The 121,739-nt window shown below is 38.4% G+C and overlaps 2 protein-coding genes across 4 annotated transcripts in view; one reads left to right on the top strand and one right to left on the bottom strand.

Moving 5' to 3' along the window:
• Positions 1 to 3,577, bottom strand: part of zgc:174356 (uncharacterized protein LOC100137120 homolog) — a 25,871-nt gene extending 22,294 nt beyond the window's left edge. For all 3 annotated transcript variants that reach the window (XR_006252961.1, XM_043262180.1, XM_043262181.1), the window contains exons 1-2: positions 3,251 to 3,577; positions 72 to 819 (exon numbers count right to left, since the gene is read on the bottom strand). Coding sequence is in view for 2 of the 3 variants with exons in the window: in XM_043262180.1 (XP_043118115.1) it covers positions 72 to 819; positions 3,251 to 3,367 (865 nt within the window). In the remaining variant the exon portion in view is untranslated. The remainder of the gene's footprint in view (positions 1 to 71; positions 820 to 3,250) is intronic.
• A 16,902-nt stretch (positions 3,578 to 20,479) lies between these two features.
• Positions 20,480 to 109,972, top strand: LOC122362009 (cysteine-rich motor neuron 1 protein-like). The gene is given in 11 exon segments (XM_043263248.1): positions 20,480 to 21,700; positions 32,761 to 32,934; positions 72,356 to 72,598; positions 77,535 to 77,655; positions 78,803 to 78,924; positions 92,012 to 92,194; positions 94,160 to 94,299; positions 94,301 to 94,358; positions 96,087 to 96,223; positions 107,706 to 107,898; positions 109,803 to 109,972. Coding segments are annotated over 11 exon segments (1,839 nt in total). The 5' UTR covers positions 20,480 to 21,402.
• The last annotated feature ends 11,767 nt before the right edge of the window (positions 109,973 to 121,739 follow it).

Genomic DNA, 121,739 nt, shown 5'->3' with positions numbered 1-121,739 from the left:
ACCTTTTTTTCCCCACGGGTCTATAGTGTGCGTGTCTGTGTTTCTGTTAGTGTGTGTGAGATTGCACTGACCAACAGCCACCAGGTTATTTATGAAGGTGCAGAGAATGAGAAAGTGCAATTTCAGCCTGTCCTGCCCTGACCTCCTCTTCAGCACCGCTTTGAAAGACAGCTTGACGTACTTTAGGATAAACAGACGGGACTTGTCTGCTTGAGAACCTTGCTCCGTCGCATCCTCTTTATAGGGAGCTATACATGCATTTTCTCCCGTCGTGGGGTCTCTCAGCCAAAGCAAAATATAAAGCAACCCCAGGACGTGGCAGCCGATGTAGGCCCCGAACGCTGCCTGGAGTCCGAATTCTTGCTCCAAGAATCCACCCAGAAGGAAGCCCACTGTTCCTCCGACGAATATCATGGACTCGGCCACTGCCATGCGTAAAGTGCGGCTGGAGCTGGAGCCCAGGGTCAGGTCTGCCAGGTAGCTGAACGAGCTGAGGAAAATAGAGACATGTCCACCTGTCAGGCCTGTCAGGGCAGCAGCGATCAGGGTACAGTAAACGCTGATGTTTTCCGTCAAGTCTACGGCCAAAAGCAGACCTCCACTCAACAGGGACAGCAGAGACGGGAGCGCCATGACCCAGCGACGGCCAGCGCGGTCGGACCAGGAGCCCAGCATTATGGCGGGAGGGATGGAGACCAGGCTGAGGGTGGCGTTGAACAAAAGCAGGATGTAGGAGGCTGTAATCTGAACCTCCTCGTCCCCTTTGTGGTTCTCAGGGTTACTGCAGATTGTGTCATTCTTGAGCAATTCTCGACACACCTACAAAACACATTCAAAGTAATTCAAAATAAGTTCAGAGATAAACACAAGTAACAGCAAACCTGGTCTTGTCTTACGAATTTATAAGCCATCGGTTTTCCAAAATGTTATGAATGGCCATGATCGTGTGATTTTTTTTTTGGCATTTTAATCTATGGCCTTAGTAACCGTTATTAAGAGTGAATTTTACATAAATACACCAAACTGATTTGCTGTAAAAGAAAAAAAAAATGGTGATTTGTTAAAGATGTCATTCACTCAACCTGTCGGTTCAATTTGAATAAAACACCGATATTGTATGTTGTTTGGAGACACTGCTTTTGTGTCTCCTTTTGGAGCAAAAGCATACATACTGTTATTAAATAGCATTGTATTAACTGAACCATTAAAAAAAGAATGCACATTTACAGCAATAGTTAGTTCATTTCTCGATTCTGATTGGTCAGCTGTGTTTTAATCACAAAACGGAAAAAATGTAAACTCTTCACCCAGCGATTCTGTGTCTCACTGCGCAACGTTCTTAGCAACAAAAACAGCCAATAATATAGCACTAAAACTGCTCCGTGTATTATGTATAAAATGTTAGATGGCAACAATTACTAGATCAATAGTTCTAGGTGTTTTTTTACCGTGAGGCTTAGCGCATTTTTCAAAAATAGCCACATTAACATTGTGACATTTAACAGTCCTTTTGCGGTTAGAGCAAATGTTATCAAATGAAATTCGCGAATTGCATCTTAAGTTAGCTTTGAGGTTTTCCTATTTCTCTAATTTTTTTTATTCAGTGTCAGTAATGACGCTCTAAGGCATTATGGGAATGATGCACAACCCGAGCAGTAAGTCATTGCGCCGGGGGACGCCCTCAGTTATTGTAAGAACAAGCCTTGGGGAAGCTCACGAACTGCAACCTCACAAATATGATGATATCAAGGAGTAAATGGCAAGAATCGAGGCCATTAAGAGTGGCATAAATGAGCACTTTGCAATAAATGATTGGACCCTCTTTAATCTTTGAACAGTTTTCACTGCGTGGAGTTGTGCTCATTCATATGATATATTCATCCACATTTTTCTGAGAGCTGTTATGTGTGGAGCTGCAGAGTTCATTGGAAGGGTAAGAGAATTTAAAGGAGAGCGGAAAAGAAGGACACTCGCTCAGGAAAAGAAAAAAAAAAAAGCAATATGACAAGAGGAGGAACTAAAAACAGCTGCGTGTTTTGGAAAGCGTCACCCTTAAGCAAATGCATACATTCACTGCATTATTTATATTCATAGAAATGTCTTCACAGTCCACACATATTAGTTTTTTGTGCGCGTTTTCTGTTGTACTTTGATACTTTTTGCATAAACATGAAGTTATTATTAATGTTTTATAAAAATCAAACAAACAACAAAAATGGCCATTCATTTGAACCCAAATGTTCTCTCTGTTCAAAATTTATCAGGATGTGAATATATGTAAAGTGTAGATATATATATATATATATATATATATATATATATATATATATATATATATATATATATATATATATATATATATATATATATATATATATATATATATATGTGTGTGTGTGTGTGTAAAAAATTGTTAACTAAAACGACCTACATAATTATATAAAAAATCTCTAAACTATATATATAATATCTAAATATATATATATATATATATATATATATATATATATATATATATATATATATATATATATATATATATATATATATATATATACAGTTCTAATTCAAATTAATTTTTAAATGTTTTATTACATTCGCATTGTACTTTATAGCTTTTTTTTTACTATTGACGCAAACTGGAAAGCAAAAATCCCAAACATATACATTTTCCATGCAGACTTCCGATCGCATTAAATGGTGCTTTAATTTGATTGTTATATTTATTGTTCTACTTTATTATGTTTAAATAGCAAAAGCTGCTTAAAAAAGGTTGCAGCGTTGTATGTGGCATTGCAGGACGTGTCAGCTCAGCTCAAAAAAGTACAATTTCATGTCATTGCACAAGGTTAAAACAAAGATAGCGCAGTTTCTCAAGCATAACCAATGTTTAAGTTCAGCAACAGAATACAGACTAATGACTGTCAGCGATTGTTTAATCTGGTGCATGAGTGATCACAGCGCCTGTTGTTTTGCTCTGGGACTGTCATGGCCGGTTCGGCTTGATTAATGCCTGCTGTAGTTTTGGGTTTTGAGTACATCTCGAGCTCCACTGCTATTCTCCAAGCGCTCCGTGGTTCTGCTTCGGGCATTTCCGTTTTGTGTACTAGAACTGGACCCTGCTGACCTGTTTTTCAGTTCAAAGAACAAAACACTGACTCGCCGGACGCACTTGATTAATGCCTCTGCCTTTCACTCTCTCTCTCTTTACTTTTCCTGCTTTAAATCGCAACAGTAGCAGCTCTCTTACCTTCGTGATAATCATCTGTTGATATGCAGGTGTAAAGATGAAAGTGCTGGTCATGTAGAGGAAAATCACCGGCTCCACTGTAACAATTCTCCTTAGTTTCTCTTTCCATGGCGACATGTTCAACTTTGCAGTGACAGAACAAGGAAGGACAAAGGAAAGCGTCTCTTTAAATATTAAAGTCGTGTTAGGTAGAGTAAACCCATGTCAAGCGTCCATACCGTCCAAAGGGAATAGTGGACAAAGCAAGTCTGTTTTCCTGTAAAAAAAAAAAAAAACGCTCTCTAAGGTTAGTCACATGCATGTCAGCTGGAACAGGAGGAAATTGTCTCTCTCGACATTCTCTTATCAGGAATTGTTCTACTTTGTGGTTGTAAAAGCGGTTGGCCTTTATTTGCCCTATGAACACATCCCCCACAGATTCACACTTCACCAGAAAAAGCAAAGAGTTGTGAGAATGCTGTTCTTTTTTCTGCAGTACGCGTTTTCAGAATGTTAAACGTGCAAAGTGAAATGTCCTTTGAATGGCGCTACCATTTCCTCCGAATGATTTTACTGCAGCGAATATTAAAGTGCGTATTGCCAAAATTCATTTTCAGCGCTACAAATACGACCTGCCGAAGGTTCCTCTTTTACAAATTTCTGAAAGGTGCTGTATAGTATGAACCAATAACATAACTTTTTGATGTTAACGTAGTATTTAAAAGACTTCCCACCTCTGATATTAATGCGTGACTAAATTCATCTAATATTTGAAAGCGGTTCTACAGTTTTCGAGAGAGCTCAATGTGCTGCAAATTAAGGTTTGCAACTTACTTTAAAAAGCACCGGCAGACTAAAAAAATACTTTCATCAATTTGATAACACGTGCTGCAAATACCCAAACTACAGCAACTCGCTGCAAATACTCGCAGAACAACCAAATACGGAAACATGCTGCAAATGCTCTGCAAATACTCACAACGAAACACACATCACAACGCTCCCTCTAGTGGAACCAGGCCTCCTAAGATCCACTGGTTTAGTAGAACGCCACAGAATGTAGGAGGCATTTACAGGTCACTGTTTTCAATTTAAATTACCTCAAATTTAGTTTGGGGGCTTGAAACAGCAAACATTTGTATTCGGGTTGACAATGCGCATACATGTTTTGCGATGTTTGTATCCACTGCACTTTAGAAGAATGCGTACTGTACATGCACGGACACATAGTGTTACTTTAAAAGTGAGCATCAGCTTATAAGATACATGTATAATTCAGCGTTTTTAGGTTAGTTTTCCATTTTGTGGATCTGTGTGAATGGGATTCATTGTTGAAAACTTTGCCATCTATGTGCAACACCTTTCAAAAATCCAAAGGGCATTATTGTCATGTAAACATACTCTTATAAACTTAGTTTGTCTAAAATGGAACGTTTAACCCTTTTTACTACATAAAAGTATTTTCTGGTTTGTATTTTAAAAAAGTGATGTTTCTGTTGGTTTACATACACATTAAGGCCCTCCCTTTCTGCAATGTAGAGAAGGTTAACTGTGAACTGATAAAACACCCATAGCTATAGTTTACTCAATAACATATCCAAATATGTTATGTAATGTCCAAACAACAGCAATCAGCATTCCTTAAGGTACAGTACCTTGTTTTGCAATAAGTGACAAATTAACAGAAGTGCTAGCACTTCCTTGTGTCATAGCGAACATTAGATTGTATTCACCTGTCATTGCGCTGTACTGTATACAGTATAATATTGTTGAGATACGTTATACCTATGCAACGGGGCAGACAAGGTGAGAGACATGCGAATCCAAGTGCAAAGCTTTATTCAAGAACAGTAAGGTCAAAACAATGGCAAACAGGTATGTAGGAGGAAACCAGAGAGCAGTCTGAGAAAACAATCCAGGGTCAGTCCACAGAAAAATAATCCAGGGAAATGAGCAATAATCCAAAAGGGGTACAAACGGTATCCAAGATGGCAGGCAAAAAGTAAGTCCAGGAACCAGGCAAAGATCTAAACATGGGAAAATTTTAACAAAAGACAAACTATAAAACTAGGAAACAGGGAATGGCTGAGGTATAGTAGCTATCTCTAGAAAGGGGTAAACGCTAAACACTGTTAGGGACAAAAACAAAACACAGTATGGCACGGTAAGGCAGCTAACACTAGGAAAGTGGTAGACACGTATCAAATACTCAGCAGCTTGAGCAGAAACTGAATGGATTTTAAATAGACAGGATATTGAGGTAACAAGAGGGAGGAGCTAATCAGTTACTAAGGAAGCTAACAAAGGAACACAGAAACAATGAGGAATAAACACTTCAAAATAAGCGTCCACAAAAACCACGATAGGGGAACATAGAATGAAATCACAACACATTAGTATTAGTCATGTTACACTTGAAATGTTGATATATAAATATTGATATATTGATATTGATATTTCAATTGAGACGTAATTCTATATATTCTTTTCAGTTATATAAACATTATTTAAATCAGAACAAATTCATCCAAGAAGCTGCATAATAAAAAATGCACGCAGAATGATTTTTTATTTTATTTTTTATTGATCCATTGGCCAAACCTTTATACTAAAATGCATTTATTATTACTTATTATGTAACATATGTTTTGCAGTGCAGAAAAATAGCTAATTTCAATTAAAGCAGGTGCAAAAAGGGGGTTGTAGTTGAAAAAGGGAGCAACGTTTTAGGTTTTACGGTTTTAACTTAAATGTACAGTTAAATACCGTAATTTTATTAACTGATATAATGTAAATATACCAACCTATTAAAGTACTTAAATCTATTTTGTACCTTTGAAATACCCTAATAACCACCAAAAGCAGGTGGCAAGTAACATAATGATCCAAAGCCCATCACAAGAAACTTTTATATTGTAATATATGTAGAAGGTCATTCACACAAACACTAAACAATAAACATTAATTCAACATTAGATGTAACATACAACCCTCATAAACGTAGCTGATAACTTAATCTGAAATGCAATGAAGGGATATCCCGGAACGGCAATTTACGTTTTTCCCTCTAAATTTTACAGGAATTTACCGTAAACCATTTAACAGGTTTTAACTTTAGCATTTTCAGTTTTTTTAACAGCCATTTTGCACAGTCCTGTTTACGCACTTATTGTACCACCAATCCGTATGCAGAGCAAGAACACACAAGTCACAGGGAGAGATCACAAGCAGCAGGCATGCGGTACGGGACTGAACCCTTTCTCACCTGAGCTAGTGTCTTTCTCTCTAGAGGCCCCGATATCTGCTGGGTAGAGTTCAAATATTTACACAGGCACGCCGGCTGAGGAGTCTTATTTGTGTCTGCACACTGGACTGGTCTATCATATCGCACTCTCATAGATCGCTCTTCTTCAATACTGCCTCAAATCCTTTCGAATGTTTAATGATGTTTATCGTTAAACATTATTCAGCTTGAAAAACACAATACTTGTCAGATGTGAGTGTGCCGTGTCATGTTGTGTACATAATATATGCTTGTACTGTGCACATGTGTACATATACACTCAGATATATACCTTGGTTCTGCATTACACACATATAACCATAATATCTCAATCACCGCTTTCCGAAACCTAGTGTACTATAATCGTGACGACTGGTAGGTACAGATGTTATTATATTGCCTTCTGATCTAAGTTACTGTCACATCTTCCGTCAGAATATGCTGTTACAAGCTTAGTTCGAAATATATTTAAGATGGCTTAAAACAGAAAGGTCAATTAGAAAATTAGATGAATTGTGAAATATGAAGTCGCATAAATTCACAATTGGGTTCAATAAAATCGCAAGTACAATGAAGTATACATTGCGAGATACGATGTCACACGAGTAAGGAATAAAGCACTTTGCGAGACAAAGTCAAGATGTAAAGTCAAATTGTAAGATATAAATGCATGAGGAGTATTTAAAATAATGTACATTTATGAGTTACAATTATGAGAAATGAAATCACAGTTGTGATAAATGCAATTATGCAAAACAGAGCGGCAGTTAGAAGAAAGTACGCAATTATGAGAAATGAAGCCACAATTATGAGATGCAAGATGAAATTTGTAAGAAACAAAAATACAATGGATTTGCAGTTGTACGTTCTCAAATCACAACCACAGAAAAGTAGCATCTGTGAGATGATTTCAAATACGAGAAATAAAGTCAAGACAGCTTACTAGGTTTTAAAAAAAACAGTGCTTTACAAATTTCTTTCACCTTCCCCACTTTTTGGTAGATAATCAATACCCCTCTCTAAATGTGTCCACCCCTGCTTTCAATTTATTTCTACACCGTTGCATAGGATGCATAGGATCTGACCAGACAGCCGTGAATAATGAATGCAAATTCTACTTGGTGAAAACCGTAATTGTTGCAAATTACCTTATAAAATAGCAAACATAAAAGCTCTGTAAAGGCAAACAGTTTTTTTTTTTTTTTTTTCCTTGGACCTCAGCCACTCTATACATTAGAACCGTGTGCTCACGTGCGAAACGAACTACACTGTAGCTCTCCTGAAGGGTGAGATTAATGGTCTGACCTTCACTGAACGGCCGACGTATTTAGCACAAAGTTTGTAATAGTGCTAGTGCTGCTCTTCTGATGAAAATGTCGCAAAGCTGTTAGGCATGATGAACCAGGCACACACTCGCACTCATCCACTCATAAAGATAAAAGTGTAAGTGCATAAGAGCCACACACGAAATGAAAGAAACAGGAATGCCCTCCTTGTAAACAGACTACTAGAAACAGTGACGTGCGCGCCCTTTATGAGAGAACAAAAAAAAGTATTTTAAAACCTCTTTTCGCACATTTTCTTATTTCCGGACGGGCAGTAAATCATTGTCTTAGTTTGCTCGTTTTGTTAAGAATTGATTTCGTTTTCCTTTCCACTGAGAAAATGGTGTTGTCAGAACAGTGACAGGTTTCTTGTCACGTTTTGCATGGTCTTCGATTCGATCTCCTGCTCGGTTACGAATCCTGATCTCGAGCTAGATTGCTTTCACTTGCGTTTTAAAATGCTTCTTATTCGCTTTAAACGTGGTAATAATCGCATTATATTATATGTGAATTAGATGAGTCCATCAGTCAGGGTCTCTGATCTGGCGATGATCTTTTTTCTGCGTAAATGCTTTCATAAATTATCTCTGTTTCTTTCTGCTGTGCTAATTCAGACAGGGTGGCGGGGAGGAAACGGCTTTTGAAGTGTTGATGCGGTAAGCATTGTACTAGGTCTTACTCTTTCTCTCTTTCTCATCATAATTCCCTCTGATCTGTCTCTTGGGATTCTGCTTCACCTCTACATAAAACAGTTCTTGGTCTCTCACCTAACCGCATTGACTCTGAGGCTGATAAATCAGGAATTCATGCATGTGCGTGTACTCATTTGTTAGTGTGTTTTGGGTTAATACCAATAGGTGATGAATCCTGGGAGATGAGTCTCTGATGGAGCTTAAAACCGTTGATTAGATCTGAAATGCAACGCTAAGTAAATCCCATTGAAACGCAGGTGCCAAATCACGAATGATATCTTGATATTTTTGAATTTGCTTCTTGTAAACAATGAAAATAAACGGTCATCAAATGGAGGCTTGAAAAAAAGTATTTAAGCATCATTTATGCCATAAAAAAAAAAAAAAACTCTTTAAATGAGCTTATATTTATAAAGACATCGGTCTACGACCACAAGTCAAAGAGTTTGGATGCCTCTTTATATTAGGTGGCACTTATTGTGTGCACACGTTTTCACATTGTACTTGTATTTTTAAAAATACCTATATTGTATACAATTTTGTACTTACATTTAATATTAAACTATTGACCCACTTAACCCACCCTTAAAGCTACCCATACCACCAAACCTGTCCCTAACCTCACCCGCACTTCAATAGCAGCAAAATGTTTTTCAATACAATATGAACACAAGTGCATTGTAAAAAAAACTGGGTGTAAGAGCATAGTAGTTAAGGCCACCTTATATAAATGTGAACAGAATTTGATTTGAACGTTTGTTTTAATCAAATTCTTTCGAGACCAAATTATGACCTTGCTAAATTTGCCATTGAGCCTCTGCTGGTTGATGTTGCTGTAAAAAACATTCTTACTTCAGTGACGAGAATTTTAAAAATATGATGAAATACATTTTTTGCAGAGCAACATATCTGTCTGTGTCTTGATTTTCTCTATCTATCTATCTATCTATCTATCTATCTATCTATCTATCTATCTATCTATCTATCTATCTATCTGTCTGTACGTCTAACTATCTATCCATTCATGTTCTCTAACATTATATAATTAAAGTTAGAGAGTTTTCAGATAAACCGTTTACAGTGACGAATGGATACTGATACAGATGCATTTTGGATGAAGAAAACTTCGTACTTCGTCTCATTTTTATTACCCTCATTTCCAAGTACTTAGTGTTAAACTAAGTAGAAATGTGCCTTAATACCACCAAATTGATGTCTTATGGTTTGGCTTCATCTTCAAAGGCTTTTAACATATTTTTATTACAGCCATTAGCTTGCACCAGCACATATCACCAGCTGTAATTATTTCTACAGATGAATTTCGGTAGATTTCCTGCTACCGGCTATTGTTTTCACTTCATACACACTCTCAATTTATATCACTTTCTTGGCACGCGAGACATTTTCACAGTCCTGGAATACCTAAAGACCATAGCGGTGCTTGCACGCGTTGTTTTCAGTTCGAATAAAGATAAATCTGGCAGCAGACAATCACGGAGCAATGGTGTGAAGGAATTGTGGGATGTGTTTTTATGAGGCGTACATTCTCAGTAACATTTGGATGCATTTGATTAAGCTTTATGTTGCTCAAATGAAGAATAATACCGCAAACGAGCTCAATGATGAAAACAACAAAGGATATGAAACAGATCGGCTTAATGTGCTCTAGTTTATTCCCAGCCACACCGACGCTGTTGATGTGTAATCTATCAGAGTAACATCCAACAAATAATATCTGTCTAGTAGGTGTATCGTTTGATAATGATGTCCAAAAGGACTGTAAGAGGCTGCATTTATGCATGAGCGCAGCCCAAATGCACTGCAAGGTCAGACACGCAGCAAACAGCTCACCGTAGAGGCTCTTATTATATGTGCATCACGTCCCGACAGGGTTCGAAACCTGCTCAACACACACACCCCCGAGTCTCATGACATCATACTCAAAAGATATCAAAACACATTAGGGACCTATCCGGAACAGAGGGAAAATTTGCAAAAAATTGCACAGAAAATTGAGGCTCAAATTATGTCATGGAATGGACCGCACATGTCCTAACAGACAATGATTACAGAACTAATGGACACACAGTCCAAGGTTGCTCATTTCTTGCTCTTAAACATTAATTAGCGCATGTATGTCAGGGGACCTTTTTGCGGCATGCGGCGGAGCCATCGCGAACGCCGCTGCACATACATGAAGGTCGGGTGACCCATTCTTCTGGGAGCTACGTTCAGCAGCGTGACGTCCTCTTGCTGTACCAAGTGCACTACACACAAAGAACATGAGGAGCACTGGTGAAAGGTGCCTATTTTGTGAATAATAAAGAGTTTCTGAGGGTGGGTATTTGATGACTAACGTTTTAGCTCTGAAGCGAATGAATTCGGGAAGTTGTGTAAATGTGACAATTTTAAACTATAATAATCAAGCAGTGCTATCCCCAAAGGTGCTAGAAGGATTTTTGGAAGTTGCATTAAAAATCCACTCGGCTAAAAATCTGAGGAGGCACAAAGAGCTCTATGCAGATTTTTCACTAGCTTGCTAAGCCACTTAGGATTTCTTAAAAAGCACCATAAAAATGTGATTTATGTGGTCATTTAAATTGTCTAGTGTTAAGCCCTGTTGACTGAACGATAACTACTAAAATTACTAAAGAAAATGATATTAGCTTCCGCACCAGCGAACGATATTGACTGCTTATTCGCATGCACATCCGCCGCTTTCTCGAGGATGGATTCTGATTGGCTGCCATTCTTCGTGTGATTCATCTGCTGGATGATATAATTTCTCTTATTTTCTTTTATCAGTTGCGTTGTAGACTAGGCTATTCTTTTTTTTTGTAACTATAGGCTATCTTTATCATTATCATCTTGGCGTGAATAAGCCTTTGTGTGAAGTTATTATTATTTTTATCAAAAAGAATATTATGTAATACCAACTGCATGAAAAATTAAATTGTTTTTTAGGGGTTTTTTTGCAATGTGATTTTTAAGACCGTCTCACTGCTTAGACAGAATAATGCAAGAATGTGATGCTGGGGGGGGGAAAAATATTGAGTCGTCGAGAAGAAGCGACTACAGGAAGAATTATACAAAATCAAGGTCACAGCCCATTCATCAGAGCCCATAAAAACTAAGAAGGTCGAAATTAGTTGCACCCAAGAAGTATGCAAACCACATACTTGTTTTTTTACACCTCTTTCTATCTTGCCATACACTACATTACATTTGAATGACGGTCTGATGGTATAGTAATGACATCTAGCAGCAGGGGCTATCTGCAAACTAATGCATTCAGCATACGCATAACAGCATATACATTTGGCTTTATGCGAATGTTACCTGTGCCTTGAATCCGTGACCTTGGTTGCTACTTCCATACTTTACCAGTTACAGAAACTTTAGGATTTCTTTTACTTTTTTTCCGCTGGGAGAAAATTGTGCATATTTGTCAAGGTTGTTGTTTTTTTAAGCATTATACTAGCATTACTAGACATTCTTGGCGAGATGAGCTACTGTTAGTGAAATGAACAAAAACAAGAACGGAAAAGTAAGATCTAACATTAAAATACAGGCTAGATATTCAGTCATACATACAAAGCCTGTTAAATCAATAAACCCAAGTTCAGTTCAACCTGAAATGTTACTAACAGTATAAACTTACTCTTTAATGATTTTACAGCAAAAAGACTTGAACTTGAAAGGGTTTTTTTTTTAATTATACTAAGAGTTTTTTTTAACTAACAGTCAGATGACAGAAGGCACATAGCAGATTGTGTGCAACTGGTTTTTCAGCAAAGTTTTGATCATGCTGATAATATAAAGGCCTCAGAAATCCATGTGTTACATATGCTACAGCAGGCTTTGCGGGATTAAAGACTAACAACTTCACAGCCTTTAATTGTTGATAGAAAGAGCCCATATATTTGAATACAGCCTCGAGAAAGTCTGATTTTAAACAGCAATAGCAAATTCAGAGAAGACAAATGAGGTTGATGAAATCTAAATCCTGTTTAGAAAGACGGGCTAAAGAAAATAGGGGTGCAGAGCTGCCTTTGGCGCTTTGTTAAAGAGAACATATCTAATTAGATCACTTTGACAATACACCATCCACTAAACAGGGAATTCTGTCTGTTCTGAAATGTGACAAGCAACATGACGCTATAAATAGCGAAGAACGCATATTACATCAATATACGAGCTGAATCAAAATGCACCGTGAATGTTATTGCCACAACAATTCAGCCTGTTTATGAAAGGTTCGGGAAGTTATGAACTGCATTAAAAGACCTGGGATATATCGACTGCCTGTTTTAAAAGTACATCGGGGTGTAACATAGAAATAAAAAACGTGTGAAGTACAAATAGCTTTTATTATAGTTCTTTTGTTTTGTAATGGGTATTACGAGGCTATACTTTTAGAAAAACAGACTTTCTGGTCTCTGGGAAGTGAAAACTGAAAACCAATCTTTTACTGAAGGCACATTTGAATGTATTTTAGAGGGACGGGGGAAGTGAATCAGACTTGATGAGATGAAATGATCCTCTCTTTGACTTTACCAGGCCAGAAACAAACATCATCTATGTCCATATTGTTTTCGATGTTGTGAAGCTTCACGTCTCCCTGCACACGGAAAAGAGAGGGCAAGAGCGTCATTACGGCATAGCTGCCCACTGAAGCTTGCTATGAGGGCCCAACACATTAGCAGATTATGGGTTTGTGTCTGGCTACTGTTGTTCATTAAGTGTCAAGAGAAGAATGAACCCTAGTGACTTCTCTAATGGCATCTCAGAAACTCCGGAGGAATGAGCACTTTGACTTGTTTTGATTCTTTCGGCTCTTAGAGCCGTTTCAGGAACAATCCGACCTCATGCTTTGAGTAAAGGTGGAGCAGCACTCTGGTGTAACAAAGAAAGAAATAAGTGCTGAGTGCTGTGGCTGTATCTCTTTTTCCCTGTCATTCAGGCTTTCTTGCTGTGCCGGGAGGTTCGGAGAGGGTTAACCTGGAAGGACTAGAGCAAAGTTGCTTTTGAGGTGGGATACAGGTAAGGTTAGAGACAGGTTTTGGCGGTATGAGAAGGTTTAAGGGTGGATTAAAGTGTGAGGGATGGGTCAGCAGTGTAATTATAAATGTAATTACAGAAATGTCATCTCAGATGTAATTGCAGGCAGGTACTTTTTAAAATAACAAAAAAACATATATGTACACTGTGCATTGTATCAAATGATTCATTTAAATGTAAGTGCATTGAAGTTAAGGCCACCCAGTGTTTCAGTTTAAAGACTTTCGTTGGAAGTTTCTTTCAGTGTCTGATGAAGGCCTTTGAATAAAAGGTCCCAAAAGAGTACAAAAAGTTCTTTCGATACCCATACCCTGTGTTAACAAAGTCAGTAAATACAATGCATTAACATTAACTAGCACAACACCAGAACACAATGTGAGCGTTAAATAAATATATCTTTTACAAACACATAAAGGCAGCGTCATATTCAGTATATATTCAGACAAATGGCTGATTAAAAATTAAGTTTTAAATGCAAGCCTGCCTGAGTTGAAGCGTGTGGGAAGTATATCATTTACTTAAAAAAAAAGAAAAAAAAACTGCTGCGCTAGACTGAACCTTATGACTTCCGAGGCAGAGGTGTAAAATTACCTTTTTGCAAGAAAACACATTTTCCCCTGGTGAATTTGAAAAGATCAAATAATGGCAATATGCGATTTGAATTTTATCTGCACAGAACATAACATTCAATTTAATCTTCTTTTAGAAAGTCTGAATGAACTGCCATCTAGGACCGAGACAGAGTGGCATGCATTACCAGATGGGGAACTTTGGATTTATCACCCTGAGCTTCACGTAAGATAATGGCTGACCTACCCTACAGCTGTTTTATGTTTATGATTTTGTATATGATTTTAGACTCGTTTGAATTTTCTCGATTTTGCATCTTTTGTTTTGGGTTTTAACAGATCACTAGCAAACGGAAATCGCGATGCTGTTTCTTTCCATAAAAATGTATATTTGCAGTGCTGGGTGTAATATAGTCAATAACGTGCTTTCGTCTGTATATCGCATAAGTTTAATATGTCAGGTATAAATCAACAGAAAATTTCATTCAGTCCATTTTGGTCACATGACAATAACTATATGACAGATTTAGTATGTTACATTCATGCTACATAGAACATACTTTTTAGTTATTGTTTATTCAGACAGTATGCAATTTTGGACACAGCTATTGTCATTGAATTATTTACTCAACCGATTCATTTAGAAACAAATAGAATGGCCGTGTTCATTATTGAGTCATTAAATCTTTCTCTCAATCCACAATTTCATTAGGAATAAATCAGAGTGTCTTCATGAGCATGTCATTAAATCGTTCACCTAATTCATACATTGTCCCCAACAATAAAGCGCTTTCATACGCTTTATACATTTAGTTTTATTCACAGTTCCCATGTTTTTTTAGAACCTGACCTCTGAATGCACTTGAGGAAGTGATCTCATACAGACGACTACATTTAGTCCTGTAACTGTACATTACTTTCGAGTGCTGTATACATTCAGGATTTAGGAATGTGTTTCCCTCTTCAGTTTTATGTCTCCTTCCTTATGTCTCTAATTCTGTCCCTTTACGAAGCGAGAGGAGGTTTCGTTTGCCAGTCAGCCTGTGGAATGCGCTACTTTATATGGAAAAAAGCAGTAATTTCCCCAAACACAGTAAAGAAAGCCCACTCTCGAGGCTCGACCCCACCTCCACCCTCCCAGTTCTCATCGGCCAGTGCTACTGGAAACGCTGCTGGCGCCGCGCTCACTGGCATTCCATGCATTCTTTTATCATGTGCTCACAAAAAGACGAGGGAAAAAAAAGGTATGAGACACAAGGGAAAAATTACAGTTAGGGTTAACCCTTTTGTGAGTGTGTCAGAGAGTTTGTATGTGGCTGGTGTTTCAAAGGAGAACCACATTTGAAATGCACTCAAGGATGTGGTCGTGTTTTTTTTTAAGCATCCTTGAAATTAATATGTTTATGCTGGTCGTTCCTTGTTTATAGATCTGGGGATGTTTTCTTTTTTATATGTGTGCGTCTGTATCTTATCATGGGATGGGGATAAAGAACAATGTGTTTGACTGTACAGCCTAAAATCATCAGATCCAAAGTTATGCTGATAATTATCAGGCCCATTTTACTTGCATTCCGGTGTATAAACATTGGACCGTTGGGGAATGGTTGAGATGTTTGGAATGCTCTGATGAGTGCAGATGAATGCTGGCTGTCATTTGAATGAAAGCCATTAGCCCAAGCTTTCTGTGCCTCACGGACAATGAGCCTTAAATTCAATTATGAAGTAATTGTTCTGTCATCACAAAACGTTTATTCAGTGTAGATGTTTTCGACATGAGACTGCAGGGGTTATTCTTAGTGTACCGCCTCATGGTTCACATGCTTGAGTCTAGATAAGAGGAGCCTCTGCCATGTTTTCAATGAGCAAAATGTGGGCACAAGTTTACATATGCTTCGAACATCACAATGCACATGATGACGTTCATTAACTCTACAATAATCCACTTCACCAGGTATACTCTTCTAAATGCTATAGAGCTACTGAAGTTCAAAGACTATTCTAAAGATGAGGGTGCATTTGTTTGCCTGAAGAATAAAACAGACACAATGCTATTTTCAAATCCATTCAGCTGATCTCCAGGTCTGGCAATAGCACTTTTAGCTACAGCTTACCATATAGATCATTGAATCTGATTAGATCAAAAAAATTACCAAAGAGTTTAGATATTTTTAAAACTCTTAAAAACTCTTCTTGCCTGAAAATGCTCGGGACTGATTTCCACAGGCACTGCGTAATATCATTGTGCCTGCTGCATCCATGATACGGCAGCAAATTTCCTTAATTTCCTTTCCAAAATATGTTGACCCATGAACACATAGAAGAAATATCTAGACGTGCGTATAGCTCCTAGGCATATTGGCCTAGAAAATCGCAACTTTTCATTTTCAGTCGGTCTTAGTGCAAAATGTCAAGTCTTAAACATGTCAAGTTTTAAACATGAAAAATATTGAAGATGTTACATTTTTATGTTAAAACCACTATTGTTTGATATACAATTGTTACTTAACTTTTCCAACAGAAAAGTAATTAAACGACAGTCTGAGAATATGCGATTTTGGATGCAGCCACTGTGTTTTTGAGTAAGTCATTGAATCATTTGCTCAACCAATTTATTTAGGAAACAAATTAGTCATCTATCCATATTTATTAGTCATCTATCTCTATCTCTATCTCTGCTCTATCTATCTAGCTATCTATCTATTTATCTAGATTTTGCCATTTTGAACCATTAAAGTAGAAATATTTCATTGAGAAACTGGCAAAGGTGGGTTCCAGTACTCCTTCCACTTTGGGATAAATGCTTGGTTTTTGCTGCTGTGTATTTGGTGGCGGTGGGGGGTGATGTGCAGGCCTGTGTGGATGATTAATGGAGCAGTTAGCCCAGCGGCTGCAGAGCCAACGCTCCAGTCACAATGAGTCTACTGGCTGTCATCAGCGCTCCTCTGCACCCTCATGCTGCTCCCTGGCCCAACATTTACAGCTTCTGCGTGTCTCAGCGGCCAGGGAATAAAATTGCTTCATGAATTGGAGCCGTCACTCCTTGTGCGACATTAATTATTTGTTTTCTTGTGAGTTTTTTTTTTTTCTCTGTCCCTTATTTTGCCCTATCCTGAGCAGATTGCGTTTGGCTTTTGTTATTTAATTTAAGATATGCCATTAATCTGAGCCGTTGTTGTGGAGCACGAGGAGAAAATGCGTAGAAGTAAATGCCAAAGTAAACACTCGCTGTGCGGAAAGGCCATGGGAGGGACAATGAGAATAACAAGTATTAATGTAGTACTCGTCTAATCAACCTAAACATTGTTTGTGCGCTTCAACCGCGCTTTTGAGCAAATGATACAGAAGGCAGCTGTGCGAGAAAGAACGAGGTGGTTAAACATTTTGAAACAGACCTGATGGTAATAGTAGGATCAGCCACCGATTACACACACACGGCTGCAAATCTCCATAAAACATCAGACGCTTCACTGCTTTATCCAACACTCCATCTCTCTTCCCCCACTGACCTCTATGAATTTGATACAGGCTCACAAGTGCCGCCGCTGGGAGACGATATCAAATCATCTGCGTTAAATACAGCAGCTCCAACAAAGGAGATGCCACAGAGATTATAATTTACATATAACACAATACAGCCAAAGACTGTCCTCCGAGCTACAAAAAAAAAAAAAAAAAAAAAAAACAATGCGCTGTCTAGGACATTGTCTGGCGTACAATAGCCAACCGTCACTCAGTACCTGGAAACCACAAGGAGGCTGAGAGACAAAAGAAAAGAACTTAATGATTATTGAAAGAGGGCTGGTGAGTCCCGAGTCAATGTGCTGGTGATGTTTTTGAGAAAGGTGGCATTAATGGCGTTAGTCGCTGACAGACGTCTGTTTCACCGCAGGTAGACTCTCAGTGGTCGTTCAGAGTTCGATTTTGACATGACAGGTAAACACGTCGAGAAATTGAGTTACGAAAGACGGAGTCATTTTAATGTAAAATCTAATTTTGTTCCTCAGCGGGAATGCCACTCACGTATTTGAGCTGTTGATGGCTACAGCTGTTAAAGGCCTGCTAAATGGGATTGGGATGGTTTGACTAAACATGAGCTGTTTCCCAAGACGTTTCTACCCTCATTTGAACACGATATGTGGGGCTGATGACCAAGATTATGCTGAGCGCATGAGGGACCTTTCGTTGGGGAGCATTCCTCACCGTCCTTGGCATACATAATGTTGTCGGTTTGGAGAGAGGACTTCTGAGGGTCATATTGTGACTGAAAGGAGATGGCTGATAAGACCAGGCTCATCAGGGCTAATTCAATGGGGTGCATGAAAACCAGTGGCAGTTTCCCCAGGAACTTTCACAACAAACAGTGGTACTGGAACAGTGGGTGTTCAATTAGCCAGCACCTAACATCATTAAACAATTAGACACATCCAAATGAAAACAACCCGAAGCATCGGGCCAGTTAACTCCTCCTCACAATGTCAATGTCCCAAAGAAAATTGTGCTCTAAAAAACCCAGTAAAAACAAAAAAACCTGCTAATAGTTAACAGTAATAGTATGTTTTGTAGGCAGAAATCAGATTAAATTGGAGCAAGTGGGGATTTTTGTTGAAATCTCCTGCTTCTTGGATTTTCTCTTTTAGAATGCACCACAGTAATGTCTCCTCAGAAGGGAACAATGTGTCAAACATTGTTTTAAGCAAACTGGTTTAAAGGGAATTGTTTATAAGATATCTCACATTATATACACTCTTACAGTTATGTGTCGATTGGCTCCTAGAACCCCTACCAGTTTTACTGCTTTTTAGGAAATGATGTTAAAGTCTAGGCCTGTGTGAGAACAAACTATTGGGTATTGCTGCATTCAGATGCTCTCTGAAATACCTAACACCAGTGAGGATAGGCAAAAAAAAACTTGAAAGTTGAAATGTGAAAAGAGGAAGGAAAGAAAATAAATAGAATTTAAGGGGGTGACCAAGACAGTGGTTTATCGATCTATAAAAACAGCATCTCCGCATCAAAAGGGCTTCATGTGTTGCGTTCGAGGCCCTCTGGGGACTGCCATGTCCTGCATAGAGAACAGAATTAACAGAAGCAATGTGTCTGCAATCATATCCATTTAGCAGCAACCAAACAGCCTAAAACTATATCTAGACGCCAACTCTAGCCTCTGATCTTGTGCTTGGCAATGATATTCATAGCTAACTTGAATAGAGGCTATTGCTAATTGGCTATCGCCCAAAGCCAGGACACCGTCGCGGTAAAAAGAGAGGAGATGAAAGAACAGCAAATATAATCCAAAGATATCTGATTTCTTCAGAGATTGCTGTACAAATGGTTTCTCAAGGCAAGGAGAGAGGCCCCGTTCTTGGCTTTTACCACATTTATCAGTCATCATCTACAGGATTATGACATCTGATAGCGCTGATATAACTCTGCAGAGAAAAGCTTCGGTGTGGGGCGTTGAACGTAAGATAAAGCATGCTGCAGATAGCTTGTACAATTGTGATTTAGAGTCACCACCAAATCAAAATGGACGATTCTTGGGCTTTATGGAGTATTGCAGCGTTTATTATAAAAGATTTATCCATGCACATCATTATTTCTAAAATATTCATGAGCCCTCGTAATCTTTAATCAAAAATCTTAATGTCCCCTTCCTCTTGCAATGACACGTCTTCTCTGATGTTGTGTACAACGGGCCATAATCCATCCCCTCCAGCAACCTGTCACTCACATGAGCCAATAAGTTCCCAGCGGGCAAATTCAAGTCCCACCCAACGTTTCTCGTTTGAAGAGACGTTTTTTTTGGGCATGCATAATATAAAAGATGTCTGCAATTTTCCGTTTGAGGTTGATTTTAAAAAATACATAGCTGATCAAAAATAAATCCGAAGTATTCAGAAAGTACTTTTAGTGATACTTTATTTTATTCGTATTAGAAAGTAAGATGGATCCTTAGGTTAATCTGAACGCGTTTTTACATTTTATTTATTTCCTTTATATTTTTTAAATAAACTTTTTGCGTTTTAGAATCTCAAACTGAATAAAAAAAAGAGCAAGTTATTACATTTTGCAAAAAAGATTTTGATGAAAGCATTTTATTCTCGTTTTTTTAATAAAATATACTCATTGACTGTGACCAGGAATATGTAATATTAATTATTGCTTTAAATATTTACTTATGTATGAAAACAACATAATTACATAATACGGTTAATGAATGTTTCTGGTATAACCGTGCCATTTTTGAACTTGTGTTTTTCTTTTATGCACTGAATTTCACAACATGGATGACTAGCTATACGAGAAGATTTCTTTTAGCATGGCGGTCTCACCGATATCGTGCGTAAACACTCCTGCTGTGTAAATAAAACATAGTTTGGATGTTAGGAAACAATGTACGGGCAAAGCAAGACACAACAATCCTTTTTTTTGAACAAAATCGTCCCGAAGGTGCGCGGCCACGCAAACTCGAGATTCTTTCAAAGTTATGCGGGCCCCACATTCCACACGTGCACCTTCACCAGCGGGAACTATATCTCAGGCTCCCTGCGTTTGAGCGTGTCGTGTTACCAGCATTTCCTGTGTCTCATATCTGGAACGAACGAACTCTCCAATGGAGCAAAGTAATGCGAGATGGGAGTGGTTCCGTTATGAGGTCACGGCGAGGGACTGAGCTGAACGCTCGGCAGCGAGCGCGAGCGCTAGACATGAGACGGACGCGGTAGCTGGAAACGTTTATTCGCACGGCTGAATGAATCTCTGCTGGCAGCAACAGAAAAGAATCAAATAGCAGGACCGCGTTCGCTTCGACGGGGAACTGCTGAAAAACATCGCGCGTTGGCGTTAGAGACGCAGGACAGGCTCGCGCACGAAAGACTCCCAAGGAAGAGGCGCGTGAGGAAAGTTTTCCTACGCGAAAACAAACTGGACGGAACAGCGCAGAAATCGTGACGCACGAGCCATGCACTGGTTGTACAGCGTGGGATAGTTCTTCTGGTGCCGTTCGCTTGAAGGGGATGCCTTTTCGGTGGCTTTCTTCAACAAAAGTTTGACGCCAGGAACGCCGTATCGTTCTGTTCGACAAGAAAACGCTTCTTTCCGAACGGAACATTTCTCGCTCGTCAAGAGTCGTTATTCGTTGCTTTGGCCGGAGGATCCGTTCCGCCGTCGTGTAGTTTTTTTGGGGGACAGGGGTGGGTTGGATATCTATATTTTTCACTTTTCCTTCACGGCCTCCTCCAGGATGTATCTTCTTATGAAATGCATGCTGATTTTCCAACTTGTGGTGTTGATCGCGAAGAACGGTCGGGCGCTCATTTGTTTGCCCTGTGATAAATCCAAATGCGAGGAGCCCAAGCACTGCACGGGCTCCGTGGTGTTGGGGATCTGCGGCTGCTGCTCGGTTTGTGCCAAGCAGAAGAACGAGAGCTGCGGAGGCGTTTACGGTCTGTACGGGACCTGCGACCGCGGACTCCGGTGCGTGATCAGACCCCCGTTAAACGGCGGTTCCATCACGCAGTACGAGGTTGGAGTTTGTGAAGGTCTGTATACGCATTTCTTTCACTCTTTGAGAAGTTGTCATCCGTGTTCGTCGCTTCATTCGCGCCTAATGACGGTGAAAGGAATTAAATAAATCTCATCACTTCTGCCTCTGTCTGTATTTATTGGGGAAACTCAACCAAAGCGGATGTGTTCTGGCAAGCCACTTTAACACTTTATTTCGTAAAACTGACTGACTGTTTTTTACTTGGTTTATTCAAACAGTGCCTAGTCAGCTAAATTCAGTAATTATTTAATATCACTACCGATCGTATCCCAGTAAGTAGGCTATTATATTTTTGCTGCTAACAAATTTGCAAGTATTTCTCAGAATTTGGGAAGTCAGATATGAATTATTCACTTCTGTTTACGTTAGTGGCGGCTCGTAGTAGCAGTAGAATCTATTACAGTCGCTAGCATACATTCAAGATTCACTAGGTCTTATGTATTGTATTTGTGACACCAGTATTCATCCCACTAGTAACCATTCTTACTAGTATTCCAGTGGTAACTAGTTGTTCTTTAATGTTGCTGGTAGTTCTACACAGACGATACATAGCAAAGTCCATCAAGTGGAATAGCCGCCAGAATACATGCTAGTTGGAAACGAATAATCTGTATCTAAACCAAAAATGAATCCCAATAAAAAAAACATTATATCTTTTATACTAGCGCACCTGAAAAAGTTTATTCGTCGCTGACGGAGTATTGAATTAATGGGGCTGCTTGCAGGCTAACATAAAAATGCGTACTACTCGTTAGCTTATAAATGATAATAAATGTATAAACGGCTTGCCACAGCATCTGTCCATATGGAAGGGAAAATAAAAGTGTAAAGTATGCTAAATCTGCGATACAGTGGGTTGTTGATTCAAACGTTAACGCCACGGTAGCTCGGCTTTGAGAGAAAATAACGACTCCTGTACGTTAAGTGTCATGACTGCGGCTAATTCGAGTAGAAACGAAGCATTGTCGGCTCTCGTTAGATATCGTGATGTGATTGCAAAGCCGTTATGGAGAGGATACCGTGGGTGCGAGGCTGAATGTCAGAGTTGCTTCTGTTAACGCGTTTCCCCGTACATCGTCTGGAGCGGAGCGAAAGAGAGGCGCGCTGGTTTAATGTGTTTGCAGCATGTCGGTTTTCCGTTTCTTTGGGGTATGGCTAACGGATTCCGTGCTGTTTTTGGACGCGGTGCCAGCCTCGCTCTTTCCGCCGAGGCTTGTTGGTTTTTCATCGGAATGTCTGCTATGCAACTTCACTTGCGCCTCAGCCAGTGTATTTGACATCGGACCGTCGAGGGACGTGCGCTTCTAATACCCTCAAGTCATGAGGCTTTGCTTCCCGGGATGTGTTTTACTCGCCTCACCTTGATTCGGTTAATTGCGCTGTCAAGCGTTCGTCTTAGCTCAGCGTAGGGGCTTTCTCTCTGCACTTCACGTTCTTAAACCTGGCTTAGTGCATCTCAGTTTGAACGGGTGTTTATAAATCCCGGGTTACGAAGCCCCTTCTCGGGCACGTTGTTTGGCGTCCGTCGCCTGCCTGATTAAATACTCGAGAGCTCCATGGCTGTTAAATAAACTCAGACTCGGTTTTCTGCCTCTGAGATAAAAGAATTGGAAAACGCGTTAACCTGCGCAGTAGTTTTTGGAGACTAAACAGCCGGACCTGATTTATTTGACGTTTCAATCCCATTTAAATCTGTGTTCGTCCGTTTGTCGTAAATAAGCAAGTAACGTAAACACAGGTTGGTTATTCTACGCAGTCGAAATGCAGTTTTATCTCTTCACGGCGCCGTCAATGTCAAACATCAGCCAATTTATCGGCCTGTCGTTGTTTTTTAGCTCGTGTTTCTGCTCGCTGAAGAAACAATGAAAGCCGTAAATCGTTACTGAAACTTTTTGCAGGCTTTGTAAACTAATGAAGCAGCTCTACCAGAAAATAACCCTAGAGATCTAAAACTGGAACAGCAGTGATCAAAACTGTCATATTAGCTATTTAGACAGATTTCGAACAGACTGTAACGTTTTCTGCACGATGTACCAAGTCTACTTTTCTTCTCTGAAGAGCCTAGTCGCTTGTTAGGCCTAGTCCGAGCTGGAACACCGGCTTGGTCAGAGGACACGCTTTGCAATGTCACGGGTCAGGTTTCAGCATGGCTGGCTATGAAAATTGAAGGCGTCTCGACCGTTTGACATGTAACTGCCGGGGTGACATCTGCTGTAATTCAGCCAAGAAAACACTGCGGCATTGAGTGCCACAGCCACGGCTGTCGGATAAATGAGTCAGATGAGAGAGCGCAGCAAATGCCAGTATAGGCCACAACCTGCTAACCCTCACCTCGTAACAAACTAAGACCTCAGAGGGTCCTAACTGTGAATTAGTCTCCAAAGTGCATCTGATGTAGACCGTGCCCGCCGTGAGTCACCATGAATTATGAATATCTAAGAGTTCTCTGTGTTACGCGACATCAAAGGTCCGCGCTGGCCTTTAAAGGAAAAGTTCACCCAAAAAATGAAAATCCTGTCATCATTTATGCACCCTCATTTCATTCCGAACCTGTGTGGCTTGCTCGCTTTCTTCTGTATAACACAAAAGGTGGATTTCTGAAGGATATTCTGGCTGTGTTTTCAATTAAACGAAGGCGATTGACAGCCGGGGCTTCAAAAAAAAGAACCAATAAAGCGGCTCGCATCCGAAGCCGAGCAGAGAAAAAAATAAGTCATTACATACATAAACTCTAGAAGAAATAAAGGCATTTAGGTTCGGCGCGACACAAATGCTTGGTAAATAACAGAATGACAGAATTTTCTTTTTTACGTGAACCGTTCCTTTAAATCGAACGCCGCGATCCATGGGGGCGGAGGAGAAAACAACAAAAGCGTTTTTCTGTTTGAACTGACCGTGCACTTCGTGTCCAAGTCCATAAATTCCTGTGCATTCCAAAGCGTGAGATTACTTTGGACAGGCTGTTTACAGTGAACACATACATTTGAGATGATGGTCTTGAAATGCCCCGCGGGCTTCTCTGGAGATGGGCTTACCAAGCACATCACATGGAGCACCCAGGGGGTTTAGTGTCAGGACCCTCCAGGTGAGCTTTCCCCGGGAAGTGATGTATGATGTCTCGCTTCTCTATTCAGAGAAAGCAGTCAGGGGTCCCTGTGTGAAGCCGGCTCTACTTGAGAGTTACTTTGGGCCTTATCTTAACAAGAAAAGACTTTTATACAACCTTCGCTCGAACTGCGTCAATTTCATCAGTTCAGACGCAGTCCCAGTGTTTTAAATTCACTGTTTATCGATTTTTTTAAGAAACATTGCAAAGCACAAATTTTTGACTATTCTATCGATTATTTTTGCTTTATTGTGGTTTTCTTGTACAACCGCTTTACAGGTTTTCTGATTATTATAACAGATTTTACTAGCGTCAGAAAAAAACGTGCCTTGTAAAGCACAGATTGCTCTATTTTTATGAAGCCAGTCAGCGGAAGACCTAGTATGGAGACAGAAATGAATCTAAATTGAACTTGAGGCATCTAGAAATTGAAAGATTTTGCATGCAGTTTTTTAGAATGCTTAATATATTGACAACACTTTCTTATTTATTTATTTATGGAATGGTTCTTGCTAATAATGGAGATTTGGTGAATTCTTAAGCGGATAGTGGAAAATAAAAATACTGTGATCATTTGCTCACCCTTTTTTACTCTGTATTAATTTCTTTTAAAAAAACGCTGCCTTTCACGTTCAGCGTACACATAAATAAAAGGTCATGAAGGTTTTAGAACAACTACGTTTTTTTACAGAATTTTTATTATTCTGGGAACTGTCCCTGAAACTGAAATTTGAAACCAGAAACAAAATCTTTAACTTGAAAAAAAATATTATTATTACCACGCAGTTTCTTAGTTATTCAGTAAGCGTAGTTGGTTCTGTATCAGTTTTGAATAGAAATATTTATTCATATTTCATATAGTATGCTGCATCAGTGCTGTGAAACAATTAATCGTGATAAATCCAAAGTAAACATTTTGTTGCATAACATATATGTGTGTTTAATGTGTATATTTATTATATATATAAATACAACCTCATGCATGTATATATTTAGGAATAATATGGTATATATATATATATATATATATATATATATATATATATATATATATATATATATATATATATATATACTTATGTATGTATGTAATGAAATATGTCTTTATATAATTTGGAATATATGTGTTCATTTTTACCTAATAAATATACACGTTACACACTTCAAATATAAACCTTTTATCTTGGATGCGACTAATCACGATGAATCAGTTGACTCCACAGTTTATGTAATATAATATTAAATGTTTATTTGTATAAAAATAATTTGTAGTTAAATAGTTTGTTTAATCTGAAACAACATTCACTTCACCTCGCTCTAGTCCTGCAGCGCTATAAGAAAATAATTGATTAATTTGTGCGGCTGACATCCTTCTCCATGACAACATGCATGGCTGACATTTTTGACATACTCGCTCTGACCATTTATGTGCCAGTGTATTTACTGAAGCTTCACCCCGTCCAACCATCTGGAATCGGAGCCCTGAGCTCGACAGTTCGTATCCCCAACTGACTGCACCACGTTACTGTTAATACAGCGCCGGGCTCAAATCATAATCTTCCTGACTAGGAGAAAAGCAGTGGTCTTTATCATTTAAATGGCTTCAGACCTGGAAGAATGGAACGTGATTATACACAATCTGTTTGCAGGGAACACCTGCAGAATGAAGCGTGCCTGCCCTTATTAATGTCATCCATACAAACCCTGGACTCTGTCTGCTAACAAAGCAGCTCCACATTGGCCGTAATCACTGTCAGGCGGACTGTTTTTTGTCTAAGGCATTCCTTTGCCAAAAACACTAAGTGAAACATCTAAACAAAGGTTATGCGATGACTGGGAAACATAATGCAATTCAGGACACAAATAAACTAAGTAATCCAAGTTAGAGAGATGCGAGCAGTTCCACTCAATTTTAATAAGTATGGTTTCATTTTTCCTCACTAGCAGGCGGTGCTGGGAGAAATGCGTTGAAAGTAATGTAATCAGATTACTTGCAAAGTAATGCATTACCTACAAATTTAAAAGAAGGTTACTCTTTAAAACGGAAGTTACTTTGTTTTCCGATCTATTCACTTACAGCTCTCCCATCCCCATTCCTTCAGGCTTAGGCTATTTCATTGGGCCTTTACAGCTGCAAAAATACAACTTATGGAATTTTTGTTAAAAAAAATATATTAGCAAGCCTCTCCCAGGAGACAAAAAGTAATGCAAAAGTAACAATGCATTACCTTCAATAAAAAAGTAATGTAATTAGTAATAAGTACTGCTACCAGGGGCCTCATTTATAAAATGTGCACACGCTCAGATGTGATCACAGTGCGTGTCTACACTTAAATCTACGCTTAAAGCGCTCATATTTACAAAAACCGCTTTCAACGTGGAAAAAAAATGAGTGTCACATCAGGGTATGAGCAGACGTACGCACTTTTTATTGTCGGAGCGCTGCAGGATTTCGAAAATGTAAGCTGTTCTCTAAATGATGATGATTGGGGGATATTTTATGTGTTGGTTTTAATTGCGAGCGGTTTAAAAGCAGAGAGCTGAAACCATTCATTTGACGCGCAAGATCCTTTGCGATTCAGAGGATTCATATATGAAAGAGACAATTCCGAGAGCGGTTTTTGTCCGTACATTCATTTCACGAAACGCACGTCCACATATCGGAGAAATAACCGCAATATCATATTATTATTTTAGTGTAAGTGTGATGAAGTCGTGCAGATGTTAAGTCGCAAGAGTCTTCTCCTTCATGTTGTTCCAAACCTTCTGCAAAAATCACGTTTTATGTCCTAATAATGTCTCTCGCATAAAATGTGTGTTGTATTTCCAGTCTTCTGAAAAACAGACTGAAATTAAAGTCATTATTTATTGATATTCTTCCTCCAGTGAGCCATTAACGGACGGATCGTTGAGTCAGTGAGTTGAACTAACTCATGATCTGAATCAGGTGACCCGTTTGAAGCACTAGTCCCCATTCTTTGTAATGACTGTATATGGAATAAAAGCTAAGAGCAGTGCTACAGGTTTGGAGTAACATAGTGAGGATGAGTAAATTGTAACAGAAGCCCTATGCTTTCACTTTTCCTAATGCCTCCATGTAGCTTGTACTATCCTAAATGATGTCTCAAATGTTGTCTTTTATTGGCCTCTTTATGATGAATTACGTGTATTTGTTGCTATTTCCTAAGCTGCTTTGGATAAATGTGAATGTAACAGAACAGTAATACCTGTAACATGGTGAGGGTGAGTAACCGGTGACAGAATCTTGGGGGTGAAGTATTTCATCAAAGCAGAGCATCGCTGCCAGCCAAAGTGCATGTTTCTGCCCATGTTTTTCTTCTTTTTCACAAAAAGGGACAGCACAGGCAGGCTGAAATTTGTTGAGAGAAAACCGGTTGTCTGGTGTAGTCAGTGAAGACAAGCGGAAATGTGTACCCCCTTTCGGCAGCCTCCCTGTCACGCACTTCCCTGAAGTCTCTCTCCTGCTCCTCAGAGTACTAAGTGTTCTCAAGGGGTGCTGCGCAGGGGCCGGCGGGACTTTTCGGGGGTTATAATTCAGGGACTGGAGAGTTGGTGTCACAAGGGGGTCCGTGTTTGAACAATGAACAGAGGACACAGACTGTATCACTTCAGCAAAAATAGTCCTCTGTTGCTGAAGTCAACTCTGAATGGGCTTTGCGGCCGATTTGCTTCGGTAACGTAACATATTTATTGGGGTATTTAATGAGGAAAAAGCAACAGGAATTGGTTGGATTGTGAACATTCTTGAATGGAGTCAGCTCTGAAACCTAAATAGCTGTTTCGGCTCAATCTCCTGAGAAAACATCGATTTTACGAGTTCTTATGAATTCGCAAGCGTGATTGGAATTTTGAGAAAAAAGTGGCAGTGCAATATCGTTATCTTTATAGTTATCTTTATCGTCATTTAGCTTGATGTAAACGGGCCTTAACCGCATTTACATTGATTCTGAGCATATTTGTCTTCCTGTCCTCTGTTTGTTGTGTAAGTTGCGGAATAGCATGTAACAACTTGGGTGTTAAAAATCCTGTCTTTTTCCGGCACAGTAATTAATTGGTTTGTTTGCAAATTAGCAAGCATCTCTTGCTTCAGGAAGGACTCCTGCCTTGATAACAACCAGGTGCCACTGCAGAGTACAGCAGGAAGGCCGTGTATCAGCAAGCTGAGGACGAGCAGCGATTTGGTATCGCGTCTTGGTATCAGCAAAACAACACTCTTCACTGTGTTTGTTTATGAAGAAACGCTGTGTTGAATGCGGGCTCATTTTGTTCCTCCAGTTTTTGTGATTCCACATTGTTTTAGCCGCTTTTTTTGTCTACCAGACGATCTATATTAGGCAACGCGAGAGATAGCGTTTTAATACAAGTCGAATGGAATCCCAAAGAGAATGTAATAAGAGCAGTCACACTTTCTAAAACTGTTATTGTTATAACTCCCATCCTTGACCGCATTAATCTGAGGCGTGCTTCAAACAGAGAGCGCGATGATACGTTAAAGTTGGCATCGAGTGGAAATCCACCCTGAGCTCATAATTTAATCAAAATATCACAACTCATCCTTCCGGTGTCTTCTCCAGTCATTTAATTCGGCTTAAATTCCGCCCCTGTTTTACAAGCTTGTAATTTAGATCTACCTTCAACTAATTAACATTTGATAAGCCCCTGCATTTTTTCTTTTTTGATAACTTATAAGCTTTGATGTGCATCACAATATAGAAATTAAACAAAAAAAATGGTAACAGCGTAAATTAGGGAACATATTTTCCCTCTATAAAACTAAATAACTTGCTTCTTGTTAATAGTTATTAAGGTTAGTTTTTAATGCAGTTAAACAAATAATCACGATTAATCGCATCCAAAATAAAAGTTTTTGTTTACGTAATAGATTTGTGTGTACTGTGTATATTTATTATGCATATATAAAGACACACGCATACAGCATATATCTAAAAAAATATTTAAATATAATGGCATGTATGTTTAACAGCACAACTAGTTGTTAGGTTTAGGCATTGTCTAGGGTTAAGGGATCTAGAAAATGGTCATTAATATGTTCCTGGTAAGTACTGATAAACATCCAATACGTTAGTAATATGCATGCTAGTTAATAAAGTGAGAAGTGGTGCTTAAAATAAAGTGTTACCAAAAAAAAAAACCCACTATTTACATTATATTGCGAGTTAAAATGGTTATTTTGGCTGGTTTGGGTGAATTTAAAGTCTCTAAGATAGTTCTTACAGTTTGGGGAATACAATACAGTAATCCAGCTGTAAAGTTGTGTCTGATTGATTGTATTTTCAGAACATACATTGCCTCCGCAATGTTGTAATTTCCAGTGGGAAATTATATTTTATTGAGCACAGATTTTCTTTGTTGGGTTTTGGGGGCATGTCAATTAAAGACTCATGATATGAGCAAATTAGTCATGATTGAAGTAGTAATTGTCAATGTTTGCTCAACAATTACATTGTACTAGGGTTATCAACTCAGCACAATAATTGACTCTGATTATATTAAAACTATAATTGAAATTATTGATTAATATTGGGCTGAACTTTGTCATCATTCATTGTGCATGGCTTAAAATACACAGCAAATCAATGAATATACATTAATTTTGTTGCATTAGCACTAAAAACATTGTGGGAAATAGATAAAGAAATATGACAGTGTATCAGTTTTTCTGTGACTGAAATCGCTTGAATGCACATCACGTCGTAATTATGATTTCCGAACTCGTAAGTAGGAACTTCCCAGGAGGTCTTCAAGGCAACTCTGTCTGTGAACACTCCAGGCCGAATCCCGGCGTGTGGTTCAGACCGCCACGACATGTTTATCATGTAAACCCTACGCCAAGCTACAGACAACCCTTGTTTGGCAAGAGACTCAACCCAGCTAAACGACCCAGAGCCAGTCTGGAGAGCCATGCTTAGTTACCGGAGAATCAGCTGTTGACAGCAGCTATTTGGGGACTTCACCCCTGTGGCTTTGGTGAAAACAACAAGCGCAGGGGCTTTGGAACATCAGCTTCCAGTCCTTGATTGTTAGGAGATCACAAGCTCACACATACGCACAGTCCCCTATAGACAGGGATAGGGATAGGCTTGTGTTCTTTCGGCCCACGGTATGGGTGTTGTGCCGTACACCTGCAATCGCTCCCATAATATCCAGATGACGAAAATTTGGGCCGCAAGTGTGCAGCTGTGCACCGGTAGCTGAACAAATGACTGACGCTACAACAAACAGACGAGTGTTTTTCCATTTTTCAATGACTTGTTTATCCTCTGAGTATTTCAAATGACCCACCCAGGGGCTGAAAGGTTATGGATACAAAACAAAGTCATTTTGTAGTTCATGTAGTCTCATTTTTGCTAAATCAAATCGTAGGTTATTCTTGCAGTATGAGGCAGGTTTCTGCAGAAACGCTTCTGACTCAACAGCCGAATTGCTCATAGATTCGCAAGGACCGTTATTTATTGGCAAGCGGGTTGCATTCCTCTGAGACCAAGAGACACAAATTACATGCATGCAGATGCATCTGCATGCATGCGCTGGTACTTAGTATGCACTGGGGCTGCTTGATGTATATGCAAGTAAATCTGTGTTTTTGGACTGATTAATTGACTTGACTCAGTTGTCATTTATGTTACTGAAGTCTTGCATAGAAAATAATTTTATATATATATATTATAATTTTATAATGAATAAGAAACATTTTTAATTGTATACATATTACAAATATGAAATATTAATTTCAATTAAATAAATTTTCATTTAAAATTATTTAAATGCTTCTATAACTGCTGTTCTTTTTTACTTTTTATTTATCAAAGAAACTTTAAAAAATGTATCACAGGTTCTAAAAAAATAAGCTGCACAACACTGATAATAAATCAGCATATTATAATGATTTCTGCAGAATCATGTGACACTGAAGATTAGACTAATGGCCAATGAAAATTTTGCTTTGCATCATGAGAATAGATAAATGTTATATATGTATATTGATATAGAAAAACTAAAAATTAGGTCACACTTTATTTTTTAATTTCCTAATTTGCTGTTTATTAATAGTAAGCTAGTTGTTCTATGATGTAATATGGTCATGGAGAATATGTGCTTTGTAAATACTAGTAAAAGCCAATATGTTAATAATGGGCATGCTAGTTAATTGTGAGAGCTGGTCTCTATAATAAAGTAAAAAATATTTTACAGTATTACTGTTTTTTTCTTTATTTCAGCAGATGCATGGAGCCTTGATAAGCATAAGAAACTTAAAACTTAAAAAATCTTACTAATCCTCAAAAAATTGATATACATACAGTTTTTATTAAATGTCTTTTTTAATATAACTATTCTGTCTATCAGCTAACCCCCATCCTGAGTGTATTCATCCGTCCTAAGCACACAAACATGCATGCGCACCGATAAGGTGAACACGCAGTGGGCTGAAATACCAGCTCTTGTATCAGCAATGTGTGTTTGCACTGCAAATAAGACTTCATAATGTTGCTGGCAGATAGAAGCGTCTTCAGGGTCGAGGTCATTCTTATTTTGAAAATGTGCTGCTCTCTGCCACCATTTATCTACCGTGTAAGTCGTGAGAGGCTAGGAACGTAGGAACCGCGTAATCCTTTGTAACAAGCCTACGTTTCTCTCTTATTTCCGAGTTCTACGATACCCCTTGGACCTCAAACGCACACGTAATTAGCCATGTGCTCCTCTCTAGCATACAGTAGCCTTATTACTCCAGCATCGCCAGACCTGTTGGCTTTGGGGAACCCGCAATTTTAATGATACCGTAAAAATATATCGGGATGATTCAGAATTTTTTTATATCTGGTTGCTCTGTTTGATCTGGTAATTTATTACTATGAATTTCTGTTTCTGTGGCGTCCTCATTGATGTGTGTCTCTTTCATTTTCGCTCAGATGAAAACTGGGATGACGACCAGCTCTTGGGCTTTGAGCCATGCAATGAAAACCTGGTTACGGGCTGTAACATCATTGATGGGAAGTGTGAATGTGACAGTGTACGAACATGCAACAACCCATTTGAGTTTGGTAGCCAGGAAGCCTGTCAGACAGCCCTGCAGAAGATTGAAGGTACCTCTTATTTCTGCATTCTCATTATCTTTTCTCTCTGTCTACTTCTAGCGTAAAACCTGTACATGCATGCTCATATCTTTCTGCAGTAGTCATAATGTCATCATGCTGTTTAATGCGTCCTTGATGGGTTTCATCTTTAAAATATGTGTTTGAACCGTATATTGCTTGATTTTGCAAGCACACTCAAAAACAGCCGTTATAACGAGTCCCTGTACAATTGTTGCAAGGTTAAACTCGCAAGTTAGTAAATATATCAAGAATTTGATGAGTTCTTCTGACATTAATTCTTTTTAATTGTCTATAATTTTCTTTGCTAACTGGAATTAGCTTCCTTATTAGTTTTGAGAGAATCCAAAAATAACCTAAGTGTTAATTTTTGGCATCACTGAAGGGATGATTTAACCTGTGAATTAATTTAAATTAATGCATATTAATACAACTGTCACTGACAGTCAATGCGGTTCGGTTTTCTGTGCAAATGTGCAGTAGGTCATTTATTTTTATGCAGATATTTCCGTGTCTTGTTCAAATTTCCCCTATAAATACAAACCTTAAACAAATACTTGTTTATAAAAAACTTTTGCCTTTCCTAAGCAACTGCATAACTATCTGCATAACCAGCGTATTCGAAATCCCTGGAGCCATGTTTTTTTTTTCTTTTACATGGTTCTTTGTTCTAAGTTCAATTTTTTTCTAAAGGGTGGGGTATAAATATAAAAAGAGGCATTTTGCTTATATGACAAGTTTTTTTTAGAAGCCTGTGATTAAGCAAACAAACAAGCTGATTTACTTGAGGCTGATAAGTTTCCTTTTAGAGCTATCAGAATGCAAATGTTGCGTTGAAAAATGCAGTCCCTGATGGATACTTGCTCACATTCTCTGAGCGTGCCTCGCGTTGAGTCTGAGCTGGTGGCACACTGGCAATTAAACATAAAAATACATGCTTGTTATCACAACGGTCCTGGCAACGGGTGCAGGGCTTGTTGTTTTATTGCGGCAGGTGTGCTTTCCGTCATCCTTGAAGCAGGCGGTGGCTATTTTTGAAGGTTTACCCCCTGTTTTGTTTTACTAATAGGTGCTTGTCATGTTGTTTTGACTAGTGCTGTTGAGTTGTTGCAATTGTCACTTGTTTATTGTGATGTTGTGTCTAGTCTGGGATGTTGTTTTGCTTGTCTGTGGGTAGAGTTGTCAATTTACTAGAAATGTTTTGTCTAATAGTTACTTAATTCTCTTGATGAGTAGCTTGTTGTTGTTGTCAATCATTTTGATGTCTTTTTTTTATTAGTTGTTATTAGTTGGTTATTAGCTAAGTTGATGAAACAGAAAAATGTTTTTGTAGACTTAGACTAAGCAATACCCTGCTAAAAAATATATGTCATTGGTGGTGGGCTTAACTTGGACCACCCTGGTAACGACTGACAACCACGGAAATCCAACTCCTTGCTCATTGGGAAAAAAAACGTGCCTGTGGCAGAATTTCAGCAAAATGATATTACATTGCTCATTGCAAGTTTCAAAGCGAAATGTCCAGAGAGTGGGGCTAAAAATGTGCTCAGTTTTTTTTCCGAAAGAGATTTATTACATCGGTTGTTGTTTGTATTTTGGCAGTTTTGTAATAATAGCGTGCCATCTTTATTAAACCTTACCCTCAACATATCTGATAATATTAACATGAAATATATATATATATATTGCAATGACTTGTGTTTTATGGGATTCATACCTGCTGTATGAGGTGCCTACGTTTTTACTAAAAAAAGTTATTTTACATTTACAATTTTGACTTTCGAACTGAAGTTGAAATGAATTCTACAGTATTATATTTGTTTAAGTGTTTTAGTCCTTCATATCTGAAGACATGCTTTGGTCATGCAGTTGTTTTGTTCACGCTAGTCCAAAGCAAGTTCAATAATAAAAGTTTTGTGTAGAGATACTACCCACCTAGCTGGCCTACCGAATACGGTTTTTGTTGCTTGAGAATGTGATGGGTTTTCTGGCTGTTGCGTAAAGTTGTTTTTCCTCCAATCTCCTCATACATCTGTTTGCGTTCAGTGCCGTGAGGAGCGTGGGCCAAAGCACATGTTTTGCAGTGTTGTAATGGTATGCGCTCAGCAGTTATCATTTGCATAAGAAAAACATTACTGTCGTGATTCATCAACCTGGCCATCTTTTGTGTGTAGAGTCAGCAGACATTGTGAGATTTTATTGATTTTACATTAAACAATTGCTTCTGTCACACAGAAGTGGAGCCGTCGCCGTAATATGATTAAATTTTATCTCGTACTTCAGTTCCAATGTTCTCTTTGTGCTGCCGGCGAGTGTGTTTAAGCAACCGCACGTGCTACCAAATCAGAATCACCTGAAATATGGGCTCGTTCTTTGAGGTCATTCACCCTATTCAGCCCGATGGAAAAACGTCCTTCCTCACAAGGGAATGTTTAGTGTTTACGGGAAGCTGGCAGACACAAGGGCGAATGCTGAATAGATAAGTGCTATTGATATTATCAGTAGCGCATCGGAGCAGGCTCTGTTTTGAACAGTGCTGTGACCTCTTGGATTTCTTCAGCCAGTACTTTGAGGAGTGGGGTCTTTTGAAAGGACGATAAGATTGATAATGCCGTCACGGTGCCCTCTTCAAGGTTCTCTAATGACATCCATATTCTCTGGTACCGTTGGTACTACAGGAAATCAATCCCCAATAAAACCGTAATAATATGTTGACCTTTGGTGTCTAAGTAGATTTTCTCTCAGGGTAAAAAAAAAAATATTCCTGTGCAGTAAATCATCACCAGACCTGATAGCAGTATGCGAGTTTTCACATCCTGCTTCATCTGTTGTACCATGATCTGTTTTAAATAAACCCAATGGCACGTGAAAAAAAAGTTGGCCAGTTAGTCTCTAAGTGGGCGGTTCTTAGCAAGAGTAATAGTCTAATGAGACTTAAAGAAAGGTAAAACGATTGATCTTTGAGGTACTCAGACACTGTTCAAGGTTCTCCGAATTAATTAGTCACGTCCATTTGCTTGAGAAGTTAATACTTAAACTTTGACACACTGAGGAATACAATTTTTGGCCAACCAAGGTTAGCCCCACACAGAATCTGTGCCTCTTGGTACATTCACGCATATTGAGGGAGAAAGTATGTGTAATGCAATGTCAATAGTTTAAAATATGATAGCGTATGATGCACTGTATGTTTTTATTAGATCTAGAATGGCTACAAAAACGGCTACGAAAAGGTTTGATACTGCTGTTGACAGATTTGTTTGTTATTTTAAGATGTCATTGACAAGTAGATTTTCCTCCATTCATGTAGACAGCAGCTGAACTTGTATGCTTTTAGCCAACTGATATGACTTTGAAAAAGATGGTATGTCATTCAGATGTATTTGCAGCAGAGAGATATTTCTTTTAAAATTATTTAAAAATGTTGAAGAAACACAAATGGGGAAATGGTGTAAAATACTTTTTTAACGGAAGAGTGCTTTTTGGCCATCAAACGCTTTTTTTTTTTTTTCAGGTCAACCGAGACTTTTGAGGACGTGGGTCCAGGTTGTTCGAGGCAATTTTACTGTCAACGAGAAATGACTGGGCTAAATGGCGGCAAGGGAATGTACCGGTCCCTCTTTTAGAGAGAGCCTGTATTTGAAATTAACATGGAGGTGAATGGTAGTCTTCCACTGATCCAGTTTAGACCCCTGACCCAGAGGTTGCAGTAATTTGGTAAGTGGATGAATGCACTACTTTTAGAAACTGTCGCTTGAAAGATATAACTTGAAATTGTGCCAGAGGTTTCTATGGAAATAGTAAGCTGATTTACACGTGTGAGCCACATGTGTGATTTTATATATATATATATATATATATATATATATATATATATATATATATATATATATATAAAACCATTAGAGAACAGTAGCAGGTAAAAAAAAAAAGAAGCTGTTTCCTTTCTATAGGAAAAACATGCGTGTTCGAGAGAAAGTGAGCGTGAACAGGAAGTTTTGTTGTGTGGGACTTCTCTTCTGTTACTGTTGGTTTTCTCTGACCCAGCTCGGCCAAAGCACATTAAAGGAAATGCCAAGCATTCTTGCAGTAGAGCTGTGTCTCTGCTGCCTTGGCAGGATTACAGTGGAGAATATTTGTTCTGGGGAGCCGGCCATGCTAATTGCAGGCCCCGTTGTATGCAGGGAGAGAGCAGCCTCTCATGCCAAAAGCAACATGTTTCTGTTTTAACAATGTCCTGTTTTCAAAGAGAGCGTGGGGGGTCGGCCAAACCCAAGAACGGAATGCCTGAAAGTACTGTACTTTGACTTTCCCTGTTGTCCCGTAGAGGCGAAGGCAAAGGCATTCAGCCGTTTGATGTGGAACATGGGCAGAGCTCCATGTGTGAGGGTGTGAGCACCATGAACAAACTGCTGCTGGTTTCAAAACTGTACTCGGTTCTAAAGATGACTAGGATCGGGAAATTCTGCGTATTCATATTACGTGTACACAATATTGATGTAGTTGCTCTGAAATGGCTCAGAGGCTCATTTTAATGGCGCGGTCAATAAATGCAAGTGAAAAATTATCGCCGATTTCTATGAAAACAATTTCCGTTTAGATGCGCAAATTTAACAGTGCGTCAAAACAGCTTTTCCAACTTTAAAGCAATAGGAAAAAAAAATGGCATGCCAGGACTTCTGTCAATATTTAATAATGCAAATGCATTCAAATTTTAAATGAATAAATTATGAAATGAATAACTCTGACACCAGCAAAGAGATGTTCATGTGTTGTGCTGCCACACTTAATGGCTAAATAAAAAGTTAAATCAAAATAGCTAAACTACGATTTCTAAATTTAAAAAATGTAATAATTAATACGTAATAATGAGTGTTAAAGAAGCGCTTTATATTTAGACTGGCTTCAGGTTCACACCAATTAAATGTTTTATATCAGACAACATCTTCAATAGCTGCTGGATGGAGAACAGCGGAGTGAAACCAAAAGCATGGGTTTCTCAAGACTTATTTTTAGAATAAAAAACACTGTTTTTAACTTGGCATGGCATCTTAGAAGTGCAGCTTGTGGCTACATGTTAAAAAGGGCAAGAACATTGATGCAGCTGCAAAACACAGCCCGTGAATGTGTCTGTGGTGCTTTAAAGGGATTGCATTAAATTAAAAATTTAAAAACTTTTTAGAGTAGTTTTCTCATGCCAGCTGTCTAAAAGCACAGCAAGCTGTCAGCGTGCTAATTAATTCCGACTGCTAAAATTGCCAAAAAGTATAATAAAAAATAATAAAAAATTTAAATAAGATAAAATAATGAATTTAGGTTAATTTAAATATAAACATATAACCTCATTTTTACGGCTGTAAGCATTAATGAATTTTTTGTGGTGGTAGAGTGTAATTAATCTCTGTGGTTTTTCAAAGGTCTGTAAAAATATCCACAGCATTCTCGCTGCGTGTTATTTTATCCTCCCTGACTTTGGCAGTCGTAAATGTTTGAGGACAACTGTCTGTTCAGCACGAATGTGTTCTTCCTCTTCACGGGATCCAAGATTTAGAGGCGATGCAGCTTTCGAAACTCACTCACATCAATCTGTCCGGGCGTCTGGACATCCTAGACGCTGTGAGAACCAGAGTGCCGCCACATCGCAAACGGGTGTTAATAGGATGCGGCCCTGTCACATCTGCAGGGTCAGCTCTACTGCACGACATGAGTAGTTTCCCTTCTTTCTCCTGAGGCGGAAAATTAGCGCTGTTAATACCATTGATTCCGTCACCTTTGCCATGTGCAGTTTTCTGCCAGAGTCCTGTCAGTAGAGCTTCTTTAAGAGCTTATCGCCTTTAAAATCAAATCTTTTTCATTTACCTTGTAAATAAATCTTGTTTGGGAGTTTAGTGGCGTGTGAGCTGCGGTGGCCTCGCTTGTGACCGTGACATCTTATCCTCCGGCGCAGTGTAAAGAGCTTTGTAGGACTTAGACCTCGACTTACAATTAATTAATTGATTAAAAGGTATTTGCAGCAGGGTGACCATTTACTGACTGCTGATACACTAGAAAGGTAAAAAGGTCATTTCGCTTCAGTTTTCCTGCATTTAAGATTTGTCTCACGAGATAAGTCAATGTAAGTCACGTCTTTAAATATTGGCAATATTGATGCTTTAAAGTTTGGCTTATTGATGATTTATTGACATCGGCAGACTGTAAAGCGGGGTGCGACTCTCCAAATATTTTATATATTTAAATACGCAAGTAAATAATAAAAAAACATTATATATGATTAAAGATGTAAATAAATTATACATTAGTTTCATATGTTCATGGTATTTGAAAAATAAGTAAATATAATAAAAATTTTAAATACTGAATAATATTAGTGAAGTAATACCTAGTGCTGTTTGTTAAAGAAAGTCAGAGAGAACTAAAATCAACGTCAAATGTAAAAAAAAAAAAAAAATTACAATTAAATAAATTATATAAATATATATATATATGTGAACAACCTTTGATGTGTCAAGTGTATTCAGTGTATAAGAAGTTATGAGGAACTTGATTACTTGATGGTTGAACCATATTACATTTTGCAGTCACTAATTGAAACCAAATTATATGAAGTATGCTATCCACATAATTCTATATCTTTTACATTTCTTACAGCAACCATTGTTTATGTTATTTTTTCCTATTTACAAAAAAAAAAAGTGGCAGTAATACATCGCTGAGACCTCCTAGCTGTTAAAAAACAGCAATAAAAGTGCCTTTTGGAGGGTCACCCCCAGCAGTGTTGTGACCCAGTCAGAGCTTTGATGAAGCCCAGTGAACTAGATTCCTCAATGATCCAGTGTGCCCTTTGTGGTTGGAACAATGACAATCGAATTACATTATCTGAAAATCACCATTAGCCCAATGGCCTTATTCCGATAATTAATCTGTTAACACCCTCGTGGTCAGTCCCCAGCGGTTATTAATCTGCTCTCTACATTCATAGTATTGACAGCTCCACTGGTATGGAAGATTTCAAGCCTCTGACACATGTACAGGACAGGTCGGATGTTGACATGGGTCTCCCAGCCTGGTTCTTCTCAGCTGATTGAGAGTTTCTTGTCACATGCGGATAATCCTATCAACAGAGCTGCAGATACATCAGTGCTGCTGCTTCCCAGTGATGGATTTCATGGGGCAGCGTTTGGAGTACAGCACAGCTAGAGCTTAACAAAAGTGCCACGTGTTAGCAGTGTAAACCTGTTCGGTATGAAAGCCTATCAAATTGATTTACGTAATGAATTAATATAACAAGGATCGTGTAGAGTTGAAGCTGTTTAATACAGCGCAAACTGTGGAAAATGCCACATTATAAAAGATCATCGCGATACTCAGATTTGTTGTAAAATGCAGATAAATGCAAACATGTATGCTCATTTTACGCTGCATTAGCGCAATGGTAAAGTTGTTGTTGGTCAATCAAACTTGGGGTAAAAAAATCACAAAAATCGCTTAAATTGCCTGCAATCAGTCTAACGAATTGTATAAATGTAATAAGTATTACAAAAATGTAACTATATACATTTTCATTTTCCAAAGAAAGTTGTGTGGTGTCATGTTGGACTTGTTGGATAATTCACCCAAAAACTTTAATTACTCTCCCTCATTTCGTTCCAAACCCTTAAGACCTTCAAATTTTTCTTTTTCCATGAACTATAAACCACCACAAGTACAACAAGTACAGTACATCCAAATGTTTAAATGATATTCTTGTGCTGGGTCTCAAACGTCAATGTCTCTACAGTAGGGCTGGAAGATATAGCAAAATTTATATCATGATATATATCTCTTAAATCCTCAGAAAAAACTGCCAAGAATGCCCACAGTGGATGTCTGTTCCTGCAAACTTCTGAAAAATGAATTAGCCAAGTCTATGAAACCTCCTCCTATAAAACTATACATACTAATATTTTAGAAACGAATAAATGGTACGAATAAATTAACAGTCACCATTTAAAGTGCTTCAGGCAGGATGAAGAATATTAAAAGTGCTTCTGCTGCAGAAAAGAGTGAGCAAAAACACGTTGTTGGAGACATTTTGAAAATGCAATTTCACTCCCTTCCAGCAGGAGGTGCTTTTGGAGCAATAGAAACATTCCCTGGTAACAGCTCTACATAAAGCTTTTCTCAGTTTGTTCCCTTCAAAGATACATTCAAGAAAAACACACGCTTTGATTTTGAAACTTGCAGTGCTCATGTTTATTCAACGAAGAATGGGCCGTCGTAATTTATATAAGTCAGATTGGGCTTTAACTACAGTAAGGTCATGTGTAAACCAAAGCACTTTCAATTGTTCTAAATGGGAGCGCCTCGTTTCTTAAAACTCCAGGTGCGTGACAAGTGCTGAGAGTCTTTTTCACATTGAGCATTCAGGCATTCAGTGCCGAGAGTTAAAGAATGTTCAACTTTAAGTAAAAAGCTACGCTCATCACTGTCACTTTCTAGTCAGTCAACAAATCACAGTGAAGGAAAGGCGGGACTACCGACTGAACAACAATGGAGAACTTAAAATTGCTTATCTCAGAGTATTTATTTATTTACTACATCGAATTGCTGGTCTACCATAATATCGTTATGTAATATTATATTTGGAGAACATTTTCATTCACAAAGCATTTGCCATTACTTCAGCTGATACAACTACAGCATCTCAAAAAAAAAAAGCTCTCACAGCTGAGCGTTTTCAAAAAAAATGCTAAGTCACGGATCAGATTGCACTTACTTTTTCCATTATATTTTGTAATTGTATTTATTGATATTATTGTTATCATCCCTATCGTTCATAATTGTCATATTGTACAGTAAATTGTTGACGGTGTGCAGTTTGTATTAAAGTGTATGACGAATAAGAACATGTGGCCTCTTTGCTCATCACTTCAACACCAAACGGCAAACATCTTGTAAACTTTGCAAACATCGTATGTCCACCTCGAACCGCTCTTTGAAAAGTTTGACATTTAGACTGACACTTGCCTACAATCGCTGCTTCCTTTACCGATAACGTATTTAGTTTGGTCAGTTTCTTTCATTTCCTGTAAGAGCTTTAAAACTGCTGCGTTTGTGATAAGCTTATTTCCTCGTGATTTCCGCCTCAGGCCAGCAATTACTCAGCGCTGAGGTGGGATGCAATGGCTACGGACTTGAAATGGCAGATGTGATGATATTTTGGGGGGAAGTGAGGCGTTTTGTTTGTAAGTCAATTGTTGACATTCTGGTGTCCCTGTGGTGTCTGGCAGTAGATGCGTGGTCTGAGGGTTTGGTGTGGTTCGCTGATAAAGATGAATCACACTGCGGCCAGTCGAAGCGTGCCACTCGTTTGTCCTTTAAATTGGTAAAGATAACACAGAACCTTTAAGGGGGCTTTTTTTTTTTCTCTCGCAGTGGCTCCCAGCATGGTCCTCGAGTGCTTTCTGCTCGCTCTATATACTTTGAACATTTGATCAGATGCTGTGAGGGAAAATGTATATGTGGGCCAAAGTGACCGTGTCAGTGTAATTGAAAGATTTCTGCATCTGCTTTTTCACCAAGACACTCTAATTGTTGCTTTGCGGAAGAGGTTGCATTGTCAAATCGACAGGAAAGAGGAATCGTACACATCCTGTTGTCTTGACTCCGAATGGATATAACAGATGAGACACTCGAGGCTTCAACTAACAATTCGTTTTGAGTGCTTTATCAATTATTCTGACAGTTCGTCAAATGATCAATCGAGGGAAATACAGAAGCTGTACTTTTTCACATTGTCAAAGGACTGAAAAATGTTCTACATCTTTTACGGTCTTTTCTCAGCTTCTGTTAAATTTATAAGGATTAGTAGAATATAGTAAATAATTAATCAGCACTGCCAACTTAGGTTTTTTTTGGTTTCGAATGTTTAGTTTCCCTATCGTTAAAAGCAGAGCAATTTATTTTCTAAAGTAGTTTGAATTAAAGTGCCTGACATCACTGTTATTGTCTTTGTTACGATGTGTGTGTTGATGTTAGGACACTTACATCTAAATCATGCATTATGGATGTTTGCATTTAATTTTTTGGTCTTTCTTTGGGTTGATTTTGGTTTGTCTGCTGGTTAAAATTGAATAAATGGATGCTTCCTTTATATTCTTTCAAAAGGTAACTGTGGCCTCACAATATGTTGTTTTTACACAATTTTGCTAGCTTTGTATTTTAACAACTGTGAGAATTAATACGATGTGTTAAAGCTGTTGAATTTTTGCCAATTGTTGTTATCTAATGAGACTTTCATCTGCGTTCACTACAGTATGTTTTTCACCCTTACTGTGAAGTAAATGAGGATGAAAATTTCCAATAAACCATATTTGCTGAACTCCAGTCTCGGGCCTGGAAAGTGATATTTCAGGTCTCATTCTTTCAGAATCCCTATGCTGATCTCTTTTAACCGAACATTTATTTAATGTTCTTTTTTGACCCCTTAACGTTCTCAGCTATTCAAATACTGATGCCTTTTTTTGTGTTCTTCGACAAAGGTGACTGTAGATCAGAAAAGAGCTTTGAATTGTTGTTCGAGAGTGACCTCTGCTAACTCATTTCAGCTCCAGAGAGGTCAGTGCTGGCTGTTTACAATGTACACAGAAAACTGTGAGTCTGTGCATGTGTGTGTACTTGTTTTGACAAAAGTGTGTGTGGGTTATGAGGAGAAAATTAACCTTTTTTTCCTCAGAGCGCATAATTCACAACCAAAGTGGCTGTGAGGGGGAAAAACATGAAATGTGCAAAAACAAGAGCTTATTGTTCACCGGTTGTGGAGAGACCCGGTGGGTCATGTGTCACTTCGACTGGCAGTCTGGCTGAGAGAGAAAGTTTGTTGTGTCATTGCGACAAATTGAAGAAAAAAGAGAAAAGTATATCTTGGTCTCAGTGAGCTTATTCTGGAAGAATGAAGGAAGCAAGAGGTTTGAAGGGAAAATCGGGCCCCTGATTCAGACGCAGAGAGGAACTTGACATGGTTCACTTGAGGCTACATTTAGACGTAGCTCGAGACAGGATTTCAAAGCTCGGTTTATCCATGCAGTAATTTACCTACATCAGTTTTCCCTCTTGGCACAGAGATGAAATATTATATAAAAAAAAAATCTGAAGAACATTACAGTAGAAAAACAAGCAAAGGTCCTTCTAAAACATCTGAATGCCATAAGTTAGGTTATTTTCTAGATTACTCTGGCTTCTGTTTTCCCTGCAGTTAAATATGGCATACATTTGACGTCATTAATGTTAAATCTGGCACTGTGTGTCTTGTCAGTCCATATTTTAACATAAACCTGTGGCAGATGGGGGGAATCTGTGAAAATGTATTTGACTTTGGTTGATTTAGTTTCTGAAATATAGAACATATAGACACATGAGCTACTTTTATTAATGTTTATTTTGCCAGAACGACAATCCATATCTCTTTTTAGTCACATGGGAAAAAGCAATAAGTAGCTATATTACTACAGGTTAAAAATGACATGATGGAGTCTAAATTATATAATGTAATTATTGGTTTAGGGCAAATTTGTTCTTAATCCAAAAATATACTGCTTCTTCTTTTTTTTTTTTTTTTTTTTAACGTCTTTAGTTCACAGTTCACAGAAGACAGCATTAGCCATCTAATGGTTATGTTGGTTTTTGTAACCGAATATTTGTTGTGGATTTATCCTGGAGAGCATGTTACAACTTATCGTTTGGAATGTGTAACATGCCACAGCTTCTTTAATTGAGCTCCTTTTCATCATCTCCTCTCTCTCTCAGTGCCTGAATTCATCCCTCTCTCTGTCCTCTCTTGCCTCATTGCCTCTTTACACACAGACACACACCCCTCGTGGTATATGAATATTGGACTTGGGGCTACTCTAAAGCCTGAACAGTCTGATGAAGGAATGTCACTGTAGGCGTATGAGAGAATGCCCTGCTGTTGGGAGGATTGGTGATGGTATTAAAAACAGGAAAGTGAGACCTTCGGTCTTCAAAACCTCCATCACAGTATTGAGCAAGGTTGGACTGATATGAGCATATATTATTATCAAGATCAAAACATAAAGTGCAGTATGCACATTGTTTTTTATTACTGAAAATAGTACAGTAGTTATTTGAAATAGTAAAAATGGCAAAAAAAATTTGCTGTACTTTGAGACTTATAGAACATAAAAATCTGTTAAAAATGTTTTGAATATATATATATATATATATATATATATATATATATATATATGATAGATAGAGATAGATAGATAGATAGATAGATAGATGTCAGTTATATATTGCATTTAACATTTAAAAATAATAATATAATATTCTTTATTGCTCATCATTTCTTTAGATATTCTTGCACTCAATATTTAAATTGGTGGTCGCAGCAGATCAGTTTTTAAGCAGTTTTTATGCGATTTGGCATAAAACATTATAGAAATCATACTCAAAAATACTCTAAACTGTTTTTGGTGTCAAACTGGTATATTGGCACACCCTAACCCGCACAACTGAAGCGGGCAGTAATTGACAACTGTGTTGAATTTAAGACCTTTAAGAGTTGTAAAAAAGCCACTGGCTCCCTAAAGCCCTAGTAATGTTCCAAACCGCTGTATATAAACCCTGAGGGAAAATAGTCTCCTTGTCTCTTTCAATATTTCAATACTTCTGTCTGTGTGTTTTCAGGCAAATGATGGCTTGGCTTTCAATATGACTGCCATCAGTAAAGGTCAACAATATTGATTTGCTGCGAGACAGGCACGAATGCTAGAAATGCCACATGGCTAACTACAGATTTATCTGTCTGTGCAAAGCTTGTACATTAATGAGATCGACTGCTGAGAGACATTTTCTTTTTTTTCAACTGGCATAGTATCCATCTCAAATAGTCCTCGTAACAGGTGAAATACGAGCACTCTGAGAGTCTCATTTATCCTGGAGATGTTATTTTGGATTGTAAGGAGCCTTTTTGTGATCCTTATCCTTCCACTTAACCACTGGTCTCCTAGGGAAATGCAAAATGGCTGCCATTCCTTTGGACCAGATTAAGGCACAAAAGAAACACATAAGATACTTTGAATTGAAATGTCAAATGCAATTCTCTGTTTCATTTTATCGCTTTTGTCACAAAGAGAAAATCCCAAAAGGCTGTTAAGTCTTTTAATTTAACCACAAATAAGACAGTTGAGGTGTCTGTTAATTGATTTATCTAGTCAGAATCTAGAACTTTTCCATTTGGGTATCCATTTTAATTTAAGATAGATAGATAGATAGATAGATAGATAGATAGATAGACAGATAGACAGATAGATAGATAGATAGATGATTACTTATATTTATATAAATATGTATGTTGGCAATCAAAAATACCATAAAGGTTTCTTAAACGTGATAAATACGAATTGTGTGCTAAATACCAAGTTCTCAAGAAGTTGTACAATAACTTTGTATGATGAACAAACAAAATAAAAACCTTTTTCACTTGACACCTTGTCTTCTAGAGTAACTTTCATATGTCATTATCATATGTGCATATTCCAGTTTGTCACGGTGCATTTTCTTACAAGACACATGATGACCAGTCACGTTTGTCAGACAACTTTATTTATTAATTTATTTTGTTATTTTTATTTATTTCTTTTTTGGGTGAACTATTTCTGTAACTCAGTTCTCAATAAAGAGAAACGGCTCAGAAACAACAAGACATATGAATGCACAGATGTCCAGTCATTTAAAAAAACAAACCTTAACATGACGAATAAAGACATGTGATAGATAGACCTGTCAGTGCCACGCTTATCTGCTTGTCAGCTCACTCCTTCTTTCCGCCACGTCGGTTCCCGCTGATGTATGCATGCTGTGCGGCTGGTGGGTTTTTGACGACATGGGGCGGTACACGCTGGCTCGGCATGCTCTTGCATTCGCTCCTCACCAGCGCAGACCTCACATGGACACATCCATCACCCTCCCATCTGCCCTGCCAGCAGAAAGAACACAAATGGAAAAATGAAATCTTTCCTACGTTCTTCCACCGGTGTCCTTCATTTATAACACGTATCTGACAGGAAGTGGGTGGATTTATGCGGGACGTCAGGGCCCGTCAAGGCTAACGGCTGAAGCTGTAATGCGCATAGACACAGGTGGAAAGGGCATGCGGCCAATCGCACCCTGTACTCTCAGATCAGAGCTCTGCGAGCACCGACATAGGAGGGGGGTAAGCTTCAGATGAAAGCCCGCGTCTAACGTTTGGAAGGTTCTAGTCCGACAGAGCCAGACTTCTGAAAATTGGCCTAAATTCTGGTCCACCCTGTAGCTTAATCTGGCCAAGAAACGCCCACTTGGCCATCTGACCCGCCATCTGTAATTGAACAATCAGTTTGTTTGTTCCTTTCTTTTCTTGAGATGAGTAAATCTAGAATCAGTGTTACCAAAACACTAGTCTGATACTAGTGAGATGACGGGGAAGTTTATTTACAATAATGAGACAGCAATCTAAGGGATAGATTTACTTACAGCCAGTGGACACCATCTTTTGGCGTCAAAATAGTACTGTCAGGATTTACTCAAGACGTGCAGTGAATATTTAGTGCTGAAAAAGTATGGACACATTTATTTTTGCACCTGACCTTACTGAATATTCATTTGTAAGAGTTTGCAGGTTGCAATGTGGATTACCGGTTATTTGAGGCATTATTTAACACCCAAAATAAGCATTTCTTGAAGCTGGTGGTAATTTACGCAGATTTTGTATATATATATATATATATATATATATTAGCAGCAATCTTTTGCCAACTCTTGCCTTTTTTTATAGACATGCCATGAAAAGATGAGACTAGGAGTAGACTGTATAACATTTCTGTTTGCCTTAATCTGCTAGTTGGAAAGATGTGCCTCTCCTCTAACATTATTAGGAGTCTAAAGCTAAGCTGTCCAGCTGGTTTAAGTGGGCGATCACATCCTGAACCATCACCTCAAGTACCATGAGGAACATATCAGCGCGTTTTCTTCAGGCAGAGCACCATGTTCGCTGAGAGACCGATAATGACTGTTAATAATCGTTAAATCAGCACGATCATTGCGACATGTTCTGCCCGCCCTCTTCTAGAATCACCCTTTCTGCACGGCATTACAATCTGCCAAATGCACTGATCATTTCACGTCTACAGGAAAAAAGTGACAGAATTATTGGGGAAAGCATTCCTTTAAAGCAGGAAATATTGCCCTAGTGCTGCGGAGGGAATTACGGAGGGTTCTGAGTCTGAAACCGCCGGTTCGAAACCGTGGAGTCCTCAGGAAGGACTTTTTTTTTTATTTATGTTGACATCTGACTGTCTTTATTTGAGGTAGTGTTCAATTTGGGAATGGATTTCGTTGAACAAGCAGAGCATTGAAGAAATATAGGACATTAAAGCATAGAGTAGCCCCAGCCAGAAGCACAATGAATTCCCAAAGTGCTGCGCTTTCGTCACGTGTGACCGGTTTGCTCTTGACAGGAAGGTTTGTGACAACTGAGAGTCGCAGCAGATTGTAACGGTAAATTCAATAGGCGAGATCACAGCAAAAGAGATGCTGTTCCATAGCATAACTCTCCTGGGCTCTTCTCTGCACATTTTGTGTCTTTGTGTGACACGCAATATAGATTTGGTCAGTGTATTTACATAAAAGTTCAACTCCTTCCATGTGGTCCTATAAGAAACCGTAACTGAAACCTACACAAGAGACAACAAATAGTTTATCCTCAGCAGACGATTTTCTTAACATGCAAACATCTTCCATTGGTGATCTTTAAAGTTTCATTAACACAACATCAATAGTCTGATATTCAATTTTTTGATGTAGGCGTGAAAGCTTGTAGGGGAGCAGCTTCAATCTTCTCCATAATTATTGAGAAAGCTTGTCAAGAGCAGAAAGACCTCGAATATAGTGTGAAGCAATTTGGTCAATGGCAAGACCATCATTTATGGCAGATCAATGTAATTTGCAGTGGTTGCTTAGACAGGCATCATTATTACAATTGCTCATACTTGGGGTTAGGCATATAAATTAATTCACCATAATAACTATTAAACCTTGCTACACTTTTTGATGTAAGCCTTAATGATCTAAATAGGTGGCTTTGCTACTTTACATTTGATTTTGGGAAAAGTATATAGATTGTCGTTCTTAAAATTATTCATAAGCTACCAACGTGTTATTTTAGTAGTATTTTGAAATAGCTTTTATTTTTATTTTTTGTTATATTTTTAGTACTTATGTTTTTGTAATTTTTATTAGTTCATACATTTCATCTGTTTTCACTTCATGATTGTAGTACTTAAACTCATTTCAGTTAGGCAACAAGGCAATGGTTTTTTTTTTTTGTCATCTGATATTTTTATTTTATTTTTGATTATTTTAATAAAGTTTTTTTTGGTTTTTACAACAAAACCTGGAGGAATAACATGCACGCTGCAGCTAAATACAGTTGTCACTCCTCTTGTGCCCAGTTTAGTATTATGTATGATGATGATTTAAGAGAGTGAATGGGAACAGTATTATAAAATCCCTCCTGAAAAATGTTGATTGCACAACTAAAAAAATGCAGGTTAAACTTTTGCCATCCTTTTGCCAAACATTTTCTTATTCACAGCAACAACATACCAGAACATTGCTAGTTGCTACTGTCATTTTGGTAGCAACTCCAGTTGTGAAGTGAAGTGATTGTGTACTCCGTTCACACTCGCCATTACAATTTAACAACATCGGTTCGGACTGACATTTTGGTAGTAACTCCATTTTGGTTGTGCTTTCTGTTCCTACTTGCAATGACAGTTTAGCACATTCCCTCTGCATTCAAAATCAGTTCTCACTCCTGATGCTTTGCACAGTGTACATGAATCTAAAGGCTTGGAGGTTGGCTCTTTTGACTTAGGCCAGTTAACACCCTAGCAACTGCAGAGCAACACATTTCGCCCCAAAACACCTTAGCAACCACATATGGACGACGTCTGCACAAACAAGCGCTGCTCACATTCACTCATAGAAAATATAAAAATCTGCTTCTGTCTTATAAAATGAGCTGCACATTGTCCAAAATGTTTAGTTAGCGTAACCAGGGAACAAAACTAAAGGAAATTCATTTATGAGGGAAGGGAGGTAGAGACCTCATGTATATTTCCTGTAGCCAGTGATATGCCATTTCATATTCTTACAGCCGCTGCGCATAACGTTCTCACACTGGAGGCTGTGTGTTCAGCATTCTTTGATATTATGAATAGTGATTGAGCAAAGACACTCGAATAACTTATTGTTTGCACTAGCAGGTTAGATTAATGGTTTGTCAGAACGTGTTTTGGAAGCACATATGATTTACAGCACTATGAGATATTTTTTTAAGAAACTGCCTGATTCAGCTAAACAGAGTTCTGAACGAAAGATTGTGTTTCTCTAATCCTGCCAATCACAGTTCAAGGACCTATATGCAGTTTCCAACCCGGTCTCATAAAAATACATACCTCTATGTATTTTTATGCAACACAATTTTTTACGTGCCTTAGTATGCCATGAGACCAGGAAGGCAGGTTTTACCTCACTTCTGAGACAATTATCCTAGCATTCCTCCACTTTTTCAACTGCAAACTGTTTTTTAAAGGTACTGAAACTGAAAATATCTCTGTCAGTGCAGGTAGTGGTGGAGAATCTAAATTGTTAAAAAAATGATTAGTAATCAGATTTATAACAAGCCGCAGTTAGCACCATTTTCTCTTACTGTAGAATGTGATACTGATACTGAATACTGATACTGAATTTCATTCATCTGTGAATGCATGTGATAATGTGATAATCTATGTATGTGCCAGAAAGAGAGAGGATGTGTGGCTGACTTTTTGAGATTAATCTATATAGAAAGCTTTATAGTTTGTTTTAATGCAACAGCTGTAGTATTAAGTCGGTGTATGTGGCAGACTGTGGCAAAATAAATGGTTGCTGGTTTTACTTTTCGTCGTTAATGTGCATCTCTCTCACTCTCTCATTCTTTCTTTCCCATGCTGTTGATGACTTGTTTGTGGCTTCAGGGGCATAACTTTCGCAACTCATTTTCTTTATACATTTCTCTAGTTTCTACTTGAGAATTGCATTTTTTTTTCCACCCAGCCTGTTTATTGTGTCCTTTCTCCTTAAAACTGAGTGAAAGCAGTGATAAAACATTTTTAAAAGGCCTCTTGTGGGAGTTTTTGTCTGCCACTCTTAAAAGAAATAATACTTGTAGTGTGTGATACCAACTGCAATCTTGCAGGAATAGTTCACCCAAAAAATAAAAATCCTGTCACCGTTTATTTATCCTCATGTCATTCCGAGCCCACAAGTTTTTTCGTTCATTTTTGAACAACAAATGAAACCGTAGAGATTTCTGTCCCAGCGTTGAAAGGCTATTCAACCAAAACTTTCAAACTTCAAAAAGTTCACGAAAGCATTGTCAAAATAATCAACAGGGTCACAATCCCAACTCGTCACATATTGAAGCGTGGTCAGGACCACTTGGCGTCACATTTTGATGCTCAAGGTACCCTTTAGCATAATCTTTCGACAGGGAAGGTCTATTCGTCTCACAAATCAATTCTTTTGCTTAGAACACTTGGAATATATAAAAACCTTTTTGATTAAATGATGATGGTAGTTGTATCTGCCTGTTAAATCTTGTGTTTTATTGACAAATCGCAGGTTTAGCTGCAGGGGTTGGGTTACATGCTCATAAATGTTTAAATAATGTTAGAAATAAAACTGTTTACATTGAAAAATCACACCCCAACACATTTGCAGTAATGGCAATGCCATTACCCAATATATAATTTAATCATGACAATAAAATTCCCGGTATCTCGCATCGCCAAGGGTTTCTTGAAGCACATGCACATCAAAAAAAGATGCTAAAGGGGTACCCTGCACATCAAAAAGAGACACCAAAGGTGAGAACATGTTGAAGTATTCATAATGAGTCAATCGATTTTTATTGAGTGATCTAAAAAGACACTGCTGCTCTATATAATAAAATTATATAATTTAAGTGTTTATCCACTTAAAAACACACATATGAAGCGTGTATAAAATATGGTAAATTAGGTCAATTCTATTTGCTTGATGCACGTAAAAACGCTTTGGTTCTCACATGACAAGCAAGCTTGTTTAAAGGCATGAAGATTCCATCATTAATCGGCTTTAGCTAAGCTAATTTTATTGTAAAGAAAAATAAAGACTCATGTACCTCCAATATAGATGCTATGTCCACCAGGTTTTATCAGTGACATGCTCCCAACTTAAGCGATGCTGTTCATGTTTGTTCAACTCAAGCGCTAATCTAGAACTGTATTCTAAACACATTCGAGCTATTCTTCTGCAGCGCATGGAATTGTGGGGGAAATTAGCTGATTTGCATAACAGCTGCGGTCTTTGAAAATCCAACAGAATTAGTTTGAAACCTTTGACATGCTATTTTTAGCGTACTCTGATTTGGGACACACTAATCTTAATCTTAAATTCTAATTAGAATAGATAGCACCCTAATTGGGTAACAGCATTGCATGTGCGCTCGTCAGTGATGGAGAGGCCTCATTACCTCAAAACTATTCCGCTTATCATCCATCTTCCAATGTTTAAAGAAACTCACCGAAAGGGTTGAGTTCTGAAGTTAACTAAATTATGCGAGGCCATGTTGGTCTAAACAGGGTGATTCAGAGCAGGTATCTCTGCTTGCGCCTTTGTTGGTCATACGGTGATTCAGATCTGACATGGCAATTAGAGGAATGTTTTATTAAACAGATTCAATTAGAGAGCCGCTGAGGAGAAAGATTACGAAGGGCGTCTTGCCAAAAGCGAGAGGAAAGTGGCAAAGAAAACAGAAAGCCGGGGATGTAGCGCTCACACGACGACAATCAGCTGATCTGCCACCGCTGAGCCGCTCGCTGGCTTCTTATTGAAATGATTAATTCACTCAGTGTGTTGTTTTGTTTTTCCAGCCACAGCTTCTTCTTTTTTTTTTTGCGGTGCGTGTCTGTCTGTGTGTGCGCGAGAGAGCGCGTGCTGTGTCTCTGAAAAATGATTTGAGAGGGATTTCTTTCCATGCGACTTTCTGCATGCTGTTTCTCTCTGAAATACGTCAAGGATAAAAAAGATTTGATGAATAGTTGAACGCGGGGCATTTAAAGCAGTCCTTACTCAGTTTTTTTTTTTATTAAGGTTAGCAATTTTTTTGACAGTTTGGTGGTTTTTATGTCTCGTGAAGGAATAGAGTGTCTTTGCTGTACTTGTCCCTGACAGGAGCCATTTGTACGAGTCTGTAGTTTATGGCATTATGATAGCTGGCAATTATTTTGGTTAAGGTCAATCTCAGCTTGAATCTGCAGACTTGTTTTGCATTTCTGTGCTGTTTGTGGGGGGAAGTGTGCATAAATTTGTGGGTTGGATTGGAAACCAATTAGCGTTATCAAAATTCATCATCAAAAATGAACAGAAAAACATGAATATGCAAAACATACATCGACTTGATTGTAAATGGCAACCTCTGCTGATGAATATTCCATATGGTTGGTTACTGATTTGATATTAGAAATTAGATTTTAAAACATATAATTCACAGTAAAAATTACAATAAACGTCTTAATAATTAATTGCCGCTTAAATCGTACTAATGTTGATCATTTAAAAACCCTAGTGCCGGTTGATATTGTGCATTCTTCTTGACAATGTCATGGAGATACTGGCGATACCGTGTGCTTCCCAAGGGAAACTGTACTCAAAGAGAATATAAAGGCGGTGAATGAGGGCGAATGAGGAAAGTGGCTGCGTGTCACTCTTTTTCTCTTTGGTGGAGCGTCCTGACCTGAACCTTAAATGTAATAGCATGTGCTAATGGCCCTCAAACGCAACCCCCAAACTCAGACGGCCGCAGCTAGCTGAGACACCAGAGTCTCATTTTCAGAGGCCAGGATGGCGAAAAGGTCCATGTTGTTGTTGTGTAATGGCAAAGCACTATACCATATGGTCCGATATTCTTCCAGGGTTAGGTTCCCTAATCTGAGGTAACCCCCATTTCCTGCTCATTTCCGTAACGCTCACAGGGGGCGAAAAGATCACCTCCTGCGATGGCTAGTGCAATCCAGCCTCGCATAGATTCTCTTCTGTTCGGTGCCTGTTGATTTCCAGCCCGTGTAAGTCCTTCTAATGCCATTCCTGCCCAGAGCCAGGCCTTGCTCCGTCCCTCCGCGTTTATTAATAACCCAGCAGAACACATGTTGGGAAATCATTTGTGACTTTGAGCGTTCTGCTTTCTGCATGACTGGCCACGTGCTGGAATGCAGGAAGTGTAGCTTTGCAGCAGGTAGCGGGATGACGCGCATCAAGGACGGGGTGAAAAACGCAGAGAGCGATGGGGCCAACGAGTGTCGGGATAGAGTGAAAGAGAGAAAAAGACTTGAAAGACGGGGTAGACAGCGGAGTCAACTTGCTGTCCCGATGCATTGTTACAACCCTCTTAGTGATCTGCTTTTTTTTATCTTCGTAACATCTGATGTTATTGTGGAGGGGACAGAAAAGATTGCGTTGGCGTTCGTTGTTTGATTCATCATGTAATACCCCTGTCGGAGTATTTGGATGTTCAAGCCGATGGCTTATCAGACCGAGTCCCTCCTCGTAATTGGTTCCTGCATTAAAAGCACCTCTTATCAGCCTATAATAATGTGGAGATGAGATGTCTAGAGCTTGCCTCGTTTCTTTTGTCGCTTTCGTAATGAATCATACTTTGCATCACATATTTTTCTGTCAGCTCACAGAATTGTTTTGTTTCCTTTCTTTCGTCAACTGTTTTATATCATAGATTGGTTTTTCGAAGCGTAGACGAGCTGCCGAAACTGTAAAAATGGTTTCAGGTTGGCTAACAATTAATTATTTCGATAATAAAATGTTCTGCCAGTTAGTAGTTAGTTAGGTTTGTGTGTAGTTATATTAGTACCTGTTTACCTAATGTTATATTTAAATGTTTCTTAATTCCTTTATTTTTGAAACAAAATAATTGTCGGTAACAATTTATTTTAAGGTGTCCATAATGCAGAGTAATTACCTAATTAGTACATAGTAGTAGCCGTTGTACTTACATAATATAAAATGCACTTACCGTGTAGCTAAGTTATTGAATTTTGTAATTATGTATATGTAATAGGCTGTAATCTGTTACACAGCTGCTTATGTAACCAAAAGATTGTCACATACGTGTTGCAGACTTTATACAACATAATTATAAATGCAAGTAAACAGACATAAGCTACTTGAAATAAAGTGTATCAAGATTGTATTTGAGTGTAAGTAGCTGTGTAACAGACTCTGTCTGTTACATGTGTAACAGTTGCTGCGTGTTACATCTACATTACAAACTGTAATTATAGACTGTCTCATAACTTAGTTACATGATAAGTACATTTTATTTCATGTAAGTACAATGAATAATAGTATGTAATAAGGTGCCAAAATGGACTCTTTAAAAGGTACCGCCCCAGTGACAGCTTTTGTATTTATTTTGTATTTATAGAGTGTACCGTATTATTTTTTGTTAGTTTGTTTATTCCTTTATCTCAAAATCATGTGGTGTAGCCAACATATTCATGTAGAAACATGTTACAAATTAAAAAATACAATAATAATAAAACAAAAAAAAATAAAACCAGAAAAAAATAATAGCGGCAATCTCACCTAACCCACATGAATTTTAATGACAAGTCGAGGCTAGTTTTTGTAAACTTGGCATGCGGTAATCCATTGATATACGACTTAGTCTCTAGATGTGATAAAATATAAATCTATGAGAATTTTTTTTTCCTCAATGTTTTATCATCCATCAAGCAAAAAAATAAAACAAAGCTCACTAAGAAAAGCGCACCTCTCCTGAAATAAAAAAAAATCCCGAAGAGTGATATCATTCATTTCTGTAGTGAGATGAGTTATACACCCAAGTTTGTTGCTTAACTTTCGTGGTTTTGTTCAAACTCTAAGTATGAGCGATTGTAATAGACATGTTTGCGTTACATGAAAAAAGAAAAAAAAATGATGATATGATGTAGTTATTCATATTCAAGTTTAATGCTCTGGGAAATCTAGGACTCAAGCAACCTGATCATAGAAATGAGGCCGTTGCAGCCAAGAAGCTTAAACTTCTCGTTTCATTTTTAACCCAGCGTTGTGCAATCTCTCTAGTCATTTCCTCACACAGGGTGCTGATTTCATTCTGAACAGAGCCTTTTTAAATCACACTCTCGGCTGAGCTATTTCATCTGCTTTTCCATCTGAACCGCTCATATCACACTCCAACTCCTTTCAACACAAGACCACTCACTTTTGATGAAGACTAGTCTACCAGACCCAGAGACTAGAGCATGACAGGATGACTGACTGGTTACAATGAGTGAAGAGTTTGTGGGTGTTAGACTGGCATTAATGGGCAAAATGTTTTCCCACCATGTGTGGTTGGAATGGAAAGTATTCTTAAGTATTCTTGTTCTACTAATGGACCATTGCGAAATTGAGTGTCTTTTTATCAAATCGTCATTCTTTATCAAAAATTGTCATTCTACTGTTGAAATTTGTACCTATATATCTTGAAATCTCAGAGTGCAATCAAACACAAGAAGGCTGTTCCAAATATATATATTTTTTAAATATCACTGATCCCTGTTGGGAAATCCAGGTCATGCCAGCTTAAGGTGGTCAAGCTTGTTCTGAAACATGTTGACTGTTTTTTTTGTGCTTTGCCAGCTTTGAACCGCTTGACCAACATGGATTATTAGGTTAACTTTGGTGCCAACCCTGGTAGACCACATGATCCACCAAGCAGATGTCTATTGTCTGTGTGCACACAGATTATTCTCATAGCTAGTTCTATTGCCATCTATGAAGGGTCAGAAAACTTCATCAAAAATATGCAACATGAGGGTGACTAGATCTGTAATTACAGAATTGAAAGATTATTCCTTTAACTGGACATCACAAAATTCTCCTCTTTTAAGTTGAGCATGTATTTATTTTCCAAATTTTGTGTCTGATTTGTGTCAAATCATTGTTTGTATAAAAAAGTTGTTGTTGTTTTTAAATGTGTAAAATGTAAAAAATTACATTTGTGCACAGAGTACATTTAATTTGAACTAAAGTTTTCAATTTATTTATCATGGTCAAGGTCCGGTTTCAATCTGCTACAAACCATATAAAGCCTCTATAACTTTTTCAGCTTGAAGTTTTGGGTTAATCCATCTCTTGTTCCTATGGTAAGAGCTACACCCTATGATTTGTTTCTCCATGAAGTTCATCAATAATCCACAGATTTTCATCAGTGTACACCCATTTGCTGTATTAAATAGTCACTTGCGAAGCTTCTCCGGATCTGGTGCCATGACCCGACTGTTGCGATCGATACATATGTAGACCTTACGGTTGAGAAAGCCGTAGAAAATCAATGCTGTTTATTAAGACATTCTGCATGCAGTCAGGACGGGCAAATGATGAGCTATTTTTTAACAGTGACTAGCTGCAGTGTTTGAAAATCTAAGATTCGCGGTTTGCTTATTCGCTTTTAAAGGGACGCTTAATCTGTTGAGGAATTCAGTTGGGAAATCTCGTTTTACATCTGTTAGAAATAATACAGTTATCCATGTAGTTCGATGAATGCAGCACAGTATCAAAGGGGATGAAGGTATTCGAACGGTCTGTTCTTTCCTTTGTGTTGAACTCTTGGCATTTTACTCTTATCTGTTGTCTTAACCTGAAAAACATAACAAGAATTGTGCCAAGGGGGAGGTTTTCACTAAGAAACAAAGGTTCACTTTTTCTGGAGGAGTGGAATGTTCGAAACTGTTTTAGGCAATGATGAAATCACTCATTTTGCATTCCAGGCCAAATCCAGTGACTGCGCATTTCAATTTTGAAGGTTTTTTTAATAAGATAGAAATGCACTAATCCGTCTGGCTCCTGAAGTTCTCCACCCCTCAAAAACAGACAGACGTACTCGTTTACTGACACGTAAAGTCACACAGACACACTTACAGCAAACCTGGCGGGAAGAGAGGGAGAAACTGAGACAAGATCAGAGTTTTCCAGGTGTTGTTCTCACTCGTTGGTGCGTTTGACAGAGCAGAAGGCAGACGAGTGGAGTATATGTACTGCTTACTGCACCTCAGCTCTCAGGCTTTGAGAGACTTAATCTTTTGAGAAAATTTAAAATATGACAAACTTTCTTCTAAGCCAGCTAAGCTCTGCTATCACTGTAAATAGCATTGTTTGTATTCTGCACGGAAGCGTAGCTGAAGGACAGCTACAGTGCACAAAATAACAGTATGTTTGTGAGCGTGTGGTGTATATCCACTGAAGCATTCTTAAATTTATATTAAACATTTTTATAACTAAATTAACTTTAGTTAGCTAGGATACATTCAATCGATGAAAGTGATCATACAGACTTTTACAGGATTACAAAAAATTATTATTTCAAATAAATCCTGTTCTTTTGAACAATCTATTCATGAACGAGTAGTACTTTATAAGGCAGCTTTAAATGAAATCTTAAAAATATAGAAACATAGAAAACAGTTGTTTGTAATTTGTAATGTGTGTATTTTTTTTCTTTTCATATTTTTTTTAATGCATAGTTTTTTGTTTGCGCCTTAAAATCACGCTTTAACATACTTACTTTATTTTAATTTATGCACATTTTTAATTAAACAAAATAATCTATTGCAGTTTGGTATGCAAAATATGCTGAATAACCTCGGTGGTGCTAAAAATAGGCTTCATTTTTTTTACGCTGAATATAATTTTGCATTGTATTCCTTTGAGTTTGGACAGAATTCCAGGACGTTTGTTTATAAGAAAGTTATGTATTTCTGCTCTTTTAATGCACACACGCACACATACAAGCAATAAACACAGAAACGAGGAGAGTTCAGCGCTCCTTGCAATTCATCAGGGCCTTACGTCCGCTCGGCACGGGGAGCTCAGCCGTCAGGAAATGACTGTGATCTTACGGGTCTGTGCGTCCTGATGAACTAAAGTAAATAAATAAATAAACAAAGGCCGGCGGTGATTGTGCGGAACAGCAACCTGGGGGTAAAATCGTTCCCGCTATGCAGATTACAGACAGGACTACGCCTGGGAATGAGGCTGCATTATTCATGGAGACTTCTGGCGTAGTCAGAGACAGATTGATCCTCACCCTGCCTGGCTATGGGCCAGAGAGCTGCAGATCTCTTTCTGACTGTCTGTCTGTTTTCTCTCTTTTCTGTCACCTCACTCCATCTGTTTTTTTCCCCATCTCTTTTTCTTGCTATCTTTGCGGTGTTGTACATCTATCACGCTCCATCCTCTGTCTCTGTTTTGCTGCAGTTTCCTATCTCCTGCCTCCCCGCCGCGTCTTGCGTCTTTTCCTTTTTTTTGTCTGTCCACATCTTGCATTCTCTCTTCCACTTGCTGCGGTGTCAGGCGTCTAAAAGACAGCAGTCCGGCTGTCAGTGAGATGATAGTGTTTGCTGGAGGAGCTCTCGGCGTTTACCTGCAATGAAAAGTGCGCCACATGCTAAGCCTGCGAGGCACATGCATCTCGAAAGAGCCGCTCGGCTTTGAATTAGTTACAGACAAGACAAGTGTATTTAAATCTTGGGGCAATTCTCTGGTGAAGAGACCATTTCGGATTTTAGTACCTTTTAAAGTTGTATTCTTTTCCCAGTCTTTTGTTTATATTCTGGTCTGGTATTCAACAGTTAGTTCAAATTTTTTTTTTAACCTTTACTTTCCATTAAAATTAAATTAGCATTTATTTTATTATCAATTTATATGTTTCAACATCTTGTGTAATGACTTGAAGCAGCACGTCTTTCTTTATTGTTAAACTAAATAAAAAAATTTAATTGGACATTTTCCCATTGGCAAATATCTGCAGTGAAATTATGTTTTAATTTAATTTAACATTTACTTTATTTCAAGCAATGGAGATGTTTAAAGAACAACTTTTATATATATATATATATATATATATATATATATATATATATATATATATATATATATATATATATATATATAACTTTATATAAACCATAAAATATTTTTACAAATATTAAAATGGAAACCTTTACATTTTGAATCCAGATTTTCGGTGTGGTCTCCGGTCCTCCATTGACCTATTTTTAATCCCCTCTATCGGTTGTAAGTATCTCCTCACAGCAGTGGTTATCAGTCTGTCAGTGGAGGAGATTGGCAAATCTTTCTTCGGTCAGCATTTTTTCTCTGCAAACTGTGTTGTTGATCTGCTTGTTGCTGTAGTGTGGAGATTTAAGCTCTCAACCACTGAAGTTAAATGCTTCCTAGCCCCAGCCCACTCAAAATGGAAAGAGCTTTCTCGATGTGCCAAGCTCTGTTCTGATTTGCTGCCTTTACGAGATTCCTGACAGTCGGGATGCAGGATGAATGAATCTAACAAATTTTTACCCAGTTTAATTAAAACCCCGAAAGGTTTTTATATATATAGTCACCAAAATATGACATTTTGAAAATGGCGTTATCAACATTTTGACAGCAAATAATGCAAAGCCTTTAATTTTCAATATCACAAATCTCACAAACTTTGTTGAAACTAGTCATCAATGACGCAGTTGGTACTAGCCAGGGAGCTTGTAAGCTAAAGCTTGCCTTGGTCTCTAACTCCCATAAGTTGTGCAAAAACCAGCCAATCAGCTTGAAGCTTGTCATTTTGAAAAAGCTCTTGCCATCTTGTGTGCATATACAGAAACATTTAATGACTTGTTTGTCGATGGTGACTAATTTGTTTAGCAAGTTTCCCTCTTTGACAGTAGTTGGTAAAGAAACTAAATTTGTTCGCAGATTAGGTGTCTTGCATCCCAGTCCAGTGTTGTGGTCAGTCCAATATGACAGTTGTTCTCTCTGTATGCAAACATTGTCCGCAGCCTGGTTTTTATTTGCAAGCTTTCGTGCTTGAAGAACACTGTTGGCAGAATAAATAACTTAGGTTTGTCTTGTGTGTATAATAATTAAAGTGCCACGATGACAATAAGTTCCAAAACATAAATCCCCAAATCTGGCGCCTTATTGGGTCAAGATCTGTCTTTATTCTAGTTTGTGGGGCACTTGACAGCACAGCGTGGCGCAGTCAGCTCCAAAGACCCAATAATAAACAAACAAACTGTCCTCTCCGCGGGACTTGTAATCTAACACTCCATGAAAAAGCGGCTGATGGGGCTAATGGGAGCTCAGCATTGACAGACAGACATGCTGTTGTTTCAGACGCTCCCTGCGCTGGGCGTTATTCCTCAGCGGTGGCCAGATTGTCACAGAATAGAGCTTGTGTGGAGGCACAAAGCCACACCTGGCGGCACTCCCCTATCCTCTTGTGTCCTCGCAGAATTATTCCTCTGCACTGCCTGTTCCAAAACGGGAGCGGGATCATCTTTTACACTTGTAAAACGGCTTTTTCTACCTGACGGCCATCCATATTTTCATGTGCTTTTTTTGTGTGGCTTTCTTATTTGAAGATACGGACCCCAAAGAGCAGGTACTTACAAGAGAACGTAATAATCCTTTCAATGGCACTTAGCTGACTGATTCCCCATCAGTGGACTGCAGTGTTGAGCTTATTGTCTGGTAAAGAAGCCTGTATTGTGCGGAAAACCAGGCACTGGGTCAGTGTTTGTGTCATTTAATGGAGAGTAAACTGCTCACTGGGGTGTGTGGCTTACACAGCGCGGGCGAGTTATCTGGCTGTAAAACCGGTCCCTGAACTCCCCTCAATTTTCTCTCTCACTCTCGCTCTCGCCTCGTTTTCTCATCGTCTGCTCAACCAAACCATCTTTCAACCAGCCCCGGAGGAGCTCAACTATAGCCTTGTAGAAAATTAACTTTTTCACAACACTTGTTATTGGGCAGTGAATTGAGAATTTACTGAACATAAACATTTCACACAAATTTAGCATCGTATTTAGCATTTAGCATTTTTTAAGAGTGGTTTTAAGCAGCCGCTAATGAGCATGAACTCAACATGCCACTTTTGTCAGTGGAGGTTTACCAGCTATAATGCGTTTGCTCTTGCTACTGTTAAGCTGTTGACAATCGTTTTTTTTTCTTGTTCGCAGTGGAAAAAGGCCAAAATGTTGTATAGTTGGTGCTGTTTCAACCACCAGGAGTGTCTGTACAAACACGGAATGATAATTTAGAGGATTCTCACCGCATTTAATGCCAACAGTTTGATGTTTGTAAGTGACAGAGTGCCATCTGTCTTAAAAATATCTCATCAAGTTTTTTCCTCAAAGACTGTTTTTGGTGTCGTAATGCCAAAAACGTGCCATTACTGTAAGTTTTTTGATAAACTTAGTGACAACAAATTAACCATTTATTTACAAATTGCAAACTGTCACAGAAGTCAGCAAAACTGGCTAGAAACTGGCTAATATATTTAAATGTACATTAAATAAACAGCTTGTGTTGAAAGGCCAAAGTATGCTTAAATTTTGACACAAACTTTTTTTTTCGTAAGATAAACAAAAAGGTGACTAATTTGCAGTTGCAACGTAAATCATCAGTCTTGGAAACTATCTAGAAACTGTTTTTCATATAATAACATGTTTCATATTTATTAATGGAATGTTCAGATGTAAAGACCAGAGTATAAAGGGGTTTTTTTTTAAAGGATTAGTTCACTTCCATTATAAAAATTTCCTGATGATTTACTCAGCCTCATATCATCCAATATGTTCATGCCTTTCTTTCTTCAGGTGAATAGAAATTAAATTCTTTGACAAAATAATTTTCCTCCATACAATGGACAGTGGGACTCAATGGGTTAAAGGTCCATATCACAATTTCAGTTCAGCTTCAAATGGCTCTATGTGATTCTAGACAGGGAAAAATGGTCTTTTCTAGTGAAATGGTTGGTCATTTTCTAAATAAAGTAAAAATGTATATACTTTTTAAACAAAAATACCTAGTTCTGCAATGTGCTTCCACAAAACTTGACGTAGTGCTTCCAACTTCCACAAGTATGGCGTAGGTGGAAGCACCAACCCAATGTTAACAAAGGCAACATGCAAAGACTAAACACCCTTTACGCAATGATGTCGAAGGGGTTTAAAGTTTCAGAAGAAAAAAATTAGATGAAGTTTCACACCATGGCCCTTCTCATGTGATTACATAATGTGAAGTCGTGACGCGCGCATTGCAGAACTAGAGCAAGCTGCGCATTGTGGTTAAACAAAAGTATATACATTTTATATTGAAAATAAAATTGCTTATTGTTATTACTTGCCTAGGACTGTGTAGAGCTTTTTGAATCTGCGTTGAAACAGCAATTTGGACCTTAAACCTGTTGATGTCCACTACATCTTTTCTTCAAAAACTCTATACATGCAAATGTGCAATTGCGTATTATTTTGTGGTCTCCAGTAGATTGTCTTTGTTCTGTTTCCTTCGTTTCTTCTTTAACTATAAAAGGACTGGCTGGGCCATTGTTGTTACCTTGTGCACAAACTTAACAGTGCAAAAATATTTACAGTATATACTTTTTATTTTTGATCTTGTTGGGTTTTTTTTAATTGCATGTGCAGTATGCATGTACTTAATAACAAAATTGCATTTATTGCACTGTAAAAATTTTTTAATAAAACCAAAGGATTCTTTGGGCTTGGCGCTAATAATTATTATAATAATGATTTTATTTTGCAGATGTTTTATGAATAAAGGCAAAATTGCCTTTCAAACATTTAGCCATGAGAAAAATATTAACCGCAGAAGCATTTGTGATCTTACAAAATATTTATAAACACAGAATAACGGCGGACTCGAACCACTTTATGAAAGGAAAACATCTTTCCCTCTTACTGCGACTGTTTTCATCCCACCTAATGTTTTACGCGGTCATCTTGAAAACATGTTAAGATGTTTCTCACCTCACTGTGTGAGGGCTCACCAAACACACTTGTGAACGGTTGCCAAAGAAACGGGACACAGGGACAAAGTGTTGCCGTGCCCATATGGATGCTCGATGATGATGATGTGCTAACAGCACCTCTGAGCATGGAATGATTTACACAGCAAATGTGGACCGTGGCGTAAGGCGTGTGTGCTCTGGTGCATGCATGCTCTTCAATCACCCTCGCTGCTGGGCATGCACGCTCTACAGATGTGGACCATTACAGGCTCTCCAAAGCCAGATGTGCGTAATGGGTTGGTTGAAGTGTGTCAGTGATGTTCTCTAGGGGCACGGTATTGTGGAGTGGATAGTCGTTGGACTCTCTGACTGTCTCAATTAACCAGCACCCGTAATGAGTCATCAGAGGGCCGTATTCATGTACGCTCATTTTGATTCATTTCTCTTTATGTGTACTCTCTGCTGGTTTGTGTCTGGATCCAGTGTGAAAATATATGCCTTTGAGTGTCTAATGGGACCTACGCTCTTAAAAATAAAGGCTTAAAATAGGGAACTTCTTCAGTGAGTGCAGTAGAAGAACCATTCGGGTTTTCTTAAAAGGGCCTTTTGAGAGTGAAGTGTGAATAATTAATCATTTAAAGGTCCTTTTCACACCATAATGAACCTTACACTTTATTTTAAGGTCCAGTTCTCGCTATTAACAAACCAGTAACTGCAACTTATGTGCTGCTTAATAAAAGTTAGTAAAGTAGATGCTAAGTTTAGGTATTGGGTATTAGGGATGAAGGATATGTGCTTTATAAGAAGTAATAAACAGCTAATATGTTAATGTAAATAAGCAACTAGTTAATAGTGAAAATTGTCGCTATATTAAAGTGTTACTTGTACCTTTTGTACTGTTTAAACACTTTAAAAAAGGTAACACCTGTTAACTATTGACTATGACTTTTCTCGTAATAAATATTTAATTTATTTTTAGTTAGTAGGGTAGTTGTTAAGTTTAGGGATTAGGGATAAAGAATAAGGCATTAATATGTCCTTAATTAGCATTAATAAATGGCCAGTATTCTAGTAATATGCGTGCTATTAAACAACTAATAGGCAAAACCATAAAATAAAGTGTTACCAAAAATTGTATTTGCATTTAAATATCCACTATACTATCCTTTGCAACCGTGATTATCAACCTGCTGGCCCGAAAGTCTTCAAATTATTTGAGTTTAGTTATGTTCTAGTTATGTTTAGAATTCTAGAAAATAAAGATGTTAACATGAAATAAAACTGTTGGACAAAGAGGCTTTGAACCGCTGCCTTAAAAGCGCTCTCCATGTAGGCAGCTCACTGTGTTTTGGAACGTGGCTAAACTCACTCCAGTGTTAATGTGCTTTAACTGCACACTGTGTACAGATGTGCCTCGCTTCTTTCAGAGCAGCTTCCATCAGTGAAGAAAAACATGAACCGTCTCAAATCATTCCTCATTCTTGTTTGCCTTAGGCTGAGAAGGCTGATCTTTCACCTTCCTTATTTACATTTCATCAAACCTCTCTCTGTCGTTTTGCATTTAAATGGATCGCTGACACGTGGGAAGGTAAATCAGAGTTTGACTGATGTTCTAAATTAATTTTTATGTGATAAAACGAACTGCTTTTTATGGTTTTTAGCGCTATGATCCAGAGATGGAGCTTTTTGAAATGTAATGCATGCGCAAGGAAAAGCCTGGGTTTGGTACAAGCAGCATGTATTGCATAAATCCATATTAAATACAATTATAAGGATAACACATCGATAAAACACATTTTAATGGGAAGTTGGTTGTTAATGTTAATACAGCGTTTCAGACATGCTAAAATTATGTGACATCAAATATATGATATGGTATATTAAGTAAAATAATACCATATATCATAGTGTATATATAAATCTTATGCTTAGCAAGGTTGCACTTGTTTGATCAAAACTATAGTAAACCACTAATATTGTGAAATAATAGCAAATGAATTGATCCCTGCTGAAAAGTAATTTAAAAAAATCTAACCGACCCTTGATCTTTTGAACAGTATTGTGTATGATATAAATAATATAAATACATGCACATCAACTATGTTTGAAAAGTCGAGAATGGGCATGTTAAAAGCATGAAAGTGAATTTTGCAATTTGGTTTGCACTTCTGCATAATGTACATGATGTAAAATTCAAAACTGAACAAAGTACTAAACATAAGTATTAAAAAAGCAATAACTCTGAATAAAAAATTACATATGAAGCATCAGTATAAAGCAATCCAACAGCATCCATAATGTATGAATATATAATATATGGTATAAGTCATGACATGACACATGAGATTAAAAGAAAATCTTTTTTCACATAAGCTTGCCATGTAATATCGTGGTGGGATTTCTTAGCTGACTCATCTGTGATGTAGGCGGAGAATAATAGAGGTCCACAACAAGACAACAAGATTGAAGCCATCACGAATTGAGATTTGTTCTCCAAACCAGAGCAAATACATGACACTTAACAGTGTGGGGACTGCCAAACAGTTTCGTGATGCTCTCGCTCGGGCACAAACAGAATGACCTAGAAAGTATTCAATTAAATGCCATACTCAGAGCAGTGTTTTTAATGTTATAGATCGTGCTCATATATATTCTACTGCACTTACTGAATCCCTTCTACGCCAATGAACCTTTCCGAGAATGATTACTTGGTAGGAGCTGCCTGCTTGTTTATCTGCAATTTATTGGGTTTTCCATGTTCTCCATGGCTCCATGCTTTTCTCTGCCATTTTCTCCCTGGTCTCCGTGACCACATAGGACTTCGCAGCCTACACCGGCTCTGTGGAATAACAAGTAATGACTTTACAGTGCCAAGCCAACCTGCTGCTCTCAGCCAGAGTCCTGTCTCCATCAATGACGGCTGATTTGATGATGTGCTTTGAAGAACAGCTTTTCTATAGGCAATAATTATGCATGGCGAGTCTTTTCATCGGTCGAAAATTATGCGTCCTGTACGAACAGGCACAATAATCAATGTCTAAACTTCATTTCTCAAGGTTTCGGGCGTAGATGTGATTCGTATAGATTTCCAGCTGGTATCTAAATGGCCGTTACAGTGCTTTTGCGCACTCGCACTGTACCAGGTGTTTCTGGACTTCATTATGGTGAGAGGCTGGAGATGTGTGTCCTGTCGCATCTCAGGAGGTGGAAGTATGATAAGCCCAGGGGTCGAGGCTGCTCCCAGATTGAATTTATATGTAACAATCTGTTTCCATCTCAGCGGCAGATGCCTGGCAACCACGTCCATGCGATCAGTGGTGAACAGCTGTCATTGTCAAAAGAGAAATCACAGCGAAGGCTGTGAAAAAAAAGAAACATGAAAAGGGAACTGAGGGGTAGTTCTCATTGTAGCAAAGGAAGGGGAGGGGGTCATTGTGAGGAAGTTTTTCTCACCTTTTCTTTCATCAGGGTGTAATTAATAAGAACCATTAAGGCTCAGCAAGGAGTGCAGTACTGTAAATGGATGGATTATCATGATGGTTAACTATTGATGGGCCAGCAACCAACTAGAAGCCTGGTAGGTTTACTAGTTTACAGTATATAGATTATATTTTTATTTGCTATTAACTACAGTTTTCCTTCAATAAATTTCTATAAATAGCTTTTATTGGTAGTTATTACGTTTAGGTATTGGGTAGGATTAGGGATGAAGAATAAGGCATTAATATGTGCTTTTTTATTACAAATAAATGGCTAGTATTTTTGTAATATGCACGCTAATATGCAACTGGCTATGAGACCCTAAAATAAAGTATAACAATATTTTGTTTAACAGCAAAATATATATCGAAATGCTTTAAGTTCGTGATTCATGACACTTCCAGTCCTCCGTCATTTTTTTTGTGATTGGCTATAATAAGATTTTTTAATACATTAATACATTTTCTGCTTTTTATTTATTAGAATGCTATATCATAAAATAAGTTATTTTATTTTAAAGTCACCCTTTTATAGTGCAAGTGCTACAGTCTATTCGGAGAGATAACATTTTAACTATTCACCCTACAAACTGATCAGTTTTAAATACACATACACATATTTGTTGATAGCGCTATGTTTTGTGGTTACATTCAGTTCTTACAAGTTTTCAGCACACACCAGTTAGGTGGAAAACATCTTAAGCGTTTCCCACAATCTTTCTGGGTTAAAAAACATTCCCAAGTAAGATGTATGTATAGTACACCGCAAGGCTTTTGTGGTTCAACTCTGGGTTGTGCTCAGAGTATAAAACCAAATTAGAGGCTGTTTATCTACAGCAGTGCACTCCTGAGAGGGAGAGAACATATATACTAAAGCTGAAGGGTAGATCTGTTGATGTATTGGGGATTGTTGAATATTTTGAGAGGAGAGAAGATGTACAGATGATGAAAGGGGAAGAAGGAGCTTCCATCTGTGGTGGTTTCTCCAAAATGTTTAAACAGCAACTTTGAGACCCATATAAACATATGAACTTTAAATGAACTCGTGTAATTTTATTCATGAAGTCATTCCGCGGTGAAAAATCTAAATTGTTAATGGCCGTAGATGGGACAAGTATGCTCTATGAACAAGAACAAGAAAAATGTGATAACATCCTGTAGCTCATCTAATAGGGCATCGCGGTAGGAGCAAGGTCATGGGTTCGATTCCCAGGTAGCACGTACATTCTCGAACGCATCGCGCAGTCGCTTTCTGCGTGCTCGTCTTGTCTAATACATTCGTTAAACGAAATGTCACATCCATCACTGCAAGGTGTTGTGATATTCTGTCTCATTTGGTGACTGCAACATGTCTCATTTGACACTTCACCATGTCACTTATTCACTCTAGTCTCATTTTCGCCCATCACATCTTCGCCTATCAAGTCATTTCACATTCAAGTGGCATTTGCCAGCAAACAAAAAAATAACACATAATTGTCCTTAAATTCTTGGTGAGAACAAAAGGCCTGGCCGCTTGTATAATGACACATAAACACAGTGCTTAAATATGAGGAGCTTTTAAAGAGGTATCTATCTTCACTGCTCTTATTGTGAATTCACAAGCATTATGTTCTCTCTCTGTCTATCATTTGAGGTAATTACACCCTCTCTCTCTCTCTCTCTCTCTCTCTCAAAAGAGGAGTACCTCTATGGAGGACTCTCCTCTCCTAACACATCATAACACATCAGAAGGCAATAATAGGCCGTAGTCTCTTTGTAAGACATGCATTTCATACATCAGATGTAATTTTTCCTACAAGATCAAACAAAGCGGTGAACAATGTGTTTAATGGCTTGAGTACATCCCCTTTAATAAGTTTAGCAGTTAATTAATCAGTGTCGCAAGTAATGCTTGCGTAGTATGTAACCTTAGTCAACAAAGTCGGTGGTTTTGCCCTGCAGTGCATTTTTTCTTGCTATTCATCATTTCGGAGCAATTGTTTGATCATTATATACTTGCATTTCTGAGGAAGGGGTCTTTGGTGGCTTTTAAAGGGATAGTTCATCTGAGTACGAAAAATGGTCAAAATCCACTAATACTTATGCTGGTCCAAATATGTACTTTTCAGTGAAATTTTAAAGACTGTCAAGGTCACCCTTTTCTATTCGAACTGAACTGGGACCAAAAATTTCAAGCTTTCAAGGGATTCTTTATGAGTCTGCAATATAAGTCTTGATAACACTTTATTTTAGGGTCTCATAACTATATAATCATTAGGGTCTCTTGAAGGCATAAGTCCTTGGCACGATAATAGGAGAAATAGTATTGTTAGAACAGGATTCCCACGGGTCCTTGAAATCCTTGAAGGTTTGCGAATCAGAATTTTTTTTCAAAGTTTTTGCAAACAAGCATACACAGATACAGGTCCTTGAAAGTCCTTGACTTTACTTTGTGCAAGAGGTTTTCTTGAAAAAAAGTTTGTATTATTCCCTTCGGTCCTCTAATTGTAATGTTATTTCGCCAACACGCAGTGGCCTATGCATATTAGTTTGCTTGATTTATGTTAGTTATGTGCATTTACGCTTTACATGAAATTTGTCCCACGTGAGCTACTTTGTGTTATACGTTGCCGTGACGTTCACGTGCACAAACTGCTATGATATTTCACACAGACACACAGACACACACACATTAAATATTAAAAAAATGCCTGGAAAATGCAAGTTTCAAGATATTTAAAAAATCTCAAATCTCAAAAATCTCTTAAATATTTTCACATACAGAAACACCAGTCAAAACGCAAAGAATGATTATTGGCAAGAATGCCAAGAATTTTATTACAGTCAGCATAAACAGCGGTTGATAACGAACAGTTTATTATGGTGCTATTTAGGGTGGCGCTGCCTGTTTCTTTGTAAGAGACTTTTATGGATGAAATCAAATCAAATGAGTGTATGAAATGAGCAAAAGAGCACACAAAGAAACTCACAGAAAAACTACTAGGTAAAAATTCTAAATGAATGACACTGGACTCACTCATTAAGTGGTTTACCACAATGGGGTTAGCATGTTAATTCCCCAAGGTTTCCATATTTCCATTTTGTGTATTCAAAATTGCATTTAAAACATTAATCTCATAACATGAATGCAGTTGTAATTGTGCTATGTAAATTCATTTGTTTGCTAACAGCCTTAGTGTAAATGGAATCTACTGATCGATACTAAGTTGACATGAAATATGATGCATACTTTTAATAAGGTTTTAAATATTTCCTTTATAAAAGAAAATAAGCTCCTGAGGTTAATATAAATAGAAGTGTAAAAGCTGATAGAACACAGGCAAAACATTGCTTCAGAATAAATATTAGGTTATATGTTTGTAAAATAATGTGTCATTTGCATCAGAGGTTTAGTCTTAAATTTCATTCTACTGAAGACAATGTAGCTTCAGAAAGTATTATAAAGTAGTTTGTAGTGTTCAGAGAAACATAAAATGAATGTAAGTACACTCTTAAAATAAAGGTGCTTCATGATGCCTTGTTGTCAAAATGGTTCCTTAAAGAACCTTTAATATTTGAAGAACCTTTCTGTTTCTTTGTGGTGAAAGAACGTTCTTTAGATTATAAAAAGGTAAGAAAGCAACCTTTGAAAGAACCTTTGACCGAATGGTTTGTGGAACCAAAAATGGTTCTTCTACGGCATTGATTTGAAGAACCTGTATTTTTATAAAATAAATATTTTTGTATGAACCGTCCCTTTAAGACTGCATATATTCATGGAGAATCCACAGTACGGCCCAGATCAGTTTATTTGTTTGCATAAACCAGACACTGTGGCTGTATTAATATTGCTGCCTGTGTTTTAACATGTAGCTCCGTGCCTAGAGTTGTTACACACCCCTCCGCCAACTGTTATCAGACAGCACACAAGCAACAGGAGCATTACAGCGAGCCAGCCGTTTCTCTCCTGCTGACATTTGCCATTCATTCACATTCACATCAGCATGAGTTTTCTTTTCTGTGGTTCTTTTTATGTCTCTCCCATGCACCTTTTCAATTTCTCTGCCTTCCTCCTTTGTTAGCTTGTTGTTCTCTTGTAAAGAACGAATAAAAGCAATCATGCCTTGAATGACGGAAGGTCAAATTGAGTGTGTTCATAAAACACTGGACTTTGAACTGCATGGTCAATATTCAGTTGAAAATAAGGGAGTGAAGCAGCTGCTCATCGTATGTCTGCTCGAGGTAGAGAAATTTCAGTCAGCCCCGCTTTTATAACATCATCTTAAATTACTGGAAAGAAATTGAGAAAAATATATACAGAGTATGCTTCCTTTTTTTACCACTAGGTGAATTTAAGTTATTATTATTGTTGTTGTTGTTGTTTTTATCATCATCATCATCATCATCATCATCACCCTACACCACTGTTCCAAAGTTTGTGGACATTATGACGTTTTGTATTATTATTTATTCTATGTTTTAAATAAATACTTTAAAAGAAAATATTCAAATATATATATTTTTTACTGTCACTGTTTCAAATACTGTTCTTCTGAACCTTCAGTTCGTGAAATAATCATCAAAATGTATTAGTTTCCATGAAAATGTTAAGCAGCACGACTGTTTTCAACAGATAAGAATTGTTCGTTTTATTACTTTTCTTCTCGTGACAATGTGGTTATTATTATTTTTGTTATGCATATATGTGATGAACAGCATGTCTCTCGGTGATCTGGTAACTGTCACAAAAAAAAAAACCATGAAGACAAATACTCGCATATGTATCACCACATGGTAAAAATAAAGGTAATAAGGTAAAAATGTGTCCTGACAGATGTTTCTTTTATAGACAGTTTTGTTACTTACATCGGCGACAGTCTTACAATTTAATTTAAACCATATTGCAGTTCTTAATAATGTTACCGTTGTTGCTCACAAGAAAGGAGTATCAATTAAGCATAACTGAACATCGGAAATGACAACATTTGTTTTTTTTTAATTGCAGAGGAAAGGCCAGACTGTTCCAAGGCGAGATGTGAGGTGCAGTTTTCTCCACGCTGCCCAGAAGACTCTATATTGATCGAGGGCTATGCTCCACCAGGTGAATGTTGCCCCCTGCCCAGCCGCTGCGTGTGTAGCCCAGCTGGGTGTCTGAGGAAAGTTTGCCAGCCCGGGCACCTCAACATCCTGGTTTCCAAGAGCTCAGGCAAACCTGGCGAGTGTTGTGACCTCTACGAATGCAAACCAGGTAATACATTTCAATATGTTGTGACTTGATTCCATCGTCACGCGGTGCACCGTGTAGGTCAACTAGCTTACGGCAACCAGACCGGTATAAACCAGTCTGCGCTAGCAGGGTATAAACAAATAGTTCTCCAAAAAAATAGAAAAGGATAGTGTATGGTGTAAAAGTTCTTCTAAGAGCTTCAACTTTTATGTTCTACCTGATCTCATGGTGTCACGAATGAGCGGTCTGAGGCGTGCGGATCCATGTGCAGGCTTTTATTAAGCGAAGGCATGGTGATAACAGGGCAGGCGTCGAACAGGGCTAACAGATATATAGGAGGCGAGGCAATAACAAAATCCAGAGACAGGCGGAGGTCAGGTCAGGCGGCAAAGCGATCAGAGAAACAGTAAACAGACAGGGTCAAAACCAGGAAAACAAAGACTAAGGAAAACTCGAGAACCAACAATAGAACAGGCGAAACAATGCAACCTGCAGGTGGTGGCTTGCTACAGTTTTTATAGTCCTGGAACAGGAAGTAGCAGCAGAGGAAGTGATCGCAGATCACCCAGGGTGAAGCTCCTCTGCTGGCTTGGTGACATAGCCCCCTCCTAGGAGGCGACTCCTGGCGCTCCATAAAACAAACAAAAACACTGTGAGCTTGGGAGGGGTTCCGGGAGGGGTCAGCAAGCGGAGTCAGGGGAGGAAGAGACGGAGGGAGGAGCCAGGGAGAAGACAGGAGTCCGGGCGGGAGGTGATCCAGAGCCCAGCTATGGTGGTCAACAGTGGAGCCGACGGAGGGAGGAGCCATGGAAGAGGAACAGCCATCGACTCCATGGCGCCGACCGATGGCGGCGGAGCAGGTGGCGGAGGAGACTGAAGCGGAGGTGGAGAGCCGAAGAGCCAAGGTGGCGTTGAGGCGCTGGAGGTCTAGGCGACGCCACAGGCTTCGGCAACTGATGCGAGAGCGGGGGACGAGAAGGGACGCTGCGGAGCCAGGCGACAGAGGACTGAGGTGGAGCCGGGGAAGGGAGGAGCCTGACAGAGCCGGAGGGATGGAGGGATGAGGCGAAGCTGGAGGAGTGGAATCCTGAGGCGACGGATGGTCGACGACCGACCAAGGCGTAGCCGGAGAGCGATGGAGCCTGGTGGAGCTGGTGGATTGACGGAGCACGGTGGAGCGGAGGGAGCTAGGAGCCTAAGGGAAGCCGACGGGTCTACAAGCCGAGGTGGAGTCCGGGGCTCGGAGGCGGGACGATGAAGTGAGGATCCTTCACCCACAGCGGCGATGGAGACTGGCAGACCCGTGGCGAGCTCCAGGTGGAGGGCAGAGGATGAGTGCAGGGCTGCTGGGATCCATCGTCGGCGGCGTGTGGCAAGGGTGGGAGGGTGGGATAACTTGAGGCGGCGCACGAGGCGCGGGCAGTGGGCGAGGCGCACGAGGCGCGGGCAGTGGGCCGGGCGCACGCGCGCAGGCAGTGGGCCGGGCGCCACAGCGCGGGCAGTGGGCGAGCGCGCGCGGCGCGGGCAGTGGGCGGGGCGCGCTGGCGCGGGCAGTGGGCGGGGCGCACGAGGCGCGGGCAGTGGGCCAGGCGCCGCGAGGCGCGGGCAGTGGGCGGGGCGCCGCAGCGCGGGCACTGGAGGCTCTGCACGAGGCGCGGGCACTGGAGGCTCTGCAGGCGCGGGCACTGGAGGCTCTGCACGCAGGCGCGGGCACTGGAGGCTCTGCACGAGGCGCGGGCACTGGAGGCTCTGCACGAGGCGCGGGCACTGGAGGCTCTGCACGAGGCGCGGGCACTGGAGGCTCTGCACGAGGCGGGCACTGGAGGCTCTGCACGGCAGGCGGCCATGTTGGAAAGCGGCGCAGGGCAGGCGGCGGCCATGTTGGAAAAGCGGCTCTGGGCAGGCGGCGACCATCTTGGGAAGCGGCTCTGGGCAGGCGGCGACCATCTTGGGAAGCGGCTCTGGGCAGGCGGCGACCATCTTGGGAAGCGGCTCTGGGCAGGCGGCGACCATCTTGGGAAGCGGCTCTGGGCAGGCGGCATCCATCTTGGGAAGCGGCTCTGGGCAGGCGGCATCCATCTTGGGAAGCGGCTCTGGGCAGGCGGCATCCATCTTGGGAAGCGGCTCTGGGCAGGCGGCGACCATCTTGGGAAGCGGCTCTGGGCAGGCGGCGACCATCTTGGGAAGCGGCTCTGGGCAGGCGGCGACCATCTTGGGAAGCGGCTCTGGGCAGGCGGCGACCATCTTGGGAAGCGGCTCTGGGCAGGCGGCATCCATCTTGGGAAGCGGCTCTGGGCAGGCGGCATCCATCTTGGGAAGCGGCTCTGGGCAGGCGGCATCCATCTTGGGAAGCGGCTCTGGGCAGGCGGCATCCATCTTGGGAAGCGGCTCTGGGCAGGCGGCATCCATCTTGGGCATAAATGCAGTGTCTTCTTCCTCCATAATACCCAACGTGAGAGCTGACCCCACAGTCACTAAACCAAACTCAATAAAGTGTGCCAGTGATTCACGTGGACCCTCTCGAACAAGTTGTGTTTTGAGTGGCTGATTTATTCCCTCGTGAAAAAATTCAATTAGCAAACAGTCCGGTAAATCAGAGAAGTAAGCCAGGTCCAGAAATTCCTGAGTATAATCCTCAAGTGATCGGGTGCCCTGCTTGAGGGTTAGCAAAGACATTGCAAGGTGCATACCTGGCCATGGTTCGGGTGAAAAGCCGCTGGATCCTGGTGTGAGGTTGCATTCTGTCACGAATGAGCGGTCTGAGGCGTGCGGATCCATGTGCAGGCTTTTATTAAACGAAGGCATGGTGATAACAGGCAGGCGTCGAACAGGGCTAACAGATATATAGGAGCGAGGCAATAACAAAATCCAGAGACAGGCGGAGGTCAGGTCAGGCGGCAAGCGATCAGAGAAACAGTAAACAGACAGGGTCAAAACCAGGAAAACAAAGACTAAGGAAAACTCGAGAACCAACAATAGAACAGGCGAAACAATGCAACCTGCAGGTGAGTGGCTTGCTACAGTTTTTATAGTCCTGGAACAGGAAGTAGCAGCAGAGGAAGTGATCGCAGATCACCCAGGGTAAGAAGCTCCCTCTGCTGGCTTGGTGACACATGGCATGAACACACCTGGGTGCACTTTTTAGCGAGACACAAAATATGTACCAACAACTACATTTCACTGCAGTTTCTGAAAGAAATGAACACTTGAGGCAGTAAAACTCTCACACATTTTATTCCTTTGCACAAAATGTACAGAATTTTGACTAATACAGCGTATTTTTTGCACAATTGCTTGAAGAATATTATGCGATTTTGAAATAATATTAATATGCTGGGAGATTTAAAATCGAATGCTTTTGAATGTTAGCATCACACATATGCAGCTTCATATCTATGGGTTTTCATAAACAGTAGGTTTGTTTGGTAGCTCACGGAGTACAGTAATGTACATGAGAGACAAGGAGCTCTGATCTGAATCCCATGTAACTACAGTTCGACAAAACAGATAAAAATCTATATAAAAGGTAGTTGAAATTCCACAGTTGCATCAACAAATGACTTTTTATATCAGTTTTGAATTTGGTAATGCTATCGGGAAGGTTTAGGATTGTATTTGGTGTAGGGCATATTTCCAACATGGTGGAGCATTAACAAAACGCACCTATATCAGCGTAATAAAAAATGTGCAAGGGTTCACATATTGAACCTGTGTTAGTGCCACTCAATGGACATTTCTCTATGAAACTGTGGCAAAAAGTGCACAGGTACGTCATTTTATGATACCTGGTTATTTATGTTTAATGAAAAACAAACTACATACATGTTTGGAACATGAGGTGTTAGTATATGATGACCAAATTTCCATTTGAGGGTGAAATATCTCTCTATGTTGGTTTTTCTGAAATAAAAAGCATGCAGCCTAAACTTTTCTTGCAATATCAAATTCTTTTCCTGCTACAGCAACGGATGGAATGTTGTGGAGTCTTGGGAATCCACGCCAGGAACCGGCTACAGTGATAGATTTGAATTCTTTGCAGGTTATCTCAAGATGCTGTCATAGTACCTTAATTTTTATATATCTTCTTCTGTCATGCTGTATTTTGCTGCAATATGGCAGCCTTGAGCAGAGATAGGCACTTGGCTTCAACATGACATAAAAAACAACAGTAATTCATTTCCCAATACACTAAAGAGCGCGATTTCGTGATTTGGGAGTTTGCCAAAGCCTTTGAGACATGCCAAATCCATGGGCTGTTGAAAATACATGAGTGGTTCTGCTTCCAGAGACAGTTTGGTAGATGGGACACAAATGCTTTGGGTTTGATTTTGTAAGACAGTTTTCTAAAACTCTAGCAAAATTTACATGAAAAAAAAAAAAAGTTTGAATAATGCTGTCAAACGATTAATCACGATCAATCACATCCAAAATATTTTTTTTGTTTACATATTGTATGTATGTGTACTGTGAATATTTATTTTATTTATAGAAATGCAAGTTTGTATTTCAAATATTCGTTTTATTATTATATATTTATATATAATCACATACGTAAATATAGACACATTTTCTAAATGTATATTGAATGTGTATGCATAATGAATATACACAAAACACAGTGCAAAAAGTTTATTTTGAATGCGATTAATCGCAATTAGTCATTTGATAAATTTTTTTAAGATTTCATCAGTTCACATTGTTCATATTATGTAACTGAAAGATAGTCATAACTGACCTCTGAAACTGTTTGATAATGTTAACCGACTGCAATTTATTACACAATATTTGACATTAAACCTACGTTATAAAAGACTTAAGCACTGTAAACAGCATGTGCTGAAGTTTATGGTGTGATATAACAGGTAAATCGTTTGCTTGGATGAGAGTTTGATGAAGTGTTTTAATTATAGGCTTTGATGTGAAGTGCTAAATGTTTCATGTTTTGTTTTGTGTTCAGTGTTCAGTGTAGACTGCAGCACAGTAGAGTGTCCACCGGTGAAGCCTGTCCAGTGTCCGGCAGACAGCTATGAGACTCAGGTCAGACTGACAGCAGATGGCTGCTGCACCCTTCCTACCAGGTTAGTCTCACACTCAAAACGTTACACACGTCTCATAATCAATTCAGGTTAGCGTTATGTCTATTTGCAAATTAGGTACGCTTGTTATATCTATCACCCACAGTGTTCAAGATAGAAGTTATCTGTTTGCCGGTTTAACTCCCACAGTCCCAGTTACACTATTACATCGGTGTCATGCTCGCGCGTATGATTAGATGTTACACCTGTGTAACTCTCGTAATCCCAGGTACACTATTACACCAAACTCAAATCATATCCGCATTTTTGTTCGGACCAACAAGACTAACAAGTGGGCGGGCAATACGCTAATGTTTCGTGACGATGTTTTGAGAGTCGATAACTTTATACACAATCAGATTTAAAACTGTGCAGAATGTTTTCATTCGGTTAGAGCTGTGTTACACACTGCAAGAAAGGTCATTTTCAACAATCCCTAAGAGGGGCACTTACTAACAAACTGCGTGTGTAGCATTACAAACAAATAACTGCACTTGAAGCTTTAGTAAAAGTGCCCCAAATATTATAACGAAGAGGAACTATATGTTTACACGTGAAATACTGGAGGGGATGTTGGATGGACGTTGGATGTAATGACGCGTGCCATGAATCAATCTGTGCACTATAACATGTAAAATTGGAACATTCTAAAAGCATATTTATGTAAATACCTGAACCATAATATTATCTTATTTATAATAAAATAATGTAAACATGGTCGCTGTTACACCGGTCTCATGCTCACAGGTATGTTTAGACGTTACACCTGTGTAACACTTACGAATCCCATTTACATTGTTACAGACAATGTAGATGTTACATGTTTCGTGTAGACATTACTCTTGCTACGGTATAGGATAGCTATACACCTGTCTCATGCCAGTAATCCAGGTTAGAGCAAAACGATTGCCCAAAGAACATTATTTTTCACCATTTTAGCCTCGGTTCTCAAATCCCAGTGTGTCTCGGAGTATTAATATTGTATTATTTCAGCACTGAAAGTTAATAACTTCAGAGTGACAGAAGAGAGTGTTTTGTTGTTATGAATTAGGTATGACAGGCCCCCCGCCAGCATCTCTCTCTCTCTCTCTCTCTCTCTCTCTCTCTCTCTGTCTCAATTTCCCTGTTTCTCTCCCTCTCTTCCACTCAGATGCGAGTGTTTGCCTGGCCTCTGCACCTTCCCACAGTGCTCAGCGGGGACTTCCCCACAGGTCGTGTCCCGTGGCGATGGAACACCTGGGAGGTGCTGCGATGTGTTCGAGTGTGTCAACGGTAGGTTCTGTTTTCTGTGTGTCTTAATTAGTGTTTATGTGTAGGTGTTTTGGGAAGGTCGTCTAGTCAGTGGGCAGAACCCTGTCGCTGCTGCCATAGTGACCGGCCATTAGCTAAAACAGAACATTACCCAAAACACACTACAGAAAATACATACTTTTATTACATCTGTACTCTCTCTTTTAAAAAAATCAATTTGCAGTGTTTTTAATGTTAATTGGATGGAATTTTAATTCATTTTACATTTAATGGCTTTAATAAACCCCAAAAAGGCATAGCTTATTATTGTTCCCTAAATTACTCTTTCTGTGTCTCTGCAAGGCAGAATGTCGGCTGAGTATTGTAGTTAGAGCTACATTAACAGCAATTTCCTGATCATTGCAGAAAACAGCATGAATGAATTATATTGCTATACATTTGTATATTTAAGATTTTATGCCTTCTTATACTTGTATTTTGAAGTTAATATATTTGATACTTTTATTGTATTTTTTTATTTATACATGATGGTGATACTTTTCTTCATTTTTGAATTCTTAAAGTTAGGTCGCATTTTTTTTTTACCAAATAGAGGACGAACACTCAAAAGGCAGAAGCACAGTGTGATAAACACATTTATTTAAAATGTGACATCTTGTGTAGAAATGGTGGTAACAAAAAAGAAGCCTAGGCTACCATTGCAGTTTAAGCATATGTTTGTGTGTGTGAGAAGTGGGGAAGGAAATTGGAAAATCTTAACAAGAGACACTCAAATGAGCATATGTTAGAAAATGCATTTTGTACATACACTGCTATTCATACAGGACATCTGTGGTTTCCCACATTTTAAAAGCACATATACAGTGTATATATATATATATATATATATATATATATATATATATATATATATATATATATAGGGCTAGGCAATATATCACACAAAATATTTATGCGCATCTCATCAGTAAAGCCGTCTCTTTGATTAGCGGTAAATTTCGAGATGAGCATGAATATATCCTGCAATATATTGGCCAAACCTATATATACACATATATACATACAAAATACGTTATTATTCATAAGTGACATCTGCGGTTACCCACTTTTTGAAGGCACTTGTGCTTCTTATGCACAACCATGCACAAACGCTACACAGTGCTCCTAACTAATAAAACCTGCACTGAGAATTGGGACAGAAAAAGAGAGCTTAACCCCACAGTACCTGTGGGCAGAGCTGTGTGCAGGTGGTGGAGAACTCTTTCAGATGAAGAGAACGCAGGCGACAGGTGGACAAAAGCCACAGGAAATCAGCACCAAATCAAAGCTGGAAAGATTCAGCGAGCACCAGGCCGTATGTCGCGCATTGGGCCTATTCCATATTCGTGGATAGACAACCGCCGAGAGGAAGACAACAGAATCAGGGCTCCATCCAAGCGCAAAGCCTCAAGAGTGGTGCTCTGAATAAAGGGACCCATGAAAACAATCCCACTTGCCCTCTAGTTGTTTATTTCCTTCCCTTCACCTAGGCCTAGGGCACACAATACATGAAAGACGTAGCAGAAAAGTGAAGCAAAGAGAGCGCGACCCAAGGACTTGCTTTTCCATATTCGTCACCTTCCTTTCAAGCACGTATGTATATAAACAAGCTAGCATAAATAGCGGTGTGGGTGTGAGGTGCCAGGTTGCGTGTCGTCTTCACAGCGGGCGCGAAATTAGCCTGAGGCTGATTTGAGAACAAAGCGCTGAGGCCGGAGAGCTGCGCGGGAGCATCAAAGCTCGAACAGAAATACAGGCTAATTGAACATCTGGCCACCGGTGGCTGTGTACAGTGTAGAGGCCGATCTCATATTCCATAGCTGAGGGGGTGGGGAGAACATGAAGGAGTGACGAAAAGAGAAGATGAACTCATCCTTGGATGGACAGAAACTGATTAATATTCAAAAGATATCACACGGACGTCATTAGATGAGTGACCTTCGAGACTGTCGTGGCATGAACAAATTGGCACAACAGATGAATACGCTGCAGATGCGAGAAAACCACAGACGGTCTTTTTCTGTGGAGCAAAAACACATGATTTGGATTAGTATATCAGTACTTTTTTGGAATGGTAGTGAACGGAGACTAAAGCTTTGTATCTTAAAAATAATCCAAATAACCATAAAAGTAGGATAAATAATGATATGAGAGACGAGTTTGGAATAACCTTTTAGAGTGAGTAAATCATGACAGATCTTGCATTTTTTTGGGCCAAATATTCCTTTCGGTTGTAATTCACCTGATAATCTTCCATTAGTTGAAGGATCACTGTACCGAGTGAGGTTTATGAACAAATGATTCGAATTAATCATGTGAATCTTGTGAGCTGGATTAACTGACGTACTGTATTGAAAAGATCCAACTCAAAAGAACACCATAATATACTCATGAATGTGTCAAAAGAGAGCATTTTAGTGAATAATTAGATTTCTCTGGCCTGTTTCTTCTGGCAAAGCTAGTGTATGACTTCAGAAGCCTTAAAATATACTCCACAAGTCATATTAACCACCATTTTGGAGCGTTACAGCCCAAGTCCTCATTTACTTTCATTATTTTGTAATGTGTGCGCAGAACATTCTTCAGAATTTCTCTTTTTGTGCTCCACTAAAGAAGTCAAGTTATACAGGACCGGAATGACATGAGGGTAAATAGATAATGACAGAATATTCATTTTGGGTCGGACTATCCCTTTAATTTGATTTACATAATGCTGGGCTGCTGGAAACTGTCTCTATGAATCTTTAATTGGAAGAAGGATCCAGCATCTTTCACTTCTGTCCTCTGTAACGTGTGATAAGATTTATTCAATGCGGCATGCCTTAATGAGGATTTGAGGCTTATTAAATTCAGTTTATATTGTGTTTATTTGAAGTTTTTCCCTGTAGATTTGTCACGTTGGCACCTCATGGAAATGTTGCAAGCTGGTCATTAGCTGGTCCAAGATGGTCTAAATTAGTCTTGTGTAGCCAGATGTTTTACTGTCTGCATAAACTCGGGACCAGGTTGCAGCTTATTCTGACAAAGAAACAAACAAACGTGTCTGTTTAGATGGAAGGAGTCCAAGTGACGGACATGTAAATTAACCAACTACAATGACACGCTGGCGAAATGCTTCTTGTTGTTAATTACATAAAACATTTTAGTAAATAAATACTTTTTTGTGATTTTATTTCAATTAATCACAAACATAACAAATTGTATTTGTAAACTTTTTATAAATAACCCTCAAACTATATCTTATAACAACAAGCACGTTTTACATAATACTTTTTAATGGCATCTCTTTAACCAAATATATAATATTGAGCTGATCTGGATACATAGTATAAGATATAATAAGTCATTAAAGAAATTTATAGCTAACATTTTAAACATTTTATTAGAACTAAAGTGTAAACTGTCAACCTACTTTTACATAGTTTTGGTCCCCGTTCGTTATTATTCCTAAAACCGGCTTAATCTTTATTTTTTCAGCTGGGCGGTGTAAATACAAGAAACGTTATCTATACAGAGAATCAAAACTTTGAAGTTTTGAAGATGAATATTTGAGTAGATCATCCATGCCATTTCTGAACGAATTCACGGCTTGATGAGTCTAGAAACAGCAGATGTCAGACAGTCAGAATGCCATCTTTCTGTGCCAGCCGTTCGCTCGCTCACTTTCTCCCCAAGGCGTCCGCATACACTTCCAAAGGCAAGTGTTTGGGATGGCAACAGAGTGAGCATTCTCAGACCGTGTTTGCGCACCACATTTCTCTCTCAGACAGTGATGTCACCCTTTTGGGGAGTAGATAAGAAGAAGGACTGATTAGCAAGTGTATGTGTGCATCTAATCTAGAACATTCCCACCCTGAGCTAATCGCAACTTTCCCAAAAAATTCAAAACGTGAGGTAACTCTGACCACACCAAGGAATTTCAGTTTTATGCATCTCGTAATGCACCAAATGTGTTGCTAAAGATAGCTTCTTTTTTAGTTGCGCTCCTCCGCTGTGTTTCGCATTAGGTTTGTTTTCAATTTTAATTCGCGGCTTTTTTCACTTGCCACATAGAAGCTTGCATCAAAATCAAAGTGAATATGTGAACATTTTGTTTGACAAAACAGCAGCCACCCTGCCGCATTTGTGCATGGTAGATTTGCTTTGTCATTAGTGATATTTTTAGTCCCGTAATTATCTTTGTGCATCTTCACACATGAACTGGCACACCTGTCAGTCCCCATTCATACAGCCCCACTGCTACGAGCCCCATCATTACGTTAATGTTTACCCAGAGAGCAGTTGTCATGGAGAAGGGCATGATTGGCGCTTTGCGCGAGCTGTTCAACCTAGGGATAGAAGGGCGATGTAATAGAGGTTACTAGTGCCGCTTTCAATCCTCTTCTCAGCATCGAGAAGCTTGATTGTGTTGTCGACGCTTAAGCGGTTAGCATTAGGATTAGCTCTGTAAACAGTAGCATGTTGTTCAGCCTCAAATGACGTATGGAAGAACAATACGTGCTCTTTCAGAGGACAAGCGTGGATTAGGACACGTCACTCTAAAGGAAATGCTTAAACGGCTGTTCATTCTTTCGAGAGATTATAAGCCTTGAAATCACATTTTTACCAAGCTCAGCCAGTAAATGACATAACATTTCAGTTTAACCACTAGCATAAACATAACACCATGGCCCACCGAGAAGCACGGACTTCTCTTTTTCTCTTTTCAGAGAAAGCGTTGTCGGAAGAGGAAAGTGATTTTAAGGTAGGGCTCGAATAGGAGTCACCGAGGGGCCATTCAAATAACGCGTGCACTGTGAAGCCTACGATGATTGACGGGCCCCGTAGGCACTATGCTCTCCCTTTTATACTCTGCTCTTATTTATGTCTGCTCCGACACAGCGGCCGCTATCTTTCACTGATAAAAAATGGGAAAACATGCACACAAAGGCGCCGTCTTTTTTGTTTTGTTTTGTTTCTCGACAACTTAGCCTTGATTTGCAGGTGTTGTGCGGTTGTAGTGATTTGCATGTCCAGAGCAGTGGCGGGTCTTGGCAGCACAAGGCGCAACTGTGGAGCGGCACGTTATCACATTATTTAGTCTGCCTCTCAGCAGCTGCAGCCAAAACAAGCTAGCCTGCAGCATGAGGGAGGGCTGAAAAACACCGGGAGGCAGCTCCTGTTGGGCTCTAGGACAGGAAAGGAAAAGAAATGCTGGAATGAGTCCTTTAGAGAGTCGTTCTCCTAACTAACACAGAAAAAAGCATCTCAAGCATCTGAGAGGAAGATAACCACAATCTCCTCAGCCTTCAAAATCTATTTCTTCTTCATGGTGCAGATTCTTTTCTGCCTTTCTCCCCTTAACCTTGCATCTGAAGGTGTCTAAGCCCCCACTATAAAGTAGGTGACAAGCAGTATGTGAAATAAACATTCTGTCCCCAATTCACAGTATTACTAAAGCGGTTCACTCTTAAAAATAAAGATTCGAATAAAAACCTTTATTATGTATTGACTATTTCCATTCCATAAAAGGTTCTTTATAAAGGTACTTGGATAGCCTATTACTTCATACCACACATTCATACTATATGACATACTTCATTCAGTGTCTATTCTATTCAAACACTCGCCATTTCTGACAAACTTTAGATGTTTGTTGGATTTTGAAATTGTATAGATATGCCATGCTGCTGTTAGTTGCCGTCAAATCAAGTATAGAACTTACTACTGCCAGTACATACACAGAAACAGTTAAGGCATGCTGCTGCAGAAGCATCATATAAAATGGCCTGTAGCAGATCTATACAGGTGGAGCTGAGGAAGCTGGAGGATTCGAGGAAGTTGCTCTACTAAATTCTAACCAACTATTTAAATGTAAAGCAGCAAGCTTTAACCAATCACCTTGTGCAAAGTAGTTTAACAGAAAAGTATTTGTTACAAGCTACTACAGGTACACACACACACACAAATCTGATTATTGAAATCAATCTGAAAATTTGCTTTCAAATTAGTGTATTGATGATACCACACCTGATGGTTTTCTATACAAAAACCATTAAAAAATTACAAAGGTATCCTATTAAAAGATGTCAGCAACGAAAAATGTCAACAGCCCCAACTCTCAAAATAGATCACAGACAGATTGGCTAGTTTTCTGGCCAAAGAGCTTGGGCCACCCTCTTGACTCTTGTTTTGCCTGTTTGCAGAGCCACAGGCAGTCACAGATACAGGCATGATTGCTCAAGATCCTATTTCGTTGATATCAATCAGGTAGTAAGGCAGTGTAGAATTCAAAATACAGCACTTTTTTGCTCAAAAGGACAGAAGGGAACAGTTTTGGTTGCGTGAAACCTGAACTAACAATAAAAATGGACTTCAGGGGAAAATATAAAAGGCTACTACAGTATACAATATGGCTCCTTTAAAGACCCTATGAGACTCGGTTTGTGGTGCCTGGATCGAAGTTTCACCGGCCGTGATTCTTCTGCTATATTACGTTTAGCGCACAGTGGTCCGTGTTTAACCATGACCTCAAGCGGGAGGCATCTGAACAAGTACAAGTTTGCGACTGGAGATGGGAGATTATGTAAATCTTCCACGTTAAGGTTAGCAGCTTTTGAACGGCAATAGATGTTGTTATTTTAGGTTGCACTTCAGTGCTCTTTTCAGGAACTGTGAGAGTAAGATGTGGAGGTGTTTTAATCTCCAGATGGAGAATTTCATTACTGCCTCTTCACAATCCTGTCAAACTCTTAGAGTTAAATATAAATGGTCTCTTTTCCCTCCTGCTTCGGATGGCCTTTGTGTAATAAGAAAGACTCTCTGTGTGTATGTGTGTGCGATTCTATATCTTTGCCATGAGAGCACAGGTAGTAGCCGTTCTTAATTTGTACTCCTACAGATGTGTGGAGGTTGGGCAGTCATATAGATTACATAGTTGACTTCTGTCACTTACCTCATCTCCTACAGACTGCTAGTGCCGTCATACACTCTAACAATTCAGGTGGGGCCAGTTAACAGCTGTTGGCCTCAAGGCCTCAGGGGAGGGGACCTGTTGGATCGGTCTTGAGGCAGAGAAAACTAGGCTTTGGCGTCTCAGGGTAGTGTTTCCATGGTTACCATTCTCTTCCACTAATTTACACAGAGGTGTGGTGTTTCAAGACGAGAGAAAGACTCTCCTCCACTCCGTATTTTGTATTAGATGATGCTTGTACGTGATCCTGTAAATTATAGAATCATCATCAAGATGGAATCTTTAGACTTTTAGATGTCCTGCACTGATTTTTAGAGGAAAATCTAAGGAATTCTATAAAATAAATAAAAAATACAAATTCATGGTGCATGCTGAAAAATAAGAGTGCCGACAATAAAGCAAAAAAACATGGTTGTTGGTATGTCATGTGGTGTTACTTTCAAGCAAAAATGTTTACATTTTTTTCTAACACATGATTATTTTTATTAATTAGGAAGTATCTCAAATTTAGCAATTGATAATACATTCATCATAAAACAATATGATTTAGTTGCTTGTGTGTATTCATATTTAATATATGAACAAATGGAAATTAAAATAAACACAATTTTCTTCGCATACCATGTACAGATGCCTTCTAGACTAAACAGGTTGTACCCATGGCCTCTGTTTGAAATTGTGCAAATAGCACATAATCAAATAGCACAATAATAAAATGTAAAATAGCATTGCATAGTCTTCACTGTATAAATTATGAGTGTACTCATACTCAGTTGAGTTCCTTCACTTCTTGTGCTTGAATACCTTAATTTTTTTTATGTTTAAATTGGCAAGGCTGCAAACGTGCAGTTGATAAGCTTTTGCGATGACGCGCAGCAGTGGCCCATCAATTGTCCTAAATGTCTTTTTATGCTGATCTCGGCCAGTCAGTGGAAATCACAGGATGCCCCCCCACAGCCCTGAAGCTTTATAATCGGCATAATCTTTCACCCCACTAGTAACAGGCCTCAGGCTGGAAGTGTAACGCACCAGTGTAAAATGTGCTAAGACTCAAATCCTCAGACTTGAACAGAATAAAAGAAACTGCCAAGTCAAGTTTTTGTACCTTTTCATAGTTCATTTAAAGGTGTTGCGGAGAGAGGAAAAAAAAGAGAAATATTCACACACCTTTGACACACATAGTTTCACAAGAGAAGACAGTAGTGTGAATTTAAAGGTGTTTTAAGGTGTTTTTGTGTAATATATAATTTAATGTCAGTCCAAGAACCTTGGGGACTTTTTTTTTTTCTCAGTACACTGTGACTCTAATTTTAACAGTAAAAAACTGTGAAAATACTAGAATAAAAACCTGTTAGATGGCTACTTGAAAGTTCCTTTAAAAGTTCTTTTGTTTGAACTTTTCTTATCAGTTATGTTTGTTAGGGTTGTATGTTACATGTAATGTTGTTATTTATTTACATCTTAAATCTTAATTTCAGTCTCACCATGATAGTGTTTAGTTATTGTGAATGACAATGTGCACCTTCTGTGTTATTTAAAAGCTACTTGTGATTCGCTTTCATGTAACTTTTTCATCTCTATATTTGAAAGGTACAAAACAAATTTTGTTTGAATACATTGGTATATTAACATTATATCAGTTAATGAAATTACAGTATCTAACTGTACATTTAAGTTAAAACTGTAAAACCTAAAATGTTACTTATGGTCGAATTTGGCAACCACAAAAACAACTTTTTTTTTGTTTTGTTTTTTGTTTTTGTTTTTGTTTTGTTTTTATGCAGGTTTTTTTTTTTTACAGTGTATCATTAATCTTTGTGTTTCTGAAGGTGCAAAAATGACTTGAGAAAAACTGGTGCAGAACTGCAGATGCTAGAGCCTCCATCTGTTATTAAACTAACTGATATATCTGTGTTATTTTTGTTTTGTTGTTCGAGCTAATGCACCTCCTTCACCCTTCAATTCAGTCTGTCAGAACACAACAGTTTAGAACTTGGGGATATGAGCCACACTCCATGCAAGAAAAACAATGGCCATCTCCAAGAAGTTCCTTCAAAAAGTTTACTGAGACTTTGAATCAGCATTTTCATTCCTGACAGAGTCGTTATAGGATTACAGCCCTGGGAGGAAATTTTGAATATTAAACAGAATTCATTCAAGCTCGTTCTCCCTACACGACACCCAATCCCTAATGCCAGAGGATTCCGGAATAAGTCCAAGTCAAAGACTTTTCCATAAAACTATGAAGGAATTTGCTGCACTTGTATAATCCTTTGTGATGGGTAAAGCCCAAATCAAGGCAGCCAGTGGGTTGAGAAATGGAGCCACCAGCTCAAGCCTGACAAACTTTGCATATTTGTTCAACAACCAGCTTGTCCTACTGTGGTGAGAGAGGGATAAACCAAGCTCTCGGTGAGCCTCTGCCAGCTGTTTGCACACCAGCACTTATGGCTTGCCCTTCAAAAATGGGAATGCAGCAGGTTCTCCCTTTTACCGTTTCTCTGCAGGGTTTCGTCTTCTGTGAGGTCATAACAGCCAGCAAAACAAGTGGGGGCGAGCTCGCTATCTGCTCTCCTACAAATCTTTCACGACATTCAGACGGCTTGGGTCAGGCTTTATCTTGAAAACTTATGAGATGCAGCAGGGGTTTTAAGCAGCCATTTTACATAAACACTGAGATTCAGTGCGACAAAATAAAGAAATAGGTACCTTCTTCTAGCATGTCAGAGTCACCCCTATAAGACCCAACACTGAGTCTTAACCGTGATGGCCGCATGTGTCATTTTTAACAAATGAGATCCATTTGTGTGAGTCCATTGCATTGAACATCTGGGAAGTTCAAGATACTGATTCAGTTTTTCACCTCTGCCACAACACGTCACCTGACTGTGGCTGCACCATTGTGCCAATAAGATGAAGCTCATTAATCATTAAGATAAATGAAAAAGGGTCATTTCACTTGATACAAAAAGCATGGGTGTACTTTCAAATGACGTCTTCCCACAAAATAAGCGCATGAGGGAAGTGTGTTCATATATCGTTGCAATCTCAAAGCAAAGTGTACTGTATATAAACAGCTGTATTACTCTTTCCACCACCCAAGCACTATTTATTTCTATAATTAGGTCCAGAGGGGTGTTTCAGAGCTTGAGTCAAGTCTCAAGCGTGAGCCCCTTAATTGCAGAGATCAAGCCAATCCCATTTACCCTTTTACTTGCATAGAATGTATGAATGTGAATATAAGCATTTAGATTTTTTTGATGATATTGTTTGTAAACCTTAGTTAATTGGGTAGGGAATATGTAGGATAAGGGGAAACTGGGTAGGGAATGGGCAGGATAGAATGGTTAATTAAGATGGGAGTGGGAAAAATAATATTGGGTGGGGGGTGTTGGTTGAGGGAAAGGGAGTTTAGGTAGAACAGGTTAGCATCGGATCCCAACCATCAGAATTGTTTGGGACTCGATAGCGTAGTGAGCAGTGTTGTGGGAAACTATTTACAAACTGTTGCCAGATTTATAAGGTACTTATAATGTAAAGTAGTTTAAGGGATAGTTAGTTCATTCAAAAAATGTATTTCTCATTTTCATGTTGTTTAAAAAAAAAAGTTTCCTTTTATTTCTTGGCACAAAATAATGTGGATCCTTAATTATGATTAATTTTGCACTGATAAATATCTAAATGTGCAAAGATTAAAACAATTGTAGAGTGTGTTGTAGTTGTGTTTGTTTTTGAATTCAGTTATTCATTGAAATTGTTCATTGAAATGATCATTTATTAAATGATTAAAATAAAATAACCAGTTTACTGTTTGCAAATATATTCGCAAACAGGAAAACAAAAATAGTCTTTGTCCCCAATTAACTGTTCACAAGAGAATTATTGTTAAATAATTTTTAACTGATTAATTGTTTGCAGAGAATTATTATTGAATATTTTTATTTATTTATTTTTGCAACTGGTTCATTTGCATTAGCATTAGCATCAACTGTTATATACATATACAGCAGGTAAAATAAGCGTTGAATGTGTCAGCATTTTTTAGGATATATATTTATAAAGGTCCTGCTGACATTATCTTTTCACGGATGTAACAACCCAAATAATCCATACATACACAGAAAACAAAACAAAAAATAAAGTTATGCATAATAAAACAAAATAACACAGGGAAAAGTATTGAACACATGAAGAGGTGCAAAAAGCCGTGAAAAGCCAAGACGCCAGCAGAAATATATCAGTAATTAGAAAGCAATCCTGCGCCCTGTCAGAGGAAATAATATTAGCTGTTTCAGTCCCAACATGATGGAAGATGAAACAAGGGTGGACATTTCAGCAAGACAATGTTCCCAAACACAGCCAAGGAAACTTTCAGTTGGTTTCAGAGAAAGAAAATAAAGCTGCTAGAATGGCCCAGCCAATCAGCTGACTTGAATCAATAGAAAATAAGAACTAAAGATCAGGCTTCATAGAAGAAGCCCATAGATCCTTCAACATTTGACGACTGTTTATGTGGAAGAATGTGGAAGTATTAACTACATTTCAGTAGTGCAATATGCAACTTCCGAACATGAGAATAAGATACTGAATGTGATATTTTAAACTATGTTCAAAAACGTATTTGATCCTTATTCTTATTTGGACCTGCTTCAAAAGGTGTGTAGACAATATTGATGTATTGCTCTTGCTAATTAGTAATTTGTTGTAATCTCTTCACCATCTTGGATTTCTCACTAAAAGCTAATGACCTCTTGATAACCTACAATTCCTCAGCTAATTGCCCAGATAGCACACATCTGATGCCTTCTGTTCCTGAAAGTGTGTGACAAACAATTAAACCTGATATAGTTTATTAATAACAGATCTGAATCCTTCTGCTCATCCTTCTGGCGTACTATATCATTAAGATCATACAACACAGACGATACCTGTTAGCACAAGACACTTGACATATTCCACTCATAGAGAGCTCTCCTCTAATAAATATCTCAACTTCACCCGTACAGCTCCTTTTAGCATCCAATTCCTTTACAGCTGTCTAATGGCAGGGGGTTATTTTTTTATTACTTTTTTAAGTTTTTTTTCTTTTGTGCATTGATTTTTAAGCAGCTCCTTCCAATTAGTTGCCGCTCTCAGAAGCGGTAGCAGTCACCCAGAGGAGAGTGACAGACCCAGGCTGATGGAACAAAAAAAAAGCTTTGATTAGAAAACTGAGCAAATTCACACAGTCCTCTGTGAAGCCTGTCTAGTGTGACAACCTCACAGTTGCCACACCAGATTATTAGGTAATTCACTGAGCCTGTACTAATTGACAAAATTATTCACTGGAATTAAAAACGCTGTGCACCACATTTGGCTGATCTTTCAATAGTTAAGCGTGCAGAGATCAATTCCCACTTGGCTCTGGGTGCTTTTTGTTGGTTCCAGGTTTCTAATAATTCCCCTCTTAATGGAATTCTTTGATAATCTGGCACTCGTTCGTTTGATAGGATGTTCCAAGGCCTCTTGTTTGTCGTAGACAGGCTGATCAGAGGTGTTTTCAAGGACGTGTTTGCCGTCATTCAACTGACAGCCGACCACAGACACCTTCCCTGAATCAAACATGTCTTGCTATAGAAACCAAACAATTACTAAAAAAAAAAAAAAAAAAAGTAAAAATCAGATTTTTTTTTCCCCCAAATTGTTCGATAATATTGAAATGTATATGTTTATTTCAATTATAAACTAAAACAAATTGTTTATCTCCTAATTTAATATAAGAAGAGAGACCTATGCGCGATTTTTAATCGCAATAATTTTTCTTTAAGCTTCGTTTTGGAGCAAAATGCAGCCTGGTGTCATGTACACAAGTGTAGGCATTGTAATGCATGAGCTGAAAGGGGAATTTGGTACCTAAGGGTTGCCATGGCGACCGGTGAGCATCAATTCCACAGCTATCTGAAACTCGGCTGCTAAAAGCTCTCTTGGACACAAATGCACACCGTTTAGGTCCCTGCGTACCCCACAACTAACTATTCTTCTCGGCCCTGTCATCAAGACCCTATTTGTTTTGTTGTGCTGTCAGTCATATATCCGACAACCTCTAATGCACTGCATCCGGATTACTGTGTTTTGCAGAGACAAAGCCGGCCTGCACTTTCAACGGAGTGGAGTACCATGACGGGGACATGTTCAGGATGGACGCCTGCCGCTTCTGCCGTTGTCAGGGTGGGGTGTCCGTGTGCTTCACCGCCCAGTGCGGCGTCCTCCACTGCGAGCGCTACTACGTCCCTGACGGAGAGTGTTGTCCTGTCTGCGAAGGTCAGAAAGAGAAAATATTCCCGTTCCTCATAAACTGCTCGTCAAGAGCGTATAGCAGGCATATGTGCACCTTTCTCCGAATGATATCAAGCTGTCTTTAGCGTTAGCCTTGTGCCTTAGGGCCTGCTTTGCATTTGCTGTTGATGCTCTGCCTGTAATTGAGGTGATTTTTGTGAATTTTAATGAATAGTGTCATCCAGGTCCAAAGCTGGATTCTAAAGCAATTATGGCGTGACTAGTTTTTACCTTTTACGAAGATATTGTGCATTTTGCGTTACGTGATATGGAAGATTCTGTCAATTGGACATTAAATTTGCAGGATGAATCTTTTTCGTTCTCCCAATTCAGGGAGCATACAGGGCTAATTAGTTCGGGGAAACTGTTCATTGTTTTATTTTGTAGACAACCTGTAATAGGCTGCCAGGGAGCATGTAATTTCGAATGCTATGCTTCTCTTGTGGGTACGTGTTGTTGTCAATACATTACTGCTTGGAATTACCTTGCTACATTTTCCGCTCATGTTATATTTATCAGATTGTGGTCATGTTCAAATTAGTTTGCGAATGATTTTGCTGTTATGTAGTTAATTAAAGTGAAACTCCCTAACTCCCCTGTAGCCGTCCTCCTGAGAGTTTTACTGCCGTGAATTAAACAAATGAAATCGGGCAACTAAACTTAGGCGGCTCACAGTAAATGCAAGACTGTATGACTCAAACGCTGACTCATATGCAGTCTTGGCTTATAGAGGAGGTAAATCATTTTAATCAACCACTTAGAACAGTGCTTCCCAACCTTTTTGGGCCACAAGATTCAAAGGCTCTGTGACATTCAAGATGTACTGGATACAGTTTTTTAGAGTTTTTAAGACTTCAGCATTACTAAAAATAGTTCATTTTTTCATATGCAGTTGTAGAAGTTATACTTTAATCAATGAATACAGTTTTGAGAAGATGAATAGAAACAGGGTCAGAATGCTCTCAGATTTCATTAAAAATATCTTAGTCTTATTAGGTCTTAGGGGTTTGAGTGTAAGTAATTAATGACAGAATTTTCTTTTTAAGGTGAACTATTCCCTTAAACTATGAAATATTGTTGTATTTTCTTTACACTTATTGCAATTTCTGTTTTGTTTTGTTTTATATTCAAATTTTTTTAAGTCATTTTTCAGGCCCCCGCCTAGTAGGCCCCAGTTTGCAGTTGACAACCACCAATTTGAGGTCTCATTAGTGAAATTTCACAGTCAAAAAAAGTACACAGCTCACACCGAAGTCACTTTTAAACCTAGCAGCTTTCCATGGGCAGTGTGGCAAATTTGCATGATCAGCTTGAACCCAAAGGAAAAATCCTATATTGAGAAAACAGCATGAAAATTCTGAAAACAATAAATGTGATTACACCTTTAAAAATAATACTTTGCTGTTTAGGATTGATTTCTTGTCTCATTGTTGGTGTGTAGACCCTGACCGTAACACTGACCCTAAAAAAAAGAATACAATACAAAACAATAAAGCTCAGACAGTGTAAATAACCAAAATATATAAACTGAACACGAACAGAAACTTTCCAGAATCTCTATGCATAGGACATCATCATCTTGTCCAAACTTGTCCCAGCTTATCATTAAATGGTCCAAGCTGGTCATCACCTAGTATATGCTGAGTATTAGCTAGTCCAGACTACTATTTATTTAGTTAGTCCAAACTGGTCCCAGCTGGCCATTAGCTGGTCCAAATCAGTCATTAGATGATCTAAATTGGCCTTTAGCTGGTCCAAGCTGGTCATTAGCTTGTGCGAACTTGTAGACCATCCAGAACCAGCAACAAACCACTCATCAGCTGATCTGCTATGTTCTAAAACAGCTTAAACAGCCTTTTTTCAGCAGGGTGCGTTTTGCAAGATGTCAGTACTGATGTGTGGCAACTATCATCATCTTGTCTTTCTGTTCTCTTATCTTCTTCCATATAGACCCCATCTACCCAGTGCTCAATTTAGCCGGCTGCTATGTGAATGGGCAGATCCTGGCTCACGGAGACCACTGGCGTGAGGACGACTGTACCTTCTGCCAGTGTGTGAGTGGAGAGGCCCGCTGTGTAGCAGCTGCCTGCATGCCACAGCTGTCTCAATCCTGTCACTGTGCCCGGAGAGTGCTGTCCTGTGTGTGAGGGTAAGAACAGATGCACTTTATGGATGCGGGATGGAATTGATTTGGGTTGAGTGTATTATTCTCAGACATAAAACACACTCTGTGCCAGCACATGAAGACAGATAATTATAGTTATACGTTGTTATGAAATGTGTCCAATCACAATCATGATGTAGTATTTAGTATGCATTGCAATCTCGGCATTGCATAAATGCCACTATAGCCAGTATAAACGAACTTCTTCCATTGTCTGCTTCTGGATCAACTACTTGCTGAGCAAGATGACTTGTTGATTCACTCTACACTCACATGCTGTTATTTTTTTGATACAAGTAGGCATTTTATAATAATCTTTAAGGATCCATTCTGATATGATGACAGTTTGTAGTGACTAAATCTGGTAGTCCATACACAGGCCTGTACCCTTGCGCAAACCTTTTTTTTTTTTGAAGTCACGCTCACGTCACATAATTACCGTAATTACCAGCTAACAACCCAGGCATTCTACTCGAACCTCTGACTTATTTGTTTCCATGACAATGCTCTTAATGGCAAAATGAATCTCTGTATTTAGAGTAATCAGTAGACAAAATCACAATACAACAAGAAACAGTCATTAAGCAAATGCTGTATTACCAAATTAGTTTTTAGGAGGATATTAGACATTAGTCATCCGAATCTGTGTTAAATACAACTACATTGTATATATTTTATTTTCAGATTATTCTTGCGTTATTAAGGCATTAACATTAGTCAGTTATAGGAATTATTAAACAGAAAGAATAAAAGAATATATCTACTGTTTACTGGTGAAGCCATCTCTTTCCTGTGACGTTGCAGCAGTCAAATAGGAGCTTTCAGAAAATGTTAGTTGACAACATGGTAATTACAAGTCCTACAAGACCGTAAATGCTTTTTACAAGACATAGAAACTTGTAATTATCGTAATTGAGACTGGTGGGAGCGACCTCAAAAATTCATTATCACAAATTAATCTTCTTTTCTTTTTCAGTAAAAGAACTTAGATATTTCATCTATTTTAAACAATATTTTATATAATAAGAATTATTTTTATTTTTATTATATAATATATAATAATAATAGTTATTTCAATATTTTACAAAAATAAATTACTTTTTTTTTTTTTCACTACATACTACAAACTACAATAATGTGGCTATGAGCGAAGTTTGAAAAAGTTACTATTAAAATGGATTACAATATTGCGTTACTACATAAAAAGTTACTTATTGTGTTATGTAGTTACTTTTATGAGGAGTAGTGAATTACTTTTGCCTTATTTTTTTTTTTATCTGGGCTTGGTATGCTTATGTGTTTTTACTAACAAAACTAAAAATTTATATTTTGGTAACAGTAAAGACCTTTCAGACCAAAAGTCCAAATTAATAAACCTAAGGCTTACTCAAACACAGGCATTGAGAGCCTTGCTATTTGCTGAGCCATTCTGTGTGTTCACTAGTGTCAGGTGGTTTCTATCAGATTTTGGCTCCTTTCAATGAGATTAAATTTTTTAGACACCAAACCTGCTAGATTTAAATCAACACAGCCAGCGAAGGATCTAACGCAACCTTTTTTTTGAGCGAACGCACCTTTTTTAAACAACCAAACCGTGTCTGTTCTGGAAGTACAGGCGTTCTCCTCGTTGATAGCCGAAGAGCAGATCCAGCAAGAGCTTGATGGAGCAACAAACAAAAGCGACATGTGAATAATCCCATCTCTCTAAAGCAGTACTAAGCAGTACAGAGTCAACAGCGCTAACCGAGTGTCCCATTCCTCATTTACAGTTTCAGATAGGTGTTCACAGCGTGTACTTTGACAGATCTGAGGACAGCCCCACAGGAGACTTCTACCTGATAGTCAAAGCGGTATAACATCAAAAAGCGAGGAATCATAAGATGGCCACAAGAGCTTAGGGTGCCGTTTGGGAGCGGGCCTAAATATGCATTTATTTGCCTACAAAGTGATGAGGACATCACTGTGATTTCTTTGAAACAAGCCACCATCAGACTAAAATAACCTGGAATTCTCAAGGCTAGCATCTATGTGTGTGAGCAAGCGCTTTCTTTATCCATTTCCTCCCAGTGTTCTCTTGCACACAGTGTGTTTTTGAGTTCCAATTCCAGTCACATACTGTATGTGTGAATAATCTACTAGACTGAGAGCAATGCAGGCAGTTGCTTACCTGGATCCCCCAGCAACCCACTTCCAGCACAGCCCAAACATCTCCATCGCCTCACACGTATCTCAGGTCTGTCGTGTTGTGTCTCCTTTACTGTCATGCAACACTGCACCGAAACCATTCCTGTGGATTTCCCTCCATTAGATCTTGCTCCCTACCCTCACCAGCATATCATATCCCGCCTGCCAGTGTATTTTTCATACTACTCATAGTTCTGTAGCGGTTACCCCTGGGACTTCCACTCCCACTGCAGCTGGCTAGGTTTTCCCCTCGGTGTTTGTTGCGCGTGAGAGCTTCGCATCGTTTTGTATCTCATCATAATCTTTGATTAAGCACCGCGAGGTACGGCGGTGCACCTCGGTATGCAGGAGTGCGGGTCGGTTCGCCGGGGCGTGGACTACATTTTTGTCGAGAGGGTTTCTAAAGGTTATTTCACACATGGGAAGAAGCGAGCGAGTGATAGATGAGTGGCAGGTATGTCGGATAATGAATTTCTCCGGGGATTGACTGTGTGTGTAGACCAATGACATCATCCTTTGGAAAAGAGCTGGAGAATATAGATTTTTCTCACGTCGCTGTTTGCCGTCTAGATTTTCGAATCAAAAAAGCTACATGACTTTTTTTTTTTCCCTTCGCCTGTTGCTTGTAGTCTTGGGATCGGCGGGAATGGAAAGCTTGTTGGAGTGATTAACAATATTATCAGGCCATACTAAATGCCAGACTGACAATATGTGTGGAGGAGGTTATGAAAAATCGTACTAAACAACCACGGCTTTCTTGTGGCTGTGGGGGCGAGGCTCCAGCAACTGTCGTGGTGGTTATGATCAATGCTGTTCCAGTGGAATTGAGTCACACCGGGGGTAATAGGATTCCTGTCTGTCTCATCTACCCTCTGCACCTTCACCCTCCTTCCAATTAAAGATCCAAGCAAATGAAGCATCCTTCTCTTGCTCTGGCTCAGTATATTGAGAGAGAAAACAACGCCTGCAGTGCTTCATCTCATAGTGGTGCTTGATAATAGTGAAGGCAAGCATTACTATTACTGTGGCTGACACTCAGGGTTAGGGATGTCAACAAATGTGCTACAGACATGAGTGATGCCTCAAATTGTGTTGCATGTTGAGAAGCAGATTCTAGGCAGAATGACCTGCATGTGGTGTATGATAAATCTTTCAAAACGAATCCTAAAGACTTTTCATTGAGTTTTTAGTGATTTTAAGCTCATATAATGGTCATATAATGATACGCAGTTGGATAATATGAATAAATGTATATTTGTGCAGCAGGATGAAATATGTCTCAAACGAGACAAGTGTAGTGTTCCAACTACACAGAAAATGTTGACACTTTAAAGTAAAATTGTGTATTTCAAATACAGTTTTAGCACATTGAGATTTATGCGGTTAGCATCAGTCGAGTTTTACGTACATAAAAACTATTAATAGTTAATGTTTGTTGCTATTTAGCCACTTAGCAACTGCTTGACAGTACCTTATCATTGTAGCACGAGTTTTGCGAGGCTGTGTCAAACTAAACTGCATGCTGTGCATCTGAATCGGGGTGTAAAATGTCTGATTGGTGGCCCGTAAGACTTGAGGTTGTTTGAGCTAGTTGAAGTGGTGAGAGAAAGGAGAAGAGATCAGTACACGAACAGAGAGTGACAGCAGCTTGTCTGCAGACCTGCACAGAGCAGCAAGCTCACATTCACCCCTTTTCAATTAATCTTTCATACGCCTTTCGGCCTGTGAAGCAATTAGAGGTTTAGATGGGTCTGCCTGACCGTGGAGAGCACTCACTTCAGTACTGAGGTGAAGTGAGGGGTAGTGCACTATGGCTTTCCATACAAAGTTCTATACACACAATACCTCCGCTGCATCGCAAAACCACATCTCAAATACAGAGCTCTCTTTATTTGAATTCTCTCTCTCTCTCGCTCTTTCTCCGGGCGGTGCAGAGGTAGATCAAAGGCACTGTGTGTGCCTGCTCATCATCACGGACTGCAGTGAAAGGTTAAGCACAGATAGACTACATGAATGTGAAAATATTCAAGCGCTTTGAAATCCTCTCACTGTGACGGCAAGGTGACTAACAGCTTAGTGCTTCATATGAATTCATTACTCCGTATTTTGCTAGTCGACTGGTGTAGCTTAGCAGTTAAAGGGATAGTCATTGTCATTCCTTAAAATGATACGGAAATATTACTTCCCTTGGGCGGTTGCACTAGTTAAAGCTGCGCGCGTAAGCCCTACTCTAGTTTTGCAGTGTCCATAAATATTTACACCTGTTGCACCAACTAAAACTGTGATCATGCATAGCTACACCCGGCGTAGACAATGCGCGTCCTTGCTGAAAGGACTTATAGCTGCAATGACTAAAACTACTATTATAAAACTGAATTGTTCAAGACAATAACAAATGAAGCCACCGTGCCGTGATTTTATTAAATGGACAAAACAAGTCCTTGTTTTTGTCTGAAGTCTCCTGCATGTTCCCATGACAGATTTTTAAACAAACATTACAATTGAAAGCGGCAGGTTATATAGCGAATGTAATACAATGCTGCTATTTAGAGTTATTTTTGGGTTTATGTGCAATGAATGTCTTTCCTGAGATAACTGTGTGTTTCTGACTGTGACTGTGTATCTCTTTCCACGGCTGAAAAAATTTGATTTATAATTTGCATCCGTTATAAAACTGACAGAATACTCTATTTCTGATTAAAAGTAACAAAGTGCACAACTTACTGCAATTATTGGATGTCAGCGCGCTACAAATAGCCTAATGTAAAATATTTCCAAGCATTTATACTGTCTTTCCAAGCAAGATGTTTGTCACGTCGAATGGTATGGCTTATAATAATAATGTAGGATAATATGTAATATTTTACTGCATTATTACAAGCTGTCAGAGAAACATTTTATATTGTTGTAAGTCAGCTATAGTGTACTAAGCTTTGTTATTGACATTGCTTATCCTGTCATTACAGTTATAAACATTACAGTTCACGTCCATAGTAATAATTAAACAACAGACATGAATCCTAAACACAAATAATGCAAATCATGACTTTTTACTTTACACCTACCTCTGACTAGGCGTAAGATATAGTGTCAGGCGTAGCACTACGCTGAAATGGTGCAGGGTATCAAGAAAATAAGTTCAGCAGATTGTCTCAAAACAGGACATGGCGTATTTACACGTTCTGCCACAGTGCACAAAGAAGTTATTTTGTACAATCTCTTAGTATTTTTCATGTAGTAAAAGTGCCTGTCAAGCTCAGAAGTGACATAAAAGTGGCCTGAAAGGAAAGTTATAAAATAGCTTTGTGTGACGACAGACTGAAATGTAAATAATTAAAACTCCGCTCTTTTAATGCCGTGACACACCAAACCGACATCAAAGAACTAGCGGGAACAAAAGCTGACTGTAGTGTCGCGTTACGTTGCCTCAGTTTGGGCCGAAATGTTGTGCTTGATCAGTGCAAAGACAACAGCAAACTAGGCCGTAGATTCTGTGCCTGTGTGAAAAAATAAACAACTCTCCGTAACACTAGGTGGCAGTAGTCTGTATTAGCACATAATTCTCACTTACCACAATCATCTGATCATTGGCTTGCCTTCGCTACTGCTACTGTTTGGTAAGCTGAACAGCCAATCAGAGTGATCTCTTTCACTGACTGGCTCCGTTGCCGATTTAACACGTTCATCTGGACAAAAAAAAATATTGCAGAGGTGGAGAATGTGTGCTGAATCAAATACTTGAGTAAATGGTATTTTTGTTTTAAGTAATTTTGTTTTTAATGTGCTGTATTTAATGTAATGTTTAAAGTATAGTTCATATAAGTGCCGAATGATAAACGTTTGTACATTTTTGCTATTTTATATACTCTATCCTCCTGCAAACAATTAATGTCATTGATTCATGCATTGATTATTGCTGATAATTCAAGTGTTCAAACAATATACATCATGCAGTATATAAAAATGAGGATAAAATGTGTGTTATCAAAGATAAATTTAAGAAAAATGTCATTCAAACATTGTACTTTAACATCATTTGAAATTGCTATATGCATTTGGGTATATGCATTTGCATTATTGAAGTTTATGTTTTGAGTTTTTTAAATAACACCTACCCTGTTCAGATGGTAACACACAAATATAGTCTGCATTCAAAAGTATTTCAGGCAGTCACTTCAACAGGCCTTTCACAGCAATTTCAGTTCACAAAAAAATGGTCATTCATGACCTGATTTTCATTGCAATAAAAAATGCTAAAATTCAGCATTAGTAACTTACTTTTCACATGCACTAAAGCTCTGAGGATCTCACGTTTACAGCTCATTTTGAGTCAGATTTGTGAATTCATTGATTTGCTAACTCTGTTAACTTGTTAACTCTGACTGGATCATTTGAATCAGTTATCGACTCAAGTACAGCTGCACTCCACTCAAGCTAATTGCAGATGCATCATCCAGTGTGATTTGCGAATCGATTTAATAGCCTCATTAAAAAGAATCGGCCTCGTTTATGAATCGGACACCTCTATCGCATCTCATAGTGCGTGCGATTTCTCCAGTTCAAAAAGAATGAGGAGCGGCATGTTTTTATGAAATGTAGTGTAGTAAAGCGTACAATATTATGATGTGGAATGTAGTGTAAAGTTGCCCAAAATAAGAATGCTTCAGTAAAGTAAAGTAACAAAGTAAAATTACATCCAATATAGTTACTGCTCAATGACTGTCACTGAATTACAAAAATCAGTCACTGGCTGTCAACTTTATGTATAATTTGTTGCTTCAGAAGACTCGAATATAGTTTTTAGATTATATGGACCACTTTTTATTCAGGATTTGTTGTGTTTTATTTACTATTTTTAGTGAGTTACTATGGTAAGATCTGGAGCGGTTTCCAAAAGGTTGCAGTTTTGAATCCAGCATGGAGCCATTCATTAAGCATTACAATTGAGCCCTTGTGCAAGTTGCTCCAGGGCTACTTTCACTATAATAAATATTGTATACTGTTGCTTTGGATAAAGCACCAGCTCAATGTCAGAGAGAGAGCAGTAGTAGCACTAAAGGGCTGATATATATTCGGGCATCCATTCTCCACGGCCACAGTGTAATCTAGGATCTTTAAATAGATGTTCCAGGTTCGATACAAGTTAAGCATTTTTTGAAAGCATCATTGGCCTCAAGTCAATAAATGAAGACTTACTTATTTTTAGACTCAATTCGTTAAACTAAAATGTTTAGCTAATGTTTTTGTTAAAGTGCTCTACAGATTCTTGAAATAAAAATGGGATATTTGAGCCATAAAAAGTTGTTTTCTGAAACCGCTGTTTTTATATTAAAGAAATGTCTGGAGCGTCTAGTTACCAAGTCGAGGTTAATATAAGGCCTATACGAGGATAATAAATGATTAGTCTCATGTTAATGTATGTTTTATGTAATGTGGCCATATTTTCGTAAAAAAAAAAAAAAAAAAATTCTAATCATAGAATGCAACTAATTCTGAACCCAGAACTTTAAGTTCTAATTTAAGGATTGCAGTAACTAAAAATGTTCATTTTGATGATTCATCTACCATGAACAGCATCAGTTCAATGTGGCCATGACACTGTTACACACAGTTCTGTTTTGTTACCTTGGTGGTTCCTTTTATAACAAAGCCTGTCTCGAGTGTCGGCAGCCTTGTGACAGCAGTTCTGCAATCAAAAATAAAGATAGGACTGTTACTCCATTCAAGGATGAGCTCTTTTTCTTGATGATGGGTAAAGCAGAGAAATAGCCATATGCATTCAGCAGAGCCATATGTGGCTATTACAAGATGGGAAATGGGCAAATAAAGGCGGCTGTAATGATGCCTGATATCCCCTCGATAGAGTCTTAAATAACACTACCTGATGGCAAGGTCTGAAGAGAACTCTGCTCTCGCTGCGCCTCACATTTACATGTGACATGTTACATGCAGCCGTTTGGGAAAGTGATGGACACATTCCAGAGCTGTTTCCCATTACTCTTCGCTTTTATGCTACATTAGCACTGAAGTCCAGTTAGTAAGGTATTCAGGTTCAAATTTGAAGAATTTTTCATTCTTTTTAATTAATGACCAACTTTAATCCGTTACTGGTTGCACTCGTATTTGAGGTAGTGCAATCAATGTATTATCACAATATTGCACCATATTGATAAAACAATACTAAGAGAAAGAAAATGTATTACATTAATTGTCATTAACAACACTGAAGTACACAACTGTAAAATGTATTGCTCTTGTGTAAATAATATGTAATGATAATATATATATATATATATATATATATATATATATATATATATATATATATATATATATATATACTTACTACTTTTTCTGTAAAGGTGCTAGCTTCAGGAATGAATTCTCAAATCATAAATCATTTCTTTTTGGATATTTTGTTCATCTTTAGTTTTTTTCAGAATCGACAGAATCTAGCTTGTATGTATTTATATTGTTTTACTAATTATCAGTCCATAAGCGACTGTTGTATAATACTGACTACATGCCCGTGGTGTGTTTGTCCTTCTTTGTGAACAGATGTGTTCACTCCAGTGGTGTCTTTTGGCACTGAAACCCATACCACCGCTGCTGGTGTGTGTCCATGTCCCGCCTCAGTCCTGCCACTGTCCTCTGGGCCTGTTGGACACAGCCCTGACTCTATCCCCCCGGTCCCAGGACAGCTTAATTTAGCTCATTTGCCAGCTGCCCTGCACTCTGTGCATTTTTATTTCCTAATTATTATTTGTTAGAAGGCCTCATTTCCTCAAGGTGACACCCTCTCCCTGTCAGGCGAGTTATTGTACCAGAACGCAGCATGTGTAATTAAGCAAATGAAAGCTGTCAGGTTGGGTTGAACCCCCAAAGATCATCACGTTCTGAAGCGAGACCCGTGGCCATTAGCGCTTTGTACCAAAATTATTCCACATTTAAATATAAGCCTTAATTCTCGCGTACAATGCACTTGTTTATTTCTAAAGTCTTTGAGCATGCTCTGTTGGTCGAGTGGGCCACACAGGGCCACAGTGTCGACATGTCAAATGTTACAGTAGTGTTAACTGAAACAGCTCTCTTTAATGAATAAGGGAAAAAACACTTTTGTCTCAGGAGCTTGTTTTTATTTAATAACCATATGTCTTCACAGCAAAGGCAAGTTGAGGAGAGAGAGAAAGTAGCAAACATCTCACAATTTGCTGCCTTCATGTGATAAAAATAATAATAAAAATAATTTAATAAAAAAACATTTTATGATACTAGAGAATGTGTTTTACAGCAACAAAAAACCTAACCCCAAACAAGTAGTATGAAATGTATTTCTATAATATATGTATTACTATTTATTAATTACTTAATTAATAAATTAGTTAATTATAACTAGTTAATTAGTTAATATTGAATATTTTTGTACATTACCGTTTAAATTTTTGAAGACAAGTTAAAAAAATATTATAGAAATATAATAAATATATAATATTTTTATATATAATATAAAAATGTATAAGTCTTTTTATGATCACCAAGGCTGCATTTATTTGAAAACAGGTAATATATAATATTTTTATGCAAAGAAACCTGCAACTTTGTATCATTCAACTATACAGCATCATACAAATAATCCGTCAGTAATGACACTGATTTCAGTTTGCTCTATTTTTATTCAACATCTGGAAATGATTTGATGACAGAATTGAGAAGCATTCAGGAAGAATTTGCCTGTTTCACTGTTTCAATCTAGCTTGCGTAAAAAAACAATCACTCAGTTTGTCAGTAAACCGTATTACATTTGTTTTGGTTGTAGCCAGCGAATATGTAGTAGAAAGATACATTATTTTTATCTCTTTAAATGTATTTTCCAAAAAAAGAAAATTAGCCTACTCATTTCTATTTGCCTTGGCACTGTAGATTCAGTAATGAGTGCGGAAATTTTTTCAAAAGCTGTTTTGAATGTATTAATGTAATAAAACATTAAATGGAATTATAAAAGTGTACCTATTATGAACTTTCAGCTCAAAGTGAATGAAACATCCTGTACAAAGCAAGTCATTTTTAAAGCAGGTCCAAAACATTTTTGTTCCACCCAATATGGTCTTTCCACGTTGGTCTGAATGAAAATGCAAATTCATTCTTCGCCACTAGGTTCCATTTTCTTTTTTTCAATTAATCTTTGTTTGTTGAACAAATAAGGTGAAAATAAATCCATATTATAAGAAAGTGTGTTTTTGACCTTCATGCATGTCGACCTGTGAACCTTTCATAATAGGGGTCACTTTGAAAAGACATTTCTCCTTTTTTTATTTCATTCGGTCACACTTTATATCAGGTGTAGTTTTAACTACTATGTACTTACATCAAAAAATAAGTACAATTTGCTTATTCCATGTCCATATTGTATTTGCAAAACACTGAAGGATCACGAGTAAGGTTAGAGCACAGGTTTGGTGGTATGGGTAGGTTTAAGGGTTGATTTAAAGTGTAATGAATGGGTCAACAATGTATTACAGATGTAATTACGTGTCTGTATATTTAAAAACATAAGTGCAATGTAAAAACACGTATGTACACAATAAAGCTATTGTATCAAATGATTAATTTAAATGTATGTATTTAAGAGAGGGACCTTTTCGTATAATTATTTTCCGTTTCAAACGTCTTCTTCCATACAAGCGCATCTGCATTCAGCCCGAAGTGTGTACTAAACCGAACCGAACAACTAGTTATTAATGCAATGGCGGCGCTCTCTTTTGGCCGCTGACCAGCTCATATGTCTCTCTCTCTTCTCCATGTGAAGCGCTCGGCGAATCAAAAGAGGTGCGTGTCTCGACTCATTTGCGAATTTTGACACAAGTCTGTCTCCCGCGCAGCGTCTCCAGCAGCAGCGCGCAGGTCTAGGAGTCAGCCCACAGAGACAGCATGCTGTTTAAAAGAGCAGCTTAATGAGCATAAACAAAACACAGTGGGTCTGCTGCACTAACCAATTGCATTACAAGTAGAGAGCACGCACATACACTCCTTCTCATCCTCGTTTTAATGTTAATGGTTGCGATTATTCTTACACGAGGAAGCGTCGCGCCTGCAGTTACTAATTAGCATAGAAACCGTCTCTGTATATAGTGCGCTTTGAGAAAACACACTGCAAGATTTCTTTGTGTGTGTGTGTGTGTGTGTGTGTGTGTGTGTGTGTGAATTTGTCCCTTTTAAGGCCCAGTTCATCTGTTCAGTGGCCGAGAGAAACTGAAAGGCATACTCGTGATTGCTTATAGACTTCATCATAAAATTGATTCCCTACTGCATTCAGGGATAAATGTGGGGAGGAAAAAAACCGAGAGGGAAGCTGATTGGACGAGCTGTTTGACAGGCACAGACCAATCCGTTCAATCAGTAATTTCAGCATGTACTACAAGCATTTAGGTTTTGCAGGAGCGGTGAATTATAGATACTGATCGCGCTGTAAGAAAAGCCCATTTCCTGTGATGATGCTTGGTTTTCGTTTTATTTTTTTGACTGCTGCCATTAACTGTGTTTGTGGTTATGAAGGTTTTATCCATTTAGGACCTTGACAACTTTATCTGTACATCTTTCTTTCTTTCTCGTCTGTCCATCAGACTGTTTGTCCAATCTTTATCAGAACTTGGTACAACTTTTGATCGGAAGGAGCGGAGTTCAAATAGAAACTTGTCAGAGCTGTCAAACCTAAATGGAAAAATGATATGCATTGATATCGATGAGTGTTTGTATTAAGCAGCTCTATAATCTGATAATCGATTCGGTCAAATCTGTTTTTAACCAGTTGATTTTACTGGACTGAGGTGTCTTTTTGATCGGACGGAGACAATAAGACTTGTTGTTTTTCTCATTTATTTAGAGATGGTTGACCCAAAATTCTGTTCAAAAACTGTAATTATGTAAAATTATTTTAGTTAATTGAGTCTTGGCAACTGAAAAATTTTACCAAATTAATCACAAATAATCACTCCAAAAATATGTTTTGTGTATATAATATATGTGAGTGTGCTGTGTATATTTATTATATTATGTATATATAAATACACATACATGCATGTATAATATATTAAATATAATAAAATATTCACGATTTATATTCATACCATGTGTGTGTGTGTGTGTGTGTGTGTGTGTGTATATATATATATATATATATATATATATATATATATATATACATATATGTATACAAGTATGAATATACATTTTAATATTTTCAAAATATATGATGTACATGTCTTTATACATACATAATAATTATACACAGTACACAAATATTTATTATATAAATGAAAACGTTTATTTTGGATGCAATTAATCATGATTACCCAGCACCACTAAAATTTCAATAAGAAATTATTAAAGTTAAATAAAATGCAAAACTTTAAAATAAAAATGTTTTAAATATTAAAAAATATTACAACAAATATTATAATTGTATATAAATAATGCTAAAAGTAAATATATATATATATATATATATATATATATATATATATATATATATATATATATATATATATATATATATATATAAATGCTAATTTGTAATATTTTTAATAATATAATTATAAATACATTATACTAAAATAACACTCTTTATACTGTATTGAAAGAAAAGTGGCTAGGATATTCTTAAAAATAAAAAATGAAAACTTAAAATATAAAAATATAAGCTAATTTTTTAATATTAATAATTTTTTTAATATAATAATATATAAATGGCCTTTAACACATGCTAGCACATACTATACTGAAAAAAGAAATTCTTTGAAAACATAAAATATAAAAATAAAAGCTACCTTAAAATATTACAAATATTATAATAATAGTATATATCGTTGCTAAGCAATACTAAAACAGCACTGGGTCATATTACATTGAAAATAGTGACCTGGATATTCTTCAAAAATTCTCAACATGAGGATGAATGAGTCATGTCAGGGTTTTGTTTTTACGAACTGTTTTTTTAACTGAAACTAAAAGAAAGTCTGTGTAAAATTGTTTGCCTCTTATGACTCAAGTGTAGTCCTTGAGCCCCTATGATCCGTATTCTTTCTCTGTCTGTTTAACTATCAGACTTAGTCAGGAGTAGACTCATCCTCTGGGAAATTTTCTGTTTTCCAGAGCCCCACCTACATCACAATGGCGCCCCCCTGCCTGCGGCTCTCTGGACAACTGCACGCTGGGAGGGCAGAGCTGCCCGTTCGGCTTCCGGCTGGACTCCAGCGGCTGCAGGACGTGCAGCTGCAAGACGTAAGAGAGCTGAGACGTCACTGGAGAAGTAGCTTCATCTTCCTCAGGGCCATACCGCGCGGCTGTCAGACACTCTCTCCAGACGCACTGACTGGCTTTGCAGAGATGTTTATGAAGGGCAAGGTGGATTAAGGGGATTGTTTTTATGCTAAGACAGGCTGTGTGAATCCAAGTCTGACAAATGTCAAAGGAAAAAGATAATAATGCTGATTTTACACAATCATTTTAGAAGCGGGACCGCCCAGTCTAGTTTTGGATTATAAATAATACTATTACACAAGATATATACTACTTTTGCAAACTTTTGGACACAATATATGCAGATGTAAGGGGCAAATTGGGCTAATTTCTTCACAAAATAAATGTTTAAAAATAACTTAGTAAATATATAACAGCCACAAATATAATACAATGTAATACAACATATTTTACATATACATTGTAAAAATATGTCAAATAAATGAATAGATAAAGTAAACATGGCTTATTTGAGAAACTTGTTTTGCAAGAAATAATTTATCTTAATGTTATTGTTTTTAATATAAATATAATATTGATTTATTTTCAAGCTACATACAAATAAAATAAAATAAAATGATGGATAAATTGAAGATCTCTCAATTTAATCACTTCCAAAATTAATATTAATTATTTATTTATATTATATATATACTACAGTATTTCTACCGTATTTTTGAATTTGATGATGCAAATCACCCAGTACAATTTCTCTTAATGTTGTTGTTTTTAGTATAATATAGTATAATATTGGTTTCTTAAGTTTACAAAAAAGAATTAAATCAAATTAAATTATGGATGATTAAAGATAGCGAAGAGGAAAAGAAAATCTTTCCAATTTAATCTATTAAATTAATATTAATTATTTAATATAATATAACGTTGACTTAATCTCCAAACTACATATAAAATAATAAAATGAAATAAAATAAAAATAATTAATATGTTGAAGATAGCAATTAACATTAGAATTCAGTTTAATCTATTAAGTATCAATTTCATTTTAATTTAATTAAATATGAAACTTAATAATATTGAATGACTTGAAATACGGCATTATATAATTTCATTATTTTCTGTTACATATTAGAATAGATATTTTCTTTATTTATTCTCACATATTTGCATTTCTCTTGTCTTTACTTCCGCTTCAAGTGCTTGATCTTAAAGCATGCATCCTCACGTTAAGGTGATTAATGTCTAAAGCTGTAATTAATTAGTCTCTTCTGTTTTCTAACCTTCAGGAGACGAGCTGTGCAGTAGTCTAATTGCAGCTGCACTCTGAAATGCTCCTTTGGCCTAGACTGACATTCACGGCTGTGAGGGTTTAAGCAGTGTCGCCCACGTCACAAGAAGTGCAGCTGTGCCTGTGCCAAGGATCGCCCCTTTGGCTAAGCATGTAAGAAAACAATTATCTGATCTAAGGCAGCGTTTCAATAAGCTTCCATTGTTAGCGGAACGGCGCGGTGATTAAATTCTGATGACTTTTATGAAAATCCAAAAAGCCTCTCGTTACCTTGAGCCAGGCTGCCTCGAGGGACAGTGGTTTCACTTCAAGGGCGATTTGAATAAAAGTTCAAATAAATGTTAGTTTTATAGCTTTAAGGATTAGTATATACAACGTCTTACTACTCTGTCTCCTGACTTAAGTAATAATAAAGTTCCAAACCATTTATGTCACAGTTCGCCCCGATGATTTTCTAAACTATCAGGAAAGGCAGCAGTCATTATTGTCACAAAATCCAAAGCGAATCCTACACTGTTCCTAACATGGTCTAGAGAAATTGCATGACAAAATGATCCCCTGTGCTCTGCTTTGCTTACAGGCTCGACTGCAAGTTTCAAAGGACAGCACCAGGCCGCCCAATCAGCGCCTGATTGCGCTCACAGAAAGGATGAGCTGGGCAGGCTGCTGAACGCCTAATCTTACAACACTGTGTCTCCACGCAGCTGCGAATAAACACTGCTGCTCCACATCTGCAAAACAAAAACTGCTCCAATTACGCAGGCGACTTTCTGAGCCACCCAGGCCAAACTTTGTGGAGCTGTGCAGTCGGCAGGTTAAAGAGACATCTGTGACGAATGGAGACGAGAAAGAGAAGGAAAGCGACGACTACTGATGCCTTACTGTCAGATTGTTTTGATTTTACTTTCTGACAATTTGACAAGGGCACGGGAAGCAGGAACAGAATTGGGAACTTGACTGTGCTGGAGCCAGATTCAATCAGAAAAGCTGGCCGACGAGGAGTGAGCGCTAAAGAAACGCCATGAACAACAAAAATGTAATTCTAGCGCTTTCTAATGCGACATTTGAATGAAAGCATGACACTTTTAAGGATGCGTTAAGTAAAGAGTGCCTGAGAAAAATTTTGTTGCCAGGAAATATCTATCCTGTCCTGCTACATGTTACCGCTTTCTTAGCGCAGAATACAAAGCATGCAACGCTTGAAATAAAGTGCAGTACCACAACTACTGAAAGGCGCTTTGTTATTGGAAGGATTTATGAAGGTACGGATTATCCTTTCTGATAGCTTCATGTTTCATTAACAGTTGGCTGTTAGTACAGCATCCTGTTCACTACATGGTAACTGTTGTTTCTATACACCAATAATTTCCCATGTTATGTTAAATGTGTCATATATGTTTAAATGGCTGTGGTGGTCTGTGACAGCCTAATAACAAAACTAGTTTGGGACTGCTATTTAATATCCTATAGTATTCATTTTGTTATATGTATATGCTGTTAAAAGTATTGTTTTGGTTTTGTAAATAAAATCATGCATACAGATAGACAGATGATAAATAGATATTAGTTGGTGGTCGTGGCTTGATGACTATGGAAAACATGGGTCCGGGAGTGGCCCACCAGTGGTTCCAGTTGGAGAACTACTCCATTATATGAAGATATGTAAACATGTCTTCATGAGTTCATAGGTTCGGGACACATTTGCTCATAAAATGTATATGCACCTACCCTTACAGAAAATTACACATAGTAAAATATGTACGACTACCGTGAGATCGGTAAAGTTCACACTGCATTTAAATGGCCGTGGCATTTTGATTGGTGAATACAGTCATGAGTTATTTCTACGACGGCAGACGTTAACACTGTTATTATTTTTACTCTAAAGGGCGTTTAACTTTAAGTGTATATAGGTCATGAATAAGGTGCTTGCACAGACGAACTATAGGTCATTTTGACGACAGGCTTGTAGTTTCAGTTATTGTCAAAGTTTCTACGAAAGACCCATTTCTTTTAGTATACAGTGATCAATTTAAAATCCATAACACAGAACCAAATAACATCACGGTGTTTCCCAAAAGTATCGCTCTCTACCATAGTAGCAACATAGTTATATTATTTGATACATCCAAACACAGTTACAATGAAAATTTACTAATCGCTTTGCAAATCATGTTCAACAATAGATTTAACACAATTTTTCTGTGGTACTTTGACTATTTAAACAGTCCCGACTAGCTAGTTAATTTCAAGCAAGCATGCATCACACTATGGTTAGTCAGCTGCTTAAACACACTGAAGGTCCACCACATTTCCATTATCACATTGTAAACAACATGTTAAATAATGTAACACTTCAATGTATTACAGAGTATTTTGATTCTGCTTTAGACCTGAATCTCGATCATCTTCGCCTGCTCCCATGATCGCTTCCTCTCTTCTGTCTAGTGAAAATAACCATGAAAATGCTAAAACGGGCAAGAAAAATTAGTTGCGGTCACAAGTTTTAAAAAAATACTAATGACCGGTATGACAAGTTCAGAAAATGAGGCAGAAGCTTGGTCTTGCATCTCTATAGTCTTCATCTTGAGGCTTTATTCCTCAGGTGTGGTTGGACGAAGAAGATCTTATTTATCCGAGTCCGCCCTGCCCCATCGTTGTCTCTTCCTACCTCAATTCTCCCGCTGCGAATGAGTACACAAGTGCAAATGCCTGCATCTCAGATTCTAATTTTAGATATCTATTTATGCTCTCAAAGTTATGGCCGAGGATCAAGCTTTCTCACGGCCCGAATAATGCATGCAGCTTAGCAGACTTCTCCTCTTGCACAAAGAATATTGATATTCCCACTGCTGACATCATACCTGATAGCTTCTTTATCACCAAACCAACACGCATTGCACATGGCTGCTTCACAGCCCTATTATTCATCCGGAGTAAGAGTGATAGAGGATGAAGGACAGAAGAAGCGCTGTGTGTGTGTGTATGAGATGGGCAGTTGGGGTTCAGGCCAGTGTGTCCTGGATGAGTTTGTCAAGGAAAGTGCCTGACATAAGGAGCATTTTGATTGGTCGCTTGGTTAGTCGCCTTTAATGTACATCTGGCTGACAGGATCGCAAGGTCAATAGCACTCTCTTTCTTTCTCTCTCTCTCTCCTTCTCGCTTGTTCCATAATGAATGACATTGACCGCGTCTTGGCACCGGGTGTATTATGGAGCTGGATGCCAATGACAAAGTGTGTTGAGTGTGCACTGACTCTTTATGAAGTCCATATGTCTTCAAGAGTTATTTTAAAGGTCCGCTTCTGCTTTTTTTTTATATTTATGGCAAAACGACGGTTGCTTTTTGATCCGCAGAGTTTAGCATGATAATATACATGACAGTGTTATGCGCTTAGTCTTAGCGAAATGATCCACAGCACTTCTGCCTGGTAGAGTTAAGCATTGGGACTTGCTACTTAACAATACTTCCACGTGACATGCTGCTGTGAGCACGTAAGAAGAACAACCCCATACATACATACACAAATTATCCCCTCGCAATGGATATTGAGCTGCGAAGACGTAAGGTTTAAACTGCTGCCGCAGCATTTGAATGTTGAGCAGCAAGCTCATTCAATTGCTGCCGTGTAATATCATGCGTATTACACAGACTGAAAGTTGGCAAAGCTCATGACAAAATCTCGTATTTCTTTAAATAGTGAAAACTGCATTATGTATGTATGCATTTAATTTATTTTTTCTCGACTCTGTTATCAAGAACAGCACGTTGTGACACCGTCGCCAGGGCAAATGCCTGACCGCCATGTATTGTCTTCGTCTGTAAAGCCAGCACGATGAAAGTTGGGCCAGCCTGATTTGCCGCGTAGCGTAGTCACGCCTTTTCATTAAAAGACTATGATTTTGTATTTATCTGTTTAATAGCAACATGATCACCAAATAAATTTCTGATATTTCAGATTGTAGCTCTGATATTAGCAGCACATTTTTAAATTCTGTTTACATTGGGTTGTTAAAGGCCTTTGACATATCAAAGCTCATATCATATTTTTTATTTTTATATTAGCTTATATCTTTTAGATAGCCAATTCTGGTTATTCAGATCATTTTGTTTTCATCTGTTATTTATTTCAGCTTAGTTAATAAATAATCATTTAGTTATTTTCAGGTTTTAATCTCTAACACCGATTAATATAATTACAATTACAACATTTCACATAATTTATCAGTAATTCTGTGCCTATTACATTATTGTTGCACAGCAAGATATTGATAGGTTACGTGTTTTTTTAGAAACATAACTCACTGTTATTGCAATACCAGCAGTTCATTGCTTATTGTTTTCTTAACATGGTTCAAAACGCTTAAATGCCTCTGAAGATACAGATCGTGTCGCTTTCATTTACTATCAAATACTTGAAAGTCACTTATATTTCTCAAAATGTAACTAAAAGTGTTCTTCTTGTCATGTCCGGCAAGGGCATTGCCCAGCAGCTGTTAACACGCCGAGTGTTATTCCTTCATTTCCAAAGGTGAGCCATGTGCACACAGCTGCGGATCAATCCAGAGCATCAGGAACTCCAGCATGACTCATCTCTCTCCCCACAGCCTTCCACTTATTTTGAGGGACACCTGTTGCATACAGCCAGGCCTCGCAGTTGCCTCCATTATTTACACGGCTTCTGTGTTCTTCGTTGATCGTTCAACGTTTAGTGCTGGCACGCGAGTCATTCGCTTTCGTTCGCTTAATTATATTTTAGAGCAAAGGAAAAAGACCTCTTTTAATCTTCCTTCAGCTGAATTTGTTGCAGATCTCTCCACGGTTGTGATTTTAATGTGAATGTTCCGTGACATGGACAGTTTTGCTGGAGTTCCCGGCGTTGTTGGAGAGGCAGTGAGAGGTGACTTCCGGCAGATAGACGAGATCGGAGACGCGCCTGTGCCTTCCAGCGCGCGAGGCATCACTTGCAGCACCAGTCACCACGCCGTTCGTGGTAGCCGTTGAAAATGCCACTGAAGAGAACAAATATCTGGACATAAATGTAAAAATGATTGAGGAACTTTCAAGCCTCTGCTCCTCACTGCTAATATGCCGAAATAGTCCATTTGAACAGACTGTATAAACACTTTTTACAAAGTGCAAGCCCAAATGCATCAATTAGATCATTTCACATAAAAGAATTTTCTTGTTTTGTTTGTGATTTTGGTTGTTGCTGTAAAGATTTGCGGTAACATTCAATTTCGACCTCAGTAGCTGTACTTGAACATAACATGCATTTAATAAATTGTGATTAGATGATGGTTTGGATGATGTCACGAAAGAAGAAATGTTGTGATTTGTCTTTCCTTCTTGTTATATGAGGAACAGCTTGTTTTTAGTCAACACTATTTTTTGTTGTTTAGTCAGTTGCTTTGTTTTTTGGAACCAAATCACAATAGTAGTTGGTTTTGTATAATACTTTACATATTTTTATTAACAGCTTTTTAAGGTTTTCATACAGCTTTTGGGAGTTCCACAATACACGCAAAGTCGTAATGTTTTAGTTTTCAAAATAGGCATTTGGTTTGTCACTACATTTTTCCAGTGATTTCAACTGTTCATTTGAAGTCGCTTCAAATCCTCTTCCTTTGCAGAATGATTGTGATTGCCACCTATTGCATTCGTTCACCATAGTGATAATGTTTATTATGTTATTTGCCGCAAAGCTGAGTGCTTCACAGCAAACTCCTTCTATTTATCATGTTAGTTTGCACTAGTGAGTTAGCCGGTCCACTGGCTGGCACACCAAGAGCAGCTTAATCCTCTGCTTGTAATTTCAGTCAAGTCAGAACGACGGAACACAACAGGGGCACAGTGGAAAAATGGCTCTAACACGATTTTGTAACGATATAAATTTACTGCATTAGAGCATAGCAGCCTCGGCATGACAAAACACCATAGCTTGTCGGTCATGCCGAAGACGCCAGCTCTAATGCCGTGAAGGTAAATTTATGTCGCTTTTAAAAATCAGTGGTTAAAATTCATTTTTTCCATCAGCCACAGCGGTACAACCCCAGTCTTTGTTGTGTTCCGCCATTTTACTGACGATCGAGTACAAGGCGGATTACAAAACACTCTCTGAAAGACGGCTTGTACCCAGTTAATTTGGACCAGCTATTCCACTGAATCACAAACTATAGCATGATAAATAGAGGAGTTTGTATTTTCTATTGAGCACTCAATCATAGCAAAATGGCATAGCATTTTCGACATTGGTTATATATGGTGGATAGATCACAATAGACTCGGCAATCTGACCAATCATTCAAATAAAAGAGAGGGCTTAGAGAGACTGAATCTAGTTCGCTTCAAATGAATAGTTTGAGAACTGAAAAATGTGGTAATATTAAATGTCATATTTTGAGAAAAACTAAAACATTTGACTTTATGGTATTTATACTTCTATTGTAGGAGACCCCAAAACAAATATGAGAAACCTTAAAAATGAGCCTTATGGGGAACTTCAACTAATAAAATACCCTCATAAAATTATTATACAAACCAACTATATTTCAGGATTTAATTTCAAAAAACAAAACAACAACGGCTAAACTTAATAAAAATAAGGCGTTGTTTCACAGCGCAGAAGCTGCTCACTCATAGCATATCACAAAAAGGAATAGCGAAAACAAATCACAACTTCTGTTTCTTTACAACTGAGATCATCCAAAACCATCATACTCATAATCCACAATTTAAGGTCAAAATGCATGTTGGTGTTTAAATCACAGCTACTGATTGAAATTCTTAGTTGACATTTCATCTTCAAAATGCTGCAAACGCTAACTCCAAAATCACAAAACAAAACAAGAGAATAACTTCTATGGAAATGATCTAATTGATTTTTATTTTAGACACACTGTAAAAAGTGTTTATACAGTTCATCTGAAATGGATCTCTTCGGCATATTAATAGGTGAAATGGAAACCCAGAGGATTCCCTCAATCATTTACATTTATATTCCAGATATTTGACCTCTTCAGTGAAACATTTTCAACCGGCCATACTACATGTATATTAAAGGAACACAAAATATGCAAGTGATGCCTTCGCACGCCCAAACTCAGAGCACAAAACACTCTCAAATCTCATTCTATCTGCCAGGAGAGAGTCACCTCACTGCCTCTCCACAACAGCAGCAGGGTCTCCAGCCAGGCCCCAGTCAATATCACAGAACCGGCTTGCATGATTAAAATCCTGTCTGGGTGATATGGAGGATGCACGCCAAAACGAGCCAGAGGTAGATTAAAAAGGGTCTTTTTCCCTTGCTCTCTCGCTCCCATTAAACGTAATCCAAGCTTAGAATATTTCACGGGCCAGCTTCATTATTAAGATGAATCAAACGAGAACACAAGAGTCAGAGCAAATAATGGGAGGGCTTTATAACTGGGCGTGGCCTGGCTTTTGTATATACAACAGGTGGCCCTCAGCAATGGAAAAATATGGGAGGGGGACAGAGTCATGCTGAGACCCTGGCCTGATACTGAGTCCCAGCCTTCTGTGTGCACATGGCTCGGACTGGAAATGAAAGGAATAACACCTTCAGCATATTGATTCAGCTGGGGCCAATGTAGCACTGCTTAGATTACTCCTGACATGACAAAATTGCTTTTGAGTTACATTTGAAATATAAATGACTTTCAAAATTAAATGATGTAAATAGGAAACATTTTGATCTGTGTTAGCTGTCTACTTCAAGTGGGCATTTAAACATTTTTGATTACGATAAAGCACAAGCAATGGGCCGCAGTTATTTTACCCTTGTGTAAGCGGGGTTAATGTTTCTAAAAACGCATGGTCTGTAGTATCTTACTGTCACAACAGTACATGGTAAAAGATATCATTGATAAATTATAAATAATTAATATTAATTATATTGACCAGTTACAGAGTTAAACTACAAAGAAATGCTTAAATAGTTATTTGTTAATTAAAGTTGAAATAAAATATAAGATGAAAGACTAAAATGACCAGATATTAGAGTTAAAATGTAAACAGAGATATGCCCCAAAAGTTAAAACTGATATAAAGCAATAAAAATATGATATGAACTGATATGAAAAATAAAATTGCTGAATCAAAATATCTCTATTAAGTTTTTAAACAGACTTAAAAATGTGCTTTAATAGGCATATCAGATTTCTAATCTGGAAATATCAAGTCGGAGTAATGAAGTAGTCATGTAGTTGTTAAACTAGATAATACAAAATCACTATCCTTTAATGGAAAAAACAGTGACTTTACCTCTTACACTGGCAAATCAGACAGCCCAACTCATCGCGGTTGGAAACCCATTGACAGGACTGGTCGCATGGCAGTTCAGGAGATTTACAACGAAAAATACAGCCAAAATGTCTTACACTGATAAACAAGTCAGAGAAAGAAAAAAAGCTTCAAAAATTCATACATACATACATAACAAAAGTTTTCCTTATTTAAAAAAAGAAATACAAAAGTTTTGTCGCGAAACTTTAGCTCTAACCTAATCTGATGTAATGCATATGATGTTATTCACACAGCCCAGCGCTGGTTGGTTGAGCTTGCTGCTCACATTCAAATGCTTTTAAGAAAGCTTATCACTAAAAGTTTAAGAAACCTTTACATCTTCCGTAGCTCAACCTGTAAAAGATCCAATACGGGGATAATGAATACAAGTATGGGGTTGTTTTTCTCTTACATGCTCAAGCAGCAGTATGTCCGTGGAAGTATTAATTCGTGAGTGTCCCCAGTACTTCTGCCTCCACTAAGGCAGAAGTGTAGCAGATCACTCGCTAAGACCAAACGCACTAACACCGTCATGTATATTATCATGCTAAACTCCTCGGATCAAAAGCAGCCATGCCTTGCCATAAATATAAAAAAAGCAGAGCGGACTTTGGGGGTAAAATAACTCTGAAGACATATGGACTTAAAGAGTCAGTGCACACTCAACACACTTTGTCATTGGTACATCAAAGCTTTCCCATAATACACCAAAAAGCAAAAGACACGTCCAATGTCATTCAAGTTAACACTGAACAGAGCAGAGGCTACAGAGAGAGAGAGAGAGAGAGAAAAGAAAGAGAGAGTCTTTATTGACCTTACTTGAGTCCTGTCAGCAGATGGTACATTAAAGACGACTAACCAAAACGACCAATCAAAATGCTCCCTGTCCAAGGCACTTCCTTGGAGAACAAACTCCATCCAGGACACACTGGCCTGAACTCTAACCGCCCATCTCATACACACACAGCCACACAAGCTTCTTCATCCTTCATCCTCCCATCCACTCTTATCGGATGAATAATAGGGCTGTGAAGCAGCCATGCAGTGCGCATTTGGTTTGGTGATAAGCAGTCACATTGTAGTGATGTCAGCAGTGGGGAATATCATTATTCTTTGTGCAAGAGGAGGAAGTCTGCGCTAAGCTGCATGTACTATTCAGGCTTAGCTTGATCTCTGGGCCATAACTTCTTTGAGGGGGTAATAAAATAGATATCTAAAATTAGAATCTGAGATGCACATTTGCACTTGTGTGCTCATTCATGATGGGAGAATTGAGGTGGAAGAGACAACGATGGGGCAGGGGCCGGACTGATAACAAAGAACTCTTTCTTTTCATTCAAACCACACTCTGAGGGAATAAGCCTCAGATAGAAGACTATATGAGATGCAAGACCAAGCTTCTGCCTCATTTTCTGAACTTGTCATACCGCCATTATTATTTTTTAAAGCAGCGTGTAATAACCTAATTTTTCTGTCTGCTTTAGCATTTTCAAGTAAGTTATTTCTACTAGACATAAGGAGGAGATGATCATGGTAGAAGGGAAAGATGATCGGGTTCGGCCATGTGCTGGTGACTAAATATACAGTAATGCTATTGAAGTGTTACATTGTTTAGCATACATTAGCAATGTGATACAATGGAAATGTGTTGACCTTCAGTGTGTTTAACGCTGATCAATCGGTTATAGTGATGCATGCTTGCAGAAATTAACTAGCTAGTCGACTGTTTAATGGTCAAACTATTTACAGAAAAATTTGTCAACATCTATTGTTCGGAATCCGTAGTTTGAAAACGATTAGCAAATTTTCATTGTAACTGTGTTTTGATGTATCAAGAAGAGGAATCTATGTTATACTATAGTAGGAAAGCTTATACTTTTGGGAAACACTGCAGTTATTTGGTTCTGTGTTATATGGTTTTGAAATCGGATCACTGTATACTAAAAGAGTCGGATCACTCGAGAAACTTCTTTTGACAACAACTGAAGCTGCAAGAGCCTGTCGCCCAACAAAAATGACCCTATAGTCTGCCTGTGCAAGCACCTTATTACGGCCTATATACACTTTAAAGGTTAAACGCCTTTTAGAGGGTAAAATAATAACAGTGTTGCGCCTGCCAGCCGGTGGAAATAACTCAAGACTGGGTTACTAATCAAAATGCACGCCATTTAAAGGTGGTGTGGAACTTTTACACCGATCTCACGGCACTGTGCATATTTTGGCTATGTAATTTTCTGTATGTAGGTATATACATTTTATGAGCAAATGGTATCAACCTATGAACTCAAGGAAGACATGTTTACATATCTTCGACATATAATGGAGTGTTCTAACTGAACCACTGGTGGGCCTCGGGACCCATGTTTTTCCATGGTCAAGCCACGACCCACCAACCACATCTCTATTTATGTCTGTCTATCTGCAGGAATTTACATAAAATCCAAACATGCTTTTTAATTTGCCATATACATACATAACAACAAAATGAATACTATAGGATATTAAATAGCAGTCCCAAACTAGTTTTTGTTATTAGGCTGGTCTGAACCACCACAGCCATTTAAACATATAAAATGACAATACACATGAAATTATTGGTGTATGGAACAAGAAGTTACTTATGGTGAACAGGATGCTGTACTAAATATTAACTGTTAATGAAACATGAACTGTTCCAGAAAGGATAAATATCGCACCTTCCACGTGAAACTTTCCGAAGACAAATGCAGTGGCACCAGTGATTTATTGGTACTGTACTTTTATTTCCAAGCGTTGCATGCTTGTATTCTGCGCTAAGAAAGCGGTAACATGGCAGGACAGGGATAGATATTTCAAGCAAGGCAAATTTTTCTAGGTAATTTTTACGATTAACCGCATCTGACAAAAGTGTCAATAGCTTTCATTCAAATGTCGCGACAGAAAAGCGCTTAGAATTACATTTTTGTTGTTCAGACGCTTTACGCTACTCCTCGACAAGCAAGTTTACGGTTGAATCTGGCTTCAAAATATAGTCAAGTTCCCAATTTGTTCCTGCTTCTTCCCGTGTCTTTGCCAAATTGTTTGTAAAGTGCAAAATAAAACAATCCTCTGACAGTAAGGCATCAGTAGTCGCGCGCTTTCCTTTCTTTTCGCCTATCTACTAAGCAAGATGTCTCTTTAACCTGCCGACTGCACAGCTCCACAAAAAGCCAGATAAACCAGTTTTCGGCGATCCGCTCGCGAATTGGAGCAGTTTTTGTTTTTTTGTAGATGTGATAGCAGGTTATTCGCAGCTGCGTGGAGATGCGTGTTGTAGAAGGTCGTCTTCGCGACGCAGCTCATCCTTTACGGGCGCAATCAGAGGCGGCTGATCTGAGCCGGCCCTAATTAGCTGTCAGCCCGAAACTTGCAGTCAGCACAAAACAAGCAAAAGCAGAGCACAGGGATCATTTTGTCATTCAGCAATTTCTTCAGGGACCATGTTAGAACAGTGTGGGATTCGCTTTAGTCGGGACAACTAATGACTGCCGTCTTTCCTGATAGTTTAGAAAAATCATCAGCACTGTCAGACATAAAAATGGTTTGAAACTTTATTATTACTTTTAAGCCTAGGGAGACAGTGGTGGTAAGGCATTCTTATACTTAATCCTAAAGCTATAAAACTAATATCGATTTGAACTTATTCAAATCGCTTCTTGAGGAAACTTACTGTCCCTCGGGGCTAGCCTGGTCAGTGTACAAATGTCAGGAAGAGCTGGATTTTCTGGCAAAGTCATCAGGAATTAATCACACGTCGTTCCGCTAACAGTCAGTTAATAGAAATCAAGGCGCTGCTGTGAATCAGATATAATTGTTTTTACATGTAGCCAAAGGGGCATGTCCTTGGCACAGGCCACAGCTTGCACTTCTGTGACGTGGCGACACTGGCAAACCCTACAGCCGTGAATGCTGGCCCGGGAAGCCAAAAGGGCATTTCAGAGTGTGCCAGTAACTGTACTAACAGGCCAGCCTGTCTCCAAGGTTAGAAGAAAACAGAAGAGACTAATTAATTACAGCTAGACATTAATCACCTTAACGAGGGATGCATGCTTTAAGATCAACGAGGCGGGAAGCAAAGACAAGAGAAGGCAATGATTAGGAATAAAGAAGAAAAGATCTATTCTAATATGTAACAGAAAATAATGAAATTATATAATGTCGTATTTATTATTCAATATTATTAAGTTTCATATTTAATTAAAATTAAAAATGAAATTGATGTATTTATTATTAAACTTGAACTTAATAATTGCCATTCAAATATATTAATTATTTTTATTTTATTTCATTTTATTATTTTATATGTAGTTTGGAGATTG

Source organism: Puntigrus tetrazona, chromosome 17 (assembly GCF_018831695.1).
Source record: "Puntigrus tetrazona isolate hp1 chromosome 17, ASM1883169v1, whole genome shotgun sequence".
Lineage (NCBI taxonomy): Eukaryota > Metazoa > Chordata > Actinopteri > Cypriniformes > Cyprinidae > Puntigrus > Puntigrus tetrazona.
The sequence above is the reverse complement of the archived record's forward strand: the minus strand, read 5'-3'. Positions and strand labels throughout refer to the sequence as shown.